Raw genomic sequence first — 144179 nt, 5'->3', positions numbered from 1 at the left:
ATTCTGTTGAAAGGACAATTAATTAATTAGCCTATGATGATACAGAGGCCAAGATAGTACGATAGCATCTTGTGAAACCAACGTGAAGCATTTGCAAAGAGATCAAATTATAATAAACAAAAGTACCTAAGATTAGAAAATGCGAAATGTGTCTGGTTCCTTTGTTCATGGATCATTCGTATCATCCATATTAGTGCATGCAGGATATTGTTCAGTTGATGGAGCCGTTTCGCAATTTGATTCTTTCTTGCTTAGGAACAGAAACAAATAATATAGTGGCATTTCTAAGTGTAAATTGTGATGGCTCAAATGGTTTGATGTTTGTCCCCAATAGTAATTCATGAATAACCAATGCGCGTGTCGTCCTTCTCGATACACTGAAGGAGAATTCCGTGATATTTAGTGGTAAGCGAAAATTCAAATTTATATAATCGAATGTACATAAAGCATTCCAGAAAATCTCATTCACAGAATGCGGCATCAGAAAACGAATGAAGCATTGCAGGAGACCATCCTTTTCCCGAGGCCTAGTGATGAAACTCCCCTCATCTTTTTACTCGTCTCTTAGAACTTTTGTTTTCTAACACATTATCCGATCTGAAGCCTCACATACTAAAATAATAATGCAATTGTATAGCTGCTGTAATGAAACACAACTTACTTCCAATTTACCCAAACACACAGACAGTCAAATTCGTAAGTTTTTTTTGTTTGTTTGTTTTTCCTAATGCAACTTGCAGGTGAATCAATGATCATCCACTCGTCTCCTCATTACAAGCTGGTTCTAATATTAGAAAGGACAATCTTTATCTCCTGTGCAGTGAAGCCATTAAAAGACATTTGGTGCACGCGCCTCGGATCAAATTTTTGAATTAGCTATAACGATTACAGTTTATTGCAGGCTGAGTAAATTTATTTTGCAACTGGTGCGTTACACAGGATCGTAATTAGTGATATATTAATTCATTGACTTAATTAAATGATTACAGTAAATTACTGAATCAAATTAAAAAAAATTAAGTAATAATAAATTTGCTAACTCTTTTTATTCCAAAAGGGAATACTGAGTTCTTTAGCCTTAAGTAAGTGTTTGTGGAGTGGAGTGAAAGTCGCTCTCAATCCTTCAGTTCTGACATTGAGCATTAGGCTATCACTTACATCCAGATTTTCAGGAATTACATCAGAAAAGTGTCTCCATCTTGTGATCCTAAACAATAACAGGTATTTATTATGTCCAAAATAGTGTCAGTGCTTCCATCAATTGTTGAACTGTTGGTTTAAAAATCAGAGTTTCCTGGAGGTAAAGCCCACTTTCCTCAGACAAGCATAGAAGAAGTTGGGAACCGACCAAAGTATGATTTAAAATAAGTCCTATTCTCTCTGGAATCTTTTCTAACTGTTGTAGAAATTAAAACCAAAAAACAGCTAACACCGTTTATTTACCTATAGAGAGCAGGCATGGCCGTTATAACACTATCTACCCTTTTAAAGGTTGAGTAGGAGTTCAATCTCCAGAATCCAATTAGAGATAGCTGAAAGACTATCATTGACAGCACGTTGTCACTAATGTTAACACTATTTTTACTGTCTGAAAATATTGTGGGTACAACGGTAGATTTTCTTGAGTTTAAGGGGGAAAGAAACCCTAGATTCTGGGAGAAAAAAGAAATCTCTTGCCCGTTGAGATCAACTAAATCGGAAATCGGTCGAAAATAGGCTAAGTGAAAGTCCCTCCAGTCGGCGACTAGAATTGAACTGACGATGCTATTCCTTTGGGAGGTTTAATGCCATTGACTGCACACTCCACTTCCACTGAGAAAAACAATTATCTTTTAATTTGAAATGATTTTTAACAAGAATTGAGTTCGTAGGGATTGATGAACCTGTACATGGGCGAATATTGAAGGTGTACTAGGTGTGCGGTGCTCATCCACCGAATAGCAATATCACCGATGTTATATTTCAGCATTTATTCCCGTTAATGAATCCACTGATTGTTTCCTAGCTTCCCGTGATTCCTGAAATTAAACACGATATATTAATGCTTCATGAAGAGGGCACTTTTCGAAGTGTAAACATTGCATCACCTTCGTGTTAATATCCCGTGTGTGCTTTCAAAATACATATAAATTTGTAACCTTTGAAAAGATGTAGAGAGGGCGCAGTGAGTCAAATTCTTAGCGGTTTAGTAGTTTTAAACAGCTCAGAAAGCGAGGCTGGGTGAGCTCAGAGACACTAGCACCTAGTTGCTGTAATTGGTTATTGTGTCAACCAATCAAATTCAATCGTCATTTGTCATGAGTTGCTGTTTTTATTTTCTGAGTTTCATCTCTTTTGCGTGCGTGAAGTGTGAACTGACGTGGTAGGCAAGTTTTTATATATAATATAGACATGTTTTTGATATATAATTTTCCATAAATTGATATTTTTCCCCTATATTTACAATGGTAAACAGTGTTGATGATCTACTGAATATCCCGATTTCTACCAGAAATTTTGTGGATTGTATGACTTTATTACTCGAAGAAGCCTCGTCCTCGTCTTCAAAATTTACAGAGCATGTACAAAGATGCAAAACTGAGTATATGAGACACAGTACAGTACAATGGTTAACGGGATGTGAAGTGCGGTGAAGACTTCTTTGTTGGCCTTGTTTATTATTCTCCAGAGAGAAAGGCGTTTGGAATAAGCATGGATATTCTGACCTTAACCACTTAGCAGCAGTGCAAAAACATGAGTCCTCTCAATCACATGTTCAATTATTTTTAAATCCTAAGATGTTTGGAAAACAAAGAATTGACACTCTCATTGACAAACAAAGAAAAATTGAAATTACTCGTCATAATGAACAGGTAAGGAAAATATAGACTTTTTAAAACGATTAATTGATGTCGTATACTATTTGGCTAAGCAAGGGCTTCCTTTCCGAGGTCATAATGAGCCTAAAGATTCAACTAATCGAGTAAATTATATAGAATTTTTAAATGTGCTCCGTGAGTATGGTCCTCTTTTAGACAGTCGATTGTATTTCAAGGGACTTCTTCCACAGTACAAAATGATATTATTTGCGCTGTATCTGATGTGGATAAAGTTGCTATAAAAAACGAAATTGCTACCGCTATATTTGTGGCCATTATTCTGATGAAACATCTGATGTCTTATAAATTTCCTTGAATGAAGCCTAAAGTTGATTTTCTTGAATGAACTTTAATAGTTGATGCATCCTATTTGTAAAGTGCATGACACTATGAAGAAGCTTAGGAATATAATAACAGGGAACATGTATGTGATTATATTTGAGTTTCTGTATCCAAGAAGAAGCATACAGTTGATTGAGTCGAGACCTAAGAGACGAGAAGGACCCGAAGAGACGGAGAAGAGAATGTGGCTTTCATTATATCAGGAAATAGTCGACTGCATGTGCCTGAAGATGCAAGAAAGATATTCTTCACTTTCGAACCTTGAATTTTTTCAATTCCTTTGTAGTGAAAGATATGGTCAGTATGCGAAGACCTTGCTTGATGGTATTTTAGAAAACTTAAAGGATTTCTATGGCCCAGTTTTTGACTACTTTCGCTTGAAAAAATGAAGTTATAGTACTATTTTCTTCTGAAAAATTTGCCAGGAAACCAGTGCTTCACCTATTAAAGTTCATTCCAAAAAATCAACTGTAGATTGCACTCAAGGAAATTTATAAGTTAGCAGAACTTATCATGTCGATTCCGAGCTCTACTCTCACAGTCGATCGTTCTTTTTCGGCTATGAAGAGAATACATACGTGTTATACAGGAACACAAACATAGGAAAGGCTGTACCGTCTAAGCTTAATTGTTATTGAAAAGACATTGATAATAGAACTGACGTAAAAAGCTTCATTTTATGATGATGTGCTAATACCTAAAGAAAAACTGAAGATAGAAATTGGTGTATAAATAAAGTAAGCAAAACGTGTTATTTCAGTCTTTCTTCAATTCAGTCCGGAAAAAATGATAATTTCCCAAGTGATTACATTTTCTGATTTCTGTATGAATTATATATGGCTGTATTTAAAACATCGTATCAAAATTCAAATTATCACGTGTCTCATTCTAGTATTTGCCAATGATAATCTAACCTCACCAAGAAGCGAAACCCTTTGTTTCTCAGAAAAACGGCGCGCGTAAATCATAGCTATTGTTCATTCGACCTTTATGCTTTCCATGTTTAGAATTATATTCAAACGATGTCACGTTATCACCTGGGTGTCTGTCGTTCCTTTATTCCCGAGGTACTAGCTGTTAGCGTATGTATGCCGTTTCCCCGTCGTGAGGTCGCATTTTCACAAAGCTTATTTGCATGTTAGTCTCCGTGGTAGAATCTTATTTCTAAAATTAATATTTGTGAAGTGTGGATGATATCGAATATCTCAAATGCAATTTAAACTGATTTGAAGTTATATATATATAATAACTTCAATATATATATATATATATATATATATATATTCATTTCTCTTTTCATAAATTCAGTGCTTTCTGTATCCAATGGTTGTATTACAAACAGCCGCTACACATATTTTCTGCAACTGAAAATTTGAATGCGGATGTTAGGACCAGTGTATCAGGTATTATGTTTAGTGCTACAATAAATATGTTCTGTTGGCCTGCAAAAGCAGAGTATTTTTCCATTAAGCGGGTCCTTCCAGTTTTCTTACACTAATTTTTCCTAAATATAATACACACATGTTAAATATCTGTTTTACTGTATTTAATGATAAATAAAGCTAATTGTTTTTCTTGCTTGTGCAGTACAGCACTTGTTGAGGTGGGAAAGTTAATGTTATAGGGATATTTTTATTCTAGTCTTTGGAAGCAACAGACATTAAAATTTATCCATTCCTGAATAAAAATTTTAAAAAAATGAAGACACTTCTGTGTATTATAAGATTCTGTTGATCTACAACAAAATACCAGCATGTATGAGATTGAGCTGCTAACACTAAAAAAAAAAAAAAACGATGAATGTAGGATTTCCGAAAGTGTGGATACATAATATCTATAGGATACATAATATCCGATAATGATCGGATATTATGTATTCTATTATTGAATAAAATGTATACTTAGTCTCAGTAAACAAAAGAAAATTCTTAGAAAACGGAACGAAATGTACATAAACCAGAGAAATACACATAACATGCACAACAAATTTTACAAGATAATTTGCTGGTCCATCAAACCACACGTATTCCTGCCGCGCCTAAATGAATCAGCTGATCAATTGGTTCAATGGATTAGTCTCTCCGTAAAGTTTTTTTACTGAACAACTAAATGTATTAGTGGCTGCTTATTATTGGTCAGTTATTAACACTTTGCAAACAAATCTCTTTCCCTCACTTCATAAGTTTCTTTAAATTATTTTTTAATTTTTTAAATTATTTTTTCACTTATTCATGTCTATGGGATCACATGCTATTCGTTCTACCCAGCAACTTATGGGACACACACATCACGAAGGTTAATTATTAATAATTCGATTGTCATTAATGAAAGTATTTCTAGAGACATATTCTATCATTTTCCATTCTCACGTCTTATAAATGATAGTCCAGAAATTTTCACCTTTCAGTAATTCAAATATACCAACCAAATATAGCATCCACCTTCATTGTTGTTTTCTAATAAATTATAAAACAAAGAGATTGTTTCCCCCACTCTACGCAAATTTGGTTACAATTAAGTCATAAATTAAAGTATTCAAAGTTTTCTAACAATTAATTGCATTGGACCAAACCAGGTGAGCGTTGATGCGCTTATGCGCTCTTAAAACTTCCGTACATCAATAAAAATGCAATCATACGGGTGAAATTCTCGTGAATTTTGTAAGTTGCATATCCCACACGACAGCACACCCAACCGAAATGGGCACGGGATACCACTGAACTCATAGTATGTTGTTGGAAAGCTATGGTAACTACTCGACCTACCAGGCCAGGAGATCCTACAACAGTAGTACAAAGGAGTACCAAGAATAAGTTGCATAACGAAAGCATTGCCCAGGGCAATTTGTGTTGTCTGGGAAGCAATTTGTGATCAATAAAAACATGGAGGTAATTTTGTTCTATTAGTGCTCTTCAGATTTGATATTTTATAACTTCATTTTGTTTCCTAATATGGAATTTAAGCTAAAAGGTAGATCAATTTGATGATATTTCAGAGACACTGACCAAATCACAAATACGGGCACCACAATTACACAAATGAAAAGGATGGGAATGAACCTGAAAATTTTGAGAGAAAATGAATTAAAATTCAAAAGGATTGAAAAAGAAATATCAACTGAAAGAATAATTATTTTTTACGGTGACGCACTTCAGAGGCACGGAGAATTAAATCTTCCGTGTCCATTTTTATTATTTAGCTTTATAAGTGACATCGTTTGTGTTATTATCTATAATGGTGGTAACCTGAAAGCAGTTTAAAAGTTTGCTCTGTATTCACAGCAGCAAACCAAAAACAAACTGGTTCGATTTTGTTGTTTACATTAACCGTGAGTGTCTAATAAATCATAAATTATATGGAGATACGCCAGACTTCTTAGTCAAACATTTGGATCTATGAAAACCAATGTTCTTTCTGTTCTATGCAAAAAGATAAACACAGCAGAGAAAATATATTATCGACTGAACAATCTCACGCGATGAATGTAAAAAATTTTTCTTGAATAAAAAGAGAATCAAGAAAAATTCTATTTTTATTTCATAAATTCATTTAGTTCTTAATATTTCATCTGTGTATGTTTTCGTTAATAACGAAGCAAATAAACTTAGTTTTTGTTTCTTTCTTTCTTTCTCCTCAACCGCAATGAATCGAGCCAAGCAGCAGGCATCGCAAGGTAAAACAGTCAAGAGGAGCGATATCCTCAGAATAATGAAATGTCGGACTATTATTCCTAGGTGTTCAACACTTACAAATGATGGCAATCTTTCAAAGTAAAGGTGGAAATGTTGCATAATTACTCTTCATATTCCTCCCCAGTCGCCGTCCATGCGTGTACCATTCATATCTTCTGCAAAATAGGAAGACCAGATGGCATAAATGAGTAATTACAGGACTGCTTACAACCGAGATATGAAATGGAAAGTTCAACTTGCCTTGTTCGACTTTAGGTCAAACCCCAGAAAAATGTTCATCACAGATAGAGTTCCAGGAGAAAATTCCTTTTGCTTTAGTCAAAAAAATAATAATAAATACTTCCCAGTTAGCAGAGTAAACAAGTGATCTGTTTCTCAAAATACTAGTAATTTTTATTTTTAGGCCTGTGGAAATGGTTTGCATCGATAACTCTAGGCCTGCCGTAGGACGGTTTTAAGTTTGATTATAGTCGACGACCGTTTTAAGCGTTCTTCAAGCGGTTTCTCGATCTATATCATGGAGCATTACAGTTATGTAGGAAATTCGAGTTTTTTATCTTGCAAACCGAAGGAAATCAAAGGTAGAACTCATAGTATTTAGCATAATAATATATTGCGAAATTGTGTGTTAGATGCAATGAAATGGCAGCAGTTATCTGCCATACTCGAGCTTCATCCTATGTCGTTTAAAATTAGAGTCGCTTCTCCTTCTACAACTCTGAAAAACATCACAAGTGTCCATATAAATGGAGATCTTCTCCACAATGCATGTCAACTTCATATCTCTCCTTCTCTTATTTAGCAAATCCCCAACTTCTATTCCCTCAGTATATCCTCAAGGCCAACATTCCTCGCCCAATATTTGAGATCTATAACCGGCAAGGTATGCTAATCACTCATAATTCCAGATGAGCAAACCTTATACAGTCGAACAGAATGGCAAATATCCTTATCTACATTTCTCTATGTGTTATTATAGTAAGATTTGCCATGTCCCATCAGCTATATATCCTTATCCATCTGTATCTCAAAATCCCTCTCCTCCACTACTTCTGCAACACAACGTCGCTAACCTGGTATACAAAGCTACTTTCCACGTTCTATAACGCAAAAACCATGCAAATGATATCGCTTCAACACAACTAAATACTTGTATTCAAACGATGCCGCACCTTCTATCCTGGAAGGTGCAGACACCTTCCAGAATAGAAGTATTATTTTAATCAATTAGAAAACAGACAAATAATTATTAAATAGTTATGTTATAATTATTGCCTACAGACTTCCTCCAATACCTTTGCACAGAACTTTCATAATTTTTACTAAACTTTTATCCTGTATACCAGAAGTCGCCGTAGTTATTCGTCTGCATTCCTGCTGTTATATTGGTAGCATTTCGGATCATTGTAACTCCGACTACTGCTGGTGGTATCTTAATTAGAATTTCAAGAAAACTAGCAGACCCAAGTATCATTATTATTCAAAGCTTAATCGCAATCTCACTTAGTATATAAATGAAAATGAAAACTCACAATTTGACCGCAGTACATTGATAAAGTGTTTACAGTTTGGAGCCACACAGAACCACTGCTCCACTCATTTCTACAAAAAATCAACAGAATACATCCTCGTATTACGTTCACACTAGAAAATAAAATTAAAGTTATCTGCTTTCTAGATGTACAAATCCAACGCAAGGAAGAGGGATCCAGTTCCACTATCGTCTACAGAAAACGAACTTTTTAGGTCGTTATATCCATAATACACCAGCAATCTCACTTAGTATATAAATGAAAATGAAAACTCACAATTTGACCGCAGTACATTGATAAAGTGTTTACAGTTTGGAGCCACACAGAACCAATGCTCCACTCATTTCTACAAAAAATCAACAGAATACATCCTCGTATTACGTTCACACTAGAAAATAAAATTAAAGTTATCTGCTTTCTAGATGTACAAATCCAACGCAAGGAAGAGGGATCCAGTTCCACTATCGTCTACAGAAAACGAACTTTTTAGGTCGTTATATCCACAATACACCAGCCCACTATTCATCTCAAAAATATGGCATCATAAAATCTTTTCTATCAAGAGCATACAAGATTTGACCTTCTTAAGAATCTCTAAAACAAGAACTGGAAATAATCAAAGAAACACCTCACGAAATGGATGTAATCCAATGATAACACAAAAAATAATTAACAACTCTTTTATACAGCAACCAAACAAGAATAGGTCCACAGGACTCCTATACTATATATTAAACGCATCTCTGAACGTGTGGTAAGAATTTATGAAAATATCATCTCGTTGCTACCTATAAACTGATAAAACAAATTCATGACCTGCAGAAGTGTGCAGGTCATGAATTTGACCAGGCAAATTTGAAGAAAACAAATAACAATTTGTCTTCTCCAAAAGACAAACTGTTACAAATGACAGTACCTGGCATATACCAAGTGCCGTATTCACGCAATTTATCTTACTATGAACAAACAGGAACATCTGTAAATACACGTAACTATGAACACCAAGACCACATCCTGATTATCATACTTCAAAAATCTGGCGTGGAACAACATGGAAATAAAAACTCTAAGAAAAGGGTCTCCGATATATATATATAACATGAACATTTATACAAAGAAATTGCTGAAGTCTTATTTCATCGATCTAACCTCAATATTATCAATTGCTTATTGTTCCAAAAGTGTGGTAAATGTATTATATAAATTTGTAATCTCTTATATAGTTTGTTTTTAAATAATTTTAATTATTATCATTCGAATAGTTTCAAACCATGAACACGTAACTGCATACATAGATTGATTCCAATATAATGGACTCGTTTTACTGTTTCTTGTACTGATGATCTCTTAAGATACGTAAGAAGTATATAATTCACCTTTACCCCAAGATTTACTAGCTCTTAATAGCTGGTCGTCAGTAGGGGTATGCTCGTGAACAGGTATGCACATCAAAAAAGCTTTTCTCGCACCGTATGAGTACAAGGATGTAATCAGTCTGGTGCCTTGACCTATTAGTGTTACATTTCCAAATATATATTTGTCGTGGGTGCTTCGGAAAGCAGATACTGGTAATAATTCATCTGTTAACATAGACAAATTCTAAACCTTTCACCACTGATTTCACGTTCATCAGAGCAAAACATTCCATATTCAAGACTGAATTGGCAATTCTCTATCCCACATTTCCATTAGTTCCCTTCGATGAAAAGTACATCCCTTCTTGAGATGAAGTCCAATTCAGTCTGTTAAAAGTAAAGCTTCTCATAATTTCATATAATGGTAGATTTAAGGCAAATACTCTTGCCAGTAGAATGGAATATCACGTTCTTCTCGGGGATTTCTTTCAGTCGTTTCAAAATATTTGCCACACTTCGTATGCTGTTCATATGCAAATTATTCCTTTCCCATGAAAACATATTTTGCAAAGTATTGATAATTTGTCTAATGTATTTACAAATTATTTCACTGAATAACAAGACATCCGGCATTTCAAAAGATGGACATTTATTAATTGCATGTAAAAAGATAAATCAGTACAGCTTTATAGCAATATGTCTACAAAAACAACTGTCATGGCAAATTTTAAAGATACATAAATACGTAAATAAAACTAACATTAACATGTTAGCATACATGAACAAACAAGAATGACAGATTAGGAATACATGTATAACTACTAAGCACTTGTAGTTAATACAAAGATAATGGTAAATTAAAAACATTACAAGAAAAATGTTCTAAAACAATAATTCAGTTTAGAACAGAATGCAAATCTTGAGTGATTCACAGTAAGACCTGTTAATTATATTCATTGCTACAAACAAATTAAACAAAATGCATTCATTGGAATGAATAAATTGTAATTAAGTGATGATAAGAAACTCTAATGACATTACTCTCGAAGTCAATGTTATTTTGAGAAAAGAGAGATTCGATTCATTTCAATTTGAAATGAATCGAATTTCAATTTGAAACGAAGCGTTTCTCAAGGCAAATAAAAATTTTATTTAAACTGAAAGAAATTTTATTTACATTTTTTGATGGCAAAATATTTATTAATGTTTGAAGGCAAAATACTTTATTGCATTAGAAAGGCAGGAAAACTTTAGAGAATAGTTGCATGATCAAAATAAACACCGAAGACATTACAGGTAATTAAAATGGATCTAGTTATGTAGATCCTCTGACGTAGAAGTCTTAAACTTTGTTGCTCCATGTTCTACAAAAACTGTAACTCATTAAAATGAGTTTAGTATTTTTGCCATTGTAACGATAACATCATTTTTTGCAAAAATCACATATGTTGAGCGATATTTCCTACATGTTAATTAAAATTCGTGTTTTAAAGTTACGTAGCCAAGAATGTATTGCAATATACACAACACAAAGCAGTGTAAATTCAGTTCAATTTCTTATGACTTAAGCTTACATATTTGAGCACACATTTCTATAATATTAACTTGACATCTCTCCTGATTTTGAATTCTTATTTGCTTTTCCAAATAACTTGATCTAGAAAATGTTTCCATGATAAAATACTTTCTCATGACAAATATTTCTGAAATTAGAACAAACATGGTCTTTCCTTACTACGAGTACGAAGATAGGAATGATTATACCACATACCTGCTTCTGAAAACAGTGCACTCTTATTTTACAGGGAAATGAGTTTTATTGAGGATGAACCAATAAATGCTTTTTCAGGGTTCCAGCCTGTGAAAATGATTTCCCGCAACTCCAACAAGTGAATGGTTTTTCTTGAGTATGAACTACCAAATGGATTTTCAAATTACTTGATTTTGAAAACGCCTTTCCACAATTCTTACAGTTGAATGGTTTTTCTTCGGTATGAAGTAACAAATGAGTTTTCAAGTTACCTGAATTTGAAAATGCCTTTCCACAACTCTCACAAGTGAATGGTTTTTCTTGAGAATGAACTAACCAATGTCTTTTCAAGTTACCCGAATTTGAAAATGCCTTTCCGCAACTCTCACAAGTGAATGGTTTTTCTTGAGAATGAACTAATAAATGGCTTTTCAAGTTACCCGAAATTGAAAATGCCTTTCCGCAACTCTCACAAGTGAAGGGTTTTTCTTCGGTATGAACTAACAAATGAGTTTTTAAGTGGCTGGACTGTGAAAATGCCTTTCCACATCTCTCACAGGAGAATGGTTTTTCTCGAGTATGAACTAATAAATGTTTCTTCAGGTTACATGAATGTGAAAATGTCTTTCCACATAACTCACATATTTTTGATTTAGTGTGAACTAAAGAATGTATTTTTAATTTACTTGATACGGAAAAGACTTTGCTGCACTTTTCACAAGAGAAAGACTTCTTTCCGTGAACGAGTAAATGGTTTTTAAGATTCCTTGATTCTGTAGTCGTTTTACAAGAGAATGGTTGTGAAAGAGTGGGAATTAGTAAATGTCTTTTCAAGTCACCTGCATTCAAATAGGTGTTTTTACCGAAATCACAAGACATCGTGCTCGAACAGCTTGAGCAATCAGAAGCTTTTTTCAAAAGAGAAGTGTTTTTTTATGTTGGGTGAAAGTTCATTTAAGTCATCCACCTGAAATCTCTGTGCATCAGTGTTTCGTACTTTAAATTATGTATTGTTAAGCATGCATCCATAAAACTTTTCTCTGTAATTCTTGAAAATCAACTACTTTTACCATGTTTTGCTTGAACAATTTTTACAGACTGTGTTGCCTAAGCTATTTTGAGTAATTCTTTTAGTGAATTGTGATCATCTACTAGACCTCGTTGATATAAGGTACAATTTTTTCAATGTTAATTTTTTTTCATATTAACAGAATTATTTCAGTAATAACTTGTCGACTGGTATTGACAGTAAGGGAGTAACTTCAGCTTTTCTTCTTTGAAATGTTTCAGCTAATTAGGATTTAGTTTATTTTCCTAAAAATTAAATACAAATTATACACAATTGTAACACAGATGTAAGTTATTCAAATCCAAATGGTCTTTCAACTAAACAAAATGTGAAGCATATAATATTCTGAATATATTAATTAAAGAGGTTCATTCCATTCATTATATGAACGTTCAAATAAATTGCATAGACGAATAATAGTAATTAATTTATTTGAATAAAAATCAGCATAATAAATGCTTAATTTCATTAGAATGTTTAAGAAAAACAATCACTGCTAACTAAGAACTTGGATCTATAGGGGTATTTATTTTCATATCCTCTTCACTTCAGTAATGAACACAAACTTAAAATGGTATGATAAGCAATAAGTGATAACCTTCAAATTTATTTATAAAAAGTGGTTTATAAAAATGAATGACACATGACTATGCAAAGTTGTATGAATTTATATGAATTAATGACATAATTTTAAACAATTCCTTTTGCCATTGAAATTAGTTTTATGCTGATTTTCTGGAATATTATTATATGCAACGCAACCATAATCAAAATTTTTAAACTTCTCACATATGACAGGTCACCCCTGTACAATTTTTATCCAATCAGAGATAAAAACGGCTCTCTGTTATGGGCGATGTTATGTTATCAAGAGATCAGCACTCTCAAAGCAGAGTGCCCCTCCATCTCGTACTCTGTTAAGTAGTTATTACTGGGTGACACCACTTCAGTGATTATTTCTAGGACTGACCGTGTTATTCCGTTCTTATCTAACGAAAAGAACGGAATAACACGGTTCTTCCAAACATGCTACAGAATCGATTTCCAGTTGTCGCATAAATTCCATATATATCCCCAAATGTACTTTAGTCTATATAAGCACACTTAAAGAAATGATAATTAATCGCCGTGTGCTCTTTTGAGATAAAATACCAAAGCATACTATCCTAGCTTCTTTTTCACAAAGTCCTAGCCCTCGAGTATATATCTTTTGCCGTATTCACGTTTATTTCACATAAGAAAGCCGCAAAAGCAGCACACCCAACATATACTGTTGTAATGTGAAGCCTCTAATTTGGGTGGTTGTAAATCTGTTATTCCCAACAATAGCAGCTATTCTCTTTTCACCTTCTCTGCATCTTAACTTAAAATGCAATATTGTTTACAACATATCCCTCTTACCACAACTTCCGTTGTAAATCAATTTGTACTATGACCTGTAATTTCTTAAGTTGAATGTTTATTTGTACTGAAGAAATGGGACCAATAAAGCGAATAGTGATGATTAGACAAGAGTGATCAACAGAAGAATACAAGTCAATATAGAGATTGGTATGTTAAGGAAGACTTATGAATAAAGATAAGAAAAGAAAATGGTAACGGACTATGGTAGACCAAAATGGGAAAAGGAAGTATGCAATGTGTGTAAACAATAGCTAAGCCATACTGGTTACAATAAAAATGCAAATGGCGGCAAAATCAAACCTATGTATCTATGAGGACACGCATTCGTGACAAACAAAATATACTTGAGAAATAATATAAAATTTTTAGAGTGGAATCTTATAATGTATGTTTAAAATAAAAGTCAGCTTTGTTTAGTGCCGTAAGATAGTTCCTAAATATTTTTCTGGAAGTATGTTTTGATAGTTCACACTATTTCATTTTTATAGGTGCTTGGTAGTAAGTAATCATAAAGATTGTGAAATATTACTTTGATAACCTTGGGAACTACATTATATACAAAGCAAAATATCATATTATTCTTTCATATACTATACTATTTTATTAATACTATATCTACTCTATAATATAAAATGATAAGATTTTTTGTAACGTTTTTTGTCAAGTTATTTGAAACGTTTTGAAACTCAGGGGCTAGCCTGAGTGTCGAGTCTTCAAAATTCGAATCATCAGAATTCAAAGGGAACTGGCCTACCAGCCCGGAACTTGGGCGGGGTTGGGCGCTGCAGCCACCAGAGGGAACCCCTTTTGAGGCTTCAAACTTCGAGTGATCAGAATTCAGGGAGAACTGGCCTACCAGTCCGGAACTCGGAGGGGGCGCCAGTGGGGGGAGGAATCCCCTTTCGAGTTTTCAAAATTCGAGTCATCAGAATTCAAGGAGATCCGGCCTACCAGTCCGGAAATCGGGGGGGGGGACCGTAGGCGTCAGGGGGAGCCCCCCCTAGTATAATAGTAAAATGATAAGAATTGCAAACAGGTCACTAATTGAATATGCGAGGAAATTAATAATGGCTTATAACTATGACCATTCAATTTTTTTTCGTGTCAAAGGAAGACTATTACTGTACTAAACTCCACCCCAACAGGCGTATATTACACTAAAGTAAAGAATATACCAATGAATAGTAACAGCGTCTTAATATATTCCTCTAGTTAAAATATAAACTTATTTCTTATTTTTTTTTTCGCTATGCTTTATCCGTGTTAAACGGGGTCGGCGTTCCCATCTTTAATCTTCTTCTTCCAGATTCTCCGATCCAGGGCATCTTCCCGACTCCATTCTTTCTCCCTAACTTATTTCTTAAATGAGATATGGAAATTATTTCGGTAGACTGTCGATTTGAGCACCCAAAATATTTTACTTATTTTATTTATTAAGCCACAGTTAAAATATTATTTACCAGTAGAATCCGTTTCAGACCACTTAAAAGTAGTGATTAATATATGTTAATATGTTATATGCAAATATACACTTTTTCACAAAATGATATACTCTTCGCTGATGATATGGCATTAGAATACACCGAAAATATCTTTGAGTATCTAGAAAATGGGATTAGCCATAATTTTGAAACTAAATAAGTGGTTTAGCAATAAATGGTCTTAAAATTAATGCCGATAAAACGAGATATATGTACTTCACATTAACAGATAAGCTAGATTACAATATAACTATAAATGGCATGAAAGGAAATGTAGTTACATCCAAAATTGTAACTGTAGCTTACTCAAAAAAATAAATAAATAAAATAAATAATAATAATAATAAATAAATAAATAAATAAAATCAAGAATTTTGGCCTCCATATTGATATCAATCTAATATGGAACTCCCACATAATATTTTTAACAATAAAGTGGAGGTTCGTAATTATCAGAATATATTATGTTAAAATATTGGTAAATGCAGCATTCTTAAGATGCTTATACTCTTCGGGGGTAAATTCTTAATTGCAATATGCTGTCCTGTTTGTTGTTGTGGAAATTACAACGATAATCTGCTTCCTTTGATACGAATACAAAACAGAACAGAGCTATAGCCATTACTGACTTTCAACTTTCAACAGCACTTTCAACCAAAGATCTGTTTGGCATTGATAATGTTTTGCCATTGCAGAACTCTGTCTGTATGGTTGTACATTATATGTAAGAAAGAACGTTATACGTTTTTCGGTATATAATGTAGACTATGGTTTACGCTGTGGCCAGAACTCGCTGCTAGTACCCAAGGCAAACAAAGATTTTTTCATAAATCCTTTGAATACCTAGCAATAAACAGCTGCAATAAACTCACAAATGAAATAAAATCAATAACCTCAAAATATACTTTCAAAAATTGCTTAAGAGACTACTTAATTAGACTAAATAATGTTGATCTTTATTATAAAGGTCTCTTATAAGAGATCAGTAAAACTTACATATTATGTCCAATTATGATTCTAATATATTACGAAAAATATATATGCCATGTCATATGAGCAATCATAGATAGAGTCACTGGATTTCGCAGTGACTGTATCGAGCTGATTTAATTTTCTAGTAATGAGAACGGCTACGGCCCTTGGTTATACAGATAAAAAAAATTAATCTAACTTATTTTAAACATTTTCATTAAGTATAAAAACTATCTGACAATGTATTTTACTCTATTTGTATATATATAAGGAAAACATTTGTGATTGTTTAAATATTCAGCTCAAAATAAATGTGAAACCAACAGAAAATATGAAAGCAATATTTTTAATGCATATTCACAAATATTCTGTATATGTGATCAAAAAAAAAAAAAACTTTCTCACTGCCAAAAGAAAAAAAAAGTGTCATAGACATTAAATTGCGACACATTTTTCGCAAACGTTTCTAATATCCTAAAGAAGTAGTTAAGCAATTAATGTACAGTGCTTACAGAAATCTGTAAGCACTGTACATTAATCTATGAGGAGAGACATTTCGGTATGGAATATGTCCACACCGAAATGTCATCTATATATCTTATCCCTCTACCATCTTTTTTGGGTAAGATATATAGATGACATATTTGCTATTTGGCCTCACAGTAAAAACACTTTATCTTCCTTTTTAAACAGTATTAATTCCTTACATCATCGCATAAAGTTTACTATGGAATTAGAAGAAAACAACCAGTTATCTTTTTTAGACGTTCTCCTCATCCGATCATCTTCAAATATTCTTACAACTACAGTATACAGGAAACCAACATTCACAGGTCGTTATATTCTGAAAGAATCAGCCCATCATCCATGTCATAAAACAGGAATTATAAAATGTCTCATCAAAAGAGCCAAAACTAATTGTTCTACTTTTGATTATCTACAGAAAGAACTTTCTACTATCCAGCAACACATGAAACTCAATGGCTTTTCTGAAAAAAGTATTCAACGTCTTCTTACATCTTATAATCCTCCACAAAACAACAAAGATTCAATACGTCGAGTACCTATTCCTTATATCTCCGGTATTTCAGAACCTATCGCAAGAATTTTGAAGAAATATGATTTAACAGCTACGTATTCTCCTATTAACAAATTGTCTTCTCATTTTCCTTCTCCTAAAGACAAACGCTCAACTTTATCTCTTCCTGGAGTTTATCAAATTCCTTGCAACTGTGATCTCTCTTACTTTGGACAGACTGGACGTTCTCTTGAAAAAAGAATCCAAGAACATCAATCATCCATTCTTCACAATAAACCTGAAAAGTCTGGTTTGGCTCAACACGGGATTGAAACTGACCACAGCATCCTTTGGTCCAAAACGCGCCTCTTACATAGATCCCGTTATAGGTTCGAACGTTTGTTCAAGGAAAGCGTGGAGGCCTTGCTCCATCATCCCAACCTGAATCGTAATGACTGCATATCTATATCAAAAATCTGGGAAAGCCTAATCAAGATTACTCATTAATTTTTTTTTTTTTTTTTTTTTTTAATAGCAAATTCAATCATGTTTTTACTTCAAAATATTTCGTTTCATACTTAGTGATATAACATCACGCGGCATGTTCTAATTTCAACGATCTATTGTTAGTATTCTAGCTTGTATATTTTTTAAACTGTTCTTGTAATACCACCGACGATGGTCTGCTATTTCCAGACCGAAATATTTGGTTAAATAAATATCTTTCTTGTGATTACATCATTAAGCCTCTCGTCGTACTATGCTTAGCACCAAGTGATTCAAGAATTTATGCGGCAAACTGGCCCATTCCTCCTTTAGAGCAAGGATGAGGCATTGTTTGTTTTCGGGAGGACAATTTGAAGCGGCAATGTTTCGGGAAGTGTTCTGAGCACTAGATTCGATAAATATGGTCAATCACCAGAAGTACAATAAAACCTCTTTTTTACACTTTTCAGGGGACTGATGGAAAATAGTGTAAATAGCAGGAAATGTAAAAAAAAACATTAAAAAGGCTAAAATATGACTTACTACTAGTACGTGAGTCTACCTACTCGATTACAAAATTTAATAACTGAAAATAAATGAATTTACAATTACAGTACTTACATTTATCTATTTAAAAAAATCTTTACTTGTTGATTGTTTTTGCTTTTCGTTTTTTATTTATTTATTTTTTTTTTTTTGACATAGCGCAAGATTGCTTGACTTCAGTTCAATGCTTGACCTGTTTTTTACTATCGTGTTCAAACTGGACACGGAGAGTTCAAGATCTTTTGCTAAATACATACGTGTTCCCGCATGTCAATCTACACGTCGCAGAATTGCCATCTTTTCTTCTACCGAAATATATTTTGTGTCTTTTTTCTCCATGTTACTATCATGGATAATCCACCACCGCAACTTGAAAGCAACTTTTACACGCTAAATTACGTAGCAGAAATTCTGCAATATCAATTCGTACTGTGATTGAAAAATCACGGTATCGTTCATCACTACATTACTGCTGCAAGCGTGCAGATCACCGTGATGGCAGAAGCGAAACTACAGCCGAAAGCAACGCCATCTGGAAACAGAAATGCGCAGATTTCCGCAGAAATCGATTCGAAAATCAGTATTACCACCCGGGGAAAAAACGCAAATCACGGGAAATAACGTCCACATCAAGTTGTTAATGGCGAGAAAACAATATATCGTAAGAATAGGCCTTAAGACGGGACCAACGGACAATGACGTAAATGGCAGGAAAACGTAAATTGCGGGAACGTAAAAACGGGGTTTTACTGTATATGCATGGTTATGTACGATGTGGGGTGGCATTGTTATCCATAAAAATGAATTCGCCTACAGCAACGGAACAATAAAATATAACGTTGAGGAACTTCATTTCGATCGTTCACCAGATATACTGCCTTCTTTAAGCACATGTAATTAAATGCGTCCATTAAGCTTATGCCTTCTCACCCCATGACCCTAACACTGCCGTATCTATCCCTTTCAAGAACAATTTAGGGATAGTAGGCAGTACCCTTAAACGGCTGTCATTCGTAAAGAGAACGTTAGATTATTTTTGTCTCGCGCAATTTTTATTGATACATCACCACTAAAAACTTGCTCAGCGATGAGTGGGGAATAAACGGAAGAGCACTACAGGCCTTCGGGCGTATATGCTACTGGTCACAGATATCTTGCCACAGTTTGAAAAGACACCCGTGGTTGACTACCTTTTCCAGTTATAACCAAAAATCTGTCTTCATGCTTCTTGAAAACAACGAAATGCAAAATTGATAGCAAAGCAAATTCCTGCAAATTTTCCGTAACATTTCCTGTCATTATACATCACGTTAAAGACATCTTCAGCATCTTGAATAATGTGTTTAATGGAAAACATTTGTGATTGTCTAAATATTCAGCTCAAAATAAATGTGAAACCAACAGAAAATATGAAAGCAATATATATATATATATATATATATATATATATGTATATATATATATATATATACCAATAGTAGTATATCAGTAATAATAATCTTATAGTTTAGAGAAATGATTAACTTAACATCGGCATTAACTGTGCTTGATTGGACAAAGCTCAATCGAAATAAGCGCACTTTAAATATAAATATATTCTGTAATTAATATCCAAAGTATTATGTCTAAGATTCCACCGTAATTCATACCACGCACAAAAAATGCAGAATCCAAAATTTCGTATGTAAGAAACCCTTTCACACGATTTGCACAGAGACACTCAATCTCTCTCTCTCTCTCTCACACACACACACACACTGTATATATATATATATATATATATATATATATATATATATATATATATATATATATATATATATATATATATATAAGAGAAAATAGCACATATTGCTTCCGTTTTAAAGATATAGAACTTCACCGATTTCTCATTATACTGAAGCAATTTATCTTCCTCACCACTGATATTCCAAAGAAAGAGCAGTCGGCTTTCCTACGATGAGTCCTTAGGCTTTTTGGTGGAGCTACGTAATAATAATTATAAGAAACGCTTCTTAAGAGGCACATAGAGTTATCTGGAATAATGACAGTAGAAACAGTCACCACAGAATAAAATTTTAAATTCTGGGATAATTTAAGTCACTCTTTGATGTAAGCGTCTCTGTAGAGCTAATGGAAAAACTTTGGTAGGTTGCGCACGTCGATTGGAAAAGAACTGAGTTCGATTCTCTTCGTAAAGAGAGGATTCGCTATATGAGCTGTTTCAATTGGAGGTGAGTTAGACGATATCCTACAGAGATAGAAAGGTGTATACAACCAGAAATTCCGTTTTTTTCTACAGGTGTGTGTAGAGGAGAGGAAGACGTCCAAGGACCCATCGCAGTAGGCGATGGGTCCTTGGACGTCTCACGTAATAATATCCTTCTTGAATTTCTTAAACCTTTTTACATCGTCGTCATCTGTAATTATTGTAGTTATTATTTTTTTTTTTCAGCAGAAGTGTAAATTTTAGTTTTACGTTTATTTAAGAAACGTTTTCATAACTATTTAAATACGACCATTTGCATCAATAAAAATTAATAAAACTATGTAAACAAATAAATAAAAAATAAAATTAATCAAGAATAGAAAAAAAAAACATTCTTATTCCAGGCACAGACTGAGGATTGCACTATAGAGTTTTTCTCGTACACACGGTATGACCGAACTATTTTTACATAAACCTTTTATGGGTCTACCTATCAACAGGAAGAGATGGACAGAAGAACTTTCATCAGATAAAAATAAGAAATAAAGTTAATCCAAACAATAGTAATGATTAAATCATGATTTATTTACCAAAGAAATGAAAAGAAAAAAATTTTCTTTTCAAAAACGTCCAAAGAATTAAAGCATAGCCTTTGAAGTTAAGAAAATCATAAGAGTCGTTTGTTTCCAAGACTCTTTTCGTTACAAAGTTCACAATCGTGTAAGAGCATTTTTTAAATCTATAGCAGCTTTGGTGGTGGCGTTCAAAACGTGCATATTTTTCATTTTCTTATTATTAATATGGGACACCTCGAAAAACTCATTTTAGACCTACATGCATGACACTACTACGATAACCGCCATATACCATCTATCACCATCAAAAACGTTATATTTTGACTTTAAATTGGATTATCATGGCCGTTTGGCAGTACACATGATGGAAAAATTCGTGTGTCCTGGAGAAAAATCCTGCTACTGTCGTATGAGATCGGCTAAGCTACATGAATTTTTATTAAGTTAGGAACAATGCTTGAGACTTGCAAGAGCTGTCAAGGTAATTTTTCTTTTCGGTTACTCCTGCGTAATATAGTGATCGAAGCCTTTTCTCCAAGTGCGAACTTGACATTATAATAGTAATAGTAAATACAAGTTTTATGATCTTTGAAACGAATGCTGACAGAATCTACGAACTATTGATAATAGACTAAGTTTTAAAAGATGCATACTTTCAGACTGCTGAATGGTGTCCAGAAGGGCGTTTATTCTATGGGGCACTGGACGGTGCTGCCAATTTAATGAGGAATTTAAAAGTGGTATGCAGATTATACTTATTAAGCAATTTGTGGCTACATTTTCAGATCTACAAACGATACATGGATTCAGATTTGTTTTCCTTTGAAACTATATCACTGGAAGAGAGAGAACAAAGACATGCAAACTTTTTTATCGTAAATCGGTAGTAGCCATCAGGATCTAGCGAAGATTGTTGAGATTGTTTGACAAGAGTTAAAAGTAAACAGATAATGAATTGTTTTTGTAAGACTCATTGGCACATTAGATGTAGTCTCGTGATTTAAACAATTTTAAGATCGTTCATTGCTTATTAGTATGTTAATTTTAGTGTACATTTATTACATTATCAACAAACCTACAAGTTTTAACTGATAATTGTGTTCCACTTTTTGCATTGCTAACAGTTTGAAAAGTATCTCCAAACCCGAGGACTGTCAACAGTTTCCATAAGGACAGCTAAGTAGAACAAAGAAATAGAGGATTAAGTTGTTTTAATCTTCGAAAATGGTGATACGCTACAAATCATGGGAGGAATTAGCCCTGGAAAACAAGACTATTATAAAGTGTGTAAATTTTAACTGTAACAACTATCATTTCTACTGCGCAGGACAGGATGAAAGTCAAGACAAAAAATTATCCAGAGACAGAAAACAGAAATCGAATTGTATTCCGTGCGAATTTAAGGAACTCCAGTACTGACCAACGCCCTCAGGCAAATGAGTCACTTAGCCATAGCACCACTGCAGCTACATCCATCTTAACGAGTGTCATCTGCTACTTAAAGAAGGAGGTAAGTGAACTAAAAACTTCTGCTGAATACCCATCTGCGGCAGTAGACAAGTTTCTATACAAGATAGTTTGGCTAACAGAGGAATCCAAAGAACTTCCAAATATAGAAATGAAAAATTCCTATTTACAGGTGCGGAAAGAACTTAATTAATTAATCAAACTGTTGATGATCTCACTCAACAAGTCACAAAAAAAATTCGAAAGAACAGGTATCCCTGAAGGGCCGTAAGAAAGTGTGTAAGGGATAATACAAAAAATTTTACAAATAGTTATTATGCATACTTTATCTTAAATGGGTGCAATGTTTGTGCACTCACCACCTCATTTCACAATAAATTCTACTCAGCAACTCTCCATGCAAAAAAAAAAAAAAAAAAACTCATGCTGCACTTCCTTACAACAACACCTTTATAAAACTTCCAAGAATGACCTCTTGTCTTTATCAACTTCTCTCCTTCAACTCTGAAAAATATCCTGGGTATCTATTTGATAAGTACCCGTTAACAATTTATAGGCCACAATCATATCGCTCCTCTTCCGCCTGTTGACTAGTGTCTGTAATTTACATTCTTCTCTCAACTTGTCTTTAGTCAGTACTACAAAAACGCAATATTGCTGTTGTTATTCGCCTCTGAACGGTTTCCATATTTTCTTCTCACCTTGGAACGCAGGAAAACAAATCAATGAGAATTAGTCCAGATATGGTATAATCAAAATCTTGGATAGCGGAATTATCTCTACTTGTCCGTTCTTCTTAGTACACTGGCATTTCTTTGTACTGTTTTTATCACCATTGCATATGTCCCTTTAACGTCAATTCTTTATCCACCATACCAAAATATCCATCGCATCCTTCACCTACTGTAATAAGTCTCCAAATCAACTTTACATTTTTGAGATCCGAAGTACAAAACCTTACATTTACTGGTTGTTAAAATGACTTACCCCACTTGTTCCCCTACATAGCCACTTGGCTCAAATCGCTCTGAAGCACCAGTATATCTCCAGCATTCCTAATAACTTTTCCCAGCTTAGAATCATCCGCAAACACCCCAAATGTTAGCTTGCTAACCACTCGCAATATCACTAACAAACAAATTACACAGCAGTGTCCTAGAACAAAACCCTGTAGAATCCAACTCTATAAACCACCATTTCATATCGATTAGAAAGCCAGCTTGCTATCCAATCAGCCAATTGATTCTCGAATTCTATATGCCATAATCTATACACCAGTTTATTATGGGGTTGAATGGGTTTATAAAATCCAGAAGTATCACTGTATATGAATAACCGCTATCCAGAAAGGTACTCTCCTTATTATAAAATGTAAGTAAATTTGTAAAACAAGGCCTCCTTTTAACAAACCCATGTTGTCTTCTATGCAGAATGCTTTCGTTTTCCAGCCAATAATGTATTCCAATCCTAACCAATCTCTACAAGACATTAGCAAACACTAGAAATGCAAATTGATCTGTAATTTGAAACATGTGTGTTGCTTCCACCTTTATGAAATGGAACAATCTTTTCACTCATCAGGGATTACTGAATACATTCAATCCATTCAATTCAATAACTTTATTCACATCAAGATCATAGATTTCTACCTCATTCACCTACAAGGAACTAGTCAGAAGTACTGATACCTGAACTTCCTGATTCCTTAGAATTCTATCATTATCATCAGTATGAAAAACCAAAATGATCACTGAACAATTCCATCATAACTTCTTCCTTTTTCACTCTTGTGCCATCTCTATCTAGCAGAGTTAGCTTCCCATAATCATTCTTTCTCTGGGTAGCTGCATAAAAGAAAAACTTCCGGCAATTTTTCTTAGTCTGTTATGTTAGCCTAATCTCACAATCTAATTTTGCCTTTTTTGTAATACTGTCAGTTTTCTTGCCTGCACTTTATAGATTTAATGAAACTGTTCACAACTTCCAAACTTATATTTTCTGTATAATCTTTGCTACTTCTCTAATTCTGCTTAATTTCCCTATTAATCTATTTAACCCTTATTTTGTTAATCCTTTTTTATTTAGATGCAGAGTCTGTTATTGCCATCATCAACTGCTTCTTAACTATTACCCACACCACATTAATCTCTTTTCCTTCATATACTTCATCCCATAGAACTCATTCAGCCTGTTTATTAAGTTTTCCATAATCTAATACCGTTCCGCATGTATACTTTTACTCTGGACGCTTTTGCATGTTTTCGCACCTCCAAGATCAAGACTACATGATTACTGTCATCAACTGGTGGTAAAGTTGATATGCTGTTGACATTACGTTATCCGAGGTTATTACTAAATCGAGTACATTTTGCCCAGGAGTTCCTTCCATCCCAAACAGTACGAGATATAAGATCATCTAAGAACTCAATCCCCATTTATTATAACGTTAATTTATTTATTTTGTCAGTAGCTAAAATAATTTTTCTATGCATTCCTTTCTCATCTCGTTATATTTTCTCAAATTTATTACCAGGTCTGTCCCCTCCCCTCCCCCCTAACTGTACGTGTTGCTATATACTTCTACAGTAGTAATACAGATATTGCTTTTTTATAATTTGTGTCTTCTCCAAAATAACTATACCATTAACTTCAATTCCAGTCACGATATCATTTCTAGTCAACAACGTTTCCGATAGACCTATTATTATCTGATAGTGGCTGTAATACCGATTGATATAAACTCTTCTGGCTTATTCCTTAAAGTTTTTGCACTGTTATATAAACAGAGGAGGCTATTTCTAAGTTTTACCCAAGACTCTACGAATTTCCGCATCGCTACGATAAATGGCCTCATCCAGGAAAAAACACATATATTCATATTATAATTACAAACAGTCAATTATACGATAACCATGTTTTAGACAAAAAATCACCTCTGTTCAAACAACCAAGGAGATCAACTGGATTTTATTCACTTACATATCTCCGGCACTTAGAACTCAACACCTCTCATTAAAAGACTATAACAAATTACAGTGACTGTAGAAGCACTATTCGCAGCATTAAAAATTAATAAAACAAATACCGGTTTTACGTTTTAATCCAATATCATATCGCGTACCTTATCTTAAATTATACACTTTGCAATGCTAATCTATCTAGCACAGCGTTCTATACATAATATTTTTCTCTGAATGATAACAGCGAATTTGAGTTACGGTTAATATTCTTATAAATTATTGAATCCATACACTTAAAAGTGTTATTTCAGCATCTTGAACAAAGTGTGTAGTAATATAATAGTAATAATCATATGAATTAGAGAAAACATACAGTTTGAATGGGCATTGTGTATACAGTACAATTTAGAATACTCATAGCTGTATCAAGTTATGGTTATTCTAAAAATGCATATATGCTGTAATTAATATGCAAACTACTTACATCTTAGACTCCTCTGTAATTAATTCCTATCATCAATGCAAATTGCAGACATAAAAATTACGTCTTTAAGACCACCTTTTCGACAGTTTGGTGAATCGTTGCACTTGAACACAAACATTACACAATTATCAGACACACGACTTCGTATTTTTTAAAAACACCAAGTTGCATAGCGCCACCTGCTAAAGTAAAATTTAAGAATATATTTATTAAAAATAACAAAATGAGAAAGGGCAGAAAGTGGTAAATATATGTTGTATTACATAATTGTAGTTATAAAATATCAGTATCGACTTTGTTAAACGCAATACAATCGTATTATTATTTTATTAAAATTTAGTAGTATTCTAGTATTTAATTATAACAAATTAATTATTTATTAGTGTAATAATTATCCAATATAATTATGAGAAATAGCACTACTGTAATCTTCCGATTACTCCTTAGCCTCCTTAGAGGATTCAAATAATAATTTTGTTTTCTGCAATAGCATTTTATTTATCATCTTACAGAACATTTACTTATATGCAATATTTACATATTACATACATATATATTTTTACAGTGAATTTCGTACAAATGTTTCCGTTTTTTTGTATTCTAAAATGCGTTAGTAATAGTTACTACGGTTGGTAATTTATAATTTGCATTTGGATAAGGTTACCTTTTTTAACAGTATTTATAGTATAACAGTAAGTTATATATATATTTTACAATTTTTGCTTTTTAATATTTTTAACCGCTGTAATTACAGCACTTCAATTTAATAAATAATTTTTTCCCTTTCTGTTGATCTCAGTTGATATGTAAGGTATCAGTTTGTATCCACGAAGCTTTTTAATGAACTTATCTGAGGATGACACCGGTTAGATATACGTATTTTTTTTATAATTGATTTGATTGCTGTGTTGGTAGTAGGCTGATGTTTGGGATATCAAATGAATGATCTGAAAGGTCTGATCAAAGAAAATTGCCGGTATGTTCTGGTTTTATTGCATCTATCTTGGTGGTTCACATTCATTTTTATTGTGGCCTGCTTTTGAACTAATTAGGAGACTTTTCTTTTCACTGTGGCAGCCTTTCTATGTCCTCTGAGCTTTTAATTTGTAACGGTTTTGAAGTTTGTGACTTCCTCAAGAATATCTTGGCATCTCTGATCAAAAAAAATTGGTAATTTGTTTCTGTTTTTGCTTGGTACAACAGATTCTGGTTGAATGGTGTTAAATATTCGGTAGGAAGATTGGTGTGTTGTCTCGCGTTCAAGTCCTTCGTAACTGTTTTTTTCTGTCTGCTGGCTTTTATGAGATTGTCTCTTGTGGACTTCCTTGTAAGACGAACTATGATTGTTGCAGGTTGTGGCGAGCCTTGTTTTTTTTTGCTCTTCCTAGGAATCCGATTCACGGTCTGGATGTCGTTAGGCGTTAGGGGGATGTCAATTGCATGGATTAATTTTAAAACTACTTCTCTGAGGTTTTCTGTAGGTGCAGTTTCAGGAAGACCGTTTATGATAAGATCTTTATGTGTTGCTGATTTAAAGGTTCATATTGTACTTTTAGAGAATGAAGTTCTTGACGGAGTTCGGTTGATTCTTTCATCAAATTGTGTTTCCTGTCATTTAGTGCGTAAATGCTGATTTTGATGTCTTTTACAGTTTGAAACACTTCTATTACTTCTAAGTTCTTATGTTTGACCAAATCTTCATATTCGTTAGATTTTTGTGTTATTTGTTCGTTCTGTTTGTCGAAGAGTTTTTGCACAAAATCTACTAAGCTGGCTTTTATAGTTCTAGTCCATGTTCTATTAGTATATTTAAAGAGTTGAAATTATGACTCACTTGCATTTTTTTGTCAGTTCAGTTCGTCATCTGATTTTGCCTCGGGTATAATCGGCTGCGTCGTAGGTGGGTGCCTTAGGTGCACTTCCTTGTTCCTCCTGCAGATCGGACGATAAATCCTCCAGGCATTTGATACACTTCGTGACTCACCTTTTCAACACTTTTCAACACTTCAAAATTTGGTTTCTTCTTAGCCGATTTCGGTGTATTTTATATCACTGTCTTCAGCATGACTAGTAGAGTTACTTGGGGACACTTTCAAATTAATAACAGGAGTTGGAACCACTTTAAAATTATAAAAAACGGAGGCAGCTATAACACAGTACACTCCCTTCGTATGTCTACACAACGCCCTCTCTAATAATAATAATAATAATAATAATAATAATAATAATAATAATAATAATAATTTTATTATTATAATTATTATAATTCTGCAGAAGCTTCGAGGAAGCTTCTGCAGAACTTATCTGAGGAAGATTGGGGTAGTTCGGGGTTTTGTATCAATCCCCTTCACCAGGTGTTGATATAACTGCTTATATATACGTGATTGAAAACTTTTATATGACGATATATATTTTTCCCCATTTAACGTGAAGAGGAGAGTACCCACTCCTAGCACTGCTTGAGCTCAATTTAGCTTTTTGTAAGGTGTGTGTGTGTGTGTGTGTGTGTGTGTGTGTGTGTGTGTGTGTGTGTGTGTGTGTGTGTGTGTGTGTGTGTGTGTGTGTGTGTGTGTGTGTGTGTGTGTGTGTGTGTGTGTGTGTGTGTGTGTGTGTGTGTGTGTGTGTGTGTGTGTGTGTGTGTGTGTGTGTGTGTGTGTGTGTGTGTGTGTGTGTGTGTGTGTGTGTGTGTGTGTGAAAATTGCAGCGAACTTCATTCGAACGACTCATCACTCGTTCTGTAAGAAAACGGCTTTTATGTAGGACCTTCGGCTGTTTCGATTCGAAGTTTGGTGGGGACTGCATGTGTAGCAAGCAAAGATGTTTAGCATCATGGTATCTTTTGTAAAGGAAATACTCGCTTCGACGAACAGACGTTATAAGTTTGGCTGAAGTAAGATTAGGTAGAAGGAATTTCATAAATAATGAAGTATGCTGGAAACGTACGTTTATCCATTGTACAACCTAGGTATTTCCTTTTGGTTCATAATGTGGAAGATATTTCTGCGGTATAGCAATTTCTTTTTCAGGATTTCATCACAAAGATTACGGAAATTCATGTTAGAATTCTGTTCCTTCTGAAGTAGAAAAGGGTCATTGCATTTCCTTTTATTTTTAGGCCTCTTTATTCTTCGTCGTTCAGAGGGAGTTTTTAGGCTAAAGCCTCTTCAGCTTTCTGTTTTTCGAAGTAAACCTACACCGGACTTCACTTCCATGATCAACCATATCACCATGATGCAATGTTTTGATCATGAATGTAATCAAGCATTTGGCACATTAAGGCATACTTACCGAGGTAGCTCGTTAAGCTCCACTGAGAAGTTCTTGAAGCAAGTAGCAAATTTTATGAAGAAAACCTTCTTCGATCGTCTTCACTTATTCCGATGTTAGCAAAGTCATCAACCGTTTTGGAGATCTCAAGTTGGCTGAGATGCATTAATTTTAACCGTATTGCAATCATTTATCTCAAGGACGTTCCTCATGGAATCGACTCAAATCTGTATAGTACAATCCTTGAAATTTTCGAGCAACTTAAACATAGGTCCTTAACACAGCCTACCATGGAAGGGGCTCCATCTGTACAAATGCCTACACACGACTTCCATGTTAACTGCCATTTATCAAGATAGCTATTCGAAATGTTAAAAACGTCTTCACCTTTTGTAGACACACTTAATTCTTTGCACAAAAAGAAACTGATTTACTATTTGATCTTCATTAATAAAACGGACGAGTGCTAAGAGTTGCGCCTGTTGGTTATGTCTGTTGACTCATCAACTTGAAATGCAAAATTTGAATACTGAAGTTTATTACTGCATGCATTTTTCTCGATATCAGAAGACATTTCTATAATACGCCTGCGAACTGTATCGTTGGACAGAGGAATCTTGCTTATTTACATTGCTGCTTCATTTCCTAGCATTGTCATGACCATTTTTTTGCATGCAGGCAAAATAAATGACTCACCTAAAGTATGATCTTTCATATTTTTTGCTATCAGTTCTGAGACTTGATAAGAAGCTATTTGAGCTTTATCAGAAACAGTCATTATACTTTTAAAAGAATTTGCCGCTTTTGTTTGCTGTTCAGACAATCTCTTGAAAAAACTTACAGATTTATCCTGTAAATTGGAGTGTATAGTTTTAAAATGTTTACTCAATTTACTAGGAAGCAATAATTCATTTGCCATTTTACATCCACATACTAAACATAGCGGCAAAGGATGATCTTCACTTCCGGTCCAAGTGAAACCAAAGCTTAAATAACTTTCATTATATTTGTGAGTAGGCCGCGATTTTGCTTTCTTACTTGCACTTAACTTTTGCTCACTTCCAGAATCTGATTCTTCGATATCACGCTTCTTTTTGAGAAATCTATTCATTTTATTTGGGGGTATTTATCTGAAAATAAGTAATATGCACATAACATCCACTTGCAACACTTTTAAAATAAGTAATATACACAACAAGAATAAACCATATTCTTGTTCTCTTTGCAAGAAAAACCGCTGTTAATTAACATAATAATGATGTGTTGACAAAAAGAGCGGTATATCCGTAATGAAAAGGTATAATAGTGTAACTATATTTATTTTTATATCTGGACATATATTTCTCTGGAATACCACAGGGCGCACCCAGAAATCTTCTAGGACGCACCCTTGGAGAACCACTGTCCTAGAGGCTAATACAGATTCTCCCCAGCTTTGAAATTTAAGTGACTCCACAATTTTCATGCATTGTTAAATCTTTAAACAAAAGGTAGATAATAGGCGAAATATACAAAACTAACTAGCAGAAATGGACAGATGGATGACTGGCGTTTCTTACGACAGTCCACCATCCACACAACACGAGTGAAATAAATGGAAACTAAAATTTGATTCATTTTTTTTCTTGTACTGTAATCAGAATGCCTTGAAATCAGCAATACTGATTGCGATATTTCATTGGTAGTTAATCGAGAAGACGAGAGAAGTAGCAATTGTAATGCTGCAAGTGCTAAGCAGGAGATCAAGCTTCATTACTTCTTGATACATGAAATGATAATTATCGGTGGAAGGAGGGAAGCCAAGTAAGAAAGACAATAATATAAAATATAAGCTTCGAATATTAAATGGCTGACTGTTACAATAAACTTTCACAGAGAATATATTTCTGATATAAAGATTACTGATATTCACTTTTCTTATTGAAAAAGCAATAATTAAACAAAAATTATTTTTGTTTAATTATTATTTTTGTTTAAAAATTATTTTTGTTTAATTATTATACTGAAATCTGATTATACAGTTAATTTTAATTAAGTTATATTAAAGATGTCCGGATATTGAGCTATTTCATTGAGTAAACCGTCTGTTAGTTTCATATAATTGGTAGATTTAAACAATTCTTCTTGTGTAGTAAAACGTTTTTCGACTATTTTATCGGGGATTTCTTTACGTGGCTTCATATTCTTTGCCACACTTCACAGTTTGTTGATATGAAAATTATTCCTCTTTCTCGTGAACATAACTCCAATAATTTACGTTTATTCCAAAGATTAATTTCTCCACAGTGGAACACTCTACAATCTACTTAAAAGTAGATCCAGTCCGTGCATTATTAAATGGAATTGCGCTGCGAGAGATTGAATTTTGGTGGATACAGAGTTGAAGTTAAGAAAGAATATTGATAAGGTATCCGAGATAGCTCTGAGAGTGACTTAGTTATTGAAGAACACAGTAACAGACACAGATAAAGAAGTTATTATTTCTTTTTAAAAGGCGATGATGCCTCCACATCTCGATTACTGTGCTGAATCTGGTCGCTGGATTCTTTGGAGATAAAGAAGTGGCAGAAGATACAGAGGCGAGTGACTAAGTTGGTGAGTGGTGTAAGGAATGCTCTGTACATTGATAGATTGACAGCTTGTGGGATATAGAAGTTGTTTGAGAGGCAGATAAGGCGGGATATGATAGAAACATTTAAATTACTAAAAGGTTTTATAGGATTGGTGCATGGAAAATATTTTAGCAGTGGGTAAATGATAGAAGAACAAAATTTCATCCCTAGAAATTAAGCAATGGTGTTGTAACAAAGGAAAAATCTAGTGTTTTCGTGAGAAATTTGAGAAAACTCTAGTGTAATGACTACATGTTTCGCAATGAATTGCTGTCAATGAGTTCAAGAAGTGATATGACAGATAACTGTGTGGATTTTTGGTTCTCCCAAGATGAGTCTACTAACTCCATGGAAATATCGGTATAATAATAATAACAATAATATTGTTAATAATAAAAATAATAATTTATTGATTTGCTGATATCTACACATACAATAAACATCTTGAATGACATTGCAACTTATAATTTTACAAAATTCAGCACTAAGTGCTACATTTTCTACATTGGATTTCAATTAAAATTTTTAAAAATACTTTTTGCCTCTGTATTATGTATTTACAACACATGTTCTTCTAATATTTACAATAAAGATTATACAGAATTTTTGAATATAGAATATACATAATAATAATAATAATATTTTTATGTCTCAGATAAATTGCATACATAGATGCTGTAATAATTATATATATATATATATATATATATAACACGTTACAATTGTGGATAACATATACTTGCTAGTTTATAATTTTCTTCCTCGAAGCTTAGCAGAGCTTATCTGAGGAAGATAATAGATGATAGATGGTGGTGGTTTCATGATTATGTTCCTATAGTGGTTACAAGCCAGGTATTGATTTTACTGTTTGTTGGTACGTGCTTGGAAGGCTTCAACTGCTATTACAGTTTAACTTTTTTTAGCAAATAGGGTTGGATTTAGACACGATGTGTTTGTTTCTTTGTGTTCTTGTAGTGATGGTTTTTGAGACGGGGGGGGGGGGTTTGTCATAGATTTGTGTGTGTGTGTGCATGTGTGGTGGAGGAGAGAGAAACAGGAATTGCTCTAATTTTCATTCTCGCTATAATATTTATATAGTGCCTGTTTCAGCTCTCTGTATGTTCCTAGGTTTCTGTTGTCGAACGGCAGTTTGTTTATCATGTCATGTACGTCGAAGTTTCGTGTGGCTTTGCCGTTGTGATTGTTGTACTTATATGTTATGTAGTTTGTTGACTGTGGTCTTGTTATTTGATATGTTGTTCTGGTTACTCTATAGGTTGGGCTGTAGTAATGTTTTAACATGACTGTGTAGTGGCATAAGTGTTTCACCTTAAATATTTTGTGTTTTGTCCATGCTTCCTGCATAAGTGTGGGCTGTTCCCAGAAGATCAGCTTTACCATTTTATCTTGCAACCATTGTAGCCTGTTAAGTCTGTAGTCTGCGCAGAATGTGTATGATGTGATTGATGTGATTGCATATCTTAAAATGTTTTCACATAATAATTTATAGATGAGTATTTTTATGTGGGTTGGGGAAATGTCTTTTAATCTGTATAGTTTGCTTGCTATTATCCTAAGCTTGGTGTGTAGATAGTTTGTATGGCTATTCCAACTTTGATCAGCATCGACGTGAAGTCCTAGATAGCGTGTTGTTTTCACCTGTGTGATGGTTGTGATTTTAGGTTCTGCGCTTTGTGTATAGCAGGATGAATGTTGGATAGTGAGATATTTAGTTTCTATTGGCAGGGTTTGGGGGTTTTTGAATACCATTAGGTTTGTTTTTCCAGGGTTTATATATATGCCATTTTCGGTTAACCAGTTAGTGATTTGATTGATGTCGTGTTGCATATTTGTGTAAGCGATATTTGCATTGTTGTGAATGGATACTATGGCCGTGTCGTCTGCCTACTGGAAGATTTTATTTTACTTTTTTAGGGGAAGGTGGCTTATGTCGTGTGTGTATATGTTAAATAGAATTGGAGATAGGACAGCTCCTTGTACTCCACAGGCTACATGTACCTCTTTGCTGTATGCTGATCCTATACGTGTGGTGTGCTTTCTGTTTTTCATGTATGCTTTAAACCACTGGAGTAGACGACCTCCAATTCCGATATGCGTTTGTTTCGATAACAAGGTTTTGTTTGTTAGTGTGTCAAATGCTTTTGTTAAATCAATGAATACCACTAATGTTATTCTTTTTTTATCCAATGCAGTGTTTATTGGATCTGTGAAATCTTCCAGGAGTGTTGCTGTTCCTTTATTTTTTTGAAAGCCCTATTGTGTTTTGGTATGATTTGAAATTTTTCAACATATGTGGAGTTTCTGATGCACGATGCGCTCCATGATTTGGTTGATTACAGACAACGTGGCGATGGGTCTGTAATTACTTATAATGTTTCTTTTTCCCTGTTTGTGTATGGGTGTGATTAATGCAGTCTTCAGTGTTTCAGGTGTGTCCCGTTTCGAAGATTTTATTTAACAGTTTTTGTATAACTGGAAGTACGTTGGTTGAGTGTTTCGTTATGTCTTTTGGTCTGATTCCGTCTATCCCAGGTCCTTTGTTAGAGTTAATTTGTTGAATTTCCAGTGATAGTTTTTCTTTTGTTACTGTGGGGAACCACATCGACTGGGTTACTCGTGGACCTAGTGGAGAGTGTTCGTTTGAGTGAGGAAAGATTGTTTCTTGTAGTTTTTCGAAAGAGTTCACGATTTGCTGATTACAGTTATTTGCCAACTGCTTGAGGGATTTGGGGTCGCAGGCAAAGCTGTGTTTTATTGTTTCTGAGGCAGTGGTTCTCTGTATATTGTCCAGCATTTCATTGATCAGGTGGCAGGCTTCCTTTATGTCATTCTGAGCTGTTGTTAATTTGTTACTGCAATAGTTTCTTTTTGCCATTGTAATCTCTGTTGTTAGGAGATTCCCTTTTCTTTTATATTCAGCTTTTAAAGCGATATTGTTCAGCGATTTCTTGAGTTGTTTCCATATGGCATCTTTTCTTTGTATGTCTATTAATATATTGTCTGTTATCCATGGATTTTGTTTCGTTTGGGGGCATATTTTTATTTTTGTTAATGCTTTGTTATATATTTTGTTAAATGCAGTTTTAAGATTAAGAATTATATACAGCTTCAGCAGTGTCTAAAGATGCTATCTGCATCCAGTCTGTTTTTCTGATTTCATCGTTTACTATTGTTTCGTTTAAAATGTTATAATACTGTTTTGTAGTCTCAGTGATTTTTATGGCTTCTGGTTCAGTGTGTAACTGTAATCCTATCCCAATGGCTTTAACAGGTCTTTAAGGCCCATAACCTTCCAAGCATGCTTGGATTTCGTAACCGAAATTCGAGGATAGAATGGTCACTCCTATGCCTCAAAATATTCTTGGCTGTATCCCTGTGTGTTCACGGGGCCGGTTTGCCTGCTTGCGGGATGAAAAACATCAGATAAACTGGCGGGAAAAACCCTACTGCCCGCGCCCAAGACCGGCTAACTTAGCTATGGCTGAGGAAGATCCTTCAGCTCCTCACGTCTCCGACGGGAATCGAACCTAGGACACTCCTTCCCCAGGCATATGGTTGCGAAGCGCAAAGCCACTAGGCTAACCGCGCGGACGTGTAACTGTAATGCTGTGAGATAATGGTCTGCCAGTTTGCATGTTATGACGGCTGCTGTGTAGCTGTTTGGAGGGGCCCTTATATTTATATGATCAATGCAGGATGAGGTTGTTGTGTTTCCAACTATCTCTTCTCGTGTATACGACTGTATGGTTTGGGTTATGTTGTTTGCCGATAATAGGTCTAGGTATTGTTCTGTGTTGTTATTTATATTCCTAATGTTTATATTAATGTCTCCTATTATTATCAAGTATTCTGAGGCGCCTACTTCCGTGGCTGAAAGCCATCTGTTTAGTTCTTCTAGGAATTTTGTGGTGCTTAAGTTGGTTGGTCTGTATATTGCGTTTAATATCAGGGAGTTTTCTTGCTTGATGTTTTTAATTTCGATGCATATGTTTTCTGCGTATTCTAATTTATAGTTTATTTCTGTTACTTCTAGTTTATGTTTGGTAAATATTATTATACCACCGCCTCATTTTGTTAGTCTGCAGTGTTTGTGTTGTTGGAAGTATGGCATTTGGTAGGTGGATGCCTCTTCGTTTGTCGTAGATACTTCAGTCAGTATTAAAATGTCTATGTCGTCTATATCTTCCTTCAGATAAGCTTGCAGGGTCAGCCAGTATTTTTGAATGCTTCTGATGTTGATGTGGAGAATAGATAGTCCTTTTTTAGGGATTGTCACTTGTTTCCATTCTGTTATTGATTTCAGAATGTGGCAATTATCATGTTCCGGGGTGATTACGTCTGCTTGATGGTCTTCATTCATGTAGGTTGGTGTGATGTTCCTTCTTCACGAGTTGTCAATATTCCTTTCAATGTGGCAGCTTGTTGAGGTCGTCTACGGTTGGTTTTGCGTCTTGTGTCTTTCTAAGGAATATTTTGCTGTCTCTTATCCATATAAACTGGTAATTTTTTTCTGTTTTTACTTTCCTTACTTGATAGAATATTTTCTGATAATATGGCGTTAGGTATTCAGACAAGTAGTTCAGACAAATAATAATAATAATAATAATTTTTACAAGTTTTAAATAACAAGTTTTGAATATGGGCATGTCCTAAAAATGTCAGTAAAATTGTAAATTATATTCATGAACGTGGGCTTAACACGTTTATTGCCAAGCTGAAAATTGGAATTTCGTGTGGTGGCCAAATTTTTTTTATTTTTTTATTTAGTTAGTGACGTCTACGCGATAACGCGTGATCGGCCATTCAGTGAGAACTCGCAACACGCGATATCACGTGATTGGCAATGAACATGTTAATCACCGCCAATTTAGTAACTTTCTAGAAAATATAGAAAGTGAATATAGCGATGTACCTTATTATACAGAAATTAGATGGCTTTCCAGTCATAAAGTTTTAAAGCGATTCTTCGCATTTCTGGACGAAATAACCATTTTTTTAGAATCGAAAAATTATGAATATGAAATATTAAAAAAATTATCAATGGATAAAGGATCGAGCTTTTTCAGTTGATATTACAAGTCACTTTAGTCAACTTAATCTTATGCTACAAGGTAAACATCAAGTAGTTACAATGTTATTTGACAATATTAACATTTACAAACAGAAACTATTATTTTGCCAAAAGCAAACTCAAAAAGAAAATTTATCCCATTTTGAATGTTGTGTATCATTATTACAAAAATCACCGAATTTAAAATTTTCAAAATATGCCAATCAAATTAAGTTATTAGAAAAAGAATTCGAAAGAAGATTTTTAAAACTTTATGAAATTTGAAAATCAGATTCACTTATTTACTTCTCCTCTATTTATTGATTTTGAAACTGTTGATAACAATATACAGTTGGAATTAATCGAAATTTAGTGTGATTCCGTATTGAAACAAAAATATATATGGATGTTGGAATTCCAGAGTTCTATAATTATTTTTCAATCAATCTATACTCCAATGTGTTATGTGCAATTGGACGTATTTTATCTATGTTCGGTGGCACATATTTATGCGAACATCTGTTTTTAACTTTACAGAATAATAAAACTGCGGAAAGACCAAGATTAACAGACTAGCATGTGCAAGCAATATTGCAAATAACTACAGCTCAACAAATCCAACCAAATTTTGAAGATTTCGTTAAACAAAAACGTTGTCAAGTTTATTCAAAAAAAATTATTAGTATAATTTTATTTAAATATGTAAACTATATATTTTATATGTATTTTTGTGATATCATAGTATTTTGTACTTACATACTCTAATGTTAATATTAAAAAATCTGTTTCCTCTTTATTTCGAGATGCATTTTTTTCTGTTGCAGCTCGCGACTCGATGTATAATTCTTAATTTGGCCCTTGGAGGTAAAGGAGTTTGACATGCCTACCTTGGAGGTAAAGGAGTTTGACATCCTACCTTGCAGGATTAGGATTTGTTTGAAATATTTTTGCACCATTTCTGAACTGCAATGCAGGTTAAATTGCAAGGTTTATCAGATCATAATTCAACATATTTGCGATATGTTGAATTATTTTCTCCAACTGCATTGGTACACTTTTTCTCAGTAATCCGGGATTGGAGAGCTGTGGAGTCATGGAATTTGGGTATTTTTCAGCTCCTTTTATTAAATGAATATGTTAAAGGATATACTGGCTTTTTATAATATTACGATATTTATTTAAGCAGTTAGAGTTAAAAATGGAAAGGTTAAAAAGTTAAAAATTTTAAAAAATCGGGATTTTTCAAAAAAAAAAAAAAGAATGAAATATAGTTTATGGAACCAACCACGGAATTCTTTGCCTGATTTTGTTAACCTTTCACATACTGTGAATTTTAAGCTGATATACTGCGCGTGTTATAGCTGATATCCCTTCCTCAATGTTACATGTTATGTCAGATGTCATCGATATTAATAACATCACGTCATAAGATGCAGAAGTGATGGATGTATTTATCTTACGTAAACCACATGCGATTGGATCCTCATGACTCCAACGCATGTGGTCTGACTGGAGATTCATGCTGCGGATTTTTCAGAAATCTTAAGTTCATCAATGATCGTAAAATAATCATTCAGATTCAATTTATTTTCTAATTTCAGATTTTTTTTTGTTGTTGTTGTTTGAGAACTTAGATTATATTCGTATTCTTATACGTTCACTCTACTTTTTATTACTGCCAAGCTATTCAGGGATTAAAAAAACGAAGTGGGTCATGTTTTAATTACTGCTCATCCTTAAAACCTTTGGAATGTTTAATATGAATCATTTTGTTTATTCTTTTATTCGCTATAAGCTTGATGCTTGGAACCGATAAGCAAAGAAGTTTAGGTGTTCTAACACGAGAGGTTGGTTAATCAACGTATAGTACGTTAGTACCGTGCATGGGTAGTGGGTTGAGTGGCAAGAGACGTTACTCGATTCCACTAAATTATTAAGTCTAGAATGAAGGTCGAATGTTTCTCAACGTGTTCTTTCTTTCTTCAAGTTCTGTTCTTCTTTATGAATTTCTTCCCCAGAAACATGGCAGTAAACCGCATAATGTAATCTTTTGTGTTCTTCATGAGCAACGCAATGCGTGAACAGGATGAGAAATTTTCCGTCTTGTTCTAGTATTTTTATAAGCATATTTTCGATGTATCAGTGAAACAACCTCCTTTGCCTTAAGTCATACGCTATTCTATCTAAACGAGTTAATAATCTTAGAGATATTTCTACGAAGAAAAACGATAATGCAAATTCTTTATGATTTCTGCATCTCTTTCTACATCTCAGCTGAATCTCATTCTGCAAAGACAACTTCTTTATAAACAGTAGTGATATTCTTCGAGCATTGATTTTAAATTATTGATTATCGTTGACTCTTCTGGTTTAAATAGATATTATAGTACATTAGCAATTATTGCGTGACTCCTTCACTGCGCCACGCCCAGCTAACCGTCTATCCTACTACACACAACTGTGATGGTCGGTTGATGAACCGACCATCACAACCACTAACAGTATCTTTTGTTTATAAATTGCTCGTGTGTTTCATGGCCGATTTGCCAGTACGAGGGATGAAAGAAAGCGAATTTCCCGGAGAAAAAAACCATCCTGCCTCCAGATGAGATCGGCTAATTCACCTTCAAAATAAAAAGTTGATATAAAGATTCCTCTTGTCACGACAAGAATTCAACTCAGACGTTTTCCAATCGAAGAGTGCAATATACTGGTGTTCTTCTCATTAATAAAGAGAACATCGACAGAACTTTGTGACTGTAGAGAAACGCGGTCACAACCCTCCCTCCCTAATGTAGCCCGTAAAGTTATCTTGCCTCGTTTTCCATTAAACTAGATTTGATTAGCTGTATTGATTATAAGAATGAGAACAGTAGAATAACATGAAATGCTTAATTAAAGAAAGCCCTGTAATTGCCCTTTAAGTTCGTATACATTTCAAAAGAGAATTTCATTCGATGATCTATGATATTGAGAAGGCATTAAGTAATTTACATTCTCAACAATTATGAAATAAAGTCAGCCACTTATTCCCCATCTAAACTGTAATCGTTCAAAGTTTTATTTCTCGGTATTTGTTTCCTTTCATGAGTTATTTTTATGATATGTTAATTATTTTCATATAAATGAGGTAAAACTGTACACAAAGAAACTAACGAAATTGGTTTAACGATGAGTCCTTACTATGTGCATTTATTACTATGATAATTCTAATAAATCATGGGACAAATTGAAATCTGTCTTCATAGAGAAATGTACCAATACCTTGTGTCCTAATAGAGCAGCAAAAAAAAAAAAAGATTGGATAACTAATGAAATTCTTTCTATCATGGATCAACACAAACCATATAAAAATCATAGTCCAACAAAATATAAAGAGGTTCCTAAAATTATTAAACGCAAGATCAAAGAAGCAAAAGAAATCTGGATGAATGAAAAATGTAAAGAAATAGAAATTCTACAGCAAAAGCATGAAAATTTTAATCTACACAAAAAAATGAAAGAGACCTCAGGTATTAAGAAAAAACAATTCTGTATCCTTCGAAACAAAAAGGGAGAAATAATATCCGAAAAGGATGACAAAATACAATAATGGGTGAAATATATAGAACTCTTTACTGATAACAGACAGAACCCAGAAAATACTTATGAACATATGGAAGGTCCGTGCATTTTAAGATCAGAGGTAGAATGTGCGCTAAACTCAGCTAAAAACGGAAAAGCCTTACGCCCGGATAGAATACCAGCAGAAATAGCAAAGCTATTAGAAGGTGGCAACATTAATATATTAGTAAAGTCATTTAATAAGATCTACAATACAGGCATAATCCCTCAAGGCTGGTTATTACAGTCGACCTTCATCATGCTATCTAAAAAATAAAATGCGAAAACTTGTAATGACAATAGAATCATCCTAATGAGTCAGTCACGTTCTCAAAATGTTTCTGAAACGAATTCAAAAAATAATATACAGAAAATGTGAACACACCCTCCGTGATACCCAATTCTGCCTTTAGAAACTGTTTGTTAACAAGAGAGACTTTTTTCTGTTCTCAGATCTTATTCCAAAAATGTATTGCCCAAAACAAGGAAATATTCATTTGCTTCTTCGACTTCGAGAAAGCATTTGACAAAGTCCAACATGCTATAACGATTGCACTATTAAAGAATTAGATTAGATGATAAAGACATCAGGATCATTAAAAACGTATACTGGAACCATAAGGCATCTGTTCAAGTTGATGACATTATTACAGGCTCCATTAACATCAAACGAGGAGTAAGGCAAGGATGTGTGCTGTCACCTCTTCTTTTTAACATATACTCAGAAGACATATTTCAAAAAGTCTTGAAAGGAAGGGATTAGAGTAAATGGTGAAATCATCAGTAACATCCGATATGCTGATGACACAGCTCCCTTGGCTGACAATATTCAGGATCTTCAAAATCTCCTGGAACTAGTGAATGAAGAGAGTGAAAAAATGGGATTAAAAATAAATTTCACCAAAACTAAATTCATGGTCATAAGCAAGAAACCAATTCTCACTTCATCACTTTTTTTAAATGGAAAACAAATAGAAAGAGTGGAAAAGTTTGAATATCTCAGATGCTGGTTAAATGAAGATTCCAATCCAGAAATGGAACTAAAAGTTGGAATTAAAATGGCAAAAAAAATCTTCTCTTGATGATATCAACACTGAAATCAACATGAAATCAACAGTTTAAATTTAGAGTGTAGAATACGCATGGTTAAATGATACATATGGACTGTACTGCTGTATGCTGCAGAAACTTGGACCTTGAAGAAATATTAATAGAAAAACTTGAAGCCTTTGAGATGTGGTTATACAGACGAATGTTAAAAATCCCATTAACAGCAAAAACGTCCAATCAGGAAATACTGGAACAAATGGGGAAATCACGTGAACTGTTTGATATCATAAAAAGAAGGAAAACTGCATATCTTGGTCACCTACTTCGTAATGAAAAATATAAGACACTTCAATTGATTATAAAAGAGAAGATAAATGGAAGAAGACAAGGAAGACGAAGAAAATCTTGGCTCGCAGATATCAGACATTGGATTGGCATGAACGCTGAGAGACCACTCAGAGTAACTGAGAATCGCTCAAAATTTGCCAAGGCGGTCGCTGACCTCTGATAGAAGATGGCACTCAAAGAAGAAATCGAATCTGTAGAGAGAACCACTACAGGAAGTACCCTCACACTTGGTTGGTTACTCTAATGAGATCATGTGGAGGAGTTTACAAAAAAGTTCAAAAATGAACGGTAGAGGAAATATGGCGCTATGGGTGGAAGAAAACTATGTTAATGTATGCCAGTTGGTATGTGATTGTGAAATTAATCAGATTCAATGACAAACGAAGTTATTGATGTATCCTATTTCGTTTATTTCATAAAATAATGTGATACAAAAATTCGTATCAGTATAGAATGGACATGCTGAAAGGAGACTCGGATGATCAATGCAGGTGACGTTTAGTGTTTTAGCCTTTGTGCAGGACAATAACTTATACCACCAGACAGCACTGTCTTCGGCGAAACGTATCTGATCTGTCGAAAGGTTAATGATATGACGTGCGATTTTGTCTTTCAAATCTGTAGGTGAAGAATTTGCCCCATTACATCATGCTTTAGAAGTAAACCGAAAGCTACAAGTCACAGGAATTAAGGTGTGGTCAACGTGGTGGCTACTTCAGATACAAGCGATTACTGACTCATTTCTAAATGTGAGGAAATGGTTGAATTCACGTCCTTTGTGTGGGGATGGTCCATGTTGCATCAACATTCTCATATTCAGTCATCCTGTTTTCAGCAGTTGCAAAGGAGGGAAAGTCAGACTCTCTCGTTCGTTAATACCCCCTAACAGCTCACGTAGTTTGCAAAATTCACTATATTTTCTCGCTCACAGCGAATACACATGCGCAACATTTCCCTTATCGGTTATTTTTTCAACTACTTTTTATTGTTAAATATCTTCCTCAATGATCTGGTTAGGTATCCATCAAGTCTAAGTGTAATTCTTCTACTGGCTTTGGTACAGATTGTTCTGTAGTTGTCACAGAGTTCACGATTTTGTAATCCAAAGTGCTGCCTTAAGAACTACACAGGGAAGTTGCATTGCAATGCTACTTAGGAACAGACAGCACGTATGAAGACCTGTTTTTCAACTGGTGGTAACAATTCAAGCAGCGTAGAATTTCTCAAAATGTATGCTTTTGGCTCTTACTTCCTTACGCACACGATGGCGATGTATAATTATTGGTATTACCATATAAGGTTGAAGATATTAGCAAGATGATTCTACGACCAAAGACAATCCCCTTGTTACGTTTAAGAGAAAAGTAGCTAACGTGAGATTATCTGAATAGCCACATCGGTAGACTATCCAATGAGAGTTTGTTTCGCGTCATTTTCCCCAAATTCAAATTGGGCAGGGAATATCTCGATTCCTGGAAACAGATTCTACAGAAATGGGAATTCCAGGTAGTGAGATGACTTCCTGGAATTATCAAACAGCTGAATGGGAATGAAATTGAACTCACTGACTTCTTTTATGAGACTACCTGCGAAGCCAATGAAGAGACTAATTTGAATGCTGTTGGTTGGGTCACAGAACTAAAGCGGGAGTGCTGATAACTGCTACTGTTATCTCTCCTGTTTCCATGGTTAACAACACAGAAATATTTGGAAATATAACTGCCAATTTCATAACTAATCATGCTATAAAATATTAACGTGCTATTTTGGACTCTCTTATCGCGAAAATTCTAGGATTACATTATAAATATTAAGCAAAAGGGTGCTTCGATTGTGAAAATCAGGAAATATTATACAGAATATTTATTGTACTTTAAGAACCCAAATTTAAAAAAAATAAAACCTTGTCTACTTTAAATCTTTATCTCGTGATTCTTCGGTATTTTATGGTGAGGGAGATGGTAGAAAAATAGCGAGCAGATTTGATCACTCTAACTCTCTTCAGACCATTTTCAATTTAGTACTATGGCTAGGATGAGAAATTCGCCGAGTAATGAGTACCACACGTAGTATTTTTTGCTGTCTTGTGGTGTTCCGTGCTATAACACCAAACTCGGAAACATCGTGTTAATTTTTCTCTTCATATCACAATGTGTAAACATGAAGACGTTAGACATCAAATATTCTGAAATTTACGGATTTAATTCAAGAATTTACTTGAAAAAAACTATTCAATTCAATTGGAACTGAATTATTTCTATAAAGTATTTAAATTTAGAAAGGAGAAACTGCCATTGAACTTTGAAAGCTGTAACAAAGTAGTAGTTTTAATGACAGCAGTGTTAAAGGTTGAAAGAGAGAACGATCCTTAACTTTACTAAGAGATGTAAACTATTAATAGTTATTTTAAATGTGTTTTGTCTGTAAACAAAGCTGTCATGTTCTCAGTAATAACCTCTAACTTTTTCCTGTGAAACCTTTCTGGCAGATTTTACTTTTGTATGTTATCATTTCGGCTTAGAGGATTTCCCTCATTGAAGGCGACTTCTGGGTGTGGTATATTCTGTTGTAAGGAAGATTTTATGTACGTCGAAGGCCAATGAGAGAGAGAGAGGGAGAGAGAAAGACAGAGAGCGATAAATAGAGAGAGAGAGAGAGAGAGAGAGAGAGAGAGAGAGATGAAATTGACAAGAAATAGGGGAAACAAACTCGAAACGCTGACGATAATTGTATTAATTCAAGGAAATGAAATCAGATGAGTACCAGCCGGCGATTTTATTATTCTGCGAAGATCATTCCCCTTGACCCTTTGACCTCAGGATGCTCAAGTCACTGACCATGATTATTGCATTGCAAAGCAAACGAAACAAAATCACTCTTTATTTGCTTCATCATGAATTGAAATTTCAAAAAGATGAATTAGAAGAAATGTAAGTATCTGAAGATTAAAAACTAATAAATATATCTGATTCCTTTGCTCATGGATCATTCGTCTGATCCATATTAGTGCATGCAGGACACTGTTCAGTTGATGGTGCCATTTCTCTATTTATTCTTTCTTTCTTGTGCTATCTGAAGAACAGGAACAAATAATATAATAATATAATCTTTCCTAAAAGTAATTCTGATGGCTAAAATGGTTTGAAGTTTGTCCCCCATAGTAATTTATGAATAACCAATCCTTCTCTGTACATTGCAGGAGAATTTCCTTTTACACAGAAGCAAGCCAAAATGCAATTCAAATTTATGTAACAGTATGTGCATAAAACATTCCAGGAAATCTCATTCTGAATGCAGCATCAGAAAACGAATGAATTATTGCAGGAGACCATCGTTCTCTCGAGTTCTAGTGAACGATCAACCCTCATCTTTTTATTCTTCTCTTAGAACTTTAGATTTTGTGACACATTATCCGATCTGAAGTCTCACATATTAATGCTATATAATGCAATTGTATAGCTGCTGTTATGAAACATTACTTACTCCCAATTTACCCCCAAACAAACAAAGAGCTAAATTCGTAAATTTTACGTTGTTGTTGCTGCTGCTTGTTTTTGCATGCTCTCTTTCTTATATGACTTGTAGGTGAATCAGTGGTCATCCACTCGTTTCCTCATTACAAAATCGGTTCTAATATTGGCAATGACAATATTTATCTCCGTGCAGAAAAGCCATTATAAGACTTTTGATGCACGTGCCTCGGATCAAATTTTTGTGTTCGCTATAAAGTTTAGTTTTGGCTGATTTCATGCAGTACATTTTTGCAAGTGGTGAGTTACACAGAATCACGATTAGTGATCTATTAATTGATTAATTTAATTAAATCATTAGAGCAAATTATTTAATCAAATTAATAAAATTACTACTTAATAATGAATTCGCTAACGCGTTTTATTCCACTGAGGAATACACTGAGTTCTTTAGCCTTAAGTAAGTGCTTGTAGATTGGAGTGACAGTCGTTCTCCATCTTTCAGTTCTGACAATAAAGTTGAGGCTATAAATAAATCCAGACTTTCATGAATGACATCAGAAAAGTGCCTGCATATCGTGATCCTAAACCCTAACAGGCAGGTATTTATTATGTCCGAAATAGTGTCAGTGCTTCTATCAATTCTTGAACTGTTGCTTGAAAATCAGAATTTTCTGGAAGCAAAACTCACTTAATTTTATATTTAATTTTAAATATCGAGGAATTTGGGAACAGGCCAACGTAATACTTAAAATAAGTCCTATGATGGCCTCAGAAAAACAGGAAACATCTTTTATTTCCCTTGTAGGAGTAAACGTCAACCGTTTTAACCCTATCTACCTTTTAGAGATTGATGAGGAGTTCAATCTCCAAAATCCAATTATAGATAGCTGTCCCAAGACTTACTAACTGTATAAGGTATCCAGTCAGGCGAGGTGGGTGACAAGCGCGCCATCTCGTGGTCCCTAATCTTACCACCATTTCTACTCTTTGAAAATACTGTGGGTACTATTGTCGCTTATCTGGAGTTTACCGGGCAAAACTCGAGATTCAAAGAGGAAAAAAGAATCCCGCAGAAATCGAATACCTCGGATATCGGTCGAAAATAGGCTTAGTAAAAGTTCCTCCAGTCGGCGACTAGAACTGAACAACGCATGACGATATCTCTTTGGGAGGTTTTGTGCCGTAACCTGCCCACTTTTACTGAGCAACACAATTCTCTTTTAATTTTAAATGATTTTTTAAAGAATTGAGATAGTAGTGATTGTTGAACACACAGTACATTGGTTGGAAAGCAGGTATGCTAACTACTCGACCAACCAGCCCAGCAAATCATTCAACAGTAGTACGAAGGCATACCAAGAATTAGATGCATAACTACCAATTTGTCCGGGGGCAATCTGTGTTTTCTATGCAATAATTTTTCATCAATAAGAATATGAATGTAATCTTTTCCTATTAGTAATCTTCAGAATTGACATTCTATAACTTCATTTTGCCTAAGAGAGGGAATTTAAGTTAAAAGGCAGATGAATTTGAGGATATTTCAGCGATTCAGACCCAGTCGCTAAGAAAAAAAAACACCACAATTAGAAACAAATGGAAAAAATGGAAATAAATCTGAAAATTTTGAGAGCAAAATAAATTAAAATTCAAAAAGATTGGGAAAAAATTACCAAGTGTAAGAAGAAATATTTTATTCAAGGTGATGCACGTCCGAGATACAACCAACAAATTAAATCTTTTGTGTCCATTTTTACTATTTTAACTTTATAAATGACATAGTTTGCAATATTAATTGTGGTAACCTGAAAGCTTTATATCATTTATCGCTCTGTATTCACAGCAACAAACCCAAAACAAATGGGTTCGGTTTGGTTGTTTAAGTTAACCGTCAATAACGAATAAATCATAGATTATACGAGATTTGCCAATCCTTCTTAGTGAAACATTTTGATCTATGAAAGTCAATGTCGTATTCATCTCTGTTCTATACAAAAAGATGAATAAGGTAGAGAAAATAGATTATCTACTGAACAATCTCATGCAGTGGACGTGAAAAATAGTTCTTGAATAATAAAAAAAAAAAAAATCAAGAAAAAATATTCAATTCGTATTTATTTTATAAATCCATTTATTCCTTAATATTTCATCTGTGTATTATTTTCGTTCTTAACGAAGCAGATAACTGAGTTTTTGTTTGTTTCTTTCTCTTCAACTGCAGTAAATGAAAACTACTGAGTCGAACAGCAGGCATCGCATGGTCAAAGAGTCAAGGGGAGCGATATTCCCAGAATAAAAAAATGAAGGACTGTTATTCGTAGGAGTTCAACTCTCACAAATGACAGCAATATTTTTCAATAAAGGTGGAAATGTTTCATAATTTCTCTTCATATTTCCCTCCCCAGTCTCCGTTTAGGTATGTACCATTCATCATTTCTGCCATAGGAAGAAGAGATCGCATAAATTAGGAATTACAGGATAGCTTACAACCGAGTTATTAAATCGAACCTTCAACCTGCCTTGCTCGACTTTAACTCAAACGCCGAAAAAAAAAATAATCACAGACAAAGAGTTCCATGAAAACAAATTCCTTTTGCTTCAGACAAAGAAAGTACATCCCTAATAGTGGAGTAAACAAGTGATCTATTTCTCAGAATACAAGTATATTTTATTTTTAGGCCTCTGAATATAGCTTGCATAGGTAACTCTAGGACTGCCGAATAGGAACTGTTTTCTAATTTTATTGATAAGGTAATCAACTGGAGAACTCATAATATAAGATGGATGGTATACATTTGAATGGATTTGGTGTGCGGAGACTTGAAAAAGTGTTGTTTAATGAAGTGGAAGGGGATGTGCAGAATCAGGGAAACTGGAGTTATTTAGGGGGGGGGGGTAGATATTCAGGCTTTAGGTAGGCAGTTGAGTGTATGAATGTGTGTAATATGCCAGAGCAAGTACGAAGGACAAGAAATCAGATTGGGATAGTTAGTACTAGGCATCAAAATAAGGTGGGACTAACGGGCTTCTCCATTTCATATATACTAATGCTAGCCAAGAGTATTAGGAACAAGAAGGAAGAATTTTTGGCCTTGGTTGGCACTTCCAGGCCACAGGTTATTGGCATTAGTGAAACATGGTTGACAGAAGATGATATAGTTAGTAGGATTGAATGTGAGGGGTATACTGTGTTCAGAAGGGACAGAGAGAATAGAATGGAGGAGGGGGGGATGAGTGTTATTGATGATAACTGATGAACTGCAGCCAAAGAGAATAGAAGTAGAGCTGCTGGATAGAGAAAAGAGTACATGTGAGGCTATTTGTTGTGAAATTGAGGATAGCAGAACAAAATATACAAGTGGGTGCTGCTATAGACTAGGTGATGGAATAGATGGTGGGGATAGTATGCATAAGCAAATAGAAGCAATGAGTGGAAGGAGTAATTATTATGGGGGATTTCAACTATGGTAACATTGATTGGAAGGACTGGTGGACACATGGCAGGAAGGAATTGGATTTAATGCAGTTATTAATGGATAACTATCTGCGACAGCATGTAATGGAAAATACTAGGGATCAGAGAGTGCTAGACCTAGTAATAGCATCTGAGAGAATTTGGCTGTAACGAATATGACCACGTTTCCACCAATTGGTGAGAGTGATCATAAGGCCTTGACTTGGTAGGTGGCTAAATGTATGGAATTTTCAATTAAGACAGGGTACATGTGAAATTATCGGGCTGGTAATTATGACAAGCTTAGGAGTTTGCTTGATTCAGTGCCATGGCATGTTAAACTGCAAGGGCTGGATGTTGATAGTTCATGGGAGGCAGTTAAGGAGTGTTTGCAGGAGGCAATGGCTGACTGTATACCTAAAGTCGGAATAGTAAATCAAGTAGGGGTTAAATGGATAAATAACACCATTAAGCTTGAGCTGCAAAAAAAGAAACAACTGTGGAGGGTATTTAAGGAGAAAGGTGACCTGCAAGCACATGAACGGTATAAAGCGCAGGTCAGAAGGCATGATCTACCCTTCACAAAGCCATGCTGTCCTCTGTACAGTATCTCATTTTCATCAATCCATTCCTGTATTTTTCCCTTGACTACTTTCTCCAAGACCTTGACAACGACTCCTGATATGCTGATCGGTCGGTAATTTGCAACCATAGTCTTGGATCTTCCTTTATGCAGTGAAACTATTTTCCCCTCTTTCCACGGCTTCGGGACTAAGCCAGACCTGAGACTCAGATTAAACAACATGGTCAAGGGCACTGATAATTCATTAGCCGCTTCATGCAAGACCCGTGCCGGTACCATCCAATCCCACAGATGTATTCACATTAAGGTTCTGTAATAGACTATTCATCTCCACTTCATTCATCACAATTCCCATATAAACTAATGGTTCCTTCATTTTTTCAACGTCACCACCTGGATGATATACTTTTGAAAAGTGCGCGCTCAGTAACTCCACTATATCGACTGGTTCAGTGAACTCTTTACCATCGTCATTCCTTAAAATCATTTTGCCATGTACAGTTTTTTTCTTGCTTGCAGCATATTGAAAGAACTGTTTGGGATTCTCTTTTGCTTGCATAGCTAGTTTCCTTTCATAATCGGCTTTAGCTGTTTTTACCACACTCGTTACCCTTCTGGCCTGTACTTTATACCTTTCGTGTGCCTGAAGGTCACCCCTTTCTTTAAATTCCCTCCATAGTTGTTTCTTTTTTTGCAGCTCAAGCTTAATGGTGTTATTCATCCATTTAACCCCTACTTGTTTCACTATTCGGACCTTAGGTATACAATCAGCCATAACCTCCTGTAAATGCTCTTTGATCACTTCCCATGCTCTATCGACGTCCAGCCCTTGCAGTTGTACATGCCATGGCACTGATCCAAGCAATCTCCTAAGCTTGTCATACTTGCCAGCACGGTAATTCCACATATACCCTGTCTTAATCACAAATTTCACACCTTTAGCCACCTCCCAGGTCAAGAGCTTATGATCACTCTCACCAATAGGTGGCAACATGGTCATATTCATTACAGTCAAATTCTCAGATACTATTACCAGGTCAAGCACTCTCACACCCCTAGTATTTTCAATTACATGCTGTTTCAGATAGTTATCCCTTAATAATTGAATAAAATCCATTTCCGTCCTCACATGTGTCCTCTCCTCCTTCCAATCAATGTTACCATAGTTGAAATCCCCCATAATAATTACCCTCCTTCCACTCATTTCATCAATTTGTTTATGCATACCATCTCCACCATCTATTCCATCACCTGGTCTATAGCAGCACCCAACTGTATATTTTATTCTGCCAGTATCAATCTCACACCAAATAGCCTCAAATGAGCTCCTTTCACTATCCTGCAATACTTCAATTCTCCTTGGCTGCAGTTCATCAGCTATCATCAATAACACCCCTCCCCCAATTTTATTCTCTCTGTCCCTCCTAAACATACTATAACCTACACATTCTATCCCACTAACTACATCATCTTCCGTCAGCCATGTTTCACTAATGCCAATAACCTGTGGCCAGGAAGAGCCAATCAAGGCCAAAAATTCTTCCTTCTTGTTCCTAATACTCCTGGCATTAGTATACATGAATTGCAGTGTTCCCTTTGTCCCACCCCTATCTTGATGCGTTATTCTAAATATCCCATTCCCATTTTTTGTCCTTATTGCTGGCTCAGGTACATTATATACATTTTTACACTCAACTGTCTGTTGTTTAAGCTAATCATGATTTAGTTTATTTTCCTAAAAATTAAATACAAATTATTAAGAATTGTCGAACAGACATAAGTTATTTAAATCAAAAATGGTCTGATGTACACAAAGTTAAAGCACATACTTTTCTGAATATATACTAATTAAAGATGTTCATTATATTCATTATATGAACGTTGAAATATTTTGCATAACCGTATAACAGTAATTATGATATTTGAATATAAATCAGCATAATAAATTCTTAACTTCAGTGTTTTAGCAAAACTGTCACTGCTAACTAATAACATCGAGCTATAGGAGTGTTAATTTTCACATCCACTTCACTTTAGTAATGAACACTTTAGAAACTTAACTTTAGTAATAAATTACAATTCAGTATAATAAGGAATACGTATACCTTTCATTAAATATCCTTCAAATTGATTTATTAAAAGTGGTTATAAAACTGTACGACACATGACTATGCAAAATTTTATGAATTGATATGAATTAATGACGTAATTCCTTGTACCACTGAAATTAGTTTTATGCTGATTTCATGGATATTATCATGGATATTATTACTTCTCACATATGACAGGTCACCCCTCTACAATCTTTATCCAATCAGAGGTAAAGCTCTCTGTTATCACGAGATCAGCACTCGCAAACCAGAGTGCCCCTCAAACTCGTAATCTGTTAAGTAGTTATTATTACTAGGTGACATCTATTGAGTCCAAGAAATCACCAGTGTTTTCTTACGAAATAAGGGAATTGTACGGTTCTTCCAATCACGTTACAGAATCGATTTCCACTTGCATAAATTCCAAACTCCTCCCCCCACATGTTTTCGTCCTCTATATAAGTATATTTAAAATCACAAACGATAGTTAACCGTGCTGTGCTCTTTTGAGATAAAATGACAAAGCATACAACTCTTACTTCACTTTCACCCAGTGCTGGCACTCGAGTATGCATCATTTGCCATATTCACATTTATTTCACATAAGAAAACTAGCCTCAAAAGCATCACACCCACCATAAGCTATTGTCATGCGAAGCCTCTGATTTGTGTGGTTGTAATTCTACTATTCACAACAATACCACCTCTTCTATTTTAATCTTCCCTGCATCGTATCTCAAATGCAATACTGCTTACCCAATATTCCTCTTACCACAACTACCTTTGTCAATCAATTCGCACTATCGCCTATAATTTCTTAACTAAAGTTTTTTTGTACTGAAGAAATGGCACTAATGAATCCAATACTGATTATTAGTAATAACTAGTATTATTATATATTATAATATATAATAATATTAGTAATAATTTGAATACAAGTAATAATATAGATTGGTATGTTAAGGAAAATATTTAGGAATAAAGAAAAGAAAGTGGTAATAGAGTTGAAAGAACTATACAAAGTGTGTAAACAATAGCACATAGCGGGAAAAAATCTATGAGGGCACACACTCGTGACAAACAGCAGATACTTAAAAAATAATATATATTTAGCGTGGTATCTTATAATGTACCTTTAAAATAAAAATAATTTTGATTATATATAAAATAATTTGTTGTAGGTGCTTATTAGTAAGTACTCGTAAACATTGCGAAATATTTCTTTGATAACCTTGGGAATAAGATTATATATAAAGAAAAATATCGTATTATTCCTTAATATAATATACTATTTCATAAATAGTACATATAACAGTAAAATGATAAGAATGAGCAAACAGGTCACTAATTGAATTTGGGAAGCAATTAATAATGGCTATGATTCTTTGATATGGCATATGGGAATCATTTCAGGTAGACTGTCGATGTGGCGACCCAAATAATTTACTGAATTTATTTAAGTTATAGCTAAAAGTTTGAACACCATTAGAATCCGTTTAACGTCATTTAATACTAGTGATTAATAAATGCTAATGATCTGTGCAAATGCGCAAATCGCTAGCATTTATTTTTAGCAAAGTGATATTGATGATACGGCATTAGATTACGCCGAAAAGATACTAGAGGATCTAGAAAATCGGATTACACAATATGTTCAAACTAAATACGTGGTTGTGCAATAGTGGTCTTAAAATCAATGCCGATAAAAACGAGATATATGTACTTCACATTAAGAGCTAGAGCTAGATTGCAATATAACCATAAATTATGTGTAACGAAATTTAGTGACATTCAGAATTGTAACTATTGCTTAGACAAAAAAAAAATCAATCAAGGATTTGGACCTCCATATCGATAGCACTCTGAAGTGGAACTCCCACATCATATTTTTAACAAGTGGATGTTAGTAATTATCAGAATATATTATGTTAAAAAAATTGATAAACGCAGCATTCTTAACATGCTTATATCCTTCATGGATAAATACCTAATCGCAATATGGTATCACCTGTTGTTGTCCGCGCGGTTAGCCTAGTGGCTATGCGCTTCGCAACCATATGCTTGGGGAAGGAGCGTGCTAGGTTCGATTCCCGTCGACGACGTCAGGAGCTTAACGATCTGCCATAGCCAAGTTACAGGGTCTTGGGCGTGGAGAGCAGGGATTTTTCGGCCATTTTATCTGAGGTTTTTCATCCCGCCAGCAGGCAAACCAGCCCCGGGAACACACAGGCTGCAGTCACAGGATATACAGGGTGTTCGGGATAAATTTGACAGTTTCGTAAGGAAAAAGAAAATCTTCTTTGTATCTATTAAATTTAATGAATTGACAAAAAAACATTACAGGCAGAGTTAATTACAATACTATCAACAAGATTTACTCAAAATAACCACCATTAGCATCGATCACAGCTTCAATTCTGCTTCGGAACCTCGAACAAGCTGATGCTACAGTCTCCCTGGGAAGGGCCGCAAAAACTGTTTTAATTTTATCCATTAACTGGGCTTTTATATTACTGGAAGTGCGATTGGTGTCTTTTTCAACTGCGCCCCATACAAAATAATCCATGGGGTTAAGGTCTGGGGAGTTTGGAGGCCAAACATTTGGACTGGTGAAGTCGTAGAAATTTTCAGACAACCATTTTTGACTTTTCCCAGAGGTGTGGCAAGGGGCCGAATCCTGCTGCCATACATACGGCCTACCATTGGCTACCCTTGTTATCCAGGGCTTGACTACAGTTAGCAACTCCACGAACAAAGCCCGAATTCCAATGCCAGGGTTCTTCAACACCTGTTCCTGCAGATTTGCGAGGAATTCTGCTGTACGAACGCAATCAGATCGTCTGCTAGGGATCTTTCTTCTTGCTACATCCTCGTAGTCACCATTGCAAGTCTCTAGTTCATGCCTGATTGTTTTTACTGTATTCAGGGAGCATTGGGCAGCAGTCGTAATATCCTTATTTTGATGGCGGGCACGAATCATCATGATACAAGTTATTCTCTTCCATGATTCAGGTGGGTTCCAGCTATCCATCCTTTCTGACCTCTTGTATGTGAATGAAGAAGGGTCCAAACTTTTAAATGAAGAGAAGTGTGTGTTAATACATGTAACTTACGGAAAAATATAATTAATTATAAATATGTCAAATTTATCCCGAACACCCTGTAGTATGGCAAGGAAGGCAACGGGAAACCACCTCGCTCATAATCATTTCACTAGTATGGTAGCATATATCTATCCCCACAAGCCGTATGGCTGAGGGAATAGAATAGATAGATAGATCACCTGTTCTTGTGGAGATTACTACGACAATCTGCTTCCTTTGGTACGAATACAAAATAGGACAAATTTGCAGCCATTACTGACTTTGCACATTCAACTAAAGACATGTTTGGCATTGATAACATTTTGCTATTACAGAAACTCTATCTCTATGGTTGTATATTATATGAACGAAAGAAAGCTGTACGTTTTTCGGTATATAATGTAGACCAGGGCTGCCTAAAACACTGCCCGCAGTGCAATTCTATGCGGCCTATGGATATTGATTTTCACGAGTGAAAAAATAAAATAACAATTTTAATTGAATGCGTGTTAGATATTTTAATTTTATCACTAATCGATAATCTCGATGTTGATAATTTTATTTGGTGTTTTTACATCACTATATACCCACGTGTTTTTCAAATATTAGATGTGTCAAAGAAGCCTTCCTACACTGTTTTGTTTTAACGCGCATGCTCGTTTGTTCAGCTATTGATGTGGTGTCGCTGCTGTTGCTCACCAAATTACTAGATACGCATTGTGATGCGGGTCTCGGATAAATCTTTTTTAATGCGGGTCTCGGATAAATCTTTTTTTAATGCGGGTCTCGGATAAATCTTTTTTTAATGCGGCCCTCGGACTACCTAAGGTTAGACAGCCCTGATGGTACATTATGGTTTACGCTGCGGCCAGAACTTGCTGCTAGTACCCAAGAAAAACAAAGGAATTTTTCATAAATGCTTTCAATACCTAGCAATAAACCCACAAATGAAATAATATCCTCAAAATATGCTTTCAGAAATCGGTTGAGGGATTACTTAAGGGAACTAAATAATACTGACCTTTATTTTAAACGTCTCTTATAAGACATCAGTAAAACTTACATATTATGTTCAATTATGATTCTAATATATTACGAAACACATATACTATGAGCTTTCATAGATAGTCACTGGATTTTGCATGGACTGTATCGAGCTAATTTAATTTACTAGTATCCAATATGGCTAAGGCCCTTGTTACAAACATACATTTTTTTTTTAAATATTTAAACTGAGTAACTTATTTTAAACATTCTTATTAAGTATGAAAACTATCTGACAATGTATTTTACTTTATTTGTATATAGAATGAAATTATTTGTTTGCCTATAACTAAATATTCAGTCCAAAATAAATGTGAAACAGACAGAATATATCATAGTAAAACATGAAATGTATATTTATAAATATGGCGTATGTGTGATGAAAATAATAAAAACTGGTCACTGTAAAAATAAAAAAAAAATCGTAGAAATTAAACTACGGCGTTTTTCGCAAAATTTTCTAATTTCCAAACGACGTAGTTAAGGAATTAATGTACAATGCTTACAGAAATCTATACGGAGAGACATTTCGGTGTGGAATATGTCCGCTCCGAACTGCGATGCAGCTATCTCTCGTCGTACTATGCTTAGCACCAAGTGATTGAGGAGTTTATGAGGCAAAAAATCGGTCTTCATGCTTATTGCAAATACTGAAAATATAAAAGTGATAGCAAAGCAATTTGTAATTATTCCATTACATTCGCTGTCATTATACATCACTTTAAACGGACATCTTCAGCATCTTGAATTTGTGTGTGTGTGTGTGTGTGTGTGTGTGTGTGTGTGTGTGTGTGTGTGTGTGTGTGTGTGTGTGTGTGTGTGTGTGTGTGTGTGTGTGTGTGTGTGCGTGTGTGCGTGCGTGCGTGCGTGCGTGCGTGGATATAATTACCAAATTTTTTGATTGAATTTCAACATGCGCTCTCTCTCTCTCTCTCTCTCTCTCTCTCTCTCTCTCTCTCTCTCTCTCTCTCTCTCTCTCTCTCACACACACACACACACACACACACACACACACCAAACTGCATATTCCAGAAATTAGCATGTATTGCTCCGTTTTAAAGATAGAACTTCACCAACATGTAGCGGAGTGGAATGCCCTACCGCAATGGCTACTTAAACGTCTCACGGATTAATATCCTAATTGAATTTCCTTACACTTTTTACATCGCCGTCATCTTTAATTATTATAAGGTTTTTTTTTCAGTAAAAGTGTAAACTTTAGTTTTAAGTTTATTTAAGAAACGTTTTCATAATTATTTAATTATGTCCGTTTGCATGAATAAAAATTAATAAATTTTAAAACTTTCTTTTTTGAATTGAAAATTACGTGTATGATGATATTAAATTTATTATGTTACACTGAAGATTAAAGTTTAGTTTTGTCTTAATACTTTCTTAAATTGTAAAAGCATGATGAGATGGCAGCACTGTAACAGCCCACATTACCACAAAACAACATTTCTTCCATTTAAACACGCGTGGGAAATATGGATACCCTCAAGACATCATCAAAAAATATCTATACAATGACAACCCCAGACAAGAAGAATCCCACCGTCAGCACGTTTCTACTGTAGTGATACCTTTCATCAAGTCAATTTCTTATCAAATAGCAAGAATACTAAGAGCCAACAACATCAGAGTGGTCTTCAAACCAACCACCAACATCAGACAAGTTTTAGGATCTCCAAAAGATAAAGTTCCGTTCTACAAATATCCAGGAGTATATTACATTCCCTGCTCCTGTGGTCTTGCCTACATCGGACAAACTTCACGAAGTTTAGAAATTAGACAAAAAGAACATGTTGGTGATGTAAACCACAACAGAAGCATCTCTTCCGGCTTAGCACATCATTTCTGCACGTCTAACCACACGATAGATTGACAAAACAGCTCCATGCCATATCTTGATGACGACTACAGGCATCGTGTATTTAAGGAAGCCACAATAGTACTAATAACCGTCGGAAACCTCAACAGAAATCAGGGTATAATTCTCAACAGTTCGTGGAAAAACTTGATCCTCTCTCTTAATCAATCTGAACTACAGCTAGCCAGTAATCACATTACAAGTCTACAACAAACACGCATGCGTGATAATGAATAAGAACAATAAGCCATCTTTGTCACTCGAAACGTGTAACCATAGATACTAGTTTGGTTTACAACGTTTTTTATGTTCCTTTTAATTTGCATTTACTTTCATATCTCCGTAATGCCTTGAAAAAGCCAGACAGTTTGCTGGCGAAACTGGTAGGTTTTAATAAATGTTTATTGTAAAATACTGGTCTGTATTAATAAAATTGTATTTCTATTATAAAAACGACCAAAAATGTATACTTTAAGTGACTGATGGTCTTTTTACCACATTGTAATTCTTTAATTTAATTTTTTAGATTGTTATTACCTGACATGGAAGGAAAACAACCCGATCCCATAGATCCAAATTCTTCCCATCTAGCAAACCCATTGTCCACTGTACTACCGGTCTTTGCTGATAGAAGCAACAAAGTATATAATTGTGTTAAAGAATTCGTTGCTGATAGAAGTCAACAGGTCTGTAGTGTTCCTAGACAACAGAAGGAGCTTCCAGACTCTTTCAACCCATGGCATCGTTGTTTTGTATGCTTTGTATAGCTCTTCCATTAAATCTTCTTTGATTCTCTAAGAATAATGAAAAAATACCTAAATGATTTCTACTTGGCACTGCCATCCTGAATTGATCAGGTATTTTTTTTTCTTTATATTCTGTCTTTCATAAATGGTAAAATTACTCGCCTGTATCAACGCAATTTTTTTTTATTTTAAGGTGTATGTAATTCGTGGTTAATATCAGAAAGATACCTGGATGTCCAAATATCATCTGGATTCTGATTCTGTAGTGATCTGATATAAGCGAGAAGTTCACTAATTTTGTTAAATAAATCTGTGCTAACAGAAGTCAACCTTTCTCCAGAATGAATTTCCGATCGATGAAGGTCAAGTCAGGCATGTACCTGTTCACAAGAGAATGTTTAAAGAATCAGCTTGAAGTAGAATTCTGTAAATGGTGATCCAATCCTTCTTTCGAATTAAAAAAAAATAACGAAAAAAAAAACTGACGGTGAATCTTGAAGTGACAATAAGGCAAATGACTTTCCAACTAAATTTAAAGTTTAAGAAGAATCAAACTCTTATTCAGAACTTTGAAGGTTTCGGTTATTTTCTAGAGTAAGTAAGTCTTTTACATCGTTTTGGCACAATTTTTTTAAAAAAAAAGTGCAATAATTTATCATTCAAAAAAAAAAGTATTTTCCAGTTGCAAAGCATGCGCCCAATCATGGAGCAAGTGAACAGGGGAATTTTGACTAGGACCACTCTTGTAATTCAGGGAAAAAAGTGCTTTTCTGATTTAAATGCACACAGAGATATAACGAATACTGCAGTCTGCGTACAGACTTAGGCTTCAAACTCTAAGGCCAAGTCTGAACGTGATATACTGTGGAAGGTGTAAAGTGGGCTAATAAAGTCGCCACTCAGTGTACATTAAATAATGAAAGGTCCTTGTTGGAGTTGTGCTTCATGAAACATTATTTTAGTGAAAGAGCAGCAATCCATTGGATCATCTTTCAGATGGTTAATGAGGCTTTGGATACGCGCATGGAATGTGATAATATATATATGAGAACCGCTAACCATTGTCAGGTATCCTTTAATAAAGATTGTGGGAAGAGTCAAAGAGAAGTTTGGTCTGAATGATTCTCTCTCACTCTTCTGACATGTGTACTGCTTATCCTTTGTCCCGTGAGAATGGGCGTTAATAGTATGCAGTGAGATATTAAAGCCTGCAGTTGATTCATAGCAAATTAAATCTGATAGATGGCTATTACACACACACACACACACACACACACACACACACACACACACACACACACACACACACACACACACACACACACACACACACACACACACACAGTGAGAGAGAGAGAGAGAGAGAGAGACAAAGAGAGATACAAAGTTAATTAACGTAGCCATTTTTCCATCACAAAACCCAACCAGAAATGTAGTTTACTGATGGCTCGAAAAAAAGTTTATAATCTGAATATTTCAAAATTGAATGCAATAATCACGGACATTTTGAATATACGGTAATATTTAATTATTATTATTATTATTATTATTATTATTATTATTATTATTATTATTATTATTATTATTATTATTATTCAAAGCAAAATTATTCCAGGTTAAAGACATTATTCCATCTAACATAAAAAAAAACTCCTATAAAACACGGTGTCTGCGAATCCCTACTCAGATACGAAATAACAGTCTATGCAAACACATCAAACAGCCACCTAATGAAATTAGAAACATTACAGGAAAATCATGTCAACAGTGATCTGGACACCTTACATGTAACAACCAATATCCGACAAGCACATGGTGATACACAGAATTCTGAGCATTAAAAACCTGAAACACTACATGACATTAACAAGGAATTACTTCAACATCACCTATCGAAACAACAGAGACACATATCGTATAACACGACCTACAACAACTCTCTACATTCCCACACCCTTCATTAACTCATACGGTTCTTTTGTGAGATCACATCAGATACCCACGCAACTCAACAACCTACCAAGAAGCTTAAAACACATAGATAACTACAGAACATTAAAAAACGAACTCTGGAAAATATACCAACAAAGTTAAGAAACCATTAACACTAATATACACATTATAAATCACCAGCATCTAATGGCAACATCCCATACATAAAAGTAGCAACAACATAAATAGTGAAGTCTAAATTTCACTGTCTTCACAAAAGCTAACCCAAGCTTTGAAGTAGGCGGAATTAACTTACCTCACTCAACCACACGTAATCCTTATAACCAAAGAAGCAGATTATAACAGTTAGTAAAGTGTACAACAATAAAGAAGATACTCAGTATTATATGATAATATCATTAATATAATACTCGTATGTAACAGGAAAAAATAATGTAGCAATCTTAGGAGCCCCATAGAAGCGTGGAGTAATAGTATGTAATGATTTAAGTTGTTTTTTAAGTTCATCCGACCAACCGGCCATATTGCGGATAAGAGCGTTAGTCTCCAGATGATTACTCATGATGGGATTTTTATCTAAGACTTGGTAAGTGGAAATGTCTGCAAGTAACAAGTTAATCTTATCAAAGTAATCTTTCGAGTTGAGAATGACCGTTGAATTTCCTTTATCAGCTTTTGTTATTATAATGTCTTCGGAGTTGCGGAGAGCTTTCTTATCATAAGGAGTGATATTAGGAATTGGCGGTTTTGCTGAAGCAAGAATAATCGTACTCTTGAACCTGATAACATTTGCTGTAGCCTCTGGAAGAGAAAAAAGACTTTTTTCTATCGCACATACGAAATCCATTTTAGGGATAAAATTAGGGGAGATGGCAAAATTGAAACCCTTTTTTAGGATTTCTGATTCATGATTAGAAACCTTGTAATTTGAAAAGTTAAAAATCACTTTGTTGTTAGGCAGACTGTGATGCGACTGGAAATTTTTCCTATACAGAAATTCGAATTTTTTAGTTTGTCTAATTTTACTCGTTGTGAAAGTTTTTTCGTAGCTACGAAGTAATACTTGGTCTATATCATTCCAAGTCGTGTAGTCCAAACTGTTCGATATGTCATCAAATTGATCTCTACACTTCGCGTCAATAATGTTAAGCTCATACCTGGTATGTTGTATCCTTTCTCTTAATAGCGCTAACGAAGTCTTGTGGTATATTCTTTTTGCTGTTGTAGATTGGATATGCCCTTTTAATACTAAGAACTTCGGGATGATAGCGAAATCTCTACATCTCTTCAGAAAGGTAATGTGGTTTAGTAACTTAGCTTTTTTGCATTTGTTCTTCTCAAAGCACCGAACTTTATGTTTCATTTGTGAACTTAAATTGTACATATTTGGTCTGATGTATTAAAATAAAGAACTTTTATTATTAAAAGACCAGAAGATAAATGATAAAATATACAAAGAGCCAACAAGTTTCACTAGCCACTGTCTAGAATTTTCAAGGCTGAACTGGTGTGAAAACAAATGCATTAAGTTACATTTCAAAATATACACTTTAGTAACTGTTAGGCCGTTACATTTGATCATTCTGTTTGAAGGCGTGCATGTGTTCGAAAGCTTCCGTCAGATTCCGGTACATGACGGTAAATTGTGAATGAAACTACGTTGTGTAATTTTTTTTTTTCATTGACATTTAACGTTGCTTATTATGTATTTCATGATTTGTATAAAAATTATTTATTATTCCTTAATTTAGGATTGCTATTTAAATATTTATTCTAAACTTAACCTACTATTAATTTATTAAGCAATAATATGTGCAGAATTTATGATAACTAAAATATATATGATGTAACGAAAAGTATTATTATAATTAATTCTATACATAATGAAAAAGCTGATTAAGTAGCTCAAATATTCTGTTTATTCTTATTTGTAAAAATTTAACGTTATGTAATCACTCATGTAGTAGTAGTAGAGCATTGTATTACATTAGCGAAATGTTTGCGTTCATTTGTTGTCATGGAGACGCATGAAATAAACAAGCACGAGTCGAAGAGAGCGTGACCTTCGGACTGAAAGGAGAAGAAAAATAATAGATTTTTAATTAGAGAGAAGAGAGGAAGTTTTTGCGGAGCGGAAAGGAAGGTAGGATACAAGCAAAGGAAGTGCAAGAAAATTATAAGTTCTCTAGGGCAGAAATTCATGAGAATAGTGTTTAGAAGTGAGCCAGAACATAGTGAATCATATACTTAGCTGCAAGTGAAGTCAGCTGTGTTGAAAAGGAAAATTAATGCCGTAACCGGATAAGCAAATAACTGGACATTCAATGGAAAATTCTGATTAGTTTCACTTAGTCTAGGATTACGTCTTAATTCTATGTTGCCCTGAAGAATTATATTGAAATTAACTAGTTTGAGAAAAGTAAACAAGGGAGAATTATCAGTGCCTTATTGATGTGTTTTTTTTTTTTTTTGAGTAGTGAAGCGCGATTAACAGTAGTTCAGTTAAATCGTTGGAGAATCTTTATTAATGTGTTCCGCTAACGTAAATAAGTTAATTCATAAGTGTGCTCACAATTAATTGATGTATTGAAGATTTTATCTGGTAAGAGTAGTCATACTTGTTTGTTTATTCTAACATTAACATATCTTCGAAGTTCAAAGTAAGTCCGAAATAAGATTGCTTGGAATATTGTCTACCTTGATTAGTGCTTCCTGTGAATTTTAAACATTAAATACAGCTGATAGATATTTGGAGACTGTTTAAATAAGAAGTTTCGTTTTACTAACTTGAGTTAAGAAAGCTTGTGATTTTGAAACTGTGAATTGTATGTTAAAGTTTAGGACATTGAGTTGGCATGAGTGACTTAGCAAGATGTATTAAGTTGATTGTATTGTTTCATTTTAAAGCAAAATTCTTGTATTTGTTATATATATCATATATTAAATGTCTTATTTTGTTAATCTAAATATTGTGTTTGCCTGAATTCCTTTTTATTGCACCGTTCATAAATATTCGAATCTTGCAGGAACCCCAAGTGGAATAGTAAATAATTCAGCCTAAATGAATGAGGAGACTGCTAACTTAATTAAAAATTGATCTTACTATTTTTATATAGACTAATCTAAGAATAGGGTGGCGCAGTATAATTATAAATTTCCCTACTTTTGGATAGGTGATCAATTTGCAATTAGTTGTTATATTGATAAGAGTGACTTGAACCAAGATGGCGGATTTAGAACATAATATGAAAATAGAACGTCACGACAATGACCACGTGTTTTGTAGTTTTTTACATATTGTAATTCTGTCGAACTGAGAGAGATGATGAGATTTTTCCATATGTCTTTAAGAATAATACCCTGATTTCTATTTAAATTATTGCCTGTGCGTAGCGTAGTACCACAGCTGCTTCTTTTAAAGTTCTGTGTCTGTAGTTATTCTCGATGTAAGGCATAGAACTGTTTTTCCAATCTCTAACGTGATTTGATGTTGAGAAATGATGAGCTAAACCAGATGTGATGATTCTATCGTGATTGATATCCCCCACATGTTCCTTCTGTCTTATTTCAAACTTCTAGAAGTCTGACCAATGTAAGAAAGGCCACACGTGCATGGAATTTCCTTAACTCCAGGACATTTGAAGAAAGGTACCTCATCTTTAGGTGATCCTAAGATTTGTCTGATCATGGTAGTTGGTTTAAAAACCACTCAGATGTTATAAGCTTTTAACATTCTCGCCAATTTTGTGGAAACTGAATTAATATGTGGAATGACAGCTGTGGACACATATTGGGGCACCGTAACACGTTGATGGTGGTTGTCTTTAAATAGCCATTTGTTTAAAATGCTAGAAGGGTATCCATTCACAGAGATAGAGTGTTAGCTATTATTGATAGTTCTCTCTGCACATCTGTTTCTTTTGAAATAGATCCTAAGGCTCTATTACGGAGCATGTGAATGATGCTGTGTTTTTGTGATCGATGATGGTTGGACGAATAAAGTAGATATCTACCAGTATCTGTGGGTTTCTTATAAATGGACAGTTGGAAATTGTTATCTTCTCTCCTCACTAGGATGTCAAGAAAAGGAAGTTCTTTGTTCTTCTCTAGTTCTATAGTGAAGTTGATCTTATTGTGTAGTGAGTTGATTTTGTTCAGAAACACGAGAAGGTTTTCCATGGTGTCTCAGATGATGAACACGTCATCGATATATCTCCACCAAATTGACGGTTTCGGTACAATGGTGGAAAGAATATCCTTTTCAATTTTTTCCATAAAAAGGTCTGCACATGGTGGTGACAGAGGACTACCCATGGGTAGACCTTCCAATTGTTTGTATACAGTGTTGTTAAATTTGAAGAAATTTGATTTCAGGCAATGATGAAAGAGCTGTGTGATGTCGTGAGGGAAAAGATGGCCGGTTGGTCGGATGAACTTAAAAAACAACTTAAATGATTACATCCTATTACTCCACGCCTTTATGGGGCTCCCAAGATTCATAAAGAAAACGCACCTCTTCGTCCAATAGTTGATGGAAGATCCTCACCTACATACCTGCTAGCAAAGCATCTGGCAAAATTAATGAAAGGAACAATTAGACACACAAAGGCCTACATTAAAAACTCTCAACAATTTGTAGAAAAAATCAAGAGTATTAAAATATCAGAAACGGACATTATGGCTAGTCTTGATGTAGTGTCCTTATTCACTAATGTACCGATCGTAGAGGTGGTTAACATTCTGAAAGATATTTTCCCTCAAGACATCACACAGCTGTTTCATCATTGCCTGAAATCAAATTTCTTCAAATTTAACAACACCGTATACAAACAATTGCAAGGTCTACCCATGGGTAGTCCTCTGTCACCACCATGTGCAGACCATTTTATGGAAAAAATTGAAAAGGATATTCTTTCCACCATTGTACCGAAACAGTCAATTTGGTGGAGATATGTCGATGACGTGTTCATCATCTGGAAAAACACCATGGAAAACCTTCTCGTGTTTCTGAACAAAATCAAAATCAGTTTCCACAAAATTGGCGAGAATGTTAAAAGCTCATAACATCAGAGTGGTTTTTAAACCAACTACCATGATCAGACAAATCTTAGGATCACCTAAAAATGAGGTACCTTTCTTCAAATGTCCTGGAGTATATGAAATTCCATGCACGTGTGGCCTTTCTTACATTGGTCAGACTTCTAGAAGTTTTGAAATAAGACAGAAGGAACATGTGGGGATGTCAATCATAATAGAATCATCACATCTGGTTTAGCTCATCATTTCTCAACATCAAATCACGTTAGAGATTGGAAAAACAGTTCTATGCCTTACATCGAGAATTACTACAGACACAGAACTTTAAAAGAAGCAGCTGTGGTGCTACGCACAGGCAATAATTTAAATAGAAATCAGGGTATTATTCTTAAAGACATATGGAAAAATCTCATCGTCTCTCTCAGTTCGACAGAATTACAATATGCAAAAAACTACACAACACGTGGTCATGTACCGGAATCTGACTGAAGCTTTCGAACACATGCACGCCTACAAACAGGATGATCAAATGTAACGGCCTAACAGTTACTAAAGTGTATATTTTGAAATGTAACTTAATGCATTTGTTTTCACACCAGTTCAGCCTTGAAAATTCTAGACAGTGGCTAGTGAAACTTGTTGGCTCTTTGTATATTTTATCATTTATCTTCTGGTCTTTTAATAATAAAAGTTCTTTATTTTAATACATCAGACCAAATATGTACAATTTCAGTTCACAAATGAAACATAAAGTTCGGTGCTTTGAGAAGAACAAATGCAAAAAAGCTAAGTTACTAAACCACATTACTTTTCTGAAGAGATGTAGAGATTTCGCTATCATCCCGAAGTTCTTAGTATTAAAAGGGCATATCCAATCTACAACAGCAAAAAGAATATACCACAAGACTTCGTTAGCGCTATTAAGAGAAAGGATACAACATACCAGGTATGAGCTTAACATTATTGACGCGAAGTGTAGAGATCAATTTGATGACATATCGAACAGTTTGGACTACACGACTTGGAATGATATAGACCAAGTATTACTTCGTAGCTACGAAACAACTTTCACAACGAGTAAAATTAGACAAACTAAAAAATTCGAATTTCTGTATAGGAAAAAATTCCAGTCGCATCACAGTCTGCCTAACAACAAAGTGATTTTTAACTTTTCAAATTACAAGGTTTCTAATCATGAATCAGAAATCCTAAAAAAGGGTTTCAATTTTGCCATCTCCCCTAATTTTATCCCTAAAATGGATTTCGTATGTGCGATAGAAAAAAGTCTTTTTCCTCTTCCAGAGGCTACAGCAAATGCTATCAGGTTCAAGAGTACGATTATTCTTGCTTCAGCAAAACCACCAATTCCTAATATCACTCCTTATGATAAGAAAGCTCTCCGCATCTTACGTAAAAACAAAGACATTATAATAATAAAAGCCGATAAAGGAAATTCAACGGTCATTCTCAACTCGAAAGATTACTTTGATAAGATTAACTTGTTACTTGCAGACATTTCCACTTACCAAGTCTTAGATAAAAATCCCATCGTGAGTAAGCATCTGGCGACTAACGCTCTTATCCGCAATATGGCTGGTTGGTCGGATGAACTTAAAAAACAACTTAAATAATGTAACAAATTATTCTTATAATAAAAAAAATATATAAACAAAAAATTATTATACAAAAAATTCTGAATAATCTTCATTGTTAACATCAGAAGAACATGTGTTTGTAAATACATAATATAAAGGCAAAAAAAAGTATTATTAAAAAAATTTTAATTGAAATCCAATGTAGAAAATGCAGCACTTAGTGCTGAAGTCTGTATAATTATGAGGTGCAATGTCACTCAAGATGTTTATTGAATGTGTAAATATTTTAGCAATAAATAAAAAAATTATTATTATTATTATTATTATTATTATTGGAAAGCAAAAGGAGCTGAAACGGACCGAATGACGATGTCAACAGTGCCGTGAGAAAATGAAGAAACAAAGACCAGACACCAAAGAAAAGTAACGACGCACATCAAGGTAAGCCGCTTCCGGATCCTAAAATTACAGATAACTTCGATTCATTTAAACTCATGGTGAAAGACTTGTTAAATACACACATGGAACAAATTAACAAAAAATTCGAGGGGTTTGAACATTTCATAGAGTTCAATAACGAGACCTCTGAAGACGTTAGGAACCGTGCGAGAAATAAAAACGAAATTAACGGTAGCGATCGAAACTCAAGAAACACTCGAACGCGAAAATCAAGAATTGCGGAAAAAAGTAAACACATCCAAGTGTCAAATGGAGCACATGCAACAAAAAGAAAGAAAAAAAGATCTTCAAATTGAGGGAATAGCGAAAGAAAATACAGAAGACTTAAGCAACCTAATGCAACTGATAGGCAGCAAAATTGGAATTCAAATCGCAACCACATATATCACCTATATCAACCGAGGCCCACAAAAAAATAAAGAGAGACCGCCACCAATCATCGCTCGTTTTACCAACAGCAATCTCAGAGACTCTATTCTTACAGCAAGCAAGCAAGAAAACAGGGCCGATAACAACGATCCTAACTGATAAGAAACTCACAACACCAATCTATATAACGGAACACTGGACTCCATACTTCAAAAATCTTTTATACCAAGCAAGGAAGACAAAAAACAGAGAAAAACTACAAGTTCCTGTGGACAAAGAATTCCCAGATATTATGAGAAAGAATGAAAACACTCGAGTATACATAATTACAAGTGAATCCGACTTACACAGCCTACCAATATAAAACACTAACTTTTCACATCCTTAAGAATAAGATTAGAACTCATTTAAAAACTATATAATGGAGATCTCAAACATAGGCGAACATATCCAGTCAGACAACATAAACTTCAAGGTCTTTGACACTTTGAAGAAATGGCCAAACAACATTTCCACCAACACCAACTTCATTATCATACACACAAACATAAGAAGTATAAAAAAACACTGGCTTACATTGAAAACACAGCTCAATTGTACCATGATAAACAAAGATGCGCTAATACTGACCGAAGTTGCAATAAACGACACAGACATTTACGCATACAACATAAATAATTATCAAACCTACAACTTATGTAGACCAAACAAAAGAGGAGGTGGCATTGTGGCATTTATCAAAGAAAGTACAATGTGACTGAAAAACAAACTCACTTCGATCATGCGAAAACACTAATTTTGGAAATCACAAATAGTATCAAATGCACAATAAACACAATATACAGGCCCCCAGATAATAATCCACTCAGCTTTCTTCACGAGTTAGAAACATGGCTAAGCGGCATCGAACCCTGTACAACACACAGGCTCATCCTAATAGGAGACATTAACATAAATACGCTTGACCACGCTTCTTCAACCACTAACACATATCTAGATATACTAAGTCAGTTCAACATAAACCCTACCACCATTAACTCCCCAACAAGAGAAGAAATACTCAATAAGTCACTAATAAAATTATGCATTGATCATATCGAAATACGGGTTCCCATCCATACATATACATCATAAGTAATCATAAGTAATAAACGTCAAAATTGCTGATCATTACTTTGTCTCAACTTCGTTTTATTACGTTACCTGTCCCCCCCCCTCCCACCACCACAAAAGTTGACAAAACTCGATCATACTAAAGAACATTGTCGATAACCAAGTAAAAAATACAGACTGGAATTCCGTACTTAAAATAAATGATCCTGTAACATTATACGAGAATTTTCAAATAAAGTTTCCAGAAATATTCAAAAAAGCAACAAAACCTACACAAACGAGGCGACAAACAGACAACAATCCATGGATAAGTGACCACATACTAAATAGTATTACTGTAAAACAAAATCTATGGAAAAAGCTCAAAAAGTCACCCAGTAAATCACAGAATTACAAACCTTATACAAAAACACAAGAAATCAACTAACAACAAAAATTCGTAGGGCAAACAGACGCTACTACTTCCAAAAATTCATGGGATACAACGACAACACTAAGCAAACATGGGCTACACTCAACGAAATAGTAACTCGAAAAAAGAAAACTTCAGCACAAGATTTTATTGCAAAAAGCTTCGGTCAAGACACAAACCGAGACGAACTAGCAGACTCATTCAACCATGCTTTCACAAACAACATCACACAACTCAAAAAAGACAAACTACCAACGATCAACAAAACACTATCGACACGAAGTCAACAACAAACGGTGCATTTTCCACCGTAACAAAACAGAAACTGAAAGAAGCAATCCTACAAATAAAACCAAAGACTACTCCAGGAATAGACAAAATAAAACTCATAGACCTTATAACACACTTTGAACAAATAAATATAATACTTTTGAAACTCGGGAACATAATATTCGACACAGGCTTTATTTCACAACAACTAAAAATTGCAGTAATTACGCCAATATACAAACACGGCAAAAGAAACGATACTCAGAACTACAGACCAATAGCTACAATACCAGTCATCTCAAAAATTCTAGAAAAAATAATACACCAGACTACAGAACTTTTTACAGAAGTACAACATCATCTCACAAAACAAATACGGCTTTCAGAAAACAAAAAGCACCATTACTTTATTAGAAGACATCGCCGACCCAATAAACAAAGTTCTCGATAAAAACAAGTACGCCGTCCTTATACTGCTGGACCTAACCAAAGCATTTGGTACACTTGAGCATGACATACTACTCACCAAACTATACTCAATAGGTATAAGAGGAACACTGCATACGTGGTTCAAGAACTATTTCTCAAACAGAACACAAGTAACAAAAATAGGTACAATGATATCTTTAAAAAACGTTGCAGACACTATTAGATTCAAAAGTACAAAATGGATTTTATGTGTGGAATTGAAAAAGGCCTATATCCACTACCAAAAATAGGTACAGTCACAGTCGGAGTATACAAATGAACACGGTGTACCTCAAGGTGCCATATGATCACCCGCTCTATTTAACATATACATTAACGATGTTCATAACATATCCATAAGAAGTCAAATATTTCAATACGCAGATGACACTGCACTACTAGCAATCCACACAGACTTTAACACAGCTCTCTGCAAAGCACAACAAGACCTAAATGAAATCACAACATACTTCCACCAAAATGCAATTCTAATCAACGGAACCAAAACACAGATGTTGATAATACCCGAGAATCACACGCCCCGCATCACTATCGATACATTGTCACACATACCGCTGCATTAACAACAAAAATACCTGCCTTTTATTTTGTTCCGAAATCAAAGCTGTAATACACGCAAAATACCTCGGTCTCTGTATAGATTCCCACCTTAAATGGACAAAACATATAGAATACCTACACACCAAACTCCGGATCATCGCAGCAAAACTCTTCCAAGTTAGATATTATTCCATCCAACATAAAAACTCCTATATCACGGCGTCTGCGAATCCCTACTCAGATGCGAAATAACAGTCTATGCAAACATATCAAACAGCCACTTAACAAAATTAGAAACATTACCGGAAAATCGTGTTATCAGTGATCTGGACACCTTACACGCAACAACCAATATCCCACAAGCAAATGGCGAATTGTGAGCATTAAAAACATGAAACACTACATAACATTAACAAGGATTTACTTCAACATCACCTGTCGAAACAAAGAGTGACACACATCATATAACACGACCAGCAAAATCAGAGACCTTTGTTCTAGTGTATCCTTGTACCAGGTATACTTATGGATTTCTCAGTGCTGGAAGAAGGTATTCATTATGGACAAGCTGTTAGTACAGCAGAAATCTAATAATTTCAACCCATTCGCGTTAAGGTCAGGGGCGCCGTTCCTCCCAACCGCACCACACTGTATGTATAAATATTTTAGCAATCAATAAATTATCATTATTATTAAAAAAATTAAATTTGTTATTATTATTATTATTATTATTATTATTATTATTATTATTATTATTATTATTATTATTATTATTATTATTTTATTCACATAATTGATACACAGTCAAAACAAGATATCATATAAATAAAAATATGACTGGTGATTCAGAACAATTCAGATTCTACCCAAGAATCTAAGAATAGTCCGTAAGGTAGCGTCATAAAATATGAACTGTTCCAAATAATGCTGTTTTTTGTAGGTCATATGGGGTCACTTCATTGATTTTTAATTGCTGTAAATAGTTGGATAGCTTCTTTGAAGTTGCACCAAGTGCACCGATAACTATTGGGATAACTTTGGTGTGTTTAAGCCACAGTCGGCCAACTTCGATTACCAGATCTCGATATTTAGTAATTTATTATTATTATTATTATTATTATTATTATTATTATTATTATTATTATTATTATTATTATTATTATTATTATTATATATTCAAAAATTCTGTATAATCTAATACATAATATTGAGGAAAAAAAGTATTATTAAAAATTTTAATTGAAATCCAATGTAGAAAATGCAGCACTTAAGTGCTGAACTCTGTATAATTATAAGGTGCAATGTCACACAAGATGTTTGTTATATGTGTAAATATTTTAGAAATCAATAAAAATATATATTATTATTTTTAAAAAAATTATTATTATTATTATTATTATTATTTTGTAAGCGAGCAGAACCCGAATATTTTGGGGAATGAATGGGACTGAAATAATATTTTAACTCGATATTTGAAAATACATTTAAAACGAGTAATAGTCGCAAATGGTGGAATATTTGGATGCATTTGTTACGATTTTTAATAGAATACAAATGACACAGCGGGAAGTGCAAGTAGTTGGCCAACATAAGTGGGGTTGTCATGCACTTTGTTATTATTATAAACATGTAAGGGTTAAATTTAGAAATCTGATGCATTTATCATTTTTAAATTCAGTTATGGACTAAAAGCAATGACTGGAGGTATTGAATTACGTAAATGATTTTAATATTGCTGATTTGTTGCCAAATGCCTAACATGCCTTACTTAATTAAAATGTCTTACTTGAAAAAACAACTGAAATGCTTATGTTTACACTGACCACATTATTCGAAACACTTCCCACTTGTCTAAATTGGGAACTTCTTGTGTATAAGTAAGAGAAGTCGATTTTTTTCCGAATCTTAAGTAATGATTATTTGTAAGTAAAGAGGGTTCGGTTCTTTATATCCCGGAAAGAACAGGTGCGTTAATGTATAACAAAGTCACATCAGCGGAAAGGATACGCTTTGGAGATATGGTGATGTCTTTAATGTGCTAAATCTACTGAACAGTTCATCAGCATTTTTAACCATCCAGTTCAAATTTATCAGTAGTGTTTTTATTAAATTGAAATTACATTTGGAGAAATCTTAGTGTGTTACTTGTGGGTAGCCCGGTTTATGCATTTTAACGTGACCAAAGAACAGGTAGTATGCGTGTGATATTTTATTAAGTAAAAAAAAAAAAACAATCAGCTAACGCCTATGTTGTTCCCGTATAGGGAGTAGGCGGGGCCGTTTACCCTATCTAACTTATTTTATTAAGTATATTTATTTATTTTCTATCGATGTTTTTATTGATGTAACATTTTATCAGTTTATTTTAGGATATTGAAAGTTCCCATCACCACTAGCACACAAAAAAAAGGAAAACGAGATATCATCACAATTTTGAAAGAGACAAGCCGTTATGTTATCAAGTGATGATACACCATCAGAACTATTAATAAAGTATTGAATAAACCATGACCGGTTCTAAGGACAACAGACGACTAAGGTGCGGTCTCTTTACCTCAGAAATGTTCCAGACAAAAAAAGCGAAAGTAATACAAGAACATAACTTGAAAGTTATCTTTAGACCTCGACAAAAAATCTCCAAACGACTATTCCTAAGATCGCTTTACCAATCCCATCAACTTATGAAGAGAATAGGACTTTATAAAATCTATCGTTATGTTAATTGCTGTGTCTGTTTCATTGGACAGACAGCCACGACACCTCGGATTAGTTTACTGACTGTTTTCTAGATTTATTCCAATATTAACTGGTTTATCTATTCTTTTTTTTTTCGGAGCAACGTGTTTTTATTGTTCGGGTTCAAGGCTACGATATTCCAGTTTTCACTTATTACACTTTACAATTCTTATAAAATCTCTGCATTATGATAACAAATCTCATCCACCACATAGCTAACACAGCAGAAAATGTTTTTACTTTCTTTTCTTAATTTTGATTGAGTATCCTACTCCTTGGAACACTATCGTTTAATTCTGCAATTTTGTTACGTTCTGAGCGAATAATTCGAGTGCATTCGTTCGCTTTTGGAATTAGAGTCCAATCGCTTAAAGTCATGAAAGCCAGTAATATGATTTCCTATCATTCTAATTGAAATGAGAATGAACAGCTAACAATAAAATATTAAACACTTCAAATTCAAGTATAAACTCGTGTTCAAAAGCTAAGTACCAACTACATTTTATCCTGAATGCGAACAAATTTTCATGACTACATCCAATAAATTTATGGCAATAAATTTGCCAGCACAAAAAACTGTGTGGAGATACATTTCAGTATGGATTACGCCCACAGCGATGTAGCTTTCACAACGTCGTACCATGCTTAGCCCCAGTTGAGTGAGGAGTTCTTGAGGCAAACTAGCGAACTTTCTTTCAGAATGAGGATAAGGCCATGTTTATTTTCTGGAGGAGAATTTCGAGCAGTAATATGTCTCCCTATTGCGTACCAAAAGTGTTCTATGGGGGGGGGGGTCAATAACTGAGTAGTCTGCAGGACACTCGATTCGATTAATATCCTCGGTCTCCACAAGTATCTCCAGTAATCGTGTACAATGTGATATAGCATTGTAATCCATAAAAATTAATTCTTCGCCTACAGCACCATGGAACAATAGAGCATGACGTTGAAGAACTTCGTTGCAGCATCGTTTACCAGTTATAGTCCCTTTTTCCAGCTCTGATAGGCCGATACATCCATTATAATACCTTCCCTCATCCCGAATCTGTCCGTTTCAAGACGATTCTCGCGATGGTAAGCAGTACCACTTTCAGGTCAGATAAAGTGTCGTCTAGAATCGGAAGAAAGACTAAAACGCCTCTCATCTGTAAACAGTACATTAGCCCACTGGTGTCTTGTACAATTTGTATGGATACAACATCACTGAAAACGTGCTTGACGATGAACCGTGGATAAAGGGATGCAGACTACCGGCCTTCGGGTGTATAGGTCTACTTATCGCAGAACGTCTTGTCACAGTTTGTCGAGATATTCCCATAACTGTGCTTGAAAAGAACCGACCTGCAAGCTGACCTGCCCTAGCTCGTCGAGTACGTTTTGCTATTATAATCAAAAATCTGTCTTCGTGATCGGTGGTAGAGTGAGGGCAACCGCTTAGAAAACACCTGAAACACATTCCGTATCCAAGCACAGAGCCTGGATACAACACCATGTGAGATTCCAAACCCTCTGGCAATATCAGTAATTCTGAGGCCTTCTTCGATGCTTTCCAATAATTCTTTCCCCCGTGAAATCATGTAGATGATGTCCTTGAGACATTACAAGACATCCAAGTTTGTAACTTTATTCCTTTACGAAAATGACTTCCTTCAAGCACAATTCACTTAGCGTAACCTTCTGCCTTTTATCTTGTTGAGTGCCAGCAGGTGATCGCTTTGCACGCGATTAGAAAAGGTGAATGTGTACCCTCTTTGTCAAAGGTTTCATCGCAAGTTCCGTTTTGTTGAACGAAATATCAGGGAAAGATTTTGTCCTCGAAACTGAACACCTAAAGAGTTTTGTATTGCTGCAACCATTGTCAGCGAAGCTGCAATTTACATCATAATTTGCAGCGGTATGCCATCAATCTAATCCAGCAGATCTACTCTGTTAGATGTAGAATTCCTATGGGTAAAGGTCAGGTGATCTACGTGAAAGATTCCGACTTTGATTTTGTATAATCGTGCTAATAGTGGCCATTGAGTTACAACCCAGAAATAATGAACATCCCCCCCTTAACTTATCAACCTCGCCAGAAAAATAGCCGTTTGGCTTTTCATCTTAGTTATTCCTATTCAAGGTGAAGGCGAATGATGAAATTAAAGTTTTTTTTTTTTCAGACTGAATGCAAGTTTATCTAAGTTTAAATGTTAAAAAGGATCGTGAGATTCCTGACTTGTGGGTTAACTCTTTGGTACTGATTCGCTCATTATGCTAATTAAAACTCAAAAAATGGTCATTTTCACGTTGTGATAATTGGTTCACACAATTGCAGTCAAATAAAGTCCGATAAAATCATTTAATATACATAATCACCTTAGATACTCAGCGGACAAAAAATATTTACATCAAGAAGAGAAAAAATGAAACTAAAAATAATAATCTTCCAACATTGAAGTTCCAACTACCAAAATAGCCAGTCATTGACTGTTGACACTTTAACTCAGTGATTGGCTATCTACTTAATATCATCATCCATTAAACGCGTATAACGTCATTTGCCTATTCTTGTATGCTAAAAGGCAATTGTCTCCAATCTTTGTCTTATTTTGATTATTAAATAAATATGTAATAAAAAGTTACCTAATAATGAAATTTCACGTATGGGAGGGACTATGGCTTAATATCGTCATCCTTTACTCCTTTTTAAAATTCCCTGCATCTGCTAAAATTCCTTTCGACGCTGTGTTGTAATTCATATTTTCTTTGTTTTAATGCTCTCACGCGTCATCTTTGACCACCATCATCATCACCCCCTTCATTAGAAACCTGACGTTCTAGCTTGAAAAAGGTCTATACTTCAAGACTGTACATTCCTCATACTTTTAAGTTTGCATTTTTTTAAACGAGGGTTGAAAAACTTTAGTAATCAATTGAAAAACCTTTTACTTTAAACCACTTTGCACGATATTTGTATTGATTACATTTGCATCTTAGATATTTCTATTTCTTATTTTCACGATAATGTTGACTTGACGCTGTCATAGTAACATGACGTTGATATAGTAACAGCCACTCATGGAAATGAGTGTTAAAGATTTTAATGAGAATTAATAATGAGAAGAACAATCGACAGAATAATATTAATTATTTAGGTTTAAGAAAACAAAACACAAAAATAATTATCATACTGCTTTTTTTCTTTTCTTTCCTTTATTATTTATCATCAAAACAAGTTTTGTTTTAATATTTTTTCATTTGAAGGATAGATATGCCTATATCTATCCTTCAAATGAATGCCTATTCATTTCTTGTTTATCTTTTACTAGAACTGCTCTTTGGTATAGTTCTCCTGCAGAGCTTAATTATATATCGTATTAAGAAGTTTAATCTCATATTGACTCACCCTTGTGTGGAAGTCTTATTTCGTTGCTATTCCCAAGAAGAATCACTACATTTTGTGGGAAATGTAAACATCGACTGGCAATCTCTGGGCAAGTATTCATAAGTGTTTGTCGACATCGCTGAGAGTTCTTACATGCAAAATAAAGTCATTAACGCCATTTTAAACAAAGTCTTGCTGATTAGTTACTCGTTATATTATAAACAGCATTGTGTCCCACGAAAAGAAGGTACATTGGGAAGAGCGAAACACAGCCAATTCTTTATCCAGTTGCAATGATTCCAAGTTGAAAAGAACAACTTGTGATTATATGTGTAAAAGGCGTTTTCGCATGGAATTACACGCTTGATAACTTATTTTTACATCTCCATTTTTTGGTAACTTTATAACTTATTTTTACATCTCCATTCGTTATTATTTATTTCAATCTAACTCAAAAACTCTCGGAGAAAAATAGCCAAATGTTCGCTTAAGAGAAAACGTAACTCATAAGCTACACATTGATTCCTGATTTCATGAATCTGATAGATGACGACACTTTACTGTTGTGTTAATATATGCTGTTTCCTTGCCGTTCATACTCGATCACTTAAAATTTACACGAATAAGAAAACTGATCATGCCCTGGAGAGACATTCTGAGCATCACTTCAGGGCGTATATTTCAGAAATTGATTTTGTGATTTATCAGACACCAATGATCTTCTAGTGGTGAAAACATTGGATTGTATGTCCAAGTTCGAGCGGGTAATAGTTTCCTCCTAAATCTCCTCTTTTATTTATTTTTTTTTAAATAACTTTATGGCAGAAGGTTGCAACTAATATACCGGATATCTCAGGAGAAAACAGTTAAATAATCCATAAATATAATTTTCATATACAAAGAATCCACAATAATACCTTTCTAATACTCAGTGAATCCTCTCCCCTCCAGAAGTATAAATTGACCTACAAAGCAAAGAAAATCGCTGGCCAAATTTAAAGGGAAAGAAATAAATACAGACAGAGTAATATTATGTTTAAAAAATGCAGTCGAAAATATATCCACCTCTAAAGTAACCAGGGTTTTCCAGTTTTACTTGTTTTTCTGAAATCAGTTTTTAATTTTTCCTCAATCTGTTTTCTTCTTTCAAAAATAACTTTCGAGACAATTTTATTGTATTTTTCTTAATAAGAGATGCTCTTCTCTTTTACAAGTAGCAAGTAAATAATGGAATAAATAAAATCCAACGCATTAAGAATATAAATCTTCCCTGCACCAGGTGAAGATCTAACTCACGACTTTCAGATTATGAGACTGACGAGTTACCTTCTGCGCTACTGAGGCACACTTTCAGTTTTCGAGAATATTCTTTTCCAACTCTACCCGCAATGAGGTTTTATTACCGTTAACATCGTGTCGTGCGCTGTTTTTTTTTTTTTAATCTCGATGTATGAGGATTTCCTTTGGATTAAAGTATATCAACCAAAAGAAGAAAACGTGGAATCAGAATTTGACATCTGGGAACGAGTGATGATCCGATGAGTCAGCATTTACTTTTATTTCCAACAACAGGTCGCGTTTATATATGGAGAACTGCCAAGAAAGCGCACAATTTGGACTGTCTGGTTCCAACTGTCAAATATTGTGGTGGATCTGTGATTATTTGGGCGACCGTATGTTGATAATCGTCTGACCCCATCATAGTCCTAAATGGTCGAGTTATTGCCAGTGCGTCCGTAAACATTCTTGCATGATCAGGTGCATCCAATGGTCCAAAGGTTGCTTCCCAACAATGATGTCATTTTTGAAGATGATAATGCGCCCATATACACACACACAGACAGAACACTTCAGTTTAAGGAGCACCGAAAAAAACTCCCACATCTGCCCTGGTCAACTTGATCACCTGACTTGAATTTCATCGAACCAAAGTGAGCAATTTTGGAGAGCAGTGTGAGATTCAAATTCCTTCCTGCAACCTGTCGCATGTAATTTGTAGATATTCTGATCGATGAGTGCATAACTTTCCAATAAAGACTATTAAAATGTTGCATGAATCTATTCCAAGACGATTGGTAGTTGTATGAAAGGCAAATGGCGGCCCACACCTTATTAATAAACATATCGCCTACTTCTAAGGTGTTCAAATCATGTTGTCCAAGCCCTGGATATAAAAATATTAGAATCCCTATGATAACTCCAGCTTTCTTATCCTGAATATATAATTCTTGATTGCCTTTAAATTTCTTTCTTTGTTTGTCGCTGTAAAGTACATAATATCGTTCATTCTGTTAATTATTTAATTTCCATCTTTGATTTATTTTATGAAGATTTACCTTTAAGATGGCAGTTTTATTTTCTTTTTCCCCCTTATCGCCAATAATTGCAATTATGTTTTTGTACTTTTCTGGTATCATAAGTCGGATTTTGAGAGCAATTCTTCTGCTTCTGATTGATTTGCATAATTCTGAGTTATAAATACTGAGAACGTTTGTTTTTGATAAATATCGAGAATTTTTTGTTGCTGTTCCTGTACTGAATTTGTTTTGTATGTTTATTCTGGTGGCATTTTTATTGTCTTCCTTGATGCTTGTGCTGAGCTTATCTCAGGAAGATAATAGATGGAGCTACTTTCGTGGGTTTTTTTCAATACTGATGCAGAGTAGGTATGGATATATGTTCGCTGGTAGGAAAGAAGTCAACGAACATTTCAAAGATTTGCTACCTAATCGATTCTGATACTTTTTATTATTTACATGTATGTTCAGAATAAACATCTTTTATACAATATATAAAATCGACAGTTATTTTCATAATTTACCTATAATATAAACTGGTTATAATAATTATTATTACTAATAATTATTTTCCCTTGCAGCTAACAATTCTTTAGTAATCATGCCCTAAAATATTATTTAGGGAGAGATTAATTGCTCATCATTTCTGAAATCGATATATTATTTTCAAAATGGTTCACTTTGCTGTTTTTATCGCCTGGTGTCAATTATGAAATCAAATAAGAGGAAAGCACCATATTATAGAATAAAGATCCAAGTTCACCGATTTTCTCATTTCTGTTGAATGATGTATATGAAATATTGTAATAAGAAAGTAGTCGATATGTATGTAATGAATACGTTGCTTGGAAAGAATTCATTGGACACCCACATGGGCAAGGTGCATTGGGCCACTTGTATAAGGATGTCATGTTACAGGCTTATCTGTTGAGCAACTTTTGAAAATTTGGGCCATCTGACATCAACAACCAGTGATAGCATATTGAGATGGAAGCACAGGGAGTCATCTTGAAATACTATGTGCAGTGGACGACTCACCACACTCACCGAACGTCACCATAGGGCTAAGCCCTATGGTGACGTTCGGTGAGTGTGGTGAGTCGTCCAAAAACCGCCATTTATCAGCCGACACGTTGAATGCAGTGTTCCGGACATTGACTGGAACACGAATGCACACAAAACCATTTAAAACCAAGGCTTACATGACTTTCCATGGTACAACCACAATATGCAGGCTTCACCTTACCCGAACCAACATGCAGCGTCTGCTTCAGTGTACATTGGGATGTGGAAACAAGCTTGGAGAACTTTGTAGTGAAAGGACGAATCGCGCTACACCCTCTACCCACCAGATGGACCAGTGTGGGTGCTTTGAATGCCCGGTGAACGTGACTTATATAAGAGTGCATAACCACAACTATGAAATTCGGAGTTGCAGGCGTGATGGTATGGTCTTGCTTTTTCTGGTTTGGACTTCGAGAAGTATCTAAACATTTTGAACAATGCAATGCTTCCTACTTCGTGGCATTTCTACAGAAATGACCACTATCTCTTTCAGTAAGACAGTATACCATGTCATAAGTGTGCTGCTGTAACTGTGTGGTTCCTGGACATGTACTTCACTACATTTGACTACCATCCACACTGCCCTCATCTCAACTCTATTGAATATCTGTGGGCACTGTAAACATCTGGGTTGGTTTCTGACCTCTGTTTGTGGTGTCACGAAAATTAAACTACCAGAGGTATCTGAACATTCTGGACAATGCAATGATTCCAACTTTGTGGTGTTTCTGTGGAACTGACCATTTTCTCTTTCAGCAAGGCAAGACAATACACCGTGTCACATGTTTGCTGCTGTAACTGCGTGGTTGATAGATATGAACATCGATACACTTGACTGTCCTTCGCAGAACCCTGATCTCAAGCCTATTAAACGCCTGTAGGTTGAAGAGGAACGTCGTCTGAGGTGAAGGGATGTGTGCCCCAAAAGAGTCCAGGACCTCATTAGATTCCTACAGGAATAAAGTTCCAAAATTTCCCTCCATCGCTATTGTACTCCTTGTGGAAAGTATTCCCCGTAAGATTGCTGCATTCATCTTTGTTCCCCGCACTGTGGTGATCATTGACTCCATTCCAATCAGCGTATATTGCCTATTAATAATATCCTGTTCAGTATGCCTGAAAGGTGTGTTGTTTATTTATACACCATTTTAATAATTCAGTGTATATTTGGTGAATATGCCCTTTATCTTTCGTTTAGCAGGTTACCTCAAGGGCTCACTTTAGAGAGTACGGGCTTGGCAAACCCGAGGTACTTATGCTGGACCATGCCTTGCTTCATGTAATATACATATGTTATATTATCTGTAGACTGGTCCCCCCCCTCCCATTCTTTCTTTACTTCTGCTTCTTCCTGTCCTTCCCTCCCCCAAATGTTATTAGAGTATTCGAGGGATGGGGGTGACTATTTCCTATTTTGCTGTGTCATTTCGTCTTATGCAGCCACCGAATAGGGGAAAACTAGCCTCATTAAGTGTCGGTCCCAAGCTCAGATAAATAGTGAGGAGTGACGTCAGGAAGGGCATCCTGTTTTAAAACTTCACTGCCAAATTTAGCTCTGATCAAATGAATCAAGAAAGTCATACAAAGCCTAAAGCGAGCTCCTTAGGCGTGGTGCCGCTACATCGCCGTAATAAAGCTGCGAGGAGTGGACGAGGACTACCCCATCAGGGGAGGATGCGATTAAAGAAGCGAACCCAGATGGCAGAGAGAATGCTGTTAGTTGGAACGCTGAATGTCAGAAGCATGACTGGAAGGGATGATGAGGAGGAGAAAGTTGGACGTTTTATGTGTGCAGGAGACTAGACGGAAGGGGGGAAGGCGAAGTAACTTGGAGACATGTATAAATTGGTCTACTCTGGAGCGAATAAAGAGGGAAGAAATGATGTCGGAATTATGGTGTGTGGCAGAATGAAGGACGACGTACTGGAAGTGGGCAGGAGGAACGATAGGGTCATACGAATGAAACTGTGTATTGAAGAAGAGCAAGTGGTTGTCTTATGTGTAAGTTGACTGTACAGCAGAGGAGAAAGATGAGTTTTGGAACGTGCTACATGAAGAAGTGAAGGAACTGGAAGAAAAAGATATAGTTGTTGTGGGAGGAGCTTGAATGGACATACAGGAAGACAGAATAGGGATTGTTAAAGGATGGATGGCGGCCATTGAAAGGGAAGAATGAACTAGAAAGGAGAGATAACTGTAGAAAACTGTTAAGAAAGGATAGTAATAAGTTGGTCACTAAAACTAATTATTCCTTGAATATGACTGGTTAAGGGAGATCTAGTTAGACACAGGTTAATACAATGTGATACGATTAATCAAACGTTTTTTTTTAAGATAAAGTGCCGTTCTATTTAACACTTCGTTAAAAAACTCTTTTAACGAAGTATTTCTTGCAAGAGGATTTCTTAGACATCAGTTTTGATGCAGTTTCCAGAAGAGAGAATTTACAACAGAATAATATTCTGTTTGATTTTGAATGATTTATTTGATTTTAATATAAATGAAAAGAATTTGTTGCAGAATAAATTCGAATTTTCAGGTACTTCATATCTTAACTCTGCTGTCTTCGGAACTTACTTAAAGCAATGAGCACAGGTTCTCCTGTGCTCACTAACACTTCAGTATCACTTCGTTCGTTATGTTGATTGTTTCTACGAAATTTGGAACATAATTCTTTGTCCGGTCTCCATGTTATTCTTCAGTAAACGAATACTTTTCCACACACAAATTAAATTTACTGTTGAATCAGAAGAAAACAGCTGTCTTCCTCTCCTGGACGTTTTCAACAAAGACACCATACTGCTGGTATTCATTGTAGAAGAGAAAATAATTCAGGGAGATACATTGAAGGATCTTCTCGTCATTATCTCTGTCAGAAGTTCGGTATTAACCAAATAAAAATTATACACGTTTCAGTTTTTATATCCACATCCACAGATCGGAGATTCTCTTCCAAAAAAAAAAAATCAACGGGATACTCCCAGAATTTCCGTTGCATCTATCAACTCTCTGATTGATAACTTAGTAAGAATTTTATCTCAAAATAAAAAAAGTTTCAAGTCTCCTTTCGTCAGATTCCTAAATGAAATTCGCTTCGAGCCACAAAAAACAGAAGAGTCCTCGATCAACGTTCTTCTGTTTCGAGGGTTTTCAATATTCGATGCTCGTACGGTTTCGCATATTAGGAACAGAACTAGTGTTCAATGGGAAAAAGAAGAATGTGTTACATTGCAACCATTGTGAATATTAAAACAATACGTGTGTACGTACATTGCATATAAGCAAAAAATTATTATTCGAAACAATTTATTGCAAATTACAATTTATTTCAAAGCATATTCAGTGAACGCATTGCAGATCTAAAAGCACATAAACATTTGATTTCTACGTTTAATAGCAACAGGAAAATGTAATCGTTAGACTCATTTTACATTTCATATAAATACATCCACTATCAGGATGGTTGGTGGGTGAACGTCGAACACCATTTATTCCGTAATTAAGCACTTCCCCTGAACCCAATCCACACCACGTGCTTATGTGAATTTTCCAGAGCTTTCCGCAACTGCATTGCGATGTTGACGAATCAACAAATCCTCGAATGCCTCTACCATAGCCGCATTCTACCAAAGCGTCCCCTTCACACCGTGTTCGTAAATCATCAACAAACCAAAGAACGTGCGAAGGCGCTACACACTAAAATGTCTTTTTTTGACCCACTCCGCACCCGCTTTTAGTGTTGGCTGGATGAAAACAATGGAAAATTCGCACACCCTCGCCACATCCCAAACCTTTTGGTCTCAAACAACCCGTGAGAGGAATGAAAGAAAGAAGTCTTTAAATTTTCAGCTGTATGAAGACCTTTACATCATACTTATTGCTTACTGCTTAGATATATAGTGTATTCCTCAATCACATGGATCCCGAGACTGAAGAGACCCAGAAGAGGACATTCATATATACCCTGTTGCTAAGAATGAAGGGAAAACGATTGTTTGTTTTTACAATAGTTTGATAACAAAAAAGAGTGAGAGAAATCGTGTTTTAAACAATATTAGTTGTTGCGCAGTGCTTGAATTTGTGATTGTTACGTTTAGGAGCTGTTTTCATTTGTCATAATGTCAGTTTATTTCAGTTGATAGTTTAGTGAGAAGGAGATTTTGAAGAATTCACTGAATGAAATTGAAAAAGGAAAAAATGTCTGTGGTCTGATCATGCGATTCACACAAATTACGGGATTTTCAGATGAAATATTCATTTAAATTAGAAAGATGTAAATAACTATTGTCCATTTGTAATAATGAGATGCTTTAATGGTAAAGTGTGCTTCGACTGTACTCAGAACTGATCGTGCTTATACCTCTGCTGTAGCATATACCCAATAGATTCCAGCATATTATCATTCAAAGGAATAACCTATACCTTGTAATAGATAAGTAATTATGGTCTAAATATTCGTGGAGCAATCATGTTAAATGATGCCAGAGCATACGTAATGTTTTAAAAGATTTAAAAACGACGCTTACGAAATTTAACGGCAACTGATGAACGGTATCCTAAGTAATAAAATAGGATGGGCGTTGACATTAACGATAGGGGAGCGTGACAAATTTTAGATAAACTTTAAACAGCATCACTTTCTAATACACAAATGCATGAAGTTTAAATAATCAGCTTACTTGGTTTATATTAACGAGATAAATTAAATCACGTGTTGGGAGAATATCTGGGTTTTGGAATAAGAATTAATTTGGTGATGTCTAAGATCATAATACTTAGAATGATCATAATACCTAGAATTGGATCTCTTCTGCCAACATTCTAAGTTGGCAGAAGAGATCCAAAGAGCTAAAGGATGTAACTCGGTATGCTAAGATTATTCCAGATGCTTTTATAGATATGTTAAAAGGGATAAGGATCGCAGCAATGGAATAATAGAACAATTTTTATCTGCGTAATTCGAGTGATCCAACTGCGATTGCTGAAGAATTCAATCAATATTTTGTCAGTGTACATGGGAATACTGCTCGGTCAGAAAAGAAGTTGTAACTTGAAAGACAAGATTTACCGAATGATGTAACACGGGAGGAAGAAATATTTGATACTTTAAGCCACTAGTCAATCGATGAAGTTGCAGGTAAAAGGATATCTTTTCCTTGATAGTAAGCAGATGTTTGTCAGCCTTACTAATTAAAATCTACTTTTGCTATTATCAATTAGTCGCTCGGATTGAGAATAGTTCCTTCTGTAGGAATGTTTGCGACGGCTATTCTAATGTAGGTCATCGCTTAAAGCAGAGAGTTATGGAATAAGTCTTAGTGTTATTGAGAAAGTAATGGAAAAAATAATCAGAACTTTATCCGGGATATTTCTGATGACAAACAGTTGCTGTAGACGGCAAAGCTTAGTTTCATTTAGGGGGAGAGATTAGTTATGACAAACCTGCTTACCATTTATGAGAAGGTCATGAGGGTAATAGACGAAGGTGATCTTATTTGGATTTTAGCAGTCACATGATACTGCTAAATTTTATATCAAATTCACATCGGAGCCTGTTGAGTGAAATATACCAAATAGATACTGAAATTCATATAGCGTCATGAATAAAAAATTGGTTGAAGGATAAAAAAAAACTGGAAATGCTGTTAATAGGAGTTTTACAAATCCGGGTGTTTGAATAGGGAGAGCTATATAGGGTTAGGTGTCAGGAATGTTGTTATTTATCATATACCCTCTGTCCAAAAAGAAACCGAACTTTTCGAAAATAGAAGAAATTAGTGGCGCCACCTGCTGTATCTTTCGTTGTCGAAAGCAGCAACCTTCATTAGTGTTGTGTCAGTTGTTTATGACATTTGTTTCATTAGAAGTCAAGTTATAGTGCCAAGAGTAACAATGTGTTTTGCCGAACGGTCGGAAATTGAGTTTCAAACATAGAGCTCCAATTCACTTTTGTCTTAAACTTGGTAAAGTTTAACACAAAAATGAATTGATTTTTTTTTATCGAAACAGTACCAAATGCTTCAAAAAGCATACGTGATGAATGCTTATCCCATACTTAAGTTTACAAATGGTTTAAGCGATTTCAAAGTGTCATGAGACGCTTGAGGGCGACGAAATGCCGGGCAGTCCAAAAACTGTACTGAGCGAAGTTAACATCCAAAAAATGCGTGATTTCATCAAAGAAACCCCGACATCGTCCGTGAGATTGATTGAAGAATCAGTGTGGATTCTAAAATCAACTTTGCACCACATTTTGACCCAGAGTTTGGGCCTTCGTAAATTGAATTCGTGATTTTTTCCCCATAAGTTGACCGACGACCAAAAAATGTATCGAATTGACTACTGCAAGGACCTCATTAAAATCGCTCGTAAGGGCTAAAACTTCCTTGAGACGATTGTTTCTGGTGACGAAACGTGATGTTTTGAGTATGAGCACGAAACAAAGCTCCAGAGTGCTGAGTGGAAACCACTAGAAGAGGGGCATCCGAAAAAAAGTCGCTTGGAGAAGCCAAAGCAAAGACAATGCTGATTTGTTTCCACGATTCCAAGGGCATTATCCACAAAGAATTGTACATTATCCAAAAAGAGTTCCGCCTAGCCAAACGGTCAATGGTGAGTTTTACCTCGAAATTTTGAAGCGCTTGATAGCGAGATTTCGTCGCGTACGGCATGAATATCGTGACGACCGACCATTCGTCAAAACACACTGTCACTCTTGACACTATAACTCGGCTTCTAATGAAACAAATGTCATAAACAGTTGACACAACACTAATGAAGGTTGCTGCTTTCGACAACAAAATGATACAACACGTTGAGCCATTAGTTTCTTCTATTTTCGAAAAGTTCGGTTTCTTTTTTGGACAGAGGGTGTAGATATGCAGGCATGTAATGCTTTTATATATGTAATGTTTATATATATCGCAGATATATAGACATTCCTTAATTTATATCTTTATTTCAAGAGCTTGCAGTAGACATACACTTTGCAAACGCTCGACTAATTACAAATTCTGGTAAATAATATAAATAAATATACCGTCCTTTAAATTGCAAGATTTAATAAAACATAAATTTTCATCGTAATAGAACATCCGTAGCTCGTTCAGTATAGACGAAAACCTTTGGTCGGAAACGTCTGGCTTCGATTCCCGTCAGTGACGTGAAGAATCTTTATCTGGTCTCTTTTGACGAAAGGTGAGTTAGCAGGTCTCATGCTGTTGTAGGATTTTTTCCATCCGGAAACTTGAGTTTTTCGTCCCCAAGAAGAGTCAAATTAGTCCTGTGAACACACACACACACACACACACACACACGGATTACTGCGCCAGAAATGCTGCCCTTAAGGGATGCAGCAAAGAGCGACGACCAGGCTACAATAACTAGTCGTAAGCCTCCTCATCGGGGAGGGGAAGGGGGCAAACCGGTCCTAGAATGGATGGATGAGTAGGATAGGATAGGATCATCGTAATAATCAATCCTTCAAGATTACATAAACAGAGCACACGATGTCTTCACCCCCCTTTCAATAATGGACTCATATATATATATTCCTTCACTTGAATCTTCATATATAAGTTTTATAGTAACTGATATATGAAAGCATAACCACTGTATTTTTTTAAACTGATAAATCTAAACTAAATATTTATTTTTTCTTAAAAGACGTTATTCACGATTTTTGGTAACCAGGATACATTGTTGGATTTAGAACTTAACATAAGTATTCATAATATATTAATATAAATATACCCCACAATTGTCATATTTCATTAGCAGAAACGAAATCATGTAAGGATAAACTCTGATTCTTAATTGACTGAGTAGAGTGTCTAATTTACAAGAAAAGTTTTATATTTTTCATTTATGTTTTCAGCTAAGATCGCAGTCAGATCCAGAAATTCGAAAATGATGTGATCGGTAATTTTTGAAAACGGGGGATGGAATAACCTTTCAGATATCAATTCGGAACTTTGTTTATTTTAAAAATATTTATTTATTTTCTCTTTGGTCTTCATCAGCCTTCAGGATTGTTAATATTAATGAATGCAAAGTGAGAATTTCTTCAGTGATCATCTCTGTCACCGAAATTGAATGGGACTGAATGTAATTTTAGTATGACGTAATTCTTTTTTGTATGATGTAATTCATTTTAGTTTTTGTGTTTCGGATTTACTTCCAAAAATGATATCACCAGCAAAACATTTTATATTTTATGCACTCAGAGTCACTGTGCAACCAGATCCTTGAAGATGTTTTGTGTGATTTACATTTCGTATTTACTCGAATATAACGCCCTCGCGTGTATCTCGCGCCCCTGATTTACTTTACGAAACAATAAATTAAAAAGTTTCTCATATATCTCGCGCAGGAAAAAAGTTTAAAACTTTAAGAAATAGATAATGAATGTTGTTACGGCAGTTTCAAATATTTCGGAATTTGGTTGGAGAGAATCAGCATTTCAACTCAACAATCGTCGACTTGCCTTGGTCGTTGAGTCACGCGATCTTTTGCTAACACCGCACCAATCATATGCATAGAGATGGAAGCAACCAGTAGACGAAATGAGAGGGCAGTGACTTCTTCTCGATCTTGGATTGTGCGTGAGTGGATTAAGATTAAGAGACGATCACTAGAACTGTTGTACAGCTGGATTTTGAGAGCATGGGACAAAAATAAACTGGCAACGGTTGAATAACGTTAATAATTAAAATTTAAACGCATTCATTTTTGTAAATAATGTGAGCAATTATAAATTATAATGAATACTGAGGATTTAATGATTTAATTATAAACGTGAGTTTATTTTTTTTTTTCCTGAAGAACTTTAGTTTCCGAAAATCTCCACATACATCTCGCACCACGATTTTTTAACTTTAATTTGGAGGAGAAAAGTGCGAGTTATATTCGAGTAAATACGGTAATGCACAGGGTGGCCATAAATTAACTTTCCCTCTTTGGAGGTATCTGTAGCTAAAACTAATACACGGAATGAAACCACATTTTATGTTGAGATTGTCGAAGGCATGGGGGGGGGGGATGATTTCCCGACAAAAAGATTTAGCACTTAACGTCGCCGATAGGGGAAATTGTGGCGTTGGTGGAACCGAAAGCAGTGAAATATTTTCAGTAAACGCAGGTAAAAAAGGATTATGTGGCGACACCAATTCCATTTAAAAAGGGATTGGGAACATTCAGGCAGTTATTGGAATGATTGACGAATTGTGTTCGAATATGCGTCCTACCTCAGCGTGCGTTATTTGTTAAGGTAAAAAATGGTGAAGAAACTGGAGGTGAAGAAACTGGATCACTAGGAATTAGACCTAGCAGAGGAAGGAAAGCAGTGCAAGAAGAGACAGTGATAGACGTTGCTACTGCAGCGTTGCCACAGCCGATTTCATAATAGGACCATACTTTTTTGAGCGTATTATCCCTAGGTCCTGCAACCTGCTCCATTACTGTAGAGATTTATCGACGAATGCTGGAAAATGTTGTCATTCCTGCATTGCAGCAAAGACGATGTTTCGACTCCATAATTTTTATGCAGGATGGAGCACGGCCACACATTGAACGTTCAGTACAGAGCCTTTTACGCCAGCATTTCAGTAATGAGAGGGTCAGTTCTTTCCGACGGTATGGCCGCCTCGATCCCCGGATACCACTCCATGTGAATTTTGGCTGTGGGGGTATTTGAAATCCGTTGTGTATGTTGTTGGCGTTCCCAACTTGCATGTCTTGAAAGAGAACATAAAACGGGCTGTTATGAACATCCAATCCGACTCCTTATGCTCAGCTGTAGAGCATGGCGCACACCGGATGCAGTTTGTTTTACACAAGAAAGGTCAACACATTGAAAATTGTGCATGTGGTCCAGGGGTTACTGATTCTGATGAATAAAACATTATTTCTTGTGAGTTCAATCACTACATTAATTTCTGTATCTCTCGCAAGTTGTTGTTTTTGTTCAATTATTATTATTATCATTATCATTGTAACGCGCTACATATCCAGCTGGAATGAGTGACGTGGCTATCGCTTACATCGTCGAAATGTTATTATTCCATTTTATCTGCCTTTAATGTAATGATCCGCTTGTTTTCGGCTCCGCCAGCGCCAAAATTTCCCCTATCGATTTCCCCAAGGATGCCCTCTCGTCCTTGGAACGACGAGAGGGCATTTCGAGGTCTTATCCCCACTCTCCATAAATTGAAAAATTCCATCAAATGAAATCCTATATGACCCTTTCAGAAGTTTGTAAGTCTCAATCATATCTCCCCTTCTTAGAAGACTGCTTCTATAGGAAGTAGTCTTCCATAGGAAGACTACTTCTTATAGAATTAATAGCAGGAAACGGAAACTAATGTTTCCTCTCGGCATCGGTTCGTACGAGCCTGTTAATTCCACGTCTTTTATAGCTCGCTTTCCTGTTTAACGGGATGAAGAGAGATGAAGAAAAGAAAAAGAAAACTTTGGTGTGTTAGGTCGGATTCGAAACGTTGTCTTTCCAACCAAATGGCGTCGTAAATTGTAAGCGAGCTGCGGAAGGTCCTCTTATTTAACTAAAGCATTTTTGTTTAAAGAAAACTTTAACCCTTCCAAACTTTTGATTTTTCCCCGACATAAAATTTAATATTAACAAGTGTTGCCTTCTGATGCCTGAGAACAAGCAGAATAGAACCTTACCTTTACCAAGTAATGCAATATTCTTGAGGCTTAAGCCGTTAATCATTTTGCTGAACTGAGTTCAGACCTGCAGTTTTAAGTTGGTTTTTGCCATTTAGATATTCTAGAACCCTGACGGAGAAACGTTTTCCATACAATACAAGCTAGAAATAGTTGAAATTTAAAATACAAATATCGACTAATTTAGAGTTTATTTTCCTTTTAAGACTTGGATATAGTTTTATAGCATTGCTAGAAGCGATGTTGCATCTTCAGTTTCGGAAATGATGAAGCCAGTATGATTCCCTGATATGTTACGCAACCTAATTATCTACAAGAGGTGGAAGGGATGTCCAAAATGCGATCAGAATACAGCTCATGAACGATTTAATTTCTTCCTGGAGGGTTAACATGGAGAAAATCTTTACAAAACATTACATGCATTATTTAGAAAAATCTGCCAAACCTAATATGGATTTCTATCTTTGTGGAGATCAATTTATAAGAAAAAGGACATCATAATAATAGCCAACAATCGCTTTAGGAATTCCAGGGTATTGAAATTAGTCGAATCCATAACAGGACTGTATTGTGCTGCCTGAAACCTTTAAGTTTTAAATTTGATGATTATTGTTATAATAATTAGATATATAACATTAATTTATCCCATTTCTTTCATAAATCGATATACATCATTAAAACACTCCATTATTAAGAAGTAATATAGTTGTGAAATTACCGTTGGGTATTTCTGAACATCAACTCGCTTATTGGGGTTAAAAAACAGTAAATGAATCGGATGTCCGCTAACTTCTGGTTAGCACTAAAACATGGTAAGACGAATAACACTGAACAGAACAGTATTGATATCGGAGAACGCTTGAGAGCACTAAACCAGACTACGATGTGAAGATGATCGGACATCGCTGCAGTTACTAGCAAAACACAATCGCGTTAAGCGACCATTTTAATTTCTGTCTTCTCGCATCGTAGCCATGTGGATATAAACTTCACTGCTTATAATCAAGGAATCAACCCCTAAAAATTTGAAATCAATATGTCCATAGCTGCAAATTATGCTAATTTAAACATGACTATCGACTAGGAGCAGAACGTTTTTTTTTTTTATCTTCTATTAAAGTTCTCATTTCCATCAACTAATTGAACAAACTTTATAGGAAAGGCATTCTTGTTAGGAAATGAACAAAACCGATGCTAGCAATAAGACAAAATATCAGATCATCATCAACATCCATCACTAATTGATGTATTGACCAATACAGTAACGATGGTATGAAGCTCCTGTGGCAAGTGTCTAACTTGCACCCCCTTAACCCAAAAATGACAAAAAAGTTTGAAAAATTTAAATGTAACAAGTTAAATTTTACTAAATGCAATATGTTCGATACTTACTCTTAACCCCATCAAAATGAGTTGCAGTGTGTTGCTGAATTTGTGTCTAAAGCGGCGTACTGCCGAAATTTAAAAATACAATATAAAATAGCGGACTTTCATATTTATTTTTTTATTTTTATTTTTTACATTTTGCGCCCCAAGCCTATTTGCGCCCGTGGCGGGCGCCTCTTTCGCCACGCCCTCGTTATGACACTGGTATCGACTTGAAATATCAGTTTAGAAAAGGTTACAAACATGCAACCACAAAACAACCATTAAAAGGTATAGTTGATATATTGTTTTAATAATAATAATCTATATTATATGAATATATGCATACACATTGCTTGGAAAGAATTCAACGGCCATAGTGTGAATAACAAATAGCCATGGCGACCACCTTAATAACACATGGGATCTCCTTTCTCAGCGATGACTGCTGCAGTTCTACAGGATGTATTTTCCACAACTATACGATAACAATCAATGGGAATTTTGGACTTCTTCCTGTGGGCACATAAAGCAGTTCTGGACTGTTGTTCATCCCACAGATGTTCAGTAGGGGTGATATAAGTCATGAATCACAGCAGAGGCCTTGTAGCACGGCACATTGTGCTGCTGAAAGAGACAATGGTCAGTTCCATTGTCTCGAACCGCCACAAAGTAGTAAGCACCGCATTTTCCAGAATGTTCGGAAACCTCTCGGAGTTCAATGTTTGTGGCATCACAAACAGAGGTCCGAGGCTAAACCAGGACAACATCGACACACTGCCACCTCTGAATTTCACAGTTTTGGTTAAGAACTCTGAGAAGAGACGTTCGCCAGTAATACGTCGCACCCGTCCATCTGCTCGGTAGAGGGGTTTAGCGTGATTTGTCGTTCCATAACACGGATTTCCAAGCTCTCACACCTGCTGCCCAAACTCTCTTCACCACTGAAGTCGATGCTGCATGTTGGTTCGGGTAATGTCAGCTGACATATTGCGGTCCTACCATGGAAACCCATGTTGTGAGTGTCGGTTCAGAATGTTTTCGTGCCGATTCGTATTCCAGTTAACGCTTGGAACTTCGCATTCAGCGTGTTGTCTGACAAATAGCAGTATTTATATATTATCCTTCGTGGTACCCTAAAGTCACGTTTGGTAAGCGTGATGGGTCGTCCACTGCGAGAAGCACTTGCAGTTGACTCCATATGGGTCCATCAATTTTTCAATAATTTGCCGAATAAATAGGCCTGCAAATGGCATCTTATCACAAGACTTCTTTCAAACTCCGTTAATTCTCTTCTCGCGGCCATCTCACCAGAACACAGTTGCACTGACACTGACTTGGAAGTATCATATGCATCCGATTTATACCGCTATAAACACGTGACTCGTTACATTGCACGATGCACCTTGCCCATGGGAGTGTTCGTTGACTTCTTCCAAGAAGTGTATAAAAGATCCATAGGAGATTTTATAGGATCACTTTTATCTTAGCATATTATTTATTACATTGCATGTTTTATTATAGATAATATCATGTAATAGTTTCTACAGAAATACAATAGCGTTGGTCTGCTTTATTACTCCTAACATACAAGGCTGGATCACAAGGGGTCGCCAAACTTCTTTGACCGTCGATCCCTTCAAGAGTTACTTGACTTTTTATCGATCCCCTCTATTTTACTATTAAGTAATTATAATAGGACAAGCAAAAAAGACGCTTATGTGAGTTTCTGGATTTTTTATTTTATAGTTACAGTGTTTATTTTATGTATAATATAGTATATATTATTATATTGGCTTAACGTCAAAGGGATACGTTTTTGTTTTTGACGTCCTTCTTAACATTACATATTTGATAGGAGGAATAAATAATATATAAAATATAAAATTTAATTTAGATAACAATAATACAATCTTCCTTATATATACGAAAATAAGACTTTTATTAACTTAGTATATACTTTACTAACGTTGTCAATGTGAAGGGTATGCTTTGTGACTCTTGAGAAGATTAGCAATGTTGGGTTCAAAATTAGTATTAAAACTAGATATAGAATTATCTATATCTAGTTTATTTCTTTGTTTTGTTAAAATGGAATTAACATGGTTGAAACCAGCTTCAACCATGTACGAGCTTGGAAATGTAAGCAAAGAGGGGAGTACCACTTCAGAAAGTTTGGGATATTTTTCTACAACATTTATATTCGTCCAAAAATAACTTAAAGTCTTATTTTTGAAAAGCGTCTTAGCTCCAAGATCAACTGACGATTCAATAAGTTCATCTTGTACGTTACATTCGATATTTTCAATATCTGCAGAAAATGGCGTGATAACCCAATCTGGAATGTGCATGTTTTCAAAATCTGCAAAGCGCAATTTAAAATCATCGCTTAAATTTTGAAGATGTTATTTGTATATTTCTAAGTCTTCATCGTTTACTTCCAATTGCCGTAAAGTCGAAAAGTACTGAAAATCGTTTCGTAACAACTATGATTTAAATAAGGCTAATTTAGCTTGGAAGCCTAAAAGAAACGTATGTGTAAGTATAAGTAACTGCGCATGTGTTGCAATCTCGCTCCCACCGCGCCGGCCAGGGTGAAAACCACAGACATCCGTTTATTGGTCAATAAGTCATTTTGGCCTATTTCATTGGCTTCCGTAACTATTTCATGACCTTGCTCCATCTTACAGGTCCTATTCTTGTCACTGTTCCCACGATTCACTCTTAATTGCGTTGTCATTCAGGATGGAGGTAATCCAAGTTAACCGAATTAAATATTACACGTACAATGATGTCTTATGTTGTTCTGTCGACCCCTGAGCCCGAATAGACCCCTAATAATGTTACATCGACTCCTGGGGGTCGATATCGACCACTGACGTAGACGATGTCCTCCGCAAATTTCTTTCTTTTGCTTCTACAGATTTTTGAATACTTTCATTTACTTTCTCAGTACTTTTATTTATACATTTTAATGTACATTTTTATTTTTTTTTGTTTAAAATTTTAGTAAATTTATTTATATTTTTGGGACTTTTCCTTTTATAGTTAAAAATTAAAACCGTTTCAGCCAGAAAAATAGTGACACACACACACAGAGAGAGAGAGAGAGAGAGAGAGAGAGAGAGATCCAATAGTTTCTATTCTCGCTTATAAAAAGCAGTGTTTATGGTGATAAGAAGATCTATCATCATTATCAATTTGAGAATGCGGAAATATATTTTAATTCCATAATCCAACTTTTAAAACTGATGACGTTAAATTTTGCTTTCTTTATTGTGCAATATCATAAACTAAATTAGTTAAAAATACTCATTTATCTCTGGTTAAGCAAGTAATCTTTAAGATAAGAAATGTTTATTTTCCCTCAAATGACTTAGAGGGAATTCAATACTAAATTAAAAAATTAATTTATTTGGAGATATTTTTACGACTACAACGGAACACAGACATACTATTCTGCCACCTGGCAGACGCAAGCAGAACCAGTTATTGCCATGGAAACACATTTGTAAGATCACAGCGACAATACATGTAACTTTTTCAAACTATCTCATGCTTCCACAAATCGAATTAAATCAGCCATAATGTTAATGAACGATGAAGAAAAAAATCTTAATATGAGACGTTTATTTTTTTTGCGTTACTTCTGTGAATATCATCAGTCAAAATAAATGACTCTCATGACCACTTATGATTATTCTGTAATATAATATAATATAATTGTATTATATTATCAGAATAAAGATACAGAATAAAAAAAAAAATAATAAGAAGCCATGATTGGATGTGCTGATATTTCAACTAATAGTTAATATATGATGTAGTTCAAATTTGTTAGTGTTACTTTCTTTATTTTAAAATTTCGAAATAAGTATCAATATACAATGAAATTCATTTTAAGTTTGTTTGTTTGTTTAATTTAGAAAGTACTAACGAAATAATTTCAGAAACCTTTAATTTTTGATTAAAAGTGTTCTTTAAAGAGAACTAAAGGAAACTAAAGGTTTCACAGAGAACATTACTTCTCTGTGAAAAGAAAAGTAACGTTCCTCGTAGATGTCCATGTGGATCTAGAAATCCATAATAGTTCCTTTCAACTGACACGAGAACAAGCTACATTCAAGTATAAATATGTCATGGAAATGCAATATTCCGAAGCAAAGTCAGAGTTAGTAACACGCATATTTGTTTTAGAATGTTTGCAGCATACCAAAAGATATATCACTACTGCGATGAAACTAGTTGACGCACAGCGCCTGTGCATAAGTTTTGTATCAAAAATGTATTAATTCCTTCTTCTCTCAGATTGCTGCAAAACGATGGGCGGAAAATTGTTCCGAAAATATTTAACTGGAATCAAACAATCGATTCTCAGAATCAGAATAACTTACCTCTTTTGAGGCCGATTTATGAAAGATTCTTTTTTTGATTTATCTTCTTAAAATCGTTATTCTAAAGAATGAGGAATAACATGCTTTAACATCGGATGCATCTCGAACAAATTTGGAGATGGTAAATTAAATAAAGATAAATACGAATAGTCTGCTGCACTGAAAGTGTGGCTTTTGTTTTGCCTAATCTTTAGAATTTAATACGCGACAATTTAGCAGATGGGTGATACCACGCCAAGAAACTGAATCGCGCATAATTGAAGGGAGGTAGAGAAATATAAATGTAACTATGAAAGTATGGTTTAAGTGCTCTTCTATAAGACTAAAGAGTGCTTCAGTTAAGAAGGAATATATACAATCTTTGAATATTTGAATATTGCTTTCACATTTGCGATGACATTCCGAAATCCTGGATTCATACAAAAAAGGACACCCATTGATTAACCTTCTCCGACCTATGAACTCCACTTGCTTTCACCCAGACGTTCGGTTATGATTGCAATTCATACAGATATTTCCATGGTACCTGTTTATGACAACTGGTGTCAGTAAGTCCCGACATCATCTATTCACAAAACCCTCCACACTACTCAAAAATAATAAAATAAAATAAAATTCTAAAATACGCCGTCTATTGTTATTCAAATTTTATTTAATCGTTTTTTTTCTCTATTTAATCTATTCCTGCATGCGCATTTAGGGAAACGACAGGAGTCTTTCTGTCACAAAAATATTTTTCAAATACCGTCAAGGATTTGGAGAAGCCATTATATGAATATTATTAATTATGAATTAGCTTCATAAACATATATATATATATATATATATATATATACAGTATGTATTCATCGCAGCAAAACATAAAAAAGCTAATAAATACACAAAGTTAACAAAATATACGTGTATTGAACAGTATCGAGAATGAGCTAACGGTCATATGATGAGAAATTTTATTATGTTTTGGAAAGTTAATTATTACAATAAATAAATTATTATTTTAATAAAATATTGTTGGTTAAATTATAATACCTAAATCTTTTGTTTGTTTTTTTTCATAAAGGCCCTCCCTATTAGTCTTTCAAAATTATATGTTATTTTGTACTATATTGTATTCCTATTATTAAATGAGCGATGTTGCATTATTATACATATTTTGAGATCTTGAAATACGTTGCTTAGCTTCTTTGATATTGTTGTTTGATCACAATATTGGCATCTTGTTGCTAATGTTGCAATATATTAGCAAAAAAGTGTAAATAATATTATCCTTTTACTGTAATGCAGCATCTTTAGATCTGTGTCCTTGTGTTACTTGGCCTTTCGCTATTAATATTGCATTTTAATTTACTATAATATATACTTACTTGCAAAACAATACAAAGAAGCAAATTCAGTAAGACATAGCATATTAGTAGCATAATGACATTAATTTAGATTGTTATAATTTACGAGAACAATTTTGTTACAATTTGTTGTTATTTTATCCTGAATTTAATTAGAAGAAAATTTATTCAAGTGACTAAACTGTTAATGATGTAATTTTTTATTATCTATTATTTATATTTTTATTAATTATCTTTGGTTTACAACTAAGGAGTTGACTTGATGAAAGAAACCAAACTGTTTCTATATGTTTTTAAATTCATTGAAATGGATTTAAAAACATATAAAATTGTTCATGAATTCCTGCTTCACTCTTTCAAAAGTAAGAGGAGAGAGTTTTACGTGGATTAATATCTTAGCCTAAGATTCCGTCTTATGAATTTACACTTTAAAAAAAGAGATCAACATCATACCGATTTCTTGCGAACTGATATGACTTCTTTAGTTTCGATTTTCATTTTTTTAATAGAAGCACATAATAGAAATGAAAGGTGCGTTGTTTCTCTGCTCATATAGTCACGTGATAGATTTCATCTCGTAAACTGTTAGAAACAATTTTTGATAATACAACTCAGTATAGTAGTTTCACATTACGGCATTATGTTTCGCTTTTGGAATGGTGAAAATTTAGTGAAGATTTGCTTTCAACTTAAAACTGCAATTTCGTGTATCGGATTTCTGATTTGCATATTTATATTCAAATACCATTCGAATGAATAGAGACTGAGATTTTTGAAATCAGTGATCAACGCAGTGCCTTCGTATTTTAATACTTTCAGGCAATTTATAACAGCATTTGTGTTTTTTATCGTTGATTAAATAAAAAAAAAGAATGAAAAGAACGAAGGTGAACCAGGATTTCACTCATGAAGTGCACCTTTATCTGTTTGCTCAAACCTGAACTTCCTTCCCAGCTCTGAAGCAGAGCGCCTCCTCTACTGCGCTTCTCTCTTAAATGTGAATCCAATCAAAATTTACAATAACTTTATTTAGCATATATCACAATTAGGGATGACGACAAATCTACTTAGACATTGTCGTCCGAAATATCTTTCATGATGCTTGCAACTCCCACAAAAATCTTAGCGATGCATTTCGGGAACAACAAAAATCTTAGATTTCTACGCCGCGAGAGACTTCAAGAGATGAAGCGATGAACCGAGCTATGATGATCCTTGGGAATTAAAATATCTTGCATATCTATAAAAGACAAACAACAAACTGAAGCTACTTTTGGTTTCTTTTCTGAGATACATTTAATATTGCAAAAATATTAACAACAAAATTAAATATTTTATTTTCCAAGGTTAAATAAATCCTCTAAATGCCTCTCGCTTCTTTGATCATCGCTGGAACTCATATACAACACTCCGACGAATTGTAGAATTACTGGTAACGACTGGAATACGTTGATATATTGCTCTTATAAGAATTAAATATAAAAATTTGGTGATTTTTTTCTCAAATTTTGTTTAGCTTTGATAACTAAACGTTATATCCTGAATGCTAGACCATACTACACAGTGTTCTTTTTTTCTTTTTTTTTCTTTTTTTTTTTAGATTCAATAATCTTCAACCCTAAAAGGCTAGCTATCCATCCAAGAAAACTATAATATTTGTTAAATGTACTAACTAGTTGTTCCCCCCGCCACAAGTGGAATATTAAAATTCTAAAAGCCAAAATTACATTTTTTAAAGTGTTTGTTTAAAAACAAAATAAAAAAAAATTTAAATATCCAAAATTAGCACGTCTGGTTATAAATTCATTCCATAATTTAAAAAAATGCTCTGATGATTCAAAAATTGCTGCATACTATTAATATTCATTTTGAAGGAACAAAGCTTTAAGCAGCGTTTACGTCAAAAAAAAAAAAAAGCAAAATCCTGAAGAGAAAAATTTTGTTTGCTATTCCCCAAAATATAGACGAAGCCCTTTGGTCGGAAAGATCTAGGTTCGACTCCGTCCATGACATGAGCAACCTTTATCTGGTCTCTTTCGACTGAAGGTGAGTTAGCCAGTCTCTTACGGAGGGGGGGAGGTATTTTCACCCGGAAATTCGGGTTTTACGTCCCTCAGGTCATACAAACTGTCTCCGTGAACACACAAATTTACAGCCATGAATACTTACGACAATATGTAGAAGAGATAGAGTCCTCACTACATATCGTTACGCCCGAAGTTAACCATGAGTCACATCATGGTAGTCATCTTCCCAGAGAGGGAATGGCACTTCAATGGGGGATTCTCCAAAATACTTATTGACGGGTAGCAATCATCGTATATTACACCTTCCAAGTGCTTATCCAGAGCCTGGATAAGCATTTGGATAGTTTATCCAATGGCTTGCTGTTCTTCCACTCTTTAGGCGCAACAGACTAACAATTACCATTCATTGCTCAATTGTACTCCCCTAGAGCGAGTAAAAATGTGAAAGTATTCACGTAATTCTGTGAATTACGTGAATTAGTTCGACCCCGTCGATGCATTAAACACCAACCGGTTTCATACTTTACCAAAACCAAATATTCTTTCACAAGTGCAGGCTTTTCCTACTGGTTTTGATAACATTCTCCCCGACTATATCACTTATAAGATTCGTCCTTTGAGTTGGGGACGAATACCGCGGCACGCGCGTCACTGTATTCGCTATATCGCTAAAGGCATTTATGTCAGAAAATGGACATTTTTTTTTTTCGAATTAGAGGAAGTTTGAAGTCAAAATGACCATCTTTACCTTGATCTAAGATTGGATGCATGCTTACTAAGTTCCTACAAGTCAATATAAGGAGGTGATTGTGCAATCATGGGGAAGGTAAGAGCCCTACACGTTTTAATTGGCACCACTTAATTTCTAGCGAAACCATTTCGGAGACCATAACGCGAAATTGTGTAAAGTTTCGAGCTGCTATTGATCACACAATTCTAGAAGTAAGCAGCGCAACTGAAAAATACTTTTTTGGAAGATAAAAAAGACGTCGCATTTTTAATAGTATTTCAACGATGTCAGAGGCATAATTTAATATAGGAAAACCTCAGAGTCGTTAATAACTTTTTGATTCTTTTTAGACTTGGATTTAGGAAGAACATCTTTGCCTTCCACTTCAACGTTCGCCATCAAGCAAATATTTTTTCGATTTTTTAATTTGAAGGAAGGAAATGGAAATCCCCCCCCCCCCACGTGAATACGTTCAGATCGTGCATATTCCGATAGAGTGTGTAAGGATCTCCATTTATGAAATTCGGCTTCAATCTGTTTTCTTTCGTTATTCTTTTGCGAACAGCTACATGCCGGACTTCATCTTAACTGAGTGCAAATTATGGAGAAAAGTTGACTTCTTTCGACACAGCTTTATTCATTACAATTAGAATTGAAATTGAATTACAGTTCTAATTAGAGTTCTGATCTGAATAATATGGGCTATGAGATCGCTGCACATCACATTTATTGTTAGACGCATCTAACATGAAAGAAAATAAAGCTGACCGCTCGCCGATTACTGCAATACGTTTTTTTATTATTTAAAAAAACATTAACTCGTGAAAACTTGTGATTAATGATAGTGAATAGGAAAATTCGCAACGAATCAAAATCCCAAATATTTGAAATTCTTTACCAACCAAGCAACAACTCCTAAAGTGAAGAAAAGTAAGGCAACACAGAAAAATTTTAAAGGGACGAAATGAAATCACAAGAGGGAGGGAGAAAGATACAGCCCTAAAGAAAATAGAGTGCAGTTCGTTATTAATACAAAATTTAGTGGCACAGTGACGAAAAGAGTCTCCGTAGCACAGTAACGAGTATAATGTAATATTAGACCTCTGGTTAGGAAGAAAAAAAAACAGGTTCGAATCCTGTTTAAGACTCGAAGTAAGTGCTGTGATACTGAATAGAAGGCTGAATGTCATTTCAGATGAGAAATGGGTGTGTTTCGTGTCTTTATATTTACTCTTTAACTTATTTCTCTCTGTTACAACATACGGCTGTCGAATAAAATATTTTTTAAGTAAATCATAATCTCGGAAGGATGTAAACTTATCGAACATTTAATACATGGGCTATTGATTAAATAATCTGCAAACCCTATTCTGAGAGACAGAATGTCGAGCTTTTATTCATTTCGTTCAGGTGTAATGAGCTGAATTTCGCCATCAGCGCCATGTTGGTTGGGTACAGTGAATGATGGTGTCAGTCTGAGTTTTTGTTTTTTCGTGAAATATGCAGCCTAGTTCAATCATCAATTTGATGATGAACACGTTGACACTCTTTTTTTTTTTAAATCAGCGAAGCAACGTCAAATACACGAATATAACTGGAAATTTACATTTCACTTTTCAGAGAGTTATATTTCAGAAAAAAATAATCTTTTATCTTCGCTTCGTCACTCACCTTAAGTTTTCTAGTCTTTACTTTCAAAGGAGACCCCTCAGTTTGAGTGTGCACGGAACGTCTTTCAACCAACTGTAGAGAATTCTGCTCAGCGATATTTTCTTTAGAATCCTTCCGTGTCTTGCGTGGAAACTCACTCGATTGTTTAAGACCCATGGCAACCCCTGGAGTTCTGTCAGCAACGATTTCTTCACCAAAGTTCGATAATCGGTCGCTTCTATCCGCACAAAACCGTTTTTGCATGAGCACTGGATGTTCTAGATCCGAAGAATACGGATCTGTGGGGTCGGATTGTTTTACTTCCATAACACAGTCTGAAATAAAATGAAAGAAACACAATTTGTTGCGTGAGTCAAAATATCTTTCTACCCACAGGAAAGACGAACAGAAACGGAAATGCCATTCCATGCATCAGTGCCGATACATCACGTGTAGCTTCACATAAGCATCACGTAAGCTTAATTGCTGATTGTTTTGAAGACCGTTGAGCGAGTTGAGCAACATGGCGTTCAAGAACAAGATTTAAATAAAAAAGAAAGAAAAATGCACACATTGCTATAACATATACACTGCTTGAAAAGATGTCACCGGATACCATAGTGTGAGGAGCAAACAGCCATCGCGCACATCTTAATGAGATATTGGACTTCCTTTCGTCGGATTGGCTGCTGCAATCCTACGGGACATACTTTCCACAAGCACACGATAGCGACCAATGGGAATGTTCGACCTTTTTTTTTTTGTGGAAATGCAATGAGGTCCTGGACTGTTGTCGGATGGACGTCCCTTGACCTCACCTATGGCTCCAGTTATGCCTACAGATGTTCGATAGGATTGAGATCAGGACTCTGCGGATGTTAGTCAAGTGTGGTGACTTTCATGTCTACAAAGTACGCATTTACAGCAGCAGCCTTATGGCAGAGCCCAGCACATTGTGTTGCTGAAGGAGACAATGGTCAGTTCCGGAGGAAACATTGCATTACCCAGAATGTTCAGATACCTGTCGTAGTTCAATTGTCGTTCGCATACAAACAGAGGCTCGATGCCAAACCAGGAAAAACAGGACCATACCATCACACCACACCTTCGACCTTACTTCATAGTTTGGGTTACGCGCTCTGATAAGTGACATTTACTGGGCATCCGCCACACCTACCCATCCATCTGCTCGGTAGAGATTTGTTGCTCACTAACACTGTTTTCCAAGTTTTCACTTCTTACTATACAAGCTCTTTGCACAGCTGAAGACGACGTTGTTGGTTAGGGTAATGTGGGGGCTTTCATATTGCGGTCCAACCATGGAAACCCATGTTGTGAGCCGCTGTTCTGAAGGTTTTTGTGCAGATTCGTGTTCCAGTCGATGCTCGGAACTCAAACATTCAACCTGGCAGAATGACGAAAGGCGGTTTTTGCATATTATTCTTTGTAGCTCCCTAGGGTTCACGTTTGATGAGCTTGGTGAGTCTTCCACTGCGGGTAGCACTTGCAGTTGACTCCCTTTAATTCCATCTTAGTATAGTATCGCTGATTGTTGAAATGGGATGACTCGATTTGTTAACAATTTGCCGAGCAGGTGGGCCTGCAACACGACATCCTATTACAACGTCTCTTTCAACCTCCGTCAGTTCCGTTCTCACAGCCATTTCACCGGGACACAGCTGGACACTCACTAGGGAGCATCATCTTCCTCCAATTTATCAATTTATACCGGCTACGAACGCATGACTTTACATGGCACGATGCGCCTTGCCTATGGAGGTGTCCGATGATTTCTTTGGAAGCAGTGTAGTTCTTGCAATACAGCTAGAGAAATAAACACACACACACACACACACACACACACACACACACACACACACACACACACACACAGAGAGAGAGAAAGAGAGAGAGAGAGAGAGAGAGAGAGAGAGGTCATTGCAGATTTACTGGAAACAAAATAATTAATAACAAACAGCAGAAATAAAAGAAAATAAATCTCATGATAAGAGTTCTGTTTCTAAATCAGCCTTAGATTTTTACGAGCTGCTTATGTGTGAGGACAAACTGATGCTGAAAGATAAAACAATTGAAGTTAAGGGGATAATAAATCCCTCATTATTTTAAAGCTGGATACGAAACTAGCAGATCGAAATCGAAGAGTTTCATGCCGAAGACTATCGGCGAGTCCAAGCGTAAGTCAACACCTGGGTAGTACAACACCAGGGCAACTCAGATCAAAAGTGGAGCAAGCTCCATCACTATCCTTAATATTTTTTCATAATGTAAAACGCAGCTCCTAGGAGATATATTACTGTTTTACATTATGAGGAGAGGTCACTACCCAGACCGGTTTCGACCCTTATTGAGATCTCATTAGTGAGTAGGTAGACCTGGAATACCAAGGCTTAAGTGAACCGAACTTACCTTTACCCCTACTAACGAATTGTCAGACCGGTGTACCCATATATTATTATTACTACGATAAAGAGCCAAGAGGATATTTTTCCTGTGGCGTAAATTAAGTTTAGTTAAATTAAGTAATACATCTCCTAGGAACTGCGTTTTACATTATGAGAAAATATCAAGGATTGTGATGGATCTTGCTCCACCTTTGCTCCGAGTTTCCCCAGTGTTGTACTACCCAGGTGTTGACTTACGCTTGGACTCGCCGATAGTCTTCGGCACGAAACTCTTAGATTTCGATAGATTTCGATCTCCGAGTTTCGTATCCGGCTTTAACATAATTAGTGATTTATTATCCCCTTAACTTAATTTACGCCGTCAGAAAAATAGCCGTTTGGCTTTTTAACATAAATAAATTCAGTTTGTGTAAGGAGAGAGAATTTTGTCAGTGAATGAAAATTTAATAATTTGGGCAGCTTTCTAATGCAATACTAAGTTCTCATGCGTGATGATTGCTTTCAGAAATAAGGAAAACGTAATTTGCATTCACAGCTAACTGAAAAGTTAGATTATCGTTAAAATGGTTTTCATTCTGCTCTGCTTATCTTCGTCTGTTGTTCACACAATGCGCGGGTTCTTCTGGCAAAGTTTGCCTCTTTTGTGGATGAAAAACCCGAGTTTCATTTGTTAAATTTTGATTATCTTTTTCATTTTTGTCGTTGTTCTATTGCAGATAAGTGTAAAAGTTGTATATAATTATTTCATTAACTAAATTTTCTAAAGGAAGGTTTAAAGAAATGTTTCTCTTGGCATCTATCGACTGATCTCCATCAGGGCTGCGTCTGATTGATGGCAACGATCCCGTTCCAAGCTCATGATTCGAACTGTTCACATTGAACGTTTAAATTCAAACAGCGCGAACCATGCAATCAGAACTTTCTGATAAATTTCGAAATTTCAAATTATTTGTATTTTAATGCAATATGATGCAGTGTCATTAAATTTTTAAAAGAATACATGGGTACGGAAAGGTTGGGAATAGAAAGACTAGAAAAGCAAATCCTTTGCCCACCCATGGTACGAATGTACTGTAAGTATCCAAAACACAAAAATACTTTCGCAGGTGGGACCACAAAAAAAATGTAGACTTATCATCTTTTCATCCTAATCGATTTACATAGAAGTCTGGATAAAAAAGTTAAGCTAAAATTCTTACTGAGGTCTTTCATTCGATTCTTCACTTCGATTGGTTTTTCATGTAAAAGATGCTCTTCCGTAGATTTGCGAGAACTTTCCGACATTTTCCCTTGTAGTAAGCACTACAATTCTTACTACTGCGGAGACTTGCAAGGTTTTTTCCCTCGATGATCGAGGAATTTTTGATTTGTGGGATTTTTCATCCCACAAATCAGGCACACTTCCATGCGTAATTGCAGACATAATAGTCTTCATATTATATCTACTAAATATTAATTAAACAGATATTTAACAATTTTAAAAAAAAAAAAAAACAATTATTTTTCTATAGAACTAGTGCCGATCGATTCATTATTGAAGAGCAATTTTTCTAAAAATCAATCTTTTACGATTATTTGTTTTTCCGCCTTAACCAGTCATATTCTCTTTAATCAGCTTAATAAAATTCCTTGGTTATTTGCATAACGATAAATCTATACTTTAATTTTCAGGAAAATCGGTGGCGCTGAAGATGTTTTTTAGAAATTACAACAAATGCAGAATCGTCTAAGGGTACGAGATTTATACTCGAAAGTGTATGCGTTCTTCGTACCGGCTTTCTTGTAGTGTAAGAGGAAAATCTGCCAACTTCAGACGAAAGAAATCCTTAGAAAGGCTCGTAACTTACGGGATTCGAACCCAGGTCTTTCCAATCGAAGAACAACAGTGTTAACTAAGAGATTTGGATTTAGTTTGATTGGGATTAAGACCGAAGCAACTACATGATTGTGTTATAAGTTAAATGCCTATTTTATGGGATCAAAATAGAATTGAGTTACCAATCAGTTTTTATCCACATGGTTGCAGTAAAAATTTTGTTTAACGTTCAGCGATTACTGCATAACAGTTTTAATTCTAGTTTTTGGCAAAATAAACCTAATTTATATTACTAAATTAAACTACTGTTGCTCGTAGCTGTTAAAAATGTCTAGTTATGTTTTTATTCGATATTCAAATATTTAGAATTATTCTGCAACACATTTGAGGAAATATTTGAACAAATCCAAACAGTGAGATTTTCATTGCAATTGATGCAATAAGAGATATTTACTTTCTTTTTTTTTCCGGCAAGTAAGAAAGAGAGAAAGAAAGAGAGATCATCGAACCCGATTTTATCACGATGGAGTATTTCCTTACAATTTTTTTAAATACCCCATATACAAATCTTATCATTCAAATGCTCGTTCAAATATTTAAATTAATAATAAATTGATGTTTTTCAATTCTAGTGTTATTTAAGTTTCTATTACAAAAATATTTTCTATAATATCACTTACTTTTTTTTTCTCCCTCAATCGTTCAACCAGAATATTTACTCCGATTTACTGTTTTCAAAGAAATGCTTACTCAACAAGCAGTTCAACTGCTTTCTTTCGCATGACTAAGATTTTCATACAGATTAAAAGGAACCCAACAAACATTACAAGGAAGGAAGCATGTTTCCTACAAATCCAATCTGGAAGGAGGAAGTAGAAATTCCTGTCACCATAACATCACATCCGTTGCCAGTGATTGGTTACGAATTTTAGTACATTTCCAACAGTGAACATCTAGAAATGTAGATGGCACCACTTGTACACCAAACGAAGCAAAAGTGTTTATTATAATAAAATTAAATTAATTATCTTTATTTTTTAAACAATAACTGCACGTATTTAAGTATTTTTGTCATCAATTGAACGTTTATTTTAAGCCATTTAGGTTGCATTTGCAGTTATATGTCTGTCAACGGATTTTAGTATTTGAGACTTACGCAGTGAGCTTAGAAAAAGAAAACTGTTTATAGTAACGATGAGATTCAACTCAGGTATTTCCTGTTCGAATAGCGGATTATTCCGTCATTCTTACAACTGCACTACGTAGGTGTTTGCCATTTTAACTAAGACTGTTTATTATTATTTTTCATTAAACCTCAAATGTTTCGATATTACGAATGCAAATGATAGCTTAATTTTGAGCAAAAATGTTAAAATGTCAAAACCAAAAATATTTATTGTCGCGCATCGTATATTTCTGACAACAATCAAACAAATCAGTTTTTAAAAAAAAGAATAATTATTGATTCCAAAATTGTACATAAAAAGATTTTAAAAAATTTTAATAAAATAAAAATGTAAATAATTAATGTCGTCAAATTGTTTCCTTTAAGCGTATAAACTCGTGCAACCAATAGTTCAAAAATATATCTTCAGGTTCCTTCTTTCTTCCTAACCATTCGCCCTCAAGTGGCATTTTGTCCTAAACTCTGCACAATTTTAAAATTCATATTAGTAATAATTATAACTATTATACTTCGGCAGATTGTAGGTTGTAGGAGAAAGGAGGTAATAACTTCCTTTCTCCTACAACTGTCTCTTCTAAGATGGCAATAAAATCTAAAGTATTCCTCACGTAGTGAGTGAGGCGGGGGGGAAGGGAATACACCAGAAGAGTTATGAGAATCCGTTGAGCGGTTGTAATTTGTCGAATTTATCTAGCATGAGACGAAGAGGAAATGTAATTGAAGTTTCATCAGTTAGTTTAGGACATACATAAAACAGATGGCATAATAGAAAGATAACGACGAAGAAGAAGACAATTAAACCAATTACAGGAAAGTAATTTCTTACTATTCGTGTAGAATGTATGTGGAAGTGCCTTCATCAAAGGGTTCTAGAAGAGTGAATTTACATATCTTTAAGAAAGCAAATCAATAGACAGTTCTTAATGCCGGAGTAAAGGTTAATCTAAATTTATTTATAATAACGATCATATTCAGCCCTGTTGTTCGTGGCTATATGTTTGTGCATAAATATGTGTGTAAAATAATAAGTAAACTGAAAATATTTTTAAAATGAAAAGTTGTGAGATCCACTATGGAAGATAGAAAGAAGTAAGTTTTGAGAACTCTTATACATATCCCATCATTAATATCCACAATCTTGTTATTTCATCGCATCCGATTACCGTTGAACTTCCTGGTTTCCGATAACCAGTTCTTGGTGTCCTTTCTCTTGTCCTCTTTGTCCATCTGATATCAGACGTTCTCATCACATGTCCTATCCAGCGCCATTTGTTTCATTGTATCACCAAATCATTGTCCATGACCTTTATTTGCTTCATTATCCAAGTGTTTTTCTTTTAATCTAATCTGATTATTCCCAAAATGACTCTGTCCATGTTTCTTTGTGTTGTCTTCAGTTTCTCAAGATCTTCATTATTCAGATTCCAGGTTTCACTACCATGGTAGTGGTGGAGAGATGCACAAGTCCGGCTAAAACGAAAGAAGCATGCGAAGGAAGGACTGAAGAAAGCCGTTGCTGTTGTTGATAATGATGATGATAAGAGGATCGCTCCTTCCCTAAGGAGATTACTCACGTATGATTCATCTCCTCTTTAATAATAATAATAATAATAATAAATTTGAAAACTTTACTTCGTCCACGAGACTATTGTACTGTGGGTTTACGAACATTTGCAGGTGGGAATCACATAAAAATGTGATGCCGATGGTCTTATAATTGTGGAAATGTTATGTCTTTATTCCTTTATTCCTACTTCCTTCCTTTTATTCGGCCACAGCGACCTCCGAATAGAAATGCGGAATGAGTGAAGCCATATTTTCCAGCTCTCGGCAATCCATGAGTAAATTTTAAATGCTTTTCGGTTTGACATGCATGACACCAGACTGAGTTCACTTCGCAGAAACCGATTGTATTTGAAGCTAGACTGAGTTCAGATAGAAATGATAGCGTATACGATTAAACTAAACTCATTTTGCGTTAATGTTTAGAGAAGGAAGGGAATTCCCATTTATCAAAGGACACGTAATAGGCACAAGAGCAAAAGTTGCATGTCAGCATTCTAGGAAGAATCAAAAATTCTATAGAGCTGGAGGAAAACTCAACAAAAGTTTGAATCTTTCATTCTTTAAGAAATTATTGAATTGGAAAACATGCATTCCACAAGAGCTATTTTTTTAAACGATTCACACGCTTATAGGAACGCCGCGCACCTTTTGGCTGGGTGGTGATCCCATGCGTGTGATGTGCATTCTGTTGTTCGTGTGTACTTGAACTACACTAGCAGATTCCGATGTTCGTTCCACAAAGTTCAGTGCGTCCGCTTGTCAAACGCTTTTTTCGGGCGAATAAAAACATCTCAGACTATTCTTATTTTAAGTAACGCAGCATTTATTCGGTCTGTGAAATAATAATCGATCACAATTTATGATTCATACGTAATATTTAGACTATATCATGCGCATAAATGTGCACAGATGTACGTACGCGTGCATAATAATTGAAGTTCTTTATTTTCATTGAAGCTATTTAATAGGTCAGTTATAGAGAATTGATGGATTGCTTTTCCCATATGAACTATTATAATAACTATTATAATTCATGATTATTATAATCCATAATTATAATAATCATGAACTATTATAATTATTAATTCTAATAATTCATGATTATAATAATTATAATAATTATTATAATTAAATATAATTATAATGGATTATGTGTGAAATGTTCTATAGCATTTGAAACTGCAACAAATACATCCTTCAACCCGTTTGTAACACACTCACACACACGCGTAGCTTACGAAAGAGAACTGCGGTGGGGGAACTCGGTGAGATGCACTGAAGACGAGTGAAGTTTTCAATTGTGATTACGGAAGGGATGGCGAGTGGTGCGGATATTTTCGGATAATGTATCGGATAATAGAGGCGATTTGAAACAGAAGTGTGCTATTGATGTTTGCATGAGATCCAAACATCAATAGCACGAATATGATTAGTGTGTAAATGGCGTTTATTTGTCGTTCTTCCTCTGACTATAAACGGAATTTTTGGAAGATAACTCGGTCCACATGAGCCCAACTAGCTCGCTTTCAGTTGATAAACCCTGATAAAGGTTTCTCACATTCTACACAGAGTTCGAACTGAGGTCATTCTAACCAAACATCTTCTTCGTTCAGTTACGGAGGCTCTAGAAGTGTGAACAACGTCGAAATTTTGAATAGTCTTTTCCAAGAAGATTTTGTGCAGTCGCATTTTCTTTATATTTCTTTACTGCGTTTAGTATGAATTTTCGTGTCACGTTTATTTGAAGACAGTAAGAGAAACTACGAATTATTTCATTCGTAATTTTTAAAAAAAAATAAGTCAGTACTATTCTTAATCGAAATATTACATCATTAAAGTAACTTTCGTAATTTGTTTAATTGGGAGCCAACGTGTTCAAGGACGTCTAATATCGGAATAGAGAAGTTGAGTCGGAGACGAAGAGAACCTCTTTGCTGCTGGGAAGTCGAATAAAATAGAAGCGACGAAAAGGAAGAAAATAAAATAGATGAAAAGGAAGAAAACAGTTACTGCACATTTTAAAATAATGAAGTTATTTTTCTATATGGTTAAACTATATTTAACAAATTTAAAAGTATTCAGAAATTACAAAAAAGGATAAAAATGCTTCAGATGTATATAAAAAGTGAAGCATAAACAGTCGGTAACACGATGTCAGTGCACAGGAGAATTGCGTCCCTCCTGTAAATATTTGACGTGTGCACACACCGTCAATAAGGCAACGACACGTTGTATTCGCCTCTCACTATTTTTCGTCTTACTTTTCTTTACGCCGAGTTATTAGAAATAAATGAAACTGATTACTTTTATTCACTCAACTTTAATTCTGTCAATTCTTCTTAGCACACTTCTGCACAATGGAAAATCACCTGGAGAAGATAAGCTAGGTTCAGAACTATATAAATACGCAGGAACAGGATTCAAAGGAAGACTCTTATTATTTTTAAATAAAATTTACTCAACTGGTATCCCCCCAATAGAATGGAAAAAAGCAATTGTGATTCCTATCTTTAAGAAAGGTAATAGAGATGACCCTAAAAACTATAGAGGTATCAGTATACTAAATTCCTGTTACAAAATATACAGCAGAATCTTAAATAACAAACTAATGAAATATTCCGAAAACTTTATTCTAGAGGTACAAAATGGATTTAGAAAAGGACGATCATGTATAGACCCAGCCTTGTGCCTAAAATTAATAATAGAGAAAAGAAGAGAATATAATTTAGAAACACATATTGCATTTATTGACTTTGAAAAAGCATTTGACAAAGTTAAAAGAAACATATTATTTAACATATTAAAAGAAAGACAAATACCAAATAATATCCTAAAAGCTGTCACAATATATATGAAAATAATCAAATACAAATAAGATTAAATCATGAGCTATCATATACAAGAGAGATAAACCAAGGGATCCGACAGGGATGTCCCCTCTCAGCAACTCCTTTTAATATCTACTTAAATGAAATAATAATAAAATGGAGTAAAAATTTACATCAAGGAATTAAACTTTCGCCTACAGTTAACTTAAACATGCTCCTCTTCGCAGACGACCAAATAATAATTACAAATTCTGAAGATAACTTACAGAAAGCTATTTTAAATCTAAATGAGATATCCAAAGATTATGGTATGATAATATCAACGGAAAAATCAAAAACTATGGCCTTTAAAGGACAAGATCCAGCAAGAACTAAAATAGTAATAGATAACAAGATCTTAGAACAGGTGAATTCATTTAACTACCTAGGATGTATGATCACTTATGAAAATGAAAAAGATATAAACCTAAAAATTGCAAAATATTTAAAAATAACAGATGTAATTAACTCTATATTTGAACAAACCTAGTTCAAAAACAAACAGGCTAAAAGTATACAATACATTAGCCCTACCGGTCTTAATGTATGGAAGCGAAATGTGGACAATAAAACAAAAAGACAAACAAAGATTAACAACAGCAGAAATGAAGTTTATGAGAAAAACTGAAAAGTATACCCTATTTGATCACAAAAGAAACGAAGATATTATGAAAGAATTAAACCAAGAATCAGTAATAGAAAAATTAAAAAATATAAACATAAATGGATGGAACACGTTAAAAGAATGAAAATAGAAAGATTACCAAAACAAGCCTTAAAGTACAAGCCATTAGGAAAAAGAAAACCAAGACGTCCTCTTCAACGATTTAACGATGACTTCTAAGGCTGGAACAGGCCATGCTAGGCCTAAATCCTTGATACGTATGATGATGATGATGATGAGACTTCTGCACCAAATCAGGTCCATTATCCAATATAAATCAAGAAACCTTTGTCGTGTCGACCATCGACTGGCGATCACATTATTCTAAAGCGACCACAAGAGAGAGAGAGAGAGAGAGAGAGAGAGAGAGAGAGAGAGAGAGAGAAAGAGAGAGAGAGAGATTCAATAAGCTTTTCCGGGAAAATGTTGGCCATCATTCTTGAATGATGTAACAACAATGAGCATGTTTTGTTTTTATGATTTTATAAAAGTCCGAAGCTGCATTGTTTCTCCTGACAATGCTAGATTAGGAATGCGTCCTCGTTTGTGACGCACGAAAAAAAATCTTCCATCCGAAGAGTGTAAATGTAGCACTCGCAAGGCGGGTTTTGAAACATAATCCGCATTAAATTCGGATATTAAATTTAGTGCTCTTAGAATTCAGTGTTCAATTTTTTTGGGAACAGTCCTTTTAAGGAGCGTAGCTTAAAAGGAAGGACTGCTGTGGAGGGGAACTTGAGATGATGCGAGAGGATGATCGGGGGATGCATTGAAGACGGGTGAAGTTTTCACTAGTGATTACTGCAGGGAATGGCGAGTGGTGTGGATGTTTTAGTATGTGGCAATGCGCGATCGTTATCAAGGTGTGGTGCGAGTTCTTCATTCGCGAAGACTGCATCTTCATAAGGATCAGCAGCAGGCGAAAAGGCTGAAAAGAAAATTCGCAGAAACCTGAAATGCGTCGGGATCAGAAACTCCTTCGAACATTGAGTTCCACGGGGATTGCGATGAAAGATTTTTTTCTTAATATTCCGTATTAAGACGAAAAATTCTTTCCTCTTTAAGAAATTATTGAAATTCCACAGAAGCTCTTCTGTAAACGCAACACACGCATGGGATCACCGCACACCTTTGACTGTGCGGTGATCCCATGCGTGTGATGGGCATTCTGTTGTCACGTGTGTATGCTTGAACTACACGAGCAAATTCCGATGTTGGTTCCACAAAGTTTAGCTTGTGTTAGCTTGTGAAACGCTTTTTTTCAGTTGAATGAAAGCATTTCAGACTGCTCTGTTTTATGTATCGCAGCATTTATTGAATCTGTAAAATATTAATCGATCACAATTTCCCACATGAACGTTATAATAATTTGTGACATGCTGAGGTCTTATTTGAGATTGAATTATTACTGCTTGGTTAATTTCAGGAAAAGTAGTGTCTTAACGTGATAGCGTAATTTCTGAGATCTTGTGGAAATAGTATAATAGTGTGTAGCGCAGTGGCGGCCGCTGAAAATTTTAAATTGGGGCGCTGCATATACAAAAAAAAAAAAAAAAAAAAAAAAAAAAATTCCTAATCGGTAACGAATTTATTAATAAATTAATTTACATATTTAAAATCGCTTTTGTAATATTTCATCCTCACCACCAACAAACACCAATAATAAGTTTCGTATCAATAGCAATGACAAGTGCAAACGAATATCGGCGTTAGATCGCAGTGCATTTGTTTCGTAATCTAAAGCGTTAATCGAACAATTCCAATTATTAACTATTCAATCACTGTCGAAACATAAGCTGTAACCTTTAACATGTTGTACTGCATTTATATAATGTTGTAAGCATTGTTATTATTTATAAACACAAACAAAATATAATGTTTTCATTTTTTCCTTCGGGGTGCTGCAGTGGCGCAGTGCTTATGTACGGGTCGCCACTGGTGTAGCGTCTTACATTCTTTATCCTCAGGATTTCTTGTTTCTCCATGGTTATTTTCTGATGTGTATTGGGCCTGCAAAGCACCGTTGAAACGATTCTTTGGTAAAGTTTTTCTAACTTTGGTAAGTGACTGTTCGCTGTGTTTGCGTAGATAGTTATACCTTAGCATCGTTTCACAAATCCCGTGATATAGGAGGTTTTACTTGGTCGGCATCACTTGCTTCAAAGAGTTTTGAAGCAATAGTGCGTAGTTTGTTTTGAAGGTATTCTATATGTTTAGTCCATTTAAGGTTGTCAGTGTATTAACCGAGGTATTAGCGTGTGTTACGGGTGAGTTCGGAATAGTGGCAACTTCCATGGTTAATGCAATGCTATGTGTGGCTGTTAGTGGTGCAGGGTGCGTAATTCTAGCTTTCGTTATGATTATTTGCGATTTAGTAGACGGTTATATTTTAGGTCATATTGCGCTTTGGAGAGTGCAGTGTTAATGTCTGTGTGGACTGTTAATAGTGCTGTGTCGGCTACGTATGGATATATTTGTTTTTGTTTTTGTATCGCCAAGTTTTGAATGCCGTTTATGTATATTTTGCGCAGCATGATAATCACTGGCGGCTCGTGGCTTGAAATTGTGGGGGTGCTGCAACGTGTTTGTATAAAATATCAAAATTATGATAAAAAAATTTTAAAAAAATTAAACACGAAAAAACATTGTTTATTATCGAAAAAATTATACAGTTTAGTATAATTCAAAATTACTTAAAAATGAAATCCATTATCATAACTCCAATAATGTTCAAAAATAAAAACTATAACAAATGTTATGTCTTTAATTGTAATGTCCAAATATTTAAGGAGACGGAGTAAACATGATAAGCACTACGAACACTCTATTACTGGCGCAAACTGCATATAAACAACAGTGGAACTGCGCGACGTACAGTGCCCCATTACGCTAATAGTTCGCATCTCACTATGACGTGCATATGCTTGCGCGTGTAGCAATATGACACAGTGGTAAACCCAGTGCTGCTAGCGCCCTCCTAAGTGCTACAAGATGGATTTTTATTATTTGTTATCCAAAATAAGAGAACTGTATAGGATCGTTGATGATAAAATTAAATATTACAAGAATATAAATAAATTAATAAATATATTTATATATCGAGAAAAATTCGAAGTGCGGCGTTTTCACAGTGCCTACGCACGAGCCGCCTCTGATGATAATATAATAATGTATAGTATGGTAATAATATAACAGGTGATAACAATGCTCCTTGAGGGAATCCGTGCTGTGTTTGTGTTCCCCGGCTGTGATGTGCGCGTGATTTTTGTTACTTGCGTTCTGTTTGTGAGATAATTCCTAAACCAGGCAAGTAATGTCCCTCTTATTCCGACTGAGTGTTTTCACAGCAGCATTTCATGGTCAAGTGTATCAATAGCTTTAATAAGATCAAGGAGTATGAGGACAGCAAATTTGTTTTTATCAAGAACTTTATTTAATTCGATTGTAATGTCCTCTAATAACTGGCTTGTGCTCGTCATTTTCTGGAAAAACCTTACTGCTTTTGTGAGATGATGCAGTTTTGTAGCCTTGTGTGTATTACTTTTTCAAGAAGTAATTTACTGGTCTGTGGTTGTGAAAGTCATTTCTTTTTCCACGTTTGTAGATAGGTGTAACTATGGCAGTTTTTAGTTGTTTGGGAATAACTAAAAACTGTAACGATTATCATATTCAAAAGTTTCAGAATTGAGTATTTAGTTGTTTAAAATGTGTTAGGAAGTCCTTGAGTCTGATTTTGTTAATTCAGACTCAAGGACTTCAAGACTCAATTCCTGCAGTCGTCTTGTCCTTTGTCCCTTTAATTGTAAGAGAACATCTGTCAGTTCCAATTTGTATCCAAATTGGAACTGAATCAAGTTTGTCGGTCTTTGGCATGGACAACCCCCCCCACACACTTTATTAGTAGTATTACGTAACCCCTCCAAGAAGTCCAGACTCATCGAGGGAGGGCACCTACTCTACAGCTCTGTCTCCGCCAATCAATCCATCAATCCAACTAACGATCCGCAACTACTCCAAGCAACCACAACTAGCATTTTTACAGACAATCACAAACATCCATGCCCACGGCGGGATTCAAACCCGCAGCCTGTTGGCTGGAGAGTGAATATGCTACCCATTAGGCCAGCCAGGCCTAATGGTTAGCGTATTTTATTTTTAATTGTTAGTTGATTTCTTGTGTTTTTGTTCAATGTTTGTAGGTGAATGTTGTTAAGTGACCTTTTTACTCTCGTCCATAGAATGTCTTTTATTGAAATGCTCTAGATGATGTCCTCATTTATCCATGGACAATTTAATGCATGTCTCCTGTTTTTTCTGTGTTTTGTTGCCTTTCTGTAAACAGAAATTTGAGGCTCTCGCATGAAGTTATTGGATCATTTATAGTAAATAGCCTGTTCCAGATTTTGTCTTTTATAAGGTTATCAGCGATGCGTTTTACTACGATAGTAGAGGAGGTTTCTGGTTGGGTTTTGCAGAATGCGGGGAATGTCATGTAATATTGTGGAATGAATTTACAATAAAGTAGTGGTCAGCATCTAGTGGCAAATACTACACATGTATGTCATCGGTCATTACCGATGACGTATATGTGTTAGTATATACAAAATAAGACCCAGTGCATACAATATACTAAAACACATGAATGCAGATATAAAAGAAACTTCAAATATAAATTGTGAAATAGATGTAAAAGAATTCTTGGATTACTTTACAGATCTTTGGACGGATAATACTGTCATCAAAAATAATTACACCAGAAACTTACAAAATACCTTAAATGATATCATAATAAAGAAAGAATTAAAGGACAACCTAAATAAAATAAAAAATGACAAATCAGCAGGAGAGAGTGGGATAAACTCTGAACTGTATAAATTCGCTGGAAAAAAATTTCATCAAAGATTACTAAAATTTTGAAATAAAGTATATACAAATGGACAAATAGCAATAGAATGGAATACAAGCATAGTAATACCTATATTTAAAAACAGAGAAAAACAAAACCCGATAACTTCAGAGGTATTAGTTTATTGAATGCATGTTACTAAATATATAGGAGAATACTTAACGAAAAACTAAAAATGTACACTGAAAAAATATTATTAGAATGTCAAAATGAATTTAGAAAAGACGCTCTACAATGGATGCAGCTTTCTGTTTAAAACTACTTATTGAAAAAAGAAGAGATTTCATTTGGAAACTCATCTTTTGTTTATAGATTACGAAAAAGCATTTGACAAAGTAAAAAGATATATACTGTTTGATATATTACAAAGAATAAATATATCTAATATTTTTTACAAGCAATATTCAATATATACAAAGATAATGAAATAAAAATAAAAAATAAATGAAAAAATTCTGTAAAACAATCTATCAATCAAGGAGTAAGGATGTTGGAGACAGGGATGCCCTCTGTCTCCAACACTTTTCAATATTTACATTAATGAACAATTAATACAGTGGAACACCTTAAACAATCAAGGTATAGAAATTTCCCAAAATAACAAAACAAATACGTTATTATTTGCAGATGATCAGGTAATAATATCAAATAAGGAAGACAATTTACAAAGAGCAATATATAATTTAAACATTAGTTTGAAATGAAAATTTCCATTGATAAAACTAAATCAATTGCATTTTGTGGACAAACTCCAGTTAGAAGCAAAATAGTTATTAATAATAAAATAATAGAACAGATAAATACTTTCAGTTATCTTGGATGTGAAATATCATATGAAGGAGAAAAGGACATAAAATTAAAAATTTCAAAATTTTTACCGATTATAGGCCTGATAAATAGAGCACTCAATCCAAACGTAGTCCAAAAAGAAACACGCTTGAAAATATACAATACTTGAGCAGTGCCCACATTATTATATGGCAGTGAAATTTGGGCAATAAACAAACAAAATAAACAAAGAATAAAAACAATGAAATGAGATTTATGAGAAGAACTGCAAAATACACATCATTAGATCAAAAAAGGAACGAAGACGTTTTAAAAGAACTAAAAACAAAATCAGTAGAAGAAAAACTAAACAATTATAAACAAACATGGATTGAATGTGTAAACCGAATGGCCAACACCCGACATCCTAAAGAAATACTAAAATATAAGGCCAATTGGAAAGAGAAGGCAGGGTAGGCCTCAAAAAAGGATATTGGATGGATAATGAGACCGGAACAGACCAATATGGTCTATACCCGTATTTAGTGTTATGATGATGATGGTGGTTGTAGTTAGTCATGATTTCCAAATGTGATGTTTCTGCATGTTCGAAACTGGTTATGGTTTCAGTTACACTGTGCTTTTCATTTAGAAACGCCATCATACTGCCTCCTCTTTATAAAGTAAAAATAAAGTAAACTAAGCCATCATGACCAGATGGCTTAGTTTGTATGACATGAGAATTTGCGACAATTATACGACAATTTGCAAAGGAGTAAGACAAATGATAAGGTCTGGAAAAAGAATTTTCATATACTTTTTTATAAAATTGATTAAAAATTGAAAATATTAAGTGAACAACATATTTTATAGAGGAAAAATTAATATGAAACACCTCTAACGGATTAATATGGAGCATTGAATGCAAATAAAGCAAAATGTTAGAAATAATTCACTTCATTTTGGTTTCAGTGCTGTCATGTGCGTCCTCACCTTTCATTTCTTCTACGCTCATTAAGGAATCTCAGTATCATTTTACTTTTTAAATTCAAATAAACGTCATCCGTTTTCCTCACTTAACTTAATGACTTTTCCTTTTATTTATTCATTTATTCCGTTTTTCCATATCATGTCACCTTATCTCCTCAGGACGGGTACGACCAGGGGTGCACCTGTGTGCAAAACTTTAGTTGGTGCCCCTATATCCCCCCCTCAATAAAAAAACACTTTATAAAAACGTTATTTTTAATATTTGATGCCAATAAAGTGACTATTTCATTTGGATTTTATCTCCTAAATAGGAGGGCATATTTTTAAAGTCAGGATCATTAGCTACACGTCGCGTGTGTTCCGATATAAAAGAATCAAACTTTTCTAACATCTCAATTGATTTTAAAAAATTGCCATTGTTGCCATCGTAAAGTTTATTACTTTTACCACGAAGAGCTAGATTTTGTTTGCCTAAAAACTGTACTACAACAATTATTCTTTTTATAACTTCATACCAACGTTTCCTTTCATTATCTAAAATTGTTTGCTGCAAATGATCAATACAAGTTTTATTTTTTAAGGATGTAATTAATTCTGTCCATTTTTTATAATTGTTCAAATGATTTAAATTTTTCTTATGACGATTCGGGTACATTGCAAGATGTTGCCTATATTCTGCTGATAACAGCAGAATATAGAATAAAGTTTAAAACTGCAGCGGATTTTCTTATATATGTTTAGAGCAAATGCGAGTTTGAACAAGATTAAACAAATTCAAACGCGCGTCATCCTGTAAACAGCAATCTCGCGCAAGTTCAAGTTTTTACTTGTTTACGCTAAACTACTTGTTAGAACTAGGATCAGAATAAAATAATATCTTAAGGAATAATAACAAATAAGTGATTATAAATAATTTGTTTAAGATAAATCTATAAAATATAATTAAAATTTAAACAAAAATGTAATTTATTTTGATATAATTAATGAATAATATTTTTTTAAAGTATTTCCTCCTCGCCTGAAATCTTTGCCGCCTTTAATATCCTGCGCCTGTGTGCCTCGCACACATTGCACATATTACCGGCGCGCCCCTGGTAATGAGGGCTTATGAGGGCTTAAGATAGTCCTGTAACAGGCCAGTAGGCCTAACACGTAGAAGGGAGAAGAAGATCAATTTTTAATAATTAAAATACACTTTAATTTAAATATATTTTATTTACTATAAAAGGTAAATAAAATTGTCTTAATTGAAGTTTGAATTAATTAATTAACTTGAGGATTATTTTTAAATTAAAAATTTCAGCGATAACTTTGTGGCTTAACTTCCAGTTATCCGTTTAATTGTCTTTAATCCTCAAATGAGATCATTAATAGATCATTAATCGCATCGAAAGGTTGCGATAAAACTATTCAGTTCGATTTTATTATGCAGCAGGGAAAAAAATGACGTGGAATCGGAGGATCGCATGTTCCAGAACAGACTATTTACGACAGAAATGAAAACTCTCCTGAAAGTTAAAAATATGCAACGTTTTTGCTTACATTCGTACATGTTTCAACTTATATGATGAAATATTACATGTTTCATGATATGTTCTTCGGTTATACATTTTACGTCATTTTTTTATCACATTTTCTTTTACCATACTACAAAATACTTCTTCGTATTAATAGAGCTAACAACACACAATACCGTTGATGTTATAGGTGTCGCCCTCTGTTGTCGGAAGGACAAATGATTTCCAGACATAGCTGAGTAATTTAGTTAGCAAAGTGAATGTTTACAGCGTATGACATGTAATATTCATTAAACCCTCATTTCAGATTTTTATAAAAGTAGATTTTTACTTTAACGTTAAATTATATTCAGTATTTCCCCCTCCTTCTCTAAATCATCCCCTCTCCAGGGATTATTCTAATTTAATTCATTTTTTCTCTTTCTGCTATCAATTAATTCTAAGACTGTCACTAATGTGTTAGATAACAACAGCATTATTTATAGGCAGTAACTATTAATTCTTTAAAAATTGCAATTGATGTAAATGTGTTTCATTTATTATTATTTTATAATAATAGACTGAAGCGTGCAGGACACTCTCTGATTTTTGGGTGCTAGACGAAGTTCAGCTTCAGGTGTGACATCATCGGTTTGCTGTATGGAATCCAAGGTTCACTTTCTAGAGCAGAGTTTCCAGATGACATAAATCTTTTCTCCAATCACCGTATTAAGATACGACAGGTTGTTTAGATTTCAAAATTTTATTGCACCAGTGAGAAGGTAGAAGAAAATACTCAATGTTCTTATAAATCGCCAACTGCATTTTATTAACATTCACGAATGCATCAAAATATAGAGACGTAAGCGGACGACATAATAATAGAAATAGGTAAGGAATAATAACACTTACGTAAGGAAAATAGTTGTTTATTAAGGGCAGAATTTTGCTTAAGTTTCTCATCTGTTGTACATGCATACAGATGAAACGAGCGAATTAAAGCAACAAACTTGAGATCTAAGCGCGTGCGACAACATACGGTATTAATTGCAAGAGAATAACTCCATCTATAACTGTTAGAGTTCAAATAAATAAATTTCAAATAATGCTTATGAGTTTAATAGAAACATAAATTAGAAGGATTACTTAGAATGGCTTCCCAAAATTAATTGGGAAAGCTTTAAATAATCGTACTGGTTAAGATTCGGTCTGCGAACAAGGACTTTACAACTTTCTTTGTGTAATCGTTGAAGTAAAAACTAACTATTATCTAGAACTTTACTTTTATTCCAGTGACTTCTTTGCCTAGTGGCATAGAAGTCACTGGAACTTCTGGAAGTCACTAGGCATAGAAGTCACTGACCAAACCAGACTTCAGAATTATGAATTAGAATGTAATCTTGATATTCCTCTAGACCAGGGATTCTCAACCTATGGTACGCATACCACTGGTGGTACGTGAGCCACTGCCGGGTGGTACGAAAACAGATTTGCTTACTGGTACCTCTAATATCTTGAATTAAATGTAGTGTACTCCACTGGAAAAGGTTGAGAACCCCTGCTGTAGACGAATCTGAGCTGAACGACCCATCTGCCCTCATTCACAAAGGCTTCACGAGCACAGAATTCTCTAAACTCCAGGATGAGAAAAAGTAGAGATGTTTATCTTTGGGAAAATCTAAGAAGGAATTTAATTTCTGAAATGGATAGAGGAAACTCGGAGGTCGATTTGGCGAAGAGGTCTCACGATTCATTCTGTTATTCCCTGCACGTGGAATGGAAATTCTAGAACCTTCTTCTGGAGGAGAATTTGTATAAATGTCATAATTATTAATTTTTTTTTCATAATTTTGATGGCTTATCCTTTATAGATGAATGTAGCTTTGATTAAGGACCATTCTCCGTTGTAAAGGGAACCAATAGATAACAGTTAATGTGCACGATGAGTCAAAGTTCTAATAATTCCACATTTCCTTTCGGTTATCATGTGATGCAGCAATAATGCATTTTCCAGAATGAGTTGTTTTGCTGTGTACAGAGAACAGGAGATACTATCAGGCTGTCGTGGAATGAGAACGTCCAGAAGTGGGGGATTGGAGCAGTTGTTTCTTTTACTTCAAGGGTAAATTTAATTCTGGGATTTCCTGAATTAATTTTCTCCAGAAAAGTTACTTTTGAAGTAGAACAAAAGAATTGCATTCCATTTCTAAAGATTCCTTAGAACAGTCTTACGACAATGTGACATTCACATGGCAGCAATCGAATCAACTTACAAAATTGAAAACTCAGTTATGTTTCGGCATAAAAATAGGCGTGTACTTGAAAAAAAAAATTGCGTTGAAGTTCAACCTCGTAAAGTCTTTTGAATAAAAAAACAGGAAAGAATCGAGATCTTATTGATTGTTCATACTGATGTGAAGAGTTTTTAATGATAAAATTAATATCGTAATAATTTTTTGAATTAGTCCCAATGAAAACAGTAGCATTCTCGTAATGATTACAGAGATATTGTGAAAGAGAGAGAGAAAGAGAGAATTGTAATCTTGAATCATTCCTCGTCACTGCATTTTTCACCTCAAAAATCCTGACTACCACTATGTTGGCTTTTCACTCATGAAAAAACAGGTATTTTCATCTGTAAGAAGTGAAATGAATTTATACGAAGCGACATCTATACTGACACCGAACCTTAAAATTCTCTTAGATTCACTCGTATAACAATGCTTACATTGACCCCAAATCAAAGACCTATAGAAATTATAGAAATTATGTTTCATAAACACGAAGACAGTATTTTCATTCGGTTATAAATTATATTAAACTTACGAAGAAATTATATTCTTGTCTTTATTCATCCAGAAGTCTGATTGTGAAGTTTCTTCGCCACTAGGACATCTAGGTTGAATTAATGTGCAAGTTATATATATATATAGCAGGAGTGGCCAACTAGGCGTTCTTTTGGAGCCAACATAATTCCGGTAAGACTTAGAAGAGCCGCAACCTTTGACCGATGGGATGGTACGGGAGTAAGTGAGTGTGCTCATGGCGAGGTTGTAACGAGCTTGCAAGAACTACTTTGACTAATTACATACATAATTTAAGGAGTTTACAAGGAAAACAAGGAAATGATACAAGGAAAACCTCTACTAGTAAATAAGTAATTAAAATTATTGTTTCGACTTTAAAATTATTTTAATAACTAATATAACTAATTTAATAATTAATAACTTTAAAAACACTATAATACTACCCAGCAAATCCACAGAATTGTCGAATACATCACCGCCAGCTACAACTGGCGCCAGTGCACAGGAGCTGTTTTCATGGACTTATCCAAAGCATTTGACAAAATTTGGCATTTTGGACTCCTGCACAAACTTATCTCAGCCGGTATCTCACTAAAAATGGTTTATTTAATCCATTCATATCTTCAGAATAGATCAATGCAAGTAAAAATCAACGGGTCTACATCCTCCCAGCGCCACATCTTTGCTGGAGTGCCGCAGGGATCTCTACTGTCTCCATTGCTGTTCTCTATATACATGTCAGACATCCCGCACAATCCGATGACTTCCATTTTGTCCCTGTATGCGGACGATACGGCAATACTAACCAGATCTCTGAGACCCCATTTCATTACCAGAAAGCTTCAAGAAAACATTCTAAAGCTGGAGGGTTGGTTCTCTAAGTGGAGATTGGAAGTCAACCCCCAGAAAAGCTCAGCCGTTCTTTTCTCAAAAAGGCCAATGTCTCCCGTAGGAGATATGTTACTATTCAATAATAAAATTCCCTGGCAGACAGAAACAAATTACCTGAGTGTAATTCTCGACAAAAAGCTATCTTTCAACCAACACATCAAGTCTGCGTGCACAAAGGCATCTATCCGCTAATTAATGGAAATAGCAAGCTCAGCAACAGATTCAAATTGCAACTATACCAGATGACGATTTGTCCTATAATCACCTATGCCTCCCCAGCCTAGAGCCACACCTCTAATACTAACGTTATCAAGATACAAAGAGTGCATAACAAGTGCTTGAGATTGATTCTGAAAGCTCCGTGGTATGTTAGAAACATCAGCTTCATATTTTCTCTTTTCTACAATCCTTAGCATCCAAGTTTTTCCTAATGATGTCCACACACCCCAACGATTTGGTTCAGCAAACTACAGCATACGAGGCAACGGATATATTCAAATATAAAAGACCAAAATCTATATCAGCATCCCATAGCGATGCATAATCTCCATGCCCATTCAGGGCGAGCAAACTGCTCATAAATTTTGCCCTCACTGTAACCACAACAGATAGCGGGGAATATGAAAAGCATCTTGCTTCACTCCTAGAGACATAATTGTCCATTGTCACTCATATATATATATATATATATATATATATACATATACATATATAGGTTGCCAACACAACGACGTTGGTATCCATGAGATGCTGTGATTAATACCGTTGGAGGGTGTAATGGATGGCAATGCTGTACCAATGAATTTTAACTGAGGTTCGGCTGTCGCTGTTACCCCCTGGGGCGCAGAGATTCGAGAGTTTGAGTTCGCTCTCTTAAGGGAACAATTTGAGTCTCCGGGGAAAGTGTTCTCCGGCACGGCCCGCTGAGGGGCTTTATCGGTGAATGCTTTTCTTCGGAATATGAGCGGTTCTGCTCGGTGGTGGCGTGTGGGTGGAAGGCCATCACCGAGTGGAGCCAATGCCGAGACGGACGGTCTTTCGCCCATGATTGACTCATACTCAGGACTTGTGATTAATACCCTTGGAGGGTAATAAGTTGCGAATGCAACGACGTTGGCATCCATGAGATGCTGTGATTAATACCCTTGGAGGGTAATGGATAGCAATGCTGTAGCCAATGACGTTCTAACTGAGGCTCGGCTATTGCTGTTACCCTCTTGCCATGAGCAGAGCATTAATAGCTCAATAACACCTTATCCCTACACTGTCCTCTACATAACGGGGAAGATGAAAAGCATTCTTGCTTCGCCCTTTAAGCCAGTCCTTATAAGGACATCATTATAACTGAGGCTTTGCTTTTGCTATCACCCAAGGCCTGAGTATGGGAGGTAATGAATGTCAATGTTGTAGCTTGTGAAGTTAACTGAGGCATCGCTGTTGCTGTTACCCCTTAAATGAGTAGCTCTGCTCGGAGTAGAGCCAACCGGTTCTCAGAGTTCTTCTCAGTGGCAGAGTGAGCCTGTTATTGAGGGGATCAACGCTGAGTTTCTGAATTTTGATCCTGTGGGTCGCACATGCAGAGGATCTCACCCCGCACTTAAACATAGATACCAGGAAGAGATTATCCTGAATGTTACAATCCTCCTACTTTCAACGAACTAAACTTTTTTTTGCGAATTCAAGACAATCATCAATAGGACATGCAGTGGATTAAGACGTCCTCTGGACACAAATGTCCCAAAATCGCAGTGTGCAATTTGAAATACACTGCAAATCAGACCGCAATGGGCAAGCTGAGTGCTCACAAAAGAAACTTAATTTACATCTTTTTCTCTTAGAAACCAATAAAGGGATAAATAACAACCGAAGTTCGAGTAAAACGACTTAAATGCTATTTGCAACTCATTCAAGGTACTTCGTTAAACTAATGAAGGAACATCCTCTTGTAATCCAATATTTAAAGGGGATCAACACGTGAGAGAGAAGTGGGAAGACGAACATAATGAACATAGAAGTCATACGCAATAAATGTTCGATCTGTCTGCTTATTACTAATATGCACTAATTATAGATATTTTATTTATTTTTAGAAGTACTGGATCGCGTATGGCTCATTCAGTTTACAGATTTCTTTCGTTGGGTTGTTTAGAATAATGGCCGAAAAAACTAAGGCTATGAGGTCATTGTTGTATTTTGCCTGTTAATTGCGGACGTCCTTCTGGCTGTTTTGCTGGATGAGGAATCGAACTTCCTTAGGAAAAATCCGTACCACCTCCAAATAATACCAGTTAACGATTTGTTCTCCAAAAGACGTCATATATATATATATATATATATATATATATATATATATATATATATATATATATATATATATATATATATATATATATATATATATATATATATATATATATATATATATATATATATATATATATATATATATATATATATATATATATATATATATATATGTATATATATATATATATATATATATGACAAACTACTGCTAACAAAAAAGAAAAGCGATATTGAGTACTTTGTCACCTTAATTTAAATCTTGTTTGAAAAGTTACTCCCATATGGGTTTTATTTCCTTTGAATCATTTAATACATTGTATTAGGAACGCATTTCGCCATCTGCCGGCGTGACCGAGTAATATTATTTCTGCTTCCATATTCATCACGGATTTGTGCATAAATCTAATATAGAAAATATTTTCTGTCTTGGATAATCTTTGCAGAATCGTAATTCGTTCATTTCTAACTCTTCACTGCATGAGCCGGCTTTGTCGTGATGTGGTGGCTGAGATGTATTCTTGCTTGTTTCCTGACTATTGCAGCAGGTAGGATTTACATTATTCACAGGTACTCTGATGTTAAAATTACAGTTTGCTTTGCTGATAGTTCTGTTATGTTTTTTAACAGTTTAAATTCAGACAAAACTGTTACAAAATCCTACTTGAAAAAAGTATTAATAATTAGAATTTCAGCTGGTGGACGTGGATAAAATAGACTTTTCTGTTTCTGCTATCCAGACACTCAATGCCAAGAAGCAAGAGATTTATAGAGAATTATACCTGCTTGACAATCTTACAGAAGATTGTCATATTGTTAACATTTTTCAGAGGGAGATTTTAAACCTATTTGGGGGAAGCTTTATAGTTTCAATACCAGACTGTGAACTCCTACTTTCCCATTCTGGGAGAATCATGTTTCTTCCTTTTCCTTTCATCGAAATCAGCAGTTTCTTTCTAGTACTCAGTTCCCTTTGACAACACATTTTTCCATTCTGAACAATTTACAAGACCCTTCGTGGCTCAGTCGGTTTCGACGAAGTCCTTTGGTTTGAAAACCCTCAATTCGAATCCAGTCTAAGACGCCACAGTCCTTTGTTACGACTTAACTGAAAGTGAACTAACCAGTCTCTTTCAGGAGTGCGAGGAATTTTCTTCCCGAAATATTTGTATTAATATAAAATTTGTTTAATAATTCAGCTCGTTTTTACCTTTTAGTGACGTATGTGGTGCAATGCAGGAGTGCTCCTTTGTCCAGAGAAGGAGAACCGGTGAGTTCTTGTTACTTAATAAGTGTAATAAATTATTAATAGTAGTACTAATTTAGATTTGTTTATTTATTTCTTTATATTTTAATTATTGATTCATATGCTGTAGTCAACATTAAACAATATGACACCAGGAACGCACACACACGTTAAAAATATCTTTAATAAAATTTTAAAGCTAATGAACTGCTCACATGTGCAATCCCTCTACCTCCACAGAACGGACATCGATTAACATGCAAAATAAATAAGCTGGCCGAGTCGTCAGCGTGTGTGATCTTCAACGAACAAGAAGCGGGTTCGAATTCTGCCGTGGGCGTGGATGTCTGAGGGGTGAGATGAACTTCATCGCCCGGCGTGAGACCATCCCCTCGCTTAACGAAGGTCTGAAGTGACTTGAAAAAGTTCCATGCTTGCTGTTTAGCGCAGGGTTTCCGGACTATACAAAAATAAATAAAATACAAATTCCAAAATCCTTTCCCCTCCCTCCACATTAATAATGCACAATAGGTCTAAAACCTTCCGTGAAAGAGAGTTATATAAAAAAAGTGATCAACATCACCTCGACTGATGCGGAGATCTAAAGGAACAATGACAGTCTCCCCACCTCTTAGATTGTGTGACTTATCACAAACTTTCAAAGCAGGCACACGCATTTCTGTCCTATAGAAGACAGCATGACTTTCCAACTTACCTCCTGTGTATGTAGTGTTTCTATGTATTAAAGCACCCGAAGGGGGGGGGGGGGATTTTACCTTATGTTTCACTGCATACAAGAAAACCTTTTGTTTTCTTCCAATGGACAAAGTAGATAATCCAACAATGCTGCGTAGCTTTAGGTTAGTCTTAGATTCTGGCGCCAGGTTGTCACCAACGTGGTGCATTTTATACATCAAGAAACTTAAAGATTGAAACAGAGAGAATCAATGATTGTCTCTTAGCAACACGTTTTTATTTTAATACAGGTAACCCTCGTTTATATAAATCGAGGTTATATAAATCGCGTTATGCGAAACTCAGCTCACTCACATAGAAAAAGTAGGGTTATGTTCCGAAATCGTTTTTTCTTTCTTTTTTTTAAATTGTATAAACAACAATAAATTACCTGAATTAAATAAAATATTTTTTATTTAAATCAGGTAATTCATGTAAATTAAGAAAACATATAAACTATGAAACAAATACATAGAACAAACTTATAAAAATTACAAATTGTACGCAAACTTTATTCCTCATAATGCATAAATGTTTTAGGCAAAATAAAATAAAGTGCATATTTTAATCGTCATCGCTGTCTTCAAAACGAACATTTTGTAATGTTCTTTACTTACACGTGGCCGGACGTCGTCCTCACTTCAAATCTCTCGGACATCATTTGTATAATTGTCATTGCATACTTCGGCTGGTTTAGTTATCAAGAAGTCAGTAATAAGACCTTCCTTACCACTATGCTGCAATTTTTTATTAAGTTCATAATACGGAGCTAAACAAATATCCAATTGTCTCGTGAGTTTTCCGGAGCGCTCCATTGAGGGATCATTATCCGTAAAATAACTTCCTAACTCTCTTGCCAAGTCCAATCCTTCTGCTAATTTCTTTAAACTGAATTCATTAACGGATTCATTACAATCAGAATCTTCGGCAGAACTTTCCCTGCCATTTGGATCGACGTCATCTATTATTTGTGTCAGTTCCTCCTAATTTAAATCTGTTTCCCCATCAATTAATTCACTAATTTCGTTTTCAACCATATCGCAAAAGACCTCTAAGTGGTCATTACTATAAAAGTTAATTTTTTACATTAAAAAAAAAGCATTACATATTAATTATGTATATATAACTCGCCAGAAAATAAAGTGCTCAGCTTGAGATTAACACAGTTATGATTTTTAATGCTCTTTCCCAGCAAAAAACGAAGACAATTCTCAACCGTAAACACTTTATATGGTAAACAATTGAGGTACATGCGTGCTAAAGAGTATTTCCCCTATTATAAATTCGCTACTTATATCTACTTGACGATACTGGCAGATGCAAACTTAACGAAGATAAAATTTGATTTTTAAGTCACACGGCGAAAAATATATGAAAAGATAAAGGATTACTACAATTTGTAGACCGTGTTTTTATCGGAACCATGTTGTATAAGTATCTCATTGAAAAAGGGTTACTACAATTTGTAGACTGCGTTATATAAGTACGTTATACGAGGGTTAACTGTATTTTATCACATTGTTTTAACATTCCATTGTGTGTTTTTTTCTATTTTTACTCTATTATTAATATTAATATTTTACCATATTACATAATATCCTGTTTCGGTATTCTATTATACGTTATTTTTATTCTACTTTATTATTATTACTTATTATGATTGTTTTCTTAGTTTTCAGTATTAGAAATGAAAACTTGAGACGATTACAATATCAAGTAGTTGCAAATACCTAGAAATACAGGATGCACAAGTAACAAAAGTATTGTTGTGTGTACTCTATGATTGCAGCTATACATCACGAACATCCCAGTCTCATGCAAAGTTGAAACGGAGGCATAACAACCATTTTGTCTCGAAAACTGCAACGAACTAACAATAGAAAGAATGAGGTGATGAATGTGTGAGTGAGCAAATCGGTTGTAGAGTGCAATTTTAAATGTTGACATTCCGTACTATAGTCGATAAGTTTTAGCTTTGTTTTCTTTTATTTATTTTTCTCGGCATGCTACAGTGATAAAGTACTCAGTGTCGCTTCTGTATTGTTAGAAGGAGTGTCCGCCATACATGACAGTCTTCGAGGATAAATTGTTAACTTGTGTCATACAGACGTACCAGGATGTATTCTCAAGAACCTCGGTTCTACATCCCGCAGTTAATATATATTAATACAATGCCTGTCATAGCCTTAGATGCTTCGGCCATTATTCTAAACAAATGAGCCAGGAGTGCACACGCACACACAAACATATGGAATTTTCACACAAATATAGAATATTCATAAGGCTAACCGCCCTATCCTGGATTAACACTCAAGAAATGCAAAGAGCCTTGGAAGATTATGAGCGCCACCATAGGAAGAAAGAAAAAACATGATCATCAGTTACATCTGAGAGAACTTTTCATATTGTAAGAGAAAACTTCAGTATTAACTTCAGCTCATTCTTAAGATTAAATCTTTAATTTGAATAATGTGTGTGTGTGTGCATGCGTGCTATAATGGAGTAATGTTCAATCTATTCTTATTTTTCATATTCAAAAATGAAATGCAGGAAGTATCAAGTTGTGAAGGTGTTGATATCGTTTGGTGAAAAAACCAATCATCATCTTCAGCAGCAGCAGTCATTTTCTGTCCATGCTGGACGAAGGAATCACCCAAAGTTCTCCATCCATTCTTATCTGCAGCCTTTCCAATAAATCCACCTAGTTCCTGCCATTTCTTCCATCCTCCCACCATCTCTTTGGTCTTCTTGTAGCTCGGTCGAGAGTTTCTTCTTGCAATATGACCTTGTAGGCTTAGGTTCTGTTAACTTAGGGAGGGGGTTCGTTCTGCAAAGAGACAATTGAGTCCCACACATTGACAAACATAGCAGGATGTTTGGGAGAATCTCCTATAATTAGGGAAATTAAATTCATATTAAAAGAGAGAAAAAAAAAGAAAAAATTGCTTGTTAATCGCAATTAGAGTTGAACTCCAATGCACACCAAAAGAAGAGATAAACCGAGTCTAAACTATACGAGAGTTAAGAAAGCCTAAGGTATAAGAATACTTGTCATATTAATAGTGATAATGTCGCAAAGCATTTGCAGATGAAAAGGTTACCAGTCAAAATGTTGACAAGTTCCTCAGTAGCGCAGTAGGTAGCGCGTCAGTCTCATAATCTGAAGGTCGTGAGTTCGATCCTCACCTGGGGCACATGATTTTTTTTTTCTCCTGATATTCAATACTAAGTTACGTAAGCAGAAACAATAGGTTCTTAAGAAGAAGTAAATTTTATTCAATGCCCATAGAACATAAAATGCCAGTATAAGGATTAGTACAGATATTCCACTTATAAAACCATGTACTGATTATTTTTCTTTCCTCTTTCATATTATTGCAATCTCATCCCGCAACACACACCCTGTTTAATTGCGTTTGAATTTTTTTTCACGGATTGGATTTTATATTTTTCACTTATTCTCTTACAAAAATGTAATTTCATTCTATTAAAAAAAAGGGCATTGTCTTCGAATAACGTCCATATATTTAATCATATTTTAGGAGAAAAAAGTTTTTGAAAAAAGAACAGAAAATTCTGATTACTCTAAACCCGTATTCATATTTTCAACAGCAGTCTTAGACCTCCTAACGGTCTGTGTATTTCATTTTGCTGTTTAAACTAAGGTTTTCTTTCCACGTATTACTTCTTCTGAAATTCTTATTGCTATAATATGCTAACGTGAATCACCATTATAAATAACATTATTTACATCATTAGGGTGGGGTGAGAATGACAATGACAAAGTGAAAATGATGAGAACGTGAGTGGGTGGCCAGGCGTGACTGGTTGCTCTGCACTATAACATCAACTGACACCATCAATGAATATATTAAATAACAAATCGAGTGTGATATTTCCGACCGCTTCTCCATCTAAAATATTAGTGATGTCTCAGAAAAATGCATCTCCTTTATAATAATACTTTAAAAAAAACGTCAAGTAGTGTTGAAACATGAGGTTGGCTGCCCTTAGAAGTGGTTCCTTGGTCATCATTATTGTTAAGTGTTAAGAATATCACTTTCCCTATGAAGCTCACAACACACTGAGACCTTCGACCTTTTATTATTTATTTTCATGTAATGCGATATTTTTAGAGAATTAGTTGTATTACTGGAGCCTCCGTATCTCGGTCGGTATAGATCAGTGTTTCTCAACCTTTTTTTTGGATCATGCCCCACCTCAACGTATCAAAGATTTTAATGCCCCCCTAGCATAATAGTAAGCCAAATTCTGAAAAAATATAATATAAATATGTACATGTACATTTTCTAATTTCCCCCCAAAATATTCAAATTTTCCCCCTGTGGGGCGTAAGCCTCACGTTGAGAAACACTGGTATAGACAAAGCGCTTTAGTGGGAAAGACCTGGGTCCCCCTTCTCCATGCCGTGAGGAAATTTTACCTGGCCTCTTTCGACTGAAGGTGAGTTAACCGGTCCCATACGGGGGGGTATTTTTCTGCTCATGTTTTTCATCCCTCAAAACAGGCAAACCCATCCCATGAACACCTACACTGCTCCGTCATAGACTATACCACGGTAAGGAAGGCAGTGAGATGCCCCCTTGCTCATAATTATCTCCCTGGCACACTAGCATAACAGCTACCCTTCTAGCCACTTGGCTAAGAGAATGGCCCATTGAGCATAAGAATTATATAAGATTTAAACTATTATCTGAGAATTTTAAAAATTGGGAGTATTTTAGATGTTTTTATTTGTTATATTAAGATTACTGATTTCTTTAGTAGGATTTCATTTCAATAGTTTTTTTTTTTTGTCATTTCAAAAAAAAAAAAAATCAGCTAATGCCTTTTTTATTCCCGTATACGGGTAGTAGGCGAGGCCATTTAGCCCTATCTAACTTTTGGAGACTGAGTGGGCAGTTCAATCTCCACTGATACCAATCAGAGATAGATGGCCCAAGTCTATCACTAATTAAGCGGTACTCAGTGAAGAGAGACGGCTCAAATGTGCCGCCATCTCGTGGTCCCTAACCCTAACACAATATATTTAATGTCTGAAATAATGTGGGTTCTACGGTCGATTTTTCTTGAGTTTACAGGACGAAAAACCCGAGTTTCCGGGAGGAAAAACCTGCTTGCCCTTGCCAGAGATCGACTAACTCGGGAACCGGTCGAAAAAAGGCTTAGAAAAATTTCCTCTATTCGCCGACTAGACTCGAAACCAAGTCTTCTTTCGTGCGGCCAAGCGCCGTGGTTGGCAAACGCCACATCCACTGAGCTATTCATTGTTCTCTTATTATGCCTAAATTAGAAATTCTTTTCACCGATGTGTTTCTCTTAAAAGATCTTCGCTGTGGGAGGGGGTGATGGTAAATATTTGTTGTAAATCTCCTACGACAAATAACTTTTTAACAAAATGGAAAAGTTCGAAAATTAAAAAAAAAAAAAAAAACATTGCAACGAAATAAGATTGTTATACCATCGTTTCATTTGAAGTTCCATGTTATATTGCAATATAGTTGCTATCTTACTGTTCACTTACAGTCTTTCTAGTTCCTTTACATATACTCAAGAAGTCTCATAACTGGCAGTTACATATACATTACTTTCTATTACATTAAATTAAGTTAAACTTTGTTAGCTTTTGTTTTTTTCCCTCAGTTGGGTTTAAGACACTGCTTTTTTCTTTAAGGAATGCATAGTAAATTATACAGAGTGTCCCAAAATTCACGCAAGAAGTAATTTTGATAGAAAACACAGGTTATTAATTAAAAATTGTAATTTCTTATTGATTCATAAAGTATACAGTATAGGGTTATGCATGGAATAGCATATCGGGTAAATAGCCTCCACGGCTTTTCTGGCACATACGTACTCTTTTATCGAAATTTTCCTTGACCGTTTTGCATAAATGTGGCTGCATTTCGTTGATACAGCGCTCAATTTCCTCCTTCAAGGCGTGGGTGGTCGTGGGCTCATTGGCATAAACCTTAGACTTCAAAAAACCCCAAAGAAAAAAGTCCAACGGCGTTAAGTCACATGATCTGGGTGGCCAATTCTGATCACCAAAACGGGAAATTACACGACCAGGAAATGACTCATGCAGTAATTGAATTGTTTCTCGGGCTGTATGGCATGTCGCACCGTCTTGTTGAAACCACGTGTCGTCCACATCCATATCTTGCAATTTAGGTGCAAGAGCCCCCTTCGCTATGGATGCGCCACTGGTAGTATAATATTTGGGTTTATTTTCTTTGCAAGGGTAACCTTTAATAGAGCCTACCTTTGATCTATAACGATATTCTTTTGGTTTAGAAGTCAACGCGCATAGAAGACTCCAGTTGGCAATTACACTCAGAACTGTGTCAGAACAACTTGTTACATATTAGGTCTTCGCAGAACACCAGGGTTCCGGGGAACACCGGTTAAGAACCACTGATCTCGACTGTTCATACTGAACACGTTATTTGGTCCTATTCATTAAAATTGAAACATACTATTCCATTTTTAAGACCATGGATTTAATAAACATTTATACAAATTGTGTACTAGTTTCGCTAGCTGTAACTGTCTAGAATTTGTCAAGACGAGAAAGGTTATGCCAGTATTAAATGCAAAAAACAAAATAATGAAGTAACGGTTTAAAAACAGTCAGACAAATTGGAGAGCACGCGTGACATCACACGCATAAGGAGTGAAGACTTAGTTATTATTATTAAGTCGCGTTTTATAATGTTTCGCGTTTCGTTCCGTTAAACTTGATGAATTATTAATATGTATGATGGATCCAGTACAGTCGACAAGTTCTGTTGTTAAACGTTTCAGTAGCTCTTGCAAAAGAATATTGAATAATGTGCTGACATTCTGCGAAAAAGAATCGTCAGAAGGCCGTCTCCTTGTTCCCCTTTCTCAAGTCATAAAACGTGCAAGTGCAATTGCAGGCGTATCGGGGTCGAATGTTAAAAGAATTCGTAAGGGAATCAAAAGGTGATGGTAAGCCAAAATTTAAATCTCCTAAAAAAAAGCGCCAGAGTAAAGAAAACCATCGAAACCGTAGCTTTGAATGCTTTTTATGTAGACGTTATAAGATGAGCTATTCACGAATTTTACGTGGTCAAATAAATAGTGCCAACTGTTCCGAAATTGATTCCTATGCTTAAAGACAAAATTAATTTTCCTTGGGAAATAGAAACTTTAAGGAAAATACTTCAAGAAATCGGATTTTGTTTTAAAAAGTCCCAGAATAAAAGGAAACTTATCATGGAGCGAAGTGACATTGTTTTATGTAGAACGCAGTATTTGAGAGCAATAAGACGTTTCAGGGAGGAGAAAAGACCTATTGTGTATCTAGAGGAAACTCGGATTGATAGCAATTTAACTTGTGGAAAATGTTGGCAGTCTAAACAAGGATGTGGTGTGCTACAAACTGGAAATGCCTCGCGGCGCATAATAATTGTGTGTGCGGGTGGAGAAATGGGTTTTTTACCGAATTCAAACTTACTATACAAAGCCAATTCAACTACTGGAGATTACCATGGGCAAAGGAATTCTACGATCTTCGAAAAGTGGACAGAAGAAAAACTGATTCCAAACCTTCCTAAATATGCTGTTGTTATAATTGATAACGCTTCATATCACTCTATTCGATTAAACAAAGTTCCAAATTGATCTAATACGAAGCAAGTTCTTATGGATTGGCTCTCTGCAAATAACATTTCTTTCCCCAGATATGGGAAAAATTGAATTGCTTAATTTGGTCAAAAGAAACTCGCCCACAACTAAACTATTTAAATTCGACACGATGCTCAAAGAGCATGGATTTCTAGCTTTGAGGCTACCACCGTATCATTGCGATAGTAATGCTATTGAGTATGTTTGGGAAGAAGTGAAACGTTTCATTCGCCATCGCAACGTAAATGGGAATATTGACATGTCGAAACTTTTTAAGCTTTCAGAACAGGCGATTGAAAGTATTACAGTCCAAAACTTGGGAAAATATTGCTCTCATGCACCTCATTGGAAAATTTGTATTGGGATAGAGACGGAATTACCGAAGAATTGTGCGAACCTTTGGTGATCAGTTTAAGTGAAAGTGATGGCGATTCGGACATCGATTCAGATGACTATGAAGATTAAAAGGATTCGATAATGGTATTTTTTCCAATCTTTTTTTGCATGGGTTTGTTAAAAGAGTCACAAAAAGTCATAAACAATTAATCGATTTAGGACATTAAAGTGTCTCAGTTCTCTCAACTGTAAGTTTAGAATATCTAAGTTCATTTGAAAATATTTCTGTTTTTCTACATACAGTAATCATTTTTATTTTATAGAAAACTTTCTTAAAAATAAACTTAATTAAATTTTTGTTTTATACTATACCGTTTTTAATTTTGCTAATACTCTACGTACATTTTTCCAACTGTTATACAAGCTAAATAGTTACACTTTAAAAACTACAATGTTCATAAAAGAAAAGCTAAATTTTCCGACCTGTAATAATAAATAAACTCATCCCAGAAGAAGATTGATTACCCTATTATCGGAATGGATTCTCCTTTTTCTGACATCCGCAGAAGTGTCGAGGGATCTCTAATCGGTGGGCGAACTATAACAATAACTGTCTTCACGCATTATGCGTGTGATGTCACGCGTGCTCTCCAATTTGTCTAACTGTTTTTAAACTTACTTCATTCTTTTGTTTTTTGCATTTAATGCTAGGTCTTAAAAAGCAAATAGTATTTCAATTCATTCAACACGTCAAAGTTGTCGAATGTTGGAGCGAGATGTCATGGGCGCAAATCGCATCACAACAAGCAGTAGATAGTAAGACTGTCCTTTTGTGTTTATGACACTCTCTGGGTGATTCACGTTGGTTTGGGGGTGAGTGAATAGCACACACTTTTTGTGAGCTGTTTGGAATGCGGTGGAGAGCTGATTCTATCTTTCAGCCGAGTAATTTCTTGGATTAAAGTTGTAACAGAAGATGAGTATTTGTAGGCGGTTGGTACTGATAAGTTCTCTAATTAATAATCTCAGCAAATTACTTTAAATGCAATGATCAAGTTCACGCTAAATTTAAGGTCTTCGCACGGGCTTGAAAATTAGCGGAATTGAACTCGCTGAACTTTTTCGTGCATGTGGAAACCCAATTCTTATTCCCTTCTCTGCTCAATTGCATCTCTTATTACGGTGGACACGGGGCTGATGCGCATCGGTAACTCGGATTCTGCACAACACTTAGCCCATTCATTCGACACCTTTAACCCGATATTTAAAATTCTTAGTTGAATTTTCGACATTTTTATTCATTCGACAACTTTAACGTGTTGAATGAATTAGTAAAAAATACTCTTATTTAGAAATCTCTGTGCAAACACCTCTTTTTTGTTTTTGTTTATTGCATCAACTTGATGAAGTAATGTGTGCAAAATTATTCATGGATTAATAATTTTCGAGTTGCGTGTAGACAAATCACATACACTCAAGTGCCAACCCCAACAAATGAAATGCAGAAGCGGCCATCTCAATTCTCATTTCCGATCTCCTATGGAACCAGTTGTCCTTGCAGTCGGACGAAATGCTGAAAAAACTGAAGACAAACCGAAACTACAGGAAAACCTGTCAGCTGACACTGCATCTGCACTTTTCAATGAACTAAACGTTTTTTACGTAAACATTTGAGCTTCTCCTCCACAAATTGAATGCACTCTCGCAGCAGTTCAATCCCCCTTCGACACTCATATTCAACATGTTTTGAACTTGAACCCGATTTATCTCTTCGTGATAAGAGTTTCACCGATCTCTCAAAGTGAAGCTTCTGAGAGCGCGAATACGTGATGTAAACCTGTCAAATGGATACTTTCGAGATGAATTGCTCCAAATTCATACAAATATGAATATGGGGGTGCGAAGGAGAAATTGCCTTGTGGGTTGGAGTCACAGCCAAAGCATCTACCGCTAGTGTATTCCGTTTGTTAATTTTGTGTCCTTTTGGGCGGTTGCCTGTTTTTCGAGATGAAGAAAGAAAGTCCACGTGAATCGTGGGGTGGGTTCCACCAGGGATACATGTAAGTAGTATATTACTGGAATCTTAAAAAAAAAAAAAAAAAAAAAAAAAAAAGAACCATTTTCTAACAGTACTTTTTCATGACAACACTCCAATTTCCAGACAAGATGAGATTTCTCTTCTTGGAATTACCCTGACATGAATCCTCTCCTGGCATAAACACATAAACGAACATTATAGCTTCTAAAAAACTAGGATTTTTCCTCTTTCGCTTTTTCCATATTTCCTCGTGGCCCTGCAAATGTTTTGCAGAAGGCCAGTTATAAGGTTAAAAACTGATGGAATCAATAAAAACAAAATAAGAAATGGAAATTAAAAAGGTCTTAAAGTGTTAATTTTGCAATTCCAGTTCTAAAAACTTTATTTTAGCAAAATTTCTTCTCTTTTAGTATTTTCGAATAAATATTCGCTATGGAATTGTTTCCCCAGTGTTCATTTAATTTTTATATCTAAAATTAGTACGTTTGGGTAGCAAAAACTTGAAATGTTTATTAAGATATAGTTACAGTACTGTAACTATATATTTATATATCCTTATAACTATATATTTCACAGAATGCGAGCCCCACGTCTCAGTAAAACGTAGCAGGCAAATCTTAAAGAAAATGTAAAGTCGCTACAAGAAACCTGTTCATTGCTTTATTGAATGGAAATGTGGGAGAGAAAAAGGAAATTACCAACTTTCGGCACTGACTGTGCGAGCGTTTAGCGTTGCTTTCTGACCAACACGCTGTGGATTCATTTTTTTGCATTTAGAGAAAAGAAAAAGGGGGAGAGGGAGATATTATAGAGACTTAAGTTATTTACAGGTTGTATAAGATGGACATAGATGAAAAATTTCAGTCACATGACAAGTATTGTAAAAAACTAAGAATACCCTCTGGACATTACGAAAGAGCATAGCAAGGGCGTGAGGAGTACGTTTTTTGCTTGGAGGGTCGTAAATGAGTGGAGAAAGTTTGCGATGTGATGTTGTGACGGTGAACTCATTCATTCAGTGGAAAATATGAAGGATATGGTGACAATGAATGTTAGTATCTGATTTTCGAGTGTCAATAAAGTCTATAGTGAACAAGAAAATCGTTCTGATTCCCAGGATCTATTAAAATCTCTAAACTTACCACAGGAAACAGACTGGTCTAAAACTGCCATTCTTAAATGAGATGCAAAATGCGGTCCTTACACCGAGCACGACATTTTTACAAGTCTTACGAAAAACAAAGTTAAAGGAAGTGATGTGTGGCATTTAGGTCATCTGAAACACAATTATGTTTTTCTACTGTCGTTCAAACAACTGACCGTTAAAGAACGATTTGCCAGCATGGGGAACTTCCAAGTGAGGAATGGCACCTGTGAAATTATTAATATAAATGCATGTAGGAAATTAGAAATTTTAATACACTGGATGCCACCCCACATACCAAATCACTTGGTTGCTCTCCACTTTAAGAAATTGGGGAAAATAGAATTTCTGGAAAACATATCATCAATTAAGAATGATGACTGGTCTCATGTCCTAAGCAAGAAAAAAAATAGTTATAGAACTCAACGAAGGTGCACAAATTGACGACATCCCATATATTATACGAGTGAAGAAGGTTATGGGAATAGTCGTCGTCCCAGGAAGGCCGACATCCTGCTTCCGCTGTAAAAATATCAGACACCTAACGCAGACAGTGCAATGAGCCGAAATGCAAAAGTGCAACCGCATAAGTCATGCAGCAGATCAATGCAATGGTAGCACGTACGCTTCCATATTAAGTCAAAATGAAGAGACCCCAGACATGGAAGGCGAAAAAAAGGATGTGTAAAGCACAGATGGGCATAACAAAGGCAAAGAAGAAAATAAGGAGAATAACAACGGAAGAAACAACTCATCAACAGACAGGGAAGAGAAAAAAAACTTCAGGTTAAGGCAACAAAACCACTGTTCCCCAAATGTCTATAAATGAGTCACAATTAATCCCTAATACCAGAAGCAAAACAGAAAAAGATTAAAAGAAAGAAATAGAACACGAACAATTGTAACATTTGTAACAGAACAAATCCGAACCACAATGAAGTTAATGAGCCTAAATTGTAATGGCATAAGTACCAAATAATGCCAAAACCTGCTGATCAGTGAAATTTATAAAAGAATTGCCGGACATCGTAATGCTGCAGGATACAAGAATTCACGCGCCAGAGCCAGTAACACGATTAGAAAAAACACACTCGCCCAGCACTACATTCTAATCAATGAACCTGCCAGCAGTGGTTCTAGCAGAGGAGTAGCTATCCTTATCAAAAGGACACCACACATACAACTGGTGTCCCACCAGGCCTCTCTCAGGCACAGAACCTTAGAAGTTGACGTACATCTTGACAATAAAAAATACTAACCTTAATGAATGTGTACAGCCAAATTTTGGCAGATAATTAAAGAAAATCTGCAACAGAAGGACTTTGACTTATTGCTCTTTACACCTATAAGGTGCATGAGGCCACGAGTTTAGCGTTCGATCCTCTTCGGTTCAGTGCCGCTTCTCTTGCTCTCCTCCAACTCGACCATCCTTGTTTTTTTTTCGTTCTTTGATTACCATCCTTTTCATTTTGGGTCTTCCCTCTTCCTTTTACCATCAGGCGCCCATGTCAATGCTATTCTTGTGTGTTCTGATGTTGGCATTCTCAATACATGGCCTATTCATGTCCATATGTTTCTTTAACTCTATTATAATGGGTTTGGTTTTGGTTTTGTTATAAATTTCAATATTTGAGATTTTGTTTGGCCAATAAATTATGTGAATTCTGCGAAGACATTTTGTTTGGAAGGCATCCATTTTATTTTCTTGTTGTTTAGTTAATTTTTATGATTCACTTCAATAAAGTAATACAAATTTAATAGTTGAATTAAAAATTTGCACCTTTAATTTTGTTTTTTTATAATGGATGATTTTCAAATTTTTTGTAAAGTTTGAAATGCGAGGCAAATTTTTTTTTATTCTTATTGCAATGTCTTCGTTGGTACCACCTTCCATGTTGACAGTTGCTCCGACGTAATTAAAAGTGTTTGTCACTTCTACTTGATTTCCATTTATAAAGATTGGGTCATTCTTTTTTACTGTTGATTTTTAATATTTTGGTTTTCTTCTTATTGATGTGTAAGCCGATTTGTTTAGCAGTTTCCTCTAACTTTGCTGTCATAAGCTTCATGTCTTCAAATCTAGATGATAGTAGTACAATGTCATCAACATAGTCCAAATCTTCAAATGTGGTGTCAATGTTCCATCTTATTCCAGTTATCAGGACTTTCAGGGTATGCCGCATCATCCAATCTATGACAATGATGAAAAGTGTTACAGACATGACACAACCAGCTTTGATGTAAAAACTTTCGGAAGCTGTTCCATTTAATAGAATTTGTCCTTTACTTCCATCATACAAATCTTTTATAATATTTATTATTTTGTCAGGAAATCCATAAATTTTCAGGATTTTCCATAGACATTCTCTGTCTATGCTGTCGAAAGCTTTGGCAAAATCAAGAAAATTGAGATACATAGTTAACTTTAGTTCAACACTCTGTTCATTATGTTTCTAAGAGTAAAACATTGATTCATTGTGCTTCTTCCATTTCTAAAGCCTGCTTGTTCTATTCTCAGATTTTTCTCAGTGCGCTATTTTTTATTCTATTTATTATGATTCTAGTGAAGATCTTTGATCGTACTGAAATTAGGCTGATTGCTCTCCAATTGGTGCATTCTGTAAGATCATCTTTTTTGGGGAAAGGGGGATTTTGACTATTTGTGATTCTTTCCAGGTACTCGGAACCTTCTCAGATGCCCACACGATATTAAACAGTTTATAGAGTATAGTTGCAGATGTTTTAGGTCAGCTTTGAGCAGTTCAGCACAAATGTTATGATTTCCACTTGCTTTTCAATTCTTTGGGATCTTGATTGTTTCCATGATTTCTTTCACTGTGATCTCTCCCATGTTTACATGAAATTCGAATTACTTTTGTATCTCTTCGAAAGTGGATTCGATATTTGGATTTATAGAGTCGTGTTTAACATTTAATAATCTTCAAAGTACTCTTTCCATCTTTGTTGGACTTCTTTCTCTTGAGTTAGTAGTTGACCATTTTTATCTTTAACCCGCAATCATTTATCTGATAGGTTCCTCCAAGTTCCCTTATAATTTTATAAACTTCTCCAAGATTTCAAGTATCATTTGCTCTCTGAGCACACTCAGCCAACAGCTGATAATAGTTTCTCTTGTCATTTCTGGGGGAGCAATTTACCATCTTATGTGTTTCTTGGTATTGCTTCTGATATTCTCCACGTAATCTTTCTGACTTGCAGTTGTTTATTTTCACTTTTATCTTCTTCCTTTCTTCAATTAGTTTTAATGTATTTCCAGTAATCCATTCTTTATGTGACTTCCTACTTGTCACTCCTAAAATATCTTCTACAGTTTTATTGAAGACTTCTTTACACTTTTCCTAGTTGGCTTCAATTTTATTTTCCTTGTCATTTTCATTTGATTCTACCAAAACTGAAAATCGATTCTTCAGTTCATTGGTAAATTTCTCTTTTATTTTATTTTCCTTCAGTTTATGAATGTTATATTTAATTTTTCTTTTTCTTTCTTAGTTTTGAATTTCTTGCTAAGTTTAATTTAACTATTGGGGTTAGCAGATAATGATCTGAAGCTCCATCAGCTCCTCTTTTAACCCTTACATCTTGTAATGTCCTCTTGAAAGTATTACATGTAGCAATGTGATCGAACTGTTTTTTTGTTTTTCCATTGGGAGAGATCCATGTTATTTTGTGAATTTCCTTATGTTTGAAGATATACTTCTTCCTATGATAAGGTTATTTTGTTCACAGAAGAATGCAAAATGTTCTCCATTTTCATTTTGTTCACCACTCGCTTCGTTTCCTATAGCACATTCATCTTCCCTCTTTCTTTTCCCTACTTTAGCATTCATATCTCTCATCAAAAGTAACAAATCGTGTTTAGGGACTTTATATCACTTTGATCATAGAATTGTGTTTCCTCCATTTCTTCGGCATCATT

At 35.0% G+C, this 144179-nt stretch overlaps 1 protein-coding gene and 1 non-coding gene across 3 annotated transcripts; one reads left to right on the top strand and one right to left on the bottom strand.

Annotated features, from left to right (window-relative positions):
• Nucleotides 1-26322: 26322 nt before the first annotated feature.
• Nucleotides 26323-107379, bottom strand: LOC150103814 (uncharacterized). 2 transcript variants are annotated; one of them, XM_090397156.1, is made up of 3 exons: nt 107305-107379; nt 102407-102720; nt 26323-26382 (listed from the first exon to the last, which is right to left on the bottom strand). In XM_090397156.1, the coding sequence occupies exons 2-3, from the start codon at nt 102710-102712 to the stop codon at nt 26329-26331; spliced, it is 360 nt and encodes a 119-aa protein (XP_090253282.1). In that variant the 5' UTR covers nt 102713-102720; nt 107305-107379; the 3' UTR covers nt 26323-26328. The 2 variants fall into 2 exon arrangements, with proteins under 2 accessions (XP_090253282.1, XP_090253283.1); XM_090397157.1 differs by lacking the exon at nt 26323-26382 and adding an exon at nt 98989-99218.
• A 24792-nt stretch (nt 107380-132171) lies between these two features.
• Nucleotides 132172-132244, top strand: TRNAM-CAU (transfer RNA methionine (anticodon CAU)). The gene has a single exon. It is a non-coding gene; the product is annotated as a tRNA-Met (tRNA).
• The last annotated feature ends 11935 nt before the right edge of the window (nt 132245-144179 follow it).

The sequence above is a fragment of the Typopeltis vanoorti genome, chromosome 8, assembly GCF_054136105.1.
Source record: "Typopeltis vanoorti isolate ZY-2024b chromosome 8, IOZ_Tvanoo_1.0, whole genome shotgun sequence".
NCBI lineage: Eukaryota > Metazoa > Arthropoda > Arachnida > Uropygi > Thelyphonidae > Typopeltis > Typopeltis vanoorti.
The sequence above is the reverse complement of the archived record's forward strand: the minus strand, read 5'-3'. Positions and strand labels throughout refer to the sequence as shown.

Bases quoted from the DNA above. Each gene is read 5' to 3' on its own strand.
- LOC150103814 (XM_090397156.1), bottom strand. From the start codon at position 102,712: ATGGAAGTAAAACAATCCGACCCCACAGATCCGTATTCTTCGGATCTA. The intron at 26,383-102,406 runs GTGAGTGACGAA...ATTTTACTTTAG, and splicing joins TAAAGACTAGAAAACTTAAG to CAGGTGGCGCTATGCAACTT.